Source organism: Leucopleurus acutus, assembly GCF_964270905.1.
Source record: "Leucopleurus acutus genome assembly, chromosome: 4".
In the NCBI taxonomy this organism is placed as follows: Eukaryota; Metazoa; Chordata; class Mammalia; order Artiodactyla; family Delphinidae; genus Leucopleurus; species Leucopleurus acutus.
In genome coordinates, this window is record NC_139146.1 from 85927800 (window position 1) to 86054184 (window position 126385).

The following is a 126385-nucleotide window of genomic DNA, read 5'->3' on the forward strand; positions in this document are numbered from 1 at the left end:
GCTAAGGCTGCTGCAGCCACCAAGAAGCCTGTGTGCAAGCACAGGTCACTATCCACACCTCCCCTCCCGGGAGCCTGTGCAGCCCACCAATGCCAGGGTCCCGTGATCCAGGGACAAGGTACCTGGGAGAACACGGCGCGCATCAGGCTGGTGCAAAGTCATGCTGGTCTCTGCTGCCACAGGCTCGCCCAGCATCCGTACCCCTCCCTACCCCTGGCCTGAGGGAGCCAGAGTCCCTGAATCAGCTGCTCCTTTAACCCCGTCCTGTCTGAGCAAAGAACAGACACCCTCAGGCGACCTACACGTAGAGGCGGGGCCAAATCCAAAACTGAACCCCGGGAGCTGTGCAAACAAAGAAGAGAAAGGGAAATCTCTCCCAGCAGCCTCAGAAGCAGCGGATTAAAGCTCCACAATCAAGTTGATGTACCCTGCATCTGTGGAATACCTGAATAGACAACGAATCATCCCAAATTGAGGAGGTGGACTTTAGGAGCAAAGATATATTATTTTTTCCCCTTTTTCTCTTTTTGTGAGTGTGTATGTGTATGCTTCTGTGTGTGATTTTGTCTGTGTAGCTTTGCTTTCACCATTTGTCCTAGGGTTCTGTCCGTCCGTTTTTTGTTTACTTTTTAAAATTTTCTCTTAATTATTTTTTATATTTTATTTTAATAACTATTTTATTTTATTTTACTTTATTTTATTTTATTCTCTTTCTTTCTTTCTATTCTTTCTCCCTTTTATCCTGAGCTGTGTGGATGACAATCTCTTGGTGCTCTGGCCAGGTATCAGGCCTGTGCCTCTGAGTTGGGAGAGCTGAGTTTAGGACACTGGTCCACAAGAGACCTCCCAGCTCCACATAATATCAAATGGTGAAAATCTCCCAGAGATCTCCATTTCAACACCAAGACCCAGCTTCACTCAACGACCAGCAAGCTACAGTGCTGGGCACCCTATGCCAAAAACTAGCAAGACAGGAACACAGCCCCATCCATTAGTAGAGAGGCTGCCTAAAATCATAATAAGGCCACAGACACCCGAAAACACACCACCAGACATGGACCTGCGCAACAGAAAGACAAGATCCAGCCTCATCCACCAGAATACAGGCACTAGTCCCCTCCAACAGGAAGCCTACACAACCCACTGAACAAACCTTAGCCACTGGGGAAAGACACCAAAAACAACGGGAAATACGAACTTGCAGCCTGCGAAAAGGAGACCCCAAACACAGTAAGATAAGCAAAATGAGAAGACAGAAAAACACACAGCAGATGAAGGAGCAAAGTAAAAGCCCCCCAGACCTAACAAATGAAGAGGAAATAGGCAGTCTACGTGAAAAAGAATTCAGAATAATGACAGTAAAGATGATCCAAAATCTTGGAAATTGAATAGAGAAAATGCAAGATACACTTAACAAGGACTTAGAAGAACTAAAGAGGAAACAAGCAATGAGGAACAACACAATAAATGAAATTAAAACTACTCTAGAAGGGATCAATAGCAGAATAACTGAGGCAGAAGGACGGATAAGTCACCTGGAAGATAAAATAGTGGAAATAACTACTGCAGAGCAGAATAAAGAAAAAAGAATGAAAAGAACTGAGGACAGTCTCAAAGACCTGTGGGACAACATTAAACCACCAACATTCGAATTATAGGGGTCCCAGAAGAAGAAGAGAAAAAGAAAGGGACTGAGAAAATATTTGAAGAGATTATAGTTGAAAACTTCCCTAATATGGGAAAGAAAATACTTAATCAAGCACAGGAAGCACAGAGAGTCCCATACAGGATAAATCCAAGGAGAAACATGCCAAGACACATATTAATCAAACTACCAAAAATTCAGTACAAAGAACACATATTAAAAGCAGGAAGGGAAAAACAACCAGTAACACATATGGGAATCCCCATAAGGTTAACAGCTGATCTTTCAGAAGAAACTCTGCAAGCCAGAAGGGAGTGGCAGGACATATTTAAAGTGATGAAGGAGAAAACCTACAACCAAGATTACTCTACCGAGCAAGGATCTCATTCAGATTTAATGGAGAAATTAAAACCTTTACAGACAAGCAAAAGCTGAGAGAGTTCAGCACCACCAAACCAGCTTTACAACAAATGTTAAAGGAACTTCTCTAGGCAGGAAACACAAGAGACAGAAAATACCTACAATAATAAACCCAAAACAATTAAGAAAATGGGAATAGGAACATACATATCGATAATTACCTTAAATGTAAATGGATTAAATGCTCCCACCAAAAGACACAGACTGGCTGAATGGATACAAAAACAAGACCTGTATATCTGCTGTCTACAAGAGACCCACTTTAGACCTAGGGACACATACAAACTGAAAGTGAGGGGATGGAAAAATATATTCCATGCAAATGGAAATCAAAAGAAATCAAAAGCTGGAGTAGCAATTCTCATATGAGACAAAATAGACTTTAAAATAAAGACTATTACAAGAGACAAAGAAGGACACTACAGAATGATCAAGGGATCGATCCAAGAAGAAGACATAACAATTGTAATATTTATGCACCAACATAGGAGCACCTCAATACATAAGGGAAATACTAACAGCCATAAAAGGGGAAATCGACAGTAACACAATCATAGTAGGGGACTTTAACACCCCACTTTCACCAGTGGACAGATCATCCAAAATGAAACTAAATTAAGGAAACACAAGCTTTAAATGATACATTAAACAAGATGGACTTAATTGATATTTATAGGACATTCCATCCAAAAACAACAGAATACACTTTTTCTCAAGTGCTCATGGAAAATTCTCCAGGATAGATCCTATCTTGGGTCACAAATCAAGCCTTGGTAAATTTAAGAGGATTGAAATCGTATCAAGTATCTTTTCCGACCACAACGCTATGAGACTAGATATCAATTACAGGAAAAGAGCTGTAAAAAATACAAACACATGGAGGCTAAACAATACACTACTTAATAACCAAGAGATCACTGAAGACATCAAAGAGGAAATCAAAAAATACCTAGAAACAAATGACAATGAAAACACAATGACCGAAAACCTATGGGATGCAGCAAAAGCAGTTCTAAGAGGGAAGTTAATAGCAATACCTTAAGAAACAGGGAACATCTCAAATAAACAACTTAACCTTGCAAAGAAATTAGAGAAAGAAGAACAAAAAAACCCCAAAGTTAGCAGAAGGAAAGAAATCATAAAGATCAGATCAGAAGTAAATGAAAAAGGAAGGAAACGATAGCAAAGATCAATAAAATTAAATGCTGGTTCTTTGAGAAGATAAACAAAAGTGATAAACCATTAGCCAGACTCATCAACAAAAAATTGGAGAAGACTCAAATCAACAGAATTAGAAATGAAAAAGGAGAAGTAACAACTGACACTGCAGAAATACAAAGGATCATGAGAGATTACTACAAGCAACTCTATGCCAATAAAATGGACAACCTGGAAGAACTGGACAAATTCTTAGAAATGCACAACCTGCCGAGACTGAACCAGGAAGAAATAGAAAATATGAACAGACCAATCACAAGCACTGAAATTGAAACTGTGATTAAAACCTTCCAAAAAACAGAAGCCCAGGACCAGATGGCTTCACAGGCGACTTCTATCAAACATTTAGAGAAGAGATAGCACCTATCCTTCTCACACTCTTCCAAAATATATCAGAGGGAGGAACACTCCCAAACTCATTCTACGAGGCCACCATCACCCTGATACCAAAACCAGACAAAGATGTCACAAAGAAAGAAAACTACAGGCCAATATCACTGATGAACATAGATGCAAAAATCCTCAGCAAAATACTAGCAAAGAGAATCCAACAGCACATTAAAAGGATCATACACCATGATCAAGTGGTGTTTATTCCAGGAATGCAAGGATTCTTCAATATACGCAAATAAATCAATGTGATACACCATATTAACAAACTGAAGGAGAAAAACCATATGATCATCTTAATAGATGCAGAGAAAGCTTTCAACAAAATTCAACACCCATTTATGATAAGAACCCTGCAGAAAGGAGGCATAGGGGGAACCTTACTCAACATAATAAAGGCCATAAATGACAAACCCACAGCCAACATCATCCTCAATGGTGAAAAACTGAAAACATTTCCAATAAGATCAGGAACAAGTCAAGGTTGCCCACTGTCACCACTATTATTCAACATAGTTTTGTAAGTTTTAACCACAGCCATCAGAGAAGAAAAAGAAATAAAAGGAATCCAAATCGGAAAAGAAGAAGTAAAGCTGTCACTGTCTGCAGATGACATGATACTATACATAGAGAATCCTAAGGATGCTACCAGAAAACTACTAGAGCTAATCAATGAATTTGGTAAAGTAGGAGGATACAAAATTAATGCACAGAAATCTGTGGCATTCCTACACACTAATGATGAAAAAATGAAAGTGATATTACGAAAACACTCCCATTTACCATTGCAACAAAAATAATAAAATATCTAGGAATAAACCTCCCTAAGGAGACAAAATACCTGTATGCAGAAAATTATAAGACACTGATGAAAGAAATTAAAGATGATACAAATAGATGGAGAGATATACCATGTTCTTGGATTGAAAGAATCAACATTGTGAAAATGACTCTACTACCCAAAGCAATCTACAGATTCAATGCAATCCTGATCAAACTACCACTGGCATTTTTCACAGAACTAGAACAAAAAATTTCACAATTTGTATGGAAGCATAAAAGACCCCGAATAACCAAAGCAACCTTGAGAACGAAAGATGGAGCTGGCGGAATCAGGCTCCCTGACTTCAGACTATACTACAAAGCTACAGTTATCAAGACAGTATGGTACTGGCACAAAAACAGAAATATAGATCAATGGAACAGGATAGAAAGCCCAGAGATAAACCCACGCACTTATGGTCACCTTATCTTTGATAAAGGAGGCAAGAATATACAATGGAGAAAAGACAGCCTCTTCAAAAAGTGGTGCTGGGAAAACTGGATGGCTACATGTAAAAGAATGATATTAGAACACTCCTTAACACCATACACAAAAATAAACTCAAAATGGATTAAAGAACTAAATGTAAGGCCAGAAAGTATAAAACTCTTAGAGAAAAATATAGGCAGAACACACTATGACATAAATCACAGCAAGATCCTTTTTGATCCACCTCCTAGAGAAATGGAAATAAAAACAAAAATAAACAAATGGGGTCTAATGAAACTTAAAAGCTTTTGTACAGCAAAGAAAACCATAAACAAGATGAAAAGACAACCCTCAGAATGCGAGAAAATATTTGCAAACATAGCAAGTGACAAATGATTAATCTTCAAAATATACAAGCAGCTTTTGCAGCTCAATTTAAAAAAAACCAAACAATCCAATCCAAAAATGGGCAGAAGGCTTAAATAGACATTTCTCCAAAGAAGACATACAGATTGCCAAGAAACACATGAAAGGATGCTCAACATCACCAATCATTAGAAAAATGTAAATCAAAACTACAATGAGAAAAACAAAGAAAACTACAATGAGGTATCACCTCACACCGGTCAGAATGGTCATCATCATAAAATCTACAAACAATAAATCCTGGACAGTGTGTGGTGAAAAGGGAACCCTTTTGGTCTGTTGCTGGGAATGTAAATTGATACAGCCACTATGGAGAAAAGTATGGAGATTCTTTAAAAAGCTTAAAATAGAACTACCACATGACCCCGCAATCCCACTACTGGGCATATACCCTGAGAAAACCATAATTCGAAAAGTGTCATGTATCACAATGTTCATTGCAGCACTGTTTACAATAGCCAGGACATAGAAGCAACCTAAACGTCCATTGACAGATGAATGGATAAAGAAGATGTGGCACATATGTACAATGGAATATTACTCAGCCATAAAAAGAAACAAAATTGGGTTATTTGTAGTGAGGTGGATGGACCCAGTCTGTCATACAGAGTGAAGTTAGAAAGAGAAAAACAAATACCATATGCTAACACATATATATGGAATCTAAAAAAAAAAAAATTGGTTTTGAAGAATCTAGGGTTAGGACAGGAATAAAGATGCAGACGTAGAGAATGGACTTGAGGATTGGGGAAAGCTAAGTGTTAGCTGAGACGAAGCGAGAGAGTGGCATGGACATATATACATTACCAAATGTAAAATAGATAGCTAGTGGGACGCAGCAGCATAGCACAGGGAAATGAGCTCTGTGCTTTGTGCCCACCTAGAGGGGTGGGGATAAGAAGATTGGGAGGGAGATGCAAGAGGGAGGGCATATGGGGATATATGTATATGTACAGCTAATTCACTTTGTTATACAGCAGCAACTAACACAACAATGTAAAGCAATTAGACCTCAATAAGGATTAAAAAAAGATAGTAAGAAGAATAGGACAGAGAAGTTGGCACATAGAGCTGTTTTTAAGGAAAATCAATATGAGAACCCCAGAATTTTTCTTGTATGGAAAATATATATAAAAGTTTTTACTGACCTTTTAAATTTTATTCCTCAATAATAGGGAATACTCTACTTTTTAATAAGAATTTTATCAGAAGAAAACTTTGTATAGAGAAAAAATTATAGGCTTTGGAAGAAGAAAGCTTAGAATCCCATATTATAGACTTTTAATGTTTGTTAATTCATTGATTATCTCTTCAGATAGTTGTAAGTTTAGCTAAGGTAGGGAGAATGACTACTTGCTTCACTCATATTTTCCAAGAACCTAAATCTTTATCAGAAATTTTAAAAAGAGTACACTAAATCTTTGGGTTTAGAGTGCCCTAAACCAAAGTTTGCTAAAGAACAATCTCGTTAAATGTTATTAACCATAAGAAATTTTCTCTGCCTAATAATATTGTCTGACTGCTTCTCTTCCCTCATTCTCAAAATTCCTAATTTTCCCAATAATGGAACCAATATTTCTGTGTGATTAGAAAGACATATTGAGTACTCAGCATAAGTGACAAAATAAACAATGAGTCTGAAGACTACTATGGTGATGACCATCATTAAGATACACAGGGTAATCTTTCCACAGCTTGTGATTTTCATTTTTGTGTTTGAATCTGTTCTTTTGAGCAGAAAGGACAGGGACGCAAGTGTTAATATGAGCAAAATATAGGATACTTTAAGAAATACATATGGACTTGATGTTAAGTGTAGAAGTATATTTTGTTTTACATTAATTATGGACTCAGTGGACTGCTTAGCTTGTAGAACAACAAGCAGAAGTAGTGAATTAATATTTGACCTGCTTATTTTTCAGCATGTATGAATAATATACTAAAATCAAACTTTATTCATTCAGCAAATTTTTATAGATGACCTACTAGGCATAGTTGTAGGAATAAAAATCTCTTTTGTTATGGAGATTACATTTTACTGAGCGGAGATAGACAACAAATGAAGTATAATTAATGAATAAAATACATAACTGGTAAAAAGGTAATAAATGCTGTAGGAAAAGTAGAGCTAGGTAAAGAAGATCAGGAATGTGGGGTGTGTGTGAGAGATGGTGGTGGTGGTGGCAGGATGCGATATTAAACAGAGTGGTCAGATTAGATCTATTGAGAAGGTAAAATCTGAGCAGACTTGAAACAGGCAATGGTGTTAGCCATACAGGTATCTGGGATGTTCCTGGCAGAGGGAATGACCCTACGAAGGCCCTGAAGGAGGGGCATATTAGGAGGGCACTGTGAATGAGGAGTAATGTAGTAAGAGTACTTCTTGGTGTTACGAGGGCCCAGATCATATAGAGACGTGTGGGTCATTGTAATAACTTTGGTTTTTTCCCTCTGAGTTAAATGTGAGCTTTGGAAGTCTTTGAGTGGAAGACTATGATGATTTGGCCTAATTTCTTAATGCGATCCCTCTGACTGCTTTTTGGAAAGTAAATTATACAGTACAAGGGTGGAAGCAGAGTGACAAGATAAGAATTGATTCTAATCATTGAAGCACAAGATGATGTTGGCTTGGACCAGAGTGGTGGAGGTGGAGGAAATGAAAAGTGTTTGAAGTTTGGATATATTTTGAATACAGAGTTGATAGGAGTTCCTGATGAATTGGTGGAATGTGAATGGAAAAGAGGTGTCAAAGATGGTTTCCAGTTCTTTAGCTTGAGGACTTGAGGGAGGGAGTTGTCTTCATCTGAGATGGGAAGGTTGCTGATATAGCAGGTTTTGAGGGGATGATTATTATTTCAGTTTTATGTTTTAGATGTTCACTAGTCATTCATCCAAGTGAAGATGCAGGTTGGATATACAAGTCTGGAATTTTGGATAGAGGTCTGGGCTGGTGATGTACATTTGGCATTCTTCAACATAGAGATTATGCTCTGGGACTAGATGAGATTACCAAGGGAGCAAGTGTAGCTAGAGAAGAAGACCAAGAGAAGATCACTGGGACACTCCCATATTAAGAGATCAGGGAGAAGAGGAAGACCAAGCAAAGGACACTGAGAGGAAGCAACCAGTGAGGGTAGGAGGAAAACCAAGAAAAAGTGGTGTCCTGGGAGCCCATAGAAGTGTACCAAGATTTGTGAAGGGGATCAACTGTGTCAGATGTTGCTGATGGCTCATAAACAAGATGAGCAAATGAGCACTGAAAATTGATCGTTGGATTAGCATTATGGAGGTAATTGGTGACCTTGATGCAAGAAATTTTAGGAGTGGAAGGGGCATGAGAATGGTTAGAGATGGTTTGAAAGAGAATGGAAGTAGAGGAGCTAGAGACAGTGACCACTGACCACTCTTTCAAAGATTTTGCTGAAAAAGGGGTGTAAAGAAATGGGAATATATACATGGTGAAGGAAATGGGATCAAGAGAAATTTTATTTTATTACGGAAAATTTTAAATATACATAAAAGTAGAGAAAATAGCTTAATAAACTTTTGTTTATCAATCACATAGATTTAAAAGTTGAACATTTTGCAAGATTTCATCTATTTTTCTGAAGCATTTAAAAATAGTTCCAGGAAAATAATTGCCTTATGATATTCACAATGGAAAAATCATTTTAGATTTTTTCCATCTAAAAAATAAGGGCATTTAAAAAATGATCATCTCTAATGAAATTAGCAATAATTCTTTAATATACTCTAATACCAAGTTCATATTCAAACATCCCTTTTTGTACTTAAAATGTCCTCAAAATGTCTTTTACAAATTTTGTTGTTGTTGTTGAACACAAATCAGATCAAAACCCTCACATTGCATTTGGTTATTATTTCTCTTATGTCTCTTTAAATCTAGAATACCTTTCATAGTCTGCTTTCCTTTTTAATTTTTTTGTGACATTGACTTATTGAAAGTACTGGGTCAGTTGTGTCAGAATGTTCTACTAAGAGAAGTTTGTATATTTTTCAAATATTTTAAATTAAAATGTTGTGGACTTCCCTGGTGGCGCAGTGGTTAAGAATCCGCCTGCCAATGCAGGGGACACCAGTTGGATCCCTGGTTTGGGAAGATCCCACATGCTGCAGAGCAACTAATCCTGTGTGCCACAGCTACTGAGCCTGCACTCTAGAGCCTGCAAGCCACAGCTACTGAGCCTGCATGCCACAACTACTGAAGCCCGCGTGCCTAGAGCCCATGCTCTGCAACAGGAGAGGCCACCACAACAAGCCCTCGCACTGCAACGAAAAGTAGCCCCTGCTCGCTGCCCCTAGAGAAAGCCTGTGTGCAGCAGCGAAGATCCAACACAGCCAAAAATAAATAAATTAAAAAAAAAATTAACATTTTGTGACAATTAGACTCTCATGCAGTAATAAGAAATAATACAGAGAGATCCCTCATATATTTTACCCAGTTTCCCCCAATGGTAACAAATTGCAAAACTATATATGATATCATAACCAGGATATTTACATTGATACAGCCAAGAAAACTAACCAAGAAACTAAGATACCAAGATTTCCATCACAAGCGTTCTTCATGTTGCCCTTTTTTATAGTCACATTCACTTGCCTCCAGTACCATTGCCCTCCTTAACCCTGGTAACCACTAATTTGTTCTCCTTTTCTATAATTTCAAGAATGTTATATAAATATGAAACCTTTTTGGATTTTGCTTTTTCACTCAGCAAAATTCTTTGTCAATTCATTCAGGTTGTTGCATGTATCAATAGTTCTTTTTTAAAACAGTTATGTTAAGAAGTAAGTCATAGTATAGATGTACTATAGTTTGTTTAATCATTTACTCACTGAAGTACATCTGGACTATCTCCACTTCTTGGCTGTTAGGAATAAAGGTGCTATATACATAGATGTTTTTGCACAAACATGTCCTCATTTGTTTGGAATAAATGTCTGGAGGTGTAATTGCTGAGACATATGGTAGTTGTATGTTTAAATTTTAAGAAACTGCCAAACTGTTTTCCAGAGTGGATGCAACATTTTATATTTCCACCAGCAATGCATAAGTGATCCAGTTCCTCTGCATCCATGTCAACATTTATCATGATTTTTAATTTTAACAATTTTGATAGGTATAGAGAGGTACCCCGTAGTTTTAATTTGCATTGACTAATGGTGTTGAACATCTTTACATGTGTGCTAATTTGTTATATGCCTATCCTCTGAAATGTCTGTTTATATCTTTTGTCTGTTTAATAATTGGATTGTTCTTTTTAACTGTTGAGTTTTGAGAATTCTTTGTATATTCTAGATACTAGTCCTTTGTAGAATCTGTGTTTTGCAAATAATTTCCCCCCAGTTTGTAGCTTGTCTTTTCACCTTCCTAACAGTCTTTTCACAAAGCAAAAGTTTTTAATTTTGATGAAGGCGAATTTCTCAAATTTTTCTCTCATGGACGACACTTTTGGTGTCAAATCTAAGAAGTCTGCCTTGACCTAGATTGTCTTATATTTTTTCATAAAAATTTTGTACATTTTATGCTATGATCCATTTAGAATTAATTTTTACATGAGATAAGAAACTTAGGTTGAGGTTAATTTGTTCCTTCGGATTGCTAGTTGCTCCAGCCCCATTTGCTGAAAAGTCTATCTTTCCTCCATTGTATTGCTTTTGTATTCTGGTCAAAAAATCAGTTGGGCATATTTATATGGGTCTATTTCTGAGTTCTCTTCTGTTCCATTGATCTATGTGTCTTTTTTTCCTCCAATACCACACAATCTCCATTACTGTAGTTATATAGTAAGTCTTAAAATCAGGTAGAACTATTCCTCCCACACTATCTTCTTTGTGAAAATTTTTTTAGCTTTCTAGTTTCTTTGCTTTTCCACATAAACTTTAGATAATCTTGTGTATATCTAAATAAAAATCTTGCTTTGATTTTGATAGGCTTTGCTGTAAAACACTATATCAATGTGGAGATAATTAACATCTTTACTATGCTGAGTCTTCTAATCCACATAGCATGTCTTTCCATTTAATTAGCTCGTCTTTGATTTCTTTCATCAGTGTTGTGCAGTTTTAAGCATACAAATCCTATAAATATTTTGTTAGATTTACACTTAAGTTCTTTCTCTCGCTCTTTTTTTTAAGCAATTGTAAATAGTATTATGTTTTGATTTAGAAATCCATTGTTCATTGCTATTATATAGAAATACGATTAATTTTTGCAGTTTATCTTGCATCCTGTGACTTGTTGGGCTCACTTTTTAGTTCTAGGAAGTAGCCTTTTATTTTTTTTCAGATTCCTTGGGATTTTCTATGTAGACAATCACGTCCTATTGGTCCTATTGGCAAATAGGCTCAGTTTTATTTCTTACTATCCAATCTGTAAGCTTTTAATTTTCTTTACTTATCTGATTGCTCTGACCAGAACTTCATCACTATGTTAAATAAGAGTCATGGGCTTCCCTGGTGGCGCAGTGGTTGAGAGTCCGCCTGCCGATGCAGGGGACACGGGTTCATGCTCCCGGTCCAGGAAGATCCCACATGCCACGGAGTGGCTGGGCCCGTAAGCCATGGCTGCTGAGGCTGTGCGTCCGGAGCCTGTGCTCCGCAACGGGAGAGGCCACAGCAGTGAGAGGCCCGTGTACTGCAAAAATAAAAAAAAAAAGAGTCATGAGAGTGGACATTTTTGTCTTGTGCCTGATATTAGTGGGACAGCATTTAGTCTTTCACCATTATTTTAAGTTTTTTGTAGATTTTTTTTCAAGTTGAGAGTTTCTCTCTATTCCTATTTTCCCTAGAGTTTTTGTCATGAAACAGTGTTGAATCTTGTCAAATACCTTTTTACATCCAATGATATGTAACGTTTCTACTTTAGTTTGTTAATATGGTGGATTATATTGCTTTTAAAAAAAATATTGAACCAGCCTTGCACCTCTGGCATAAACCTCACTGGATTTTGTGTGTGTGTGTGTTTTTAAATTGCAATTTCAATTTCCTTAATAACTATGAGTCTATTCCAATGATTTATTTCATATTGTTTGAGTTGGGATAGTTTGTGTTTTTCAAAGAATTGGTCCATTTTGTCTAAATTGTCAAATTTATGTGTGTAGAGTTGTTGGTAGTATTCCCTTATCCTTTTGATGTCTACATGTACCTATATCCCGTTTCATTCCTGATATTGGTAATTTGTGTTTTTTCTTCTTTTCCTTTGTCAGTTTTCCAGAGATTTGCTAATTTTATTGATTTTTTTCTAAGAACCATTGTTTTCTTTTTTCATCTCATTAATTTCTGTGCTTATCTTTGTTATTTCCATCTTTCTGCTTGCTTTGGGTTTCCTTTACTCTTCTTTTTCTAAGTTCTTGCAGTGGGAACTTAAATTATTATTATAAAAAATTTATTTATTTTGTTTATTTTTGGCTGCGTTGGGTCTTCATTGCTGCACACGGGCTTTCTCTAGTTGCGGGGAGTGGGGGCTACTCTTAGTTGCGGTGTGTGGGCTTCTCATTGCAGTGGCTTCTCTTGTGAAGCACGGGCTCTAGGTGTGCAGGCTTCAGTAGCTGCAGCATGTGGGCTCAGTAGTTGTGGCTCGTAGGCTCTAGAGCGCAGGCTCAGTAGTTGTGGTGCACGGGCTTAGTTGCTCCGTGGCATGTGGGATCTTCCTGGACAAGGGCTCAGACCCACGTCCCCTGCATTGGCAGGTGGATTGTTAAACAATACATCACCAGGGAAGCTCCCTGGGAGCCTAAATTATTGATTTGAGACTTTTTCTCTTTTCTAATGCATGCTTTTAATGCTATAAATTTCCATCTCACCACTGTTTTAGCTGTGTCGTACAAATTTCATGTGTTTTATTTTCATTTTCAATCCATGTATTTTTAAAACACCCTTTTAGAATTTCTCTTTGAGTTCTGGATTACTTAGAAATGTGTTGTTGAGTTTCCAAGTGTTTTGAGATACTCCTTTTCCTTATTGACTTCTAGTTGAACTCCACTGTGGTTGAAAGACACGCTATATATGATTTTTAAATTCTTTTAAATTTGTTGAGGTTTGTTTTATGGCACTGAATATATCTTGGCATATGTTCTATGGGTCCTTAAAAAGAATGTGTCCTGCTGTTGTTGGAGTTTTCTATGAATGTCGACTAGCTCCTGTTGATGTTGGCATTGTTTATTCTATATCTTGTTTTTCTGCATAGATATTCAACAATTGAGAGAGAGGTGTTGAAGTCTACAACTGTAATTTTGACTTTTGAATTTCTCCTTTCAGTTTCTTTTCTTCACATATTTTGCTTCTCTGTTTGGTACATACACTTTTAGGGTTGGTATGTCGTCTTGGTTGATTGACTCTTTTATCATTATACAATGTCCCATTCTGGTAATTTTCTTTGCTCTGAAGTCTACTTCTTTATCTGATATTAATTTAGCCACTCCTGCTTTCCTTTGAGTAATGTTTTAAATAATATTACATGATAGGCCTTTTTGCCATTCTTTTACAGTTAATCTGCCTATATTGTTATATTTGAAGTGAGTTTCTTGTAGACAACATATGACTGGATTATGTTTTTCAATCCATTCTGTTAATATATGTCTTTTACTGGTATATTTAGGCTATTTAGCTTTAGAGTAACTATGAGTATTTTAGGACTCAAGTCTGCCTTTTTAATGCTTTAATCAAAACAGCCTTCAGAAGTCATCTGGAGGCTAGAAGTCTGAGATCAAGGTTTCAGCAGATTTGGTTTCTTCTGAGGCCTCTCTCTTTGGCTTATAGATGAATTTTTCTCCTTATGTCTATACATAGTCTTCTCTTTATACATGTCTCTGTCCTAGTTTCCTCTTCTTATAAAGACACAAGTTACATTGGATTAGGGCCCACCTAATGACCTCCTCATAACCTAAGGTGTCTTTGGAGACCCTATCTCCAAATACAATCACATTTTGAGGTATTAGGTCAGGACTTCAATATATGAATTTTGAGGGGACACAGTTCAGTCCATAACATATTTTTGTATTTTATGTTTGGTTTATATATATTAATATAAATATTTCATATTTATATTACTGACATAATATACATATTTTATTTATATTATATATTTTATATAGTATATACCCATACATACAATATTCCAGGTATGCTTGTATGTTTGTGTGTGTGAAAAATGTATCTGATATATATATCAACATTTCACTGAAATGACTATGCTAAATGTTGATTGGTTTAAAAACACTTAATGTTAGTTTGATTTTTATTTGCAAACAGAGTCAAATATCTATCAGAAAATTTAGTTTTTAGTTAACAGTCATTCCCTGAAAGGTAATATTCCCTGAAGAAATATTTACTAGATCCCCAGAGCAGATACATTTCCAAATCTTAAGCTTTTTAGAAATTTCCTTTTACTTAAAAAGAAAACTGACTTTGACTATTTAAATATTGTTTGTCAAAGTTATGTTTGCATCCTGCACATAAAAATTAATATCTCAATATTTCCATGGAAGTATGATGTTCATGAACTCTTTTGATCTATAATAAAATAAAAAACCCTAAAGGACACCTCACTATGTAAAAGTTTAGAGGAAAACACTTTTCAATTGGACCAATTCACTTACTGAATCTAGAACAGTGTATAATATAAAGTTTTTGGAAAAAGAAAAGACTAAATGATATGGTAAAACCCTCATAACTTAAATTCTTGTAGATTAGTATATTATACTAAAGCAACCTCTTCCATACCCAAAGGTATATATCTCTATGTTTTCTTCAATACAGCTTGCCATGGAATAAACTTCAATGAAAATGTGATAAGTGGAGTGTGAAATTTGATGTGGCAAATACTTGGAGTATATTTTCTATTTATCTCAACTGTGTTTTTCTAACAGATTGAGCTATATAAAGATGTTGCTTTTGTAGATCAAAAAAAATTTATATTGTCAATTTTACAACAGTTTAACCTATAGATTCAGATACATTTAATTTATTGTTTCTCCTTATTTGTCTATAAGGTGACAAAAAAGTGATTCTTGTAAACAACAACTTGTTTACTAGGGAGATTGTTTGACTTCAAACTTCTCTTCAGTGTAAATTTCCTAAAATGAGAGATGCATGGCCCTTTGGAGATGGCAGGGATTTTGCAAATCACCCATTCCTGTTTCCTTATTTAAAAAAAGTGGAAATTGTAGGACAATATTTTCTCTTTAGAACCTTTCAAATCTAGGGAAGACAAACATTCTAGGTAGAGATTTCTCCTTTGGTTATCAGCAGCATATTTAGGGTTAGGGTTTGAATTTGGATTAGGATTCTTTCCTGGTCTCCTGAAGGAAAAGTAAATCATATAGGGCACTCTAACTTGCAACTCTTACTTAGCTTACAGCCAAAATCTAAGATCACTACAGTGACTTAACTATCTTGATTCACAAATGCAAAATTATGGTTAGTGAATAAAACTTAATTCTAAAGGCAAATGAACTAAGTGTGTATTTCTGTCATTCTCACCTGAGTTTTCAAAGATGCAGATGTTCTTCCTACTTACAAAGGATTTTATTGATTTGGAAAGTAGTTATCCTCTGTGTGAGTGCTGTGTGTGTGTGTGTGTGTGTGTGTGTGTGTGTGTGTGTATCCCTAAATTGAAAAGAAAAATTAAACTTTGTAAATATCCAGATTCTTTATTCTCTAAGAACAATGTGAGACATTTAAATTCCACTTTCTCAAAGTGTTATTATGTGATTGTCAGTTGAAAAATAGACTACTTATTCAACAGAAATTGGGTCTTAGGTGGGAGTTGACATGAGGAATAGAAAAACCTGTTTTTATTTCTGCAACATGCCTTAATTTTCCAAAGTTTTATTTATTCACCAAGTGTATCTTGAAGCCATTCAGGTGTGATAAAGGTAAGATGTAATAATAGTAAGGTGTAATAACGATATTGAGATTGATTTAGCAGTTTTAGAAAGTGTGGCTTGCTGATGAGTTTTACATAAAAATTATTTCCTTGAATGTATGAAATCAGGGTCTGTCTATATATTATTTCTCATATATCATTTATGAAGCCTAACGAACTGAGCAAGTTGACGTGGAAATAAAACACATTAATTAGAGACAAGGCCAAACATTTTTTACTAGAATTTTTGTTAATTAAATCATAGGGATTAACAGTCACCATTTAATGGAAAAGATTTCAGGGGTACTCTTATAGTTAAATATTTATGTGAATGTATAAAGTGACTGATTATTGAATAAGTTATATTCTGCCCAATATTAAACTGTTCACCTAGAATCTAGATGTTGGCAAGATCAAAACCAGAAAAGTTGTTTAAAAATTGTTAAAAACATGTGTTTAAAAATTGTTAAAAACATGTGTCTATCAAGGTGTGCATTTTGGAGTGACAGGAAGGACCATAATTTGTACGTGAACATTTATCTTTGTGTGCTAATTTGATTAGCTTAAGAGTCAAAAATTATTTGTCCATCTGTGTGCCATGGAACCAGTCAGCACATTTCTTTAACTTTCGGGCCAGTTGCTATCTAAGCATGTGGCACTGCTAATGGAAAGAAATAAATTTTTTTTGTTCTTGTTTCCAACTGAAATATTAAATCACACCAGTAAAAATGTATAGCAGTGAAGCACTGTGATGTTTCAATGATTAACATTAACACCTAAACTTTTATGTACCACTTCCTATAGGTAAAATAGCATATTATAAACATAAATATTAATGTCTCTGTATCAACACACATCAAGAATAGATACATATAACTATCTTGTGTTCTTTCAATTTTCAAAGTGAAATTATCTTTTAAAAAGTAGAATGCCCCAATTTTACTTCAGAAATTTCAGCAATTTATACATATACTTCTCATGAATGTTTTAATTGTGATGGAAATATTTCTCACAAAAACTAACAAGCAAAACAGACTCTAATGATTAAATTTTATCAATCATTCTTATTTTTCTTTTATTTAGAATATACATTGTTCCTTCTTCCATATAAAGTTCATTTTTTGAGACTATAAAATACAAATGAAGCTACTTCAATGAATTTGGTCCCTTCAGAAAATTTCCCTGAGGAGCAAGGGCAAGCCCTCCTGCTGCCCAGCCCATTAAGCCCAACTGTTCTGTGGTGGTGTCCATGCCTGCTCTCTCCACAGAGGTTGTCCCTTTGCCATCATCTCCCCGAGTGCTGTGCAGCACAGTCATTCTCCACCCATTTAGCTTACAAGATACTGTGACCTTTATGTGTTTTATGATAACGGTGTAATGATAATACTTAGCACTCATACAACTTTTCATCTTCAAAGTACTTTCTGAGAATTTCCTATTTGTACATTAGTAAAACATGAGCTGTATATATGCTGTTCCATAAATAATAATCATATGACCCAGGTTAAAACTCTCAGTTGTTGTGACTGAGGAAACAATGTTTACGTGGTTTGAGAAGGACAGTCAGCCTTTATTTAGTTTTGCATTTTGTGAATCTAAAGAGAGCAGCTGCCCTTCTTATTCCCTAGAGTGTGGCAGTTTCTTTATTGCTTTTTGGTGGAAGACCAATGGCTCTCCAAGTTCTCACCCTCCACCAGAATCTGAATGCTCTCCAACACATAACACTTGTCTCCTTTGACTCATATCATCCTTTCTGAATTCCTCCCTGAAATTTTTACTGCTACCCTAATACTAGCACTCATTAAAGAATTTTTCATTCCCTGAAACCCAAAGGGTGTTGATTTTTTATTAAGAGTATACATGGGTTTAACCAGTAATTTTTCAAATTTTTAGATAGCATTCTTGTTCTTAGCAGCAAGTTTAGATAGTGCTGTGGAGACTAGATTTGACACATTCTAATGTTTAGCCACTTGGAAGAAAATGAATTTGCCAGAGGCCAGGGACCCGTAGTAAGGGAAAATCCAGTTATGCTGGGAGAGAAGGCTTCCTTGGGTAACAGTCTTTGTTAAAGAGATTCAAACTTATACGGTCAAGTAGAATCATTGTTCTAAACTGTGCTTCCCCTCTTTTTGTCCTCCCAAACATGTAAAGGTAAAGGTCATCAGAGTAATGATATTTGTATCAGAATGAAAAACCATAACGGTGGTTCTCGTATCAATTATTAATAGGACCTGGATCAGAAACATTTGCATTCTTTAACAATTTCTACTTTAATTGTATTTATTTGAGCATTCTAGGCTAGGCTTTTGTACTTTTCTTCAAAATATCTAGTACGCTCTTCTTACTCACTTGTCTATGTAAATCTATTCATCCTTTAAGATTAGGTCAGTCCCTACTTTTTCCATGTGAGCTTCTCAAAATATACTGCTTAATCATTTGAAGTTCATAAAGTCATGGGATCTTGCACCTTCCTGAGTTCTTTGTGCCATCATGGTGCTTAAGCCCTTGAATAGAGAGACTTCACAGTGTATTGAGGCAGTGAGATCCTGAGGTAGGCTTGATGAGTGTGATGGTGACTGAGAAGAGTGGGAGATAATAGTCTATTTATTCTATGCTTCTAAGCACTGTGTAGAAATGAACGTGTGAGAAAGCTGACTGACCTGTAGATTGCGCCAGTGAGGTGACAGTCTGGACAGATTATGACTGTAGATCAGCCCCCTCAACCCAGTGCTTTGATACTATGTAAGCTGGGTCACCTGGAACTTAGAGAACAGGGAGGAGTATGGTAACTCACTTGAGAAAACCCCAGACTGCCTAAGAAAAGCCTGAATTGGCTAAATCTACCAAAAATAGAGTGTACAGCTGCAGTCATTAGGCAGAATGGGAGTTTGAAAGAGAAATAATTAAGAAAATTACTTTTCTGGGGGGTATACTTGAGTTTACGGCAAGAAAATATCATACCAGCTAAAGAAGCACGTTTGAGTATGAGCTTTAAAAGGCAGATTTTAAGTTATACTAAAAGGGGTTTTCACACTAATTTGAAAAGATTCATGCACCCCAATGTTCATAGTAGCATTATTTACAACTGTCAAGATACGGAAGCAACCTAAGTATCCATCAACAGATGCATGGATAAAGAAGATGTGGTATGTATATACAATGGAACACTACTCAGCCGTAAAAAAGAATGAAATTTTGCCATTTGCAACAACATGGATGGATTTGGAGGGTATTATGCTAAGTGAAATAAGTCAGACAGGGAAAGATAAATACTGTATGATATCACCTACATGTGGAATATAAAAAATACAACAGGGCTTCCCTGGTGGCACAGTGGTTGAGAGTCCGCCTGCCGATGCAGGGGACACGGGTTCGTGTCCTGGTCCGGGAAGATCCCACGTGCCGCGGAGTGGCTAGGTCCGTGAGCCAGAGCCACTGAGCCTGCGCGTCCGGAGCCTGTGCTCCGCAACAGGAGAGGCCACAACAGTGAGAGGCCCGCGTACCGCCAAAAAAAAAAAAAAAAACAAAAACAAACCAAAAAAAACTAGTGGATATAACAAAAAAGAATTAGACTCACAGATTAGAGAACAAACTAGTGGTTACCAACGAGGAGAGGAAAGGGGGGAGGGGCAATTCAGGGGTAGGGGATTAAGAGGTAAAAACTATTATGTGTAAAATAAGCTGCAAGGATATATTGTACAACACAGAAAATATAGCCAATATTTTATAGTAACTATAAATGGAGTATAACCTTTTTAAAAATTGTGAATATGTAAAGCAACCATACTCCAATAAAAATTAATTAAAAAATTGTGAATCACTATATTGTACACCTGTAACTTATATAATATTGTACAGCAGCTATACTTCACTAAAAATTTTTTAAAAAGCAAAAAATGGGGGTTTTCATAAAAGCATTAGTTTTTAAGCAATGAGTATCAAGGAAAAACATAGGGTCATAGCTTTAAAAAATTATATATAAGAAAGATTCCATAGAAAGGGGCTATATGGAAGTTACAACTCTAAGTTTCTTTTTAAATGCCATAATTTTATGTGTTTGAAAGTGTCTTCTCTATACATCTAACATTTGTGATGATGTACACTAGAACACTTTCAAAAAGTATCTCTTTTTTTATTATTATAAATCTAAGTGTCCACTTTAAAAGCTATCATTAAAAATCAACTAATCAATCATTGGATTTAGATGAGAATTATTTAAAAACTAATTTTTAAGTAAATATTAATGGACACATTGACATATAAAGTAAGTGAAAACCTAAAACCTTTTGATAATTATCATGAAACAGCATAAACTAATGTTAACGATAAAATATAAAGTGAATAAGGCAGAATACAAAATTGTTCTGTATTGTTGGAGGAGGTCATGGAAAGGACATGACTGCCAGCTGACTCACAAGCTGGACCTGGGCAACTGGAGGCTCCTCGCCCCTCTCCTGTCCTTGGGATGTATGCTCTTCCCACTATTCCCATAGTGGGAGCCATTTTCAAGGACGCAGCCTTGAGAGAGCAATGTGTTGCTGAGATCATCTGGACTGTATATGTGACTGAGCTCAGTTAAGGCCTCTAAATACTGTAAACTTTAAAGATTTTGGTGGACAGGAGTGGAGATTTGCTCTTCTTGTGGCCACCCAAGACAAGCCTGGAGTGTGAGTTCTCTTGTTTACTAAAATTGCCACCTACCAGTCTGAGGTGGTCTGCCTCTTGCTTCAGTCTGTCCTTTCCTTCTGTGTACAGGGGCCAGTTTGGGAACCAAAATGTAAAATTATACATATATTTGGATGAGAACTGGAAGAGAATATGAGAAAGTGAAAATTGATATTATTACCAGTCACTGATTTTTTTTAAAGCTTTTCATTCTTTTCCATTATTATAACGTTTACACAATACATTCCTGTAAAGTGTATATTAAAAAAAATTATGACTTATTCATGTATAGCCATTTTTTGTTTTTTTTGGAGTATGCGGGCCTCTCACTGTTGTGGCCTCTCCCGTTGCAGAGCACAGGCTCCAGACGCGCAGGCTCAGCGGCCATGGCTCACGGGCCCAGCCCCTCCACGGCATGTGGGATCTTCCCGGACCGGGGCACGAACCCGTGTCCCCTGCATTGGCAGGCGGACTCTCAACCACTGCGCCACCAGGGAAGCCCCCATGTATAGCCATTTTTAACATTTCAGGTGAAATTTTAAAATGGATCTCTCTCTTTTTTTTAAAAAAAACATCTTTATTGGAGTATAATTGCTTTACAATGGTGTGTTAGTTTCTGCTTTAAACTGGATCTCTTTTAAAAATAAGTATAAAATACATGTTATGCACTTTTCTGTCTAGTTTTCAAACAGACATTTAATGAAGGGAAAGTTTGAAAAATCACAAAGGATAAAACATAAAGATATTTCAATCTTTAAAAAGTACTTGGGGCTTCCCTGGTGGCTCAGTGGTTGAGAGTCTATTGAAAAGAATTTTGTGGAAAGTCTGTGTACATCTGCTGTGTGATTGTGTAAATCTCATGAGAAACCTGTGACATAAACTGGTCATAAGGTTAATTGCTATATATTTTTGTTTCCTCAGTCCCAATGATTATATCATTCACTATTATTGAGTTCTATAAGAAACCTAACCTGTAAATATACATACACACATCTTGCTTTCTTAAATGTTAAAAACTTATTTGAACAATTAAAATCCAATATGTCAAAATGTAGGATCCTATTAAACTTTTCCATATGTATGTAATTTGAAATATATACTCACATATTAGTAAATATTTTAAGTGTTGGATATCAAGTCTGCTTGAGGCAAACATTATCCTGGAGAATATTGTCATAGACTATAGGCCCTCTATCTCTTATTTCTCCTTTTTCTTTGTCTCATTTATGAGCCTGTTTATTTGGTCCAATTTTAAATTATTATTTAAAAATTTTCAATTTTAGTTTTAAAATTTAAGAACGTATTTTAGAAGAGTATAATAAAAAAAATCTTATTTTTGAGTCAGGGTAGAAGAATCCCTCTAATTAGAGGGGTCCTTCTCTGCAAGAGTTATTCTAATTTCCTTAAAATTTGCCTTGAGTTGAGCCCTACAATTATATCTCTAAGCTGGCATTTATCTAACAGATTATATGAACCTACAGAGAAATGAAAGTCACACTTACATCTGGGTATCTAGAAAGGAAGTCTTCGTTTCAATCTCACGCCATTGCTACTGACCCTTTGGAGTCAGGCCCCAACAAGGGTCCTCCTGACCGATGTCTTACCAACATAATGAGACGGAGTTTGGTTCAGAAGCAAAGGAAAGCGCTATTCTAGGATCCAAGAACAGAGAGTTTCGAGCTCCAGCTCTAGAGTAAACGGTTCTCCCTGACAGGCCGGCATCAGGGCTGCTTTATAGGATTCTCATAAGCTGGCAGAGCTCTCTCAGGTGGGCGCAGTTCTCGCGAGGTGGGCGGAGCTGTGCTGCTCACGCCCAGATCACAGTGCCGGGCGGGCGCAGCCGCTATAAACACAGACCTCTGCCGCCATCTTGGACTGGCGTGTTGTGTGTGGTGCTTCTGTATACAGCCGCCGAAGTGTCCGGCACGGCGTTTCTATGCTGGGAGTGCTAACCCAGCGTGTTAGGTGCAAGACTTCTGCACGCAGCTTCTATAGACAAGTGAAACTAGACTAAGCACAAAAGAAAGTAGACCTTATCACCTAGGTTCCATCGAATTTTTCCCAGGGACCCCAGTGGGCTTTGCCGGCGACACCATGGGTAAGTGTTGCCCTAAAGTTAAGGGCATTTCATTTTGCAATTGATGTTTCCTGAGCCAGGTTTGGAAAAATAATGAAGTTACAGTAGATTTATATAAGACATGCTTGACAAGTCTTCTATAGAGAAAAGTTCTAGAGAAGGGATTGTAAAAATCTTCAGAGTTTTAGAAGAAGAAAGTTTTCTTGTTCTGATAAGTGCTACAAACCAAATGGAGATTTCTTTTTTTTAACCAGAATAATATAATTATATAGACCTTAACATCTGTAGGATAATTTTAAAGTGTTTTATTTTTTTAATTCGTCCAAGTGTGTGGTATAAACATCTTTGGAGCTAGTGTTGATGAGTTCTTTATAATCCTATTTTTATTGCTTATGATTTTGACAGTTCATTCAAATTTATATCTTTCTCATAAAATTGCTCTGTGAAAAGTAGAGAGAAGGTGATATATTTAAGGTTGAAAAGAAACAAGGTTGCATCCTAAGCCTGTTCAGGACGACAAAATGTCAGTGAAATTACCCTGTGAGGATGCATAAAATCATCACAAAAGGAGCAAAAAGCAGGGTTTTTTTCAAGTGGCCCATATGAGTATGAGAGGTGTTGAGTTAGGACAGCATTAGAACTAGAAAGGAAGTTTAAAAATTCAGAAAAAGCTACAGTAGTTTAAAAACTGTAATAGAACACTACTTCTGGCTGACTCACTTGAAACCCAGAAGATTTTACCAGTACCTTTTGTACCTTTCCTCTCAGCATCTGCTTTCATTGCATTGATATGTATGGAAGCTTTAGTTTTCTTTCCTTCCATCAAGGGAGTTTTATTGGAGGCAGTGGTTAGGGGGAGTTCAGAGGATGTATCAAGTCGCTGGGATTGTCCACTCTTTTAAGAGTTAAGGCCCACAACAGAAGAACATTTTTATTATAATAAGGAGTTCGGTGAGATTTTAAGGAAGGGGTGTATTAGTACAAGCTGTTTGAAATGTTCAAGAAATCTTCTGTTTACAAACAAACAAAACGCACAACCTTTTATTAAACCATTTTTATTATTTCAAGTACAATTATTTAACCTGAATCATTTAACATGAATAATTTAACTCTGAATCATTTGATCTGGCCTCTTGTTGAAAAATGGGATTTTATGTATCTTTTTATTTTACCCTCAAAAACTTATAGTTTAGGAAAATTAACTAATTGTGGAAGAAATAGAATCGAATATTTGAATAGTACCATGCACATTAGAAATGTTTAAGTATAGTAACAATGTTAACACTAATAGGCGATCCTGCTAGATCTTTAAAATTCAAATAAAAACAAGTTTTAAAAGATTAGTGTGGATCATGAACAGAAAGAAAATGCTTTTTTTCTGCTGTCATGATATATACCTTAAAAAAAGAGTTTCATATATTTCCTTCAAAGATTCTTTCCTGAATGACCTGAGAATTATAGATTGCTTCCCCTCACCATGTTTGGAATGCCCACAGATGTTCTGCATCAGAGATGTGAGAAACAATACACATACGGAAAAGCATGTAAAACATAAATGTACAACTTAATGGCTTGCTATAAAGCATATATCCATTGAAGTTTACTAACAAACCAGCCTTTCCCTTTGTGATTACAATTCCACCTTTCTCCTCTAAAGGTAAATATTGTCTTGTATTTTTTGGTAATAAATTACTTGCTTTTTTAAAAAAATAGCTTTTAATGAGTAAGAATGAATTCCTAAACAATGTAGACCTTTAAACAAATAGTATAGTATGCATTCTTTAGTGACTGGCTTCTTTTGTTTAACTTTGTGTTTTTTAAAGTTCAGCCTTGTTGTTAGGTGTGACTCTAGTCCATTCATTTTTGTTGCTGTATTGTATTCCATTGTATGAATATAACAAGATTTATTTATTCATTTTATTGTTGATGGACATTTGGTTGTTCCACTGTTTGGCTATGAAGAATAATGCTGCTTTGAATATTCCTGCACATGTGCACCCATGTCTAGAGTATTCACTTTGGAGTAGAATTGCTAGATCATAGGATATGCATATGATATCCTTTATTTGATAATGCCAATTTTTTTTCCCAAGTTAAAGCAATTTACACTCTTCCATCCTTACCAGTGCTTGATATCCTCAGACTTTCCATTTTTATCCATTGGTAAGTGTATAGTTGTGATATATTACAGTGGCTTTATTTTACATTTCCTTATTTCTAATAAGCTTGAGCCCCTTGTCTTACATTTATTGGCCATTTAAATTTCTCTTTTGTTCTGATATGCCTGTTCCAATCATTTGTCCATTTTTCTATTGAGTTATCTTTTTCCTTTTGATCTGTACACATTCCCTACACATTCTAGATACAAGGTATTTGTCATGTGTATTGCAAATATCTTCTCACTCTCATTTTACCTTTTTATTCTTTAATAGTGTCTTTTGAATAGAAAGTTCTTAATTTTAATAAAATCAAATTTAACTTTCCTTTAAATCCCGTTTTGTTCTGATACTAAAATCACTCATCTTCTTTAGATATCAAAATATATCTTGATCATTAAGATATTTCCTTATATTTTCTAAAAGCTACATTTCCCACTCCCTCTTCTAGTCATCCAATATGGCTTTTGTCTCCTACTTCCCTGAAATTGTAAATGCCATCAGATAGATATTTCAGGTCTCAATCCCTCCCCTGAGCTACAGATGTGCGTTCATAGTTGTTTACCTCACCTTATTGCTTGCAAATTTCAAACGTAACAGATTCAGAAAGAAACTGTTATAGTTTCTCCACACCCCAAACTTGCTCCTCCCAAATTTCCTATCTCAGTGGTTCAGGCCCAAAATTTGAGTCAACCTAGATCTCTTCCTTTCCCTCAGTCCCTAAATCTAGTCTATTAGAAATTCCTATTGTTTCTCCCTACAAATATTTTCTGAATTCCACTATTTGTCACCATCTTCACCATCTTGTTAGCTCCTTAATCCAAGTCAGTCCCATCTTTTCCCTGGATTACTGCATTAGTCTTCTGACTCATCTCCCTTCTTTTGTCCTCTTGTAGCTCTTTCTCTTTAGGGTAGCCAGTGTTAACCAAACCAAGTTCATTTGCCTGATGCATAGCAAGTCAAACGTTGAGACTGCAGAGGGTTGCAGCAGAGAAAGGGTGTATTTGTTGTTGAACTCAAGTTTGTGTGCCTGATGCACAGTGAGACCAAACAAGCTGACACATTGGAATTTGAGGCAGAGAAAGGTTTATTGCAAGGGCCAAGCAAGGAGTATGGGAGGCTCATGCCCCAAACACCCAAATTCCCCAATAGTCTTCTGGGAAGAATTTTTTTTTTAAATTTATTTATTTTTGCTGTGCTGCATCTTTGTTTCTGTGCGAGGGCTTTCTCTAGTTGTGGCAAGCGGGGGCCACTCTTCATCGCGGTGCGTGGGCCTCTCACTATCACGGCCTCTCTTGTTGTGGAGCACAGACTCTAGACATGCAGGCTCAGTAGTTGTGGCTCATGGGCCTAGTTGCTCCACGGCATGTGGGATCCTCCCAGACCAGGGCTCGAACCCACGTCCCCTGCATTAGCAGGCAGATTCTCAACCACTGCACCACCAGGGAGGCTCTGGGAAGAATTTTTAAAGACAAACTTAGGGGGAGGGCTGCAGGATGCATGATTGGTTGGTGGTAAGGTAGCAGGGTGGTGGTCCATGAATCTCAGTCATCAGCCTTCTGGTTCTAAGTGGTCTGGGGTCAATGTGCTTATGCTCAGCCTGAAGTTACCAACCTCCATCTGGGTGAGGGCTTTAGTTCCTGTCAAGGAACTCAAAGAAAAGTATCAGATTGTTGTGTATATACTTTGAGGAGGAACTAGTATTCTACTTTATCACTGCACAGTTTTCTCTTCGCTGCTTTTGTTTCTGTATTCCCTAACCTCCCTAATTAGTAACTGTTTGAATCTGCTCTTTGGAAATCAGGGAAGGCCTATGAGCAAGAAACAGAGGGGACATGGTAAGACTTTTGTGCTAGGAGGACCCCATAGGGTCCTTCTCAGTGTCAATCCCCCGTTTTCTTTGATACTTCTCAATCTTGAGGGGGAATAGGTATGGGGCAAAAAAGGGAACAAGTTTTGGATAGAGAGGTTAATCATAAACTCAGCAGAGGAACTCAGCTTTAGGGGGACTGTTTCATATTCATGAGACAGCCAAGTGAGGAGATGGGAGAACAAAATCTCAAATCGGCCTCCCCAAAGGGAGGAGGGAGAGGCTTGGGATATTTATGGGATAAAGAAGCAGGGTGGTCTGAGGTGTGGGGAGCATGGGGAAAGATGATTGGAAATAAGAAAAAGGTGAGGTAATCATGGTGCTGCACAAGTGTAACTAAGCTACAGGCTTCTTCACAGAACTCATGGTCAGAAAATGGTGGGGTTGGCATGTTCTGAGGGTGCGAGAACACCTAGCCCTCTGACATTAAAAAGTCACCAAGTGGTCATTCAGGCATGCACAGTTGGAGGGTCAGTGGTCCCAACCAGTCTTAATTGGCTGGAGCTTGAACTGGACACAACTTGGGCAAACATCTTATTGTTTAAGGTTACATGCCACTTGGAGGGCATGCACGTTTTTGTAGTAACAATTAAAGGGAGCTTGATTAGTGAAGGCAGGTTACAGGTTTAATGGATCTAACTGATGATTAACCTTGGTTTCACCAGTTTAATCTTTAGAAAATAGAAAATTGATCATATAATTTCCCTTCAGAATTTTGCCTCCACATTTAGAATAAAATCAAAACTTCTTTAGATGGCCCCCACGCTTATTTCTTCAACCTCTTCAAACACTAGTCTCTCTTATATTAGTTTTGCTCTAGCCGCATTGACTTCTTACTGTTCCTCAAACCCACAAACTTGTAGTCACCTTAGGACTTTTACACTTGCTTCTTCCTCTGCCTTTCTTGTTCTTTCCTTGAAGTTGACTTGGCTAGCCTACAATAGTGCCTGGCAAATTGTCAGTGCTCAAAAGCTATTGATAAACAAATGAATGGGTAAAAAAATGAATGGTTAGATGGATGAATTTTGCAGGGAGAAAACCTTTATTAATACTATATCAACAGATTTTTATTGCATAAGTAATTTCAGTCTAAGTTGTATGATTGGAGGTAGGAAAATGCCTGAGCTCTGTCTGCTTTTTGAATTAATTTCTCATTTCATTCAGTTCTCTTTTTCTCCAGAATGGTTTTCTGCTTAATTTGAATTTTGATCAGTTTGATTTCTTTGCTCTTGATGATTTGTTTCATGGTTGTGAACCAGATTAAACAAACAGATATCCTAATATGCTGAAATTCTTCTTTTTCTCAGATGTTATGCTCCCTCAAAACTATTTGCTTATCATGGGTAGAATCTTAGTCTGGAAATCACCATGGAAATAATCTGCTTTTAAGCCTGACCCTTTGCAGAAATCTTCTAAAACATTTCTTCAGGTTATTATCTAGCTTCTGCTTAATTATCTCTCATGATAAGAAAACTGTTCCTTCAAAAGACAGCTGATTCTTACAGAAATGAATCACTAGAAATGTAGGGAAGTGGGGATGATCTGTTTTCCCCAAAGGAGATTAATTAAACTGATCAGAAGCAGAATGGACTGGATTTTGAGATTTGGATTATGTGGACATAAAAAATTGTATTTTGGCTCTGTTTGAAAATTAATGTTTAGCAAATAGGAATTGAATTGTATAAATTAGAGCTTGTGACATATTTAAATAAATAACCTTAGGAGTTCTTAGCTCCCTTCTCTCTAACCACACAGTAATTAGTATTGTTCATGGCAAATTGATGGTCTGGAAGACTCACTTTTGATATTATTATAAGATATTTTCCCTGAGTCTTCTAGAACTACCCCCTTTTTTTGTTATCCTATAATAAATATCCTAATCTTTATCATTGCCTCCGTTATATTATATTTCTGTCATACAATATATTGAGTGTCTTAAAGGCAGGGACTACGTCTTGTTTATCTTAGTTTTATTAGTGTATAGTAGAGAGTAGTATAGTAGAGAGCCTGAAATATATAGGGCTCAATAAATTTGCCAAATGAATGATCTACACTCTGTAATTAAGACTTCCCAGGAGTGAAACAGTCAATTGCTTGCTCTAAACTTTCTTGAATAATTCCCTTTTTATTAGCTCTGTTGACTATTTTAAACTCAGGAGTATTTAGTTTCAACATCAAATATTCACTTTGTTTGCCATTTAAAAAAATTGGTTCATCTGTGTGTTTTCTCTATGATGAAAAGGATTCTCCCTCGTATTAATAACTCTTCCTGGCACTGAATTAAGGTTCTACAATGTTTCTTCCAGAGTTTCCAGAATGATTTTTTTAAGAACTGAAAAGATTTATGAATCACCACGCCTTCCATAAATATTCAAAATTGCTTTCATGGAGTTACTTAGCTATCAAGAAGATAGATCTCATCAGAACATTAAAAAAAATCTCTTAAAACAGGTATTCTTCTGGTGTTCAAATATCTTTTCATAAAACTATGAATATTTACTATTTTATTTTCAATAAATAATTGAATTTGCTCTATTTTCTGCTAAATAAGTACGTTCCTTTATATAGCTTTCAATGTGTAGAAATAAACTAGTATGTTTATGATTATGTGAAGGCACATGCACACACATACAAACACACCAACACACCCATACACAAACACACTCCCCTGAGACTTACTGTGAATGGCCAGTTTAATATTGTCCTCACAGGGTGCAACCAGGGAGTTTCAAGCTGGACGCTTGCTTTAGTTACAGAACTTGATTATAAGGCAGCAGAAAGTGCCAAGCCTTCAGAATCTAGTTGGCCGTTCTATTGTTTGAGAACCAGTTAAATAAATTGTTTCGGATTGTCCTTCGTAAGTCATAACTTCCGTAAATATTTAGGCAGAGAAATGATTTTAAAATAGTTTATTTGAAGTAAGATATACCAATGATTTATTTGTACATTTCACAGAGTTGGTTAAATTTTCAACTTCTGTAAAGTAAGTGATTTCAGTGTAGGTCTCTTCACAATTTTACATGAGGAAATACAAGACGTTTTCATCACAATGCATGTAGTTGTTCTGATACCCAGGTGTCATAAGTTAGCTTTTAGAATGAGGAAGTTCTGACACATAGATGATCATGCATAAGCAAACTTTAACTCTGCTAGAATCCCGTAAAAATTCAGTAACAATCATAATTCAGACTGTATAAATTGCTGTGCCATTAAATGTTAAATTTTATTTGTGTTCTTTTGGTGTATGTGTGCATGTGTGTGTGTGTGTGTGTGTGTGTGTTTAAGGGAGGGAGGGCAGGAGAGAGGGAGAAAGAGAAAGAGAAAGAAGGAGAGAGAGAAAAGTTTCTTCATTAAGATAATTTTATTGAAATTAAGCTATTTAACTTTTTGGGTTTTTTTTGCAAACCAACTCTTCCCAGTTTCCTTTAGTTTCCACTCTCAGGGTATCTGTTTCTCTCACTACTAGCATTTATGTTATCACAAGTATAGTATAATTGTTACCTCTATAACTAGTTTACAGTGTTCCCCCGGCACATTACTATGCAACATTCATATAATTTTCTTGAGAAAATATAAAACCCATAGTAACAGCTAAAAGTTAAATAGTATTTAATCTTTAGTATTTATGTAACAGAATGTTAAAATAGAGCACTTTGTTTCTTTTTGCAGCTGAAAAGTTTTAGAATTTTAGACAGGCACAACTGCATTCAGACTCTGCAACAGAGATGTTATTTATTGCACTAGATCCCAGCTTGTTCGTGTATCCATTCACGGTAGGCTGTCACTAGAGTATACACCCCTGGCTTATCTGGCAGAGCACACTGATACCCCCAGCTTACTATCCCCACGAGGAACCAGAGCTGCCGTGCGTCTTCTTGTACTAGTGGGCCACCAGAGTCCCCCTGAAGGAAGCAGAAAGATTGATTATTTAAGTGTGAAAACAATGCCAAAGTATTGAGTTTACTTCTATGGCAGTAGAAGTCACATCCAGTATAACAGTAAAGTTAGTCTGACATTTCCTGTTGAAATACTAAATACCAAGTCACGCAAAAATTAACAAAATCTTCCAAGTACACGTGTTGCTCCTTCAGCAACTGTGAGAAGATGAGAAGCATATTTTCCAGACTCCACCAGTGTGCTACTCATTCCAGGCTCACCTCCTTCAGGGTGCCATCCCTCACCTGCACCTTTCCTCTCCACTGTCACCACTTCCACCTTTGGGCTAGATTAGTTTTTCACTGCCTGCATTCCCACATCCTGTGGGTACTTTCACTGCTGCTTCATTATTTTGTACGTGCACATTTGTGTGCCTGTTTGAACTTACTCCCACTGGATTAGCTCCCCTAGTTGTAGCAGCTGCACATCTCTGCAACTCTCATTGCATTTATGATACTTGTTCAGTGTCTGTTTTTCAGGCTTTACTGTAAGGTCCATAAGGGAAGGGGGCATACATATTCTGGACACTGCTATATGCTAAGCCTCTAGCCCAAAGGAAATGCTAAGAAAATGTCTGTTGAATGAATAAGTTTTTAGAAATCTCACTTATCTTCCTATTCATAGCACAATGCATGGTGTTTGATATACAGTGTATCAAAAAGTATTCTTTTGGTGAATAATAGAAATTTATATGGCAATGAGTAAAACACTCCGTATGAAATATTTACCAGCAAATTATAATAATAAGCCAACCAACTAAATATCTGTGCATGTAATAATCTATTTGGGGAGAAAAATTAGGATATCTTACATGCTGTATAATGGGTTAAGTCTGTGGGTTCTGGAGTTAGCATAGGTTTGAATCCTCTACTTACTAGCTATATGATTTTCAGTAAGCTACTTAATAGCCCTTTGTACCTCAGCTTCCTCATCTGTAAATAATATTTTAATGTGTTTAAATGAGTTTAACATGCGTAGCAATCTGAGTATAGCCTGGTAAATAGTACTAATAAAACTCAGCTGTTATTACCAAGTATGCTTCTAGAATAGTTTGCTGTTCATTTGACTGCTCTTAATAGTAGCTAGTTCTTCCATGCCTACTTAATTACTGGTTTAGATGGGGAGAGGGTTAGTGTCTGAATTACCAGCTTGATAGCAAGCACTGCATGGAGGTGATTGGCATCTGCCTCCTTTAGATGTTGCACATGTGCTCCAGTTTACCAGTTCTCAGCACTCTCCCATCATTGTGTTTTTCTTCTACTTCTTCTATAGTAAGAGATTTCGTTGCATAATGTCTTACCAAGAGTGGGCAAGCAAATATTAAACTAAGTGGGACATGTAATTTTTCCTATATCTGGGCAGCTTCACTGCCTGATTGGGCAGATATCTGAGCCTGTGGTCTCTCTTCTAGACCATAGACTTGCTGAGTTCAGGTGATACTGTGTAAGCACAGAGTCTGGCACATAAAAAGTAAATAATGCAATTAAAAAAAATAAATGAACAAAAACAAACAGGATCTCATAAGCTCTTATGTAAAGTGCTATGTTTTTGAGGCATAAACTCTATGTATTATATATAGTATTTCAGCTGAAAATCAGTGAGACCCAGAGTGGAACACACAGGAAAGTTTCTTGGTGAGTTATGGCCTGAACTGAGCTTGGAGGAAGAGCAGAATCTGTATATGCAGAAGGTAAAGTGTATCATGAGTAAAGCATGAATAAACACCCTTTTATATCTCATGTATATCCTTAAGTCAGTTCTAATTAATGCTCTTAGTAGATCTGAAATTATCGTGTAAAGGTTTGTTGCTTACTTGATTGGTGAATTCTTTGTAAAACTACTATGAAAGTTGAGAATTTGTTGTTACAGGGCTAGCAGTAGAAAAGAAGAAAATGGGAAGGGGAACAAGAAGCATTCCCTACCATCAAGACATCTCCACTTAAAGTGAATAAAAACCAGTGGGTAATTAACAGTGTCTTGAAAATTGATAAACAATTCCCCTCCACCCCCACACAGCTTGTAGTCAAGAAAAATGTTTCATTTTGGGGAAATGGATTGGGGTCTTTGCCAAAACTATGTAAGAACTACTACTTATCCTCTTTTTCAAGAATGTAAGCACTAAATATAAAAGTCAGCAATGTTTAAGGAAAGAATAAACCTCATTTTTCTGCTTATGATTCAGTCAGGAAAGCAGTAGCAGATTCATCAAGAAAACAGATTGGGGCTTCCCTGGTGGCACAGTGGTTGAGAGTCTGCCTGCCAATGCAGGGGACACGGGTTCGTGCCCTGGTCTGGGAAGATCCCACATGCCACGGAGCGGCTGGGCCCGTGAGCCATGGCTGCTGAGCCTGCGCATCCGGAGCCTGTGCTCCGCAACAGGAGAGGCCACAACAGTGAGAGGCCCGCGTACCAAAAAAAAAAAAAAAAAAAGATTGATTTTTCTTAATTCCAAAAATGTAATTTTGGATACTAAGTAGTTGTTGCTGTTACTGTATGGGGTTGGGTTTTAGACATAGGAATAAAATCTATTAAAAAATATAACCACATCAGTTGTTTAGATAGTTTAATTAAAAATTTAGTATTAAAATCTTATTCTAAGAGAAAAACAAATACTGTATGCTAATGCATATATATGGAATCTAAAAAAAAAAAAAGGACTGGTGAACCTAGTTGCAGGGCAGGAATAAAGAGGCAAAGAGAATGGACTTGATGACATGGGGTGGGAGGGCGAAGCTGGGCCGAAGTGAGAGTAACATCGACATATGTACACTACCAGATGTAAAATAGTTGGCTGGTAGGAAGCAGCAGCATAGCACAGGGAGACCGGCTCTGTGCTTTGCGATGACCTAGAAGGATGGGATAGGGAAGATGGGAGGGAGGCTGAAGAGGGAAGGGATATGGGGACACGTGTATGCATATGGCTGATTCTCTCTCTTTGTTGTGCAACAGAAACTAACACAGTATTGTGAAGCAATTATGCTACAGTAAAGATCTATTAAAAATAAATAAATAAATAGCAACATACCTTCCAAAAAAAAATCTTATTACATTGGAGTAAGAATTCATATTTATTGTTAGTGTTTTTATATTTGGTTGAAAATTACAAAGTAGATCTAAATAGTTTTTTTTTTTCCTTCATTAGTGCTATTTAACAATTATGGGAGCTATGGTGACTCAGGTAACTAAGCTCTTTGTATAAATTTTTTATCTTCAAGGTGCTGATATTCAGGTGTTATTTATATTTTTAAAATCAATTATCTACAACTCTTAGATGAGTGATTTATTTAAGTCTTCATAGTAGAAGGTTGAGGTGAAAGTTATTGATGTCAGTGATCATGGTCTAGGTTGACAACAGTAGAAATAGTTGAGATAGCTGAGCTTTCTTGCTTAGTGCGTGCCTGACATATTTAATCTCCATCTAATCTTTAGTGGTACCTAAAAAGTTAGATACTATTCTTATCCCGATTTTATAGATGAAAGGATTGGTAATAGAGGTTAAGGAATTCAAACCCGGGTCTGTCTCGTTCTTGAGCTTGATAGTTAACCACTTTGCAACTTGGCTTCTCAGAATCAGTGTTTCATGATAGATCAACTTCATATAAGAATCTGTAAAATCTAGACCATACATTTTTAGAGGATCATGGCTGTATATTATAATGATACCTCTCTGTCTATCACAATAAGACATGCTAGTAAGTGCTTATAAACTTGGCTGATGACGTGGATAACATTGTCTTGAACTTACCTGGCATGCATCTACTCCACCTCGAGATAGTCCAGCACATAGCATTCCAGGCAGGATGGCTCCATTATAACGAGATGGTGCATTACATACATTATTACTTATTATATTGACCCGTGCTTGTTGTAGATCTGGAACTTGGCTGCCTGTTAAGTATAAAAGCAGAATGAAAATGGACTTGAGGGTAGATAACTTAATGATTCTATGGTGAATATAGGAAGGAATAATTGTACTCCAAACATTATCTCTTATTCAGCAAAGAAGGCTATTGAAAATGTACTAGTAGTTTTTTCTCAGCAAAGATTTCCATAGTAGAGATGGATTACCCCTTTACATAGATTGTTTTTTTTTCTTTTTTTGCTTTAGGTTTGTGATACAGTGCCCCTTAGACCTTAAGAGGGGGAAAAAAATCTGCTTACTTAAAATTGACTAGTAGATTTTGAAATATCCACTGACTAACTTTGAATTAGAAAATTAAATATTAACTAACCTTTAATATAGTAACAAAAGTGAAACAAATCTTGTTTCACGACTAAAGAATGAATTTATTTTATATTGATATTCCTTCAATATGGCACTGACGTTTTTGTGATTGGCACAGATTTTATTTACTACACCAGATTACTTTGGGCCATGAAATATTTTCTAGGACAATTCAGCCTTTGTTTTGTTTCTTGGAGACATGATCTACAAAATAGTTAGAAACCCATGGATATTGTTAATGCTATCCTTCCACTCCCTAGCTGGTACTCATTTTCCCCTTGGCTATATTTGCTCTTTCATGTCACCCTTATTTCTTTTTCTCATTTTATTTGCTTCATAAATAAGTGTGAACAATACTTATGTACACACAGAGTTTCTTGTTCTGAAGGCAGGATTTCTTTCACTTCAGAATACCTTAAAACCCGTAGAGAATACCTATCTAAATCCTCTTATAAATTTTTAAAATTTTCTTTATAGGGGAGCCATTCAAGTCTGTAGAGTCTCTGGGTCATGGAAGAACTCATGTTTCTGTATCACTTGCTTTTACATTTTCGTATTACTGTGTGTGAGAAGTCTGTATAGTTTCTAGGGACATTGCTTTGATTTGCTGAAGGAACTCTAGTTAGATCTTAGGATGACCAGACTGTAGCATGGTTCTGTCCATAGAACCTACCCTTCAGGTGTTCCTTAATTTAAAAAAAATGCGTACAAGCAAGTACCAGGAGATATTGCTGTTGTTTTTGTTTTATTTTTTCCTGAGATACTCACCGCTGTATCTTTGAGAGCCCCATCCTGTTACATAAGCATGGGAACCAGGTAGAATATTCTGGCTAGCATCTGGGAGGCACACTGTACGGATATTTCTGGTAAAGGTGACTTCTCTATCAAGTTGTAGAAGTGCAATATCATTTTCATGAGTTTCAGGGTTATAATTGTTATGGATTAAAATAGTCCTTATTCTTCTTTTCTCTTTAGGAGATATTGTGGAAATACCAAAGGTGACAGTCCATTGAAGAGTATCAGAGCGGCTAAAAATATGAAAACATGTTATTTGAATAGAGAACTTGTGAGAATTTCAAATATTTGGTTTTTGTGTTTGTCCCCTCCACCCCCAATCTAGGAAGTATTCGACCAACATTTCTTTGTGATCTATTTCTTTAATTCTTTACTGGTACAATGAGTGATCATTTGTCTAAAGAAACAGAAATATTTTAGAAAACATATCTTGGGGTGATGAACGTCCTGGTGTTCCATTATTCCAATAAGGATATACTGACACTTTGATGAACACTAGTATAACACAAAACTTTTCTTTGATTTCTCCCTTTTCTACATCCTTCCATTCAAGCAACTAAGAAGTCTGAAATAATGTTCACTTTAGTTTTAACTCTTTCCTTCCAACTGTTATTTTTTTCCTTTCCTTTAGCCAGAAGTTCCATTTAAATAGTAGTGATGATAAGGGGCTCCTTGTCTTACTAATTGACGAATGATTTTTCTGTACTAAGTGTGATGCTTCTTGAAGATTTTGGGGTGTGTGTGTGTGTATGTATTCAGAGAGAGAGAGAGAGAGAGAGAGAGAGAGAGAGAGAGAGAGAGAGCACTAATATAAAAAAAAATATAAGGCATTATCTTGCTGACCTAGGAATAGGGACTTTTTAGCCAAACTCCCAAAATACAAACCATACAGTTAAGAATGGATGAATTTCATGAGATGAAAATTAAGTGTATCATGTATAGAGAACAAACTAATGGTTACTAGAGGGAGAGAGAGGGGGTAGGGGCAAGATAGGTCTAGGGGATTAAGAGGTACAAACTATTATATATAAAATAAATAAGCTACAAGGATATGGTACAATGCAGGGAATATAGCCAACATTTTATAATAAATGGAGTATAACCTTTAAAAATTGTGAATTACTATACTGTACACCTATAGTATATAATATTGTGTATCAACTATACTTCAATAAAAAGTATGTAGAATAAAAAATAAAGTTAAAAGACATAAAAAAACTGAAAACAAAATTAACTGTACCATAGACATATTTATCAGATGAATGAGAAAAGACTTGCAATGTTTAATATCTAAAATTTTTGTAGAATATACAGAAGTCTGTAAACCAGCAATAAATGGGGGGAGAAACCATTATACAATGAGCAAAAAATATTAATAGGCATTTCATGGGAGAAGCCCAAACAGCCAGTAGACATATGAAAAGATACTCAAACTCACTAATAAGCAGAGAAATGGAAATTATAACAATAATGAGCATCTAATGTATATTCATAAGAATGACAAAAAATTGAAAAAGAATAGTATTGTGTTGGTGAGAAAGAAGTTTGAACTCTTTTGCATTACACGTGAAGATGTAAAATTCTGGAAAGCATTGTAGTGTATTTAGCACACTGTATATATACTTCTGGGTATGTATGTCAGAGAAATTCTTGAAGGTTTATAGAGAGGCACATATGAAGGCATGAGAGAAAGTGTATATGTGCTGCTCTTTGTGGCAGTGGGAAGTTGGAGCAACCTAGCTGGATGAAGGGATATGGTGGATGCAGTGGTGGACCAGATTAAAATTCCCAGGATTGAGCAAAAACAGTAAGGAAATATGAGACTTATACACAATGCCACTTATATAAATTAGAGACACACACACACACACCCCAAAGGTTTTGCAGGTAACTGCATATTTAAAGACATGTCAAATATTTGTGTGAGGCCTATGGGGGCAGGGAAGGTAGTAGTAGTGGAATACAGGTATGACAGGAGAAAAAGAAAAGGAGAGAAAGGTCTTGTACAAACTGATGAAAATAAGGATCTATGAATTGGAAGGTTGATTAATGCAACATGCTTTTAAGGTTGAATAAAAGCAAAATGTAACCAAATAATTTGAGGGTTTTGTGGAGTTTAGATAGTGGAGTTATACGGAAAATAGAAATTATATATCCAGGAGATACTTTCATGAGGTACAGTAGCTTGCAAAGGAGTAAATGCTAGTTAAAAATTCTAAAGAAAAAATATTTGACAACAAGAAAATACATGAATTTTTATATTAAACTTCTTTTGCCTCAGGGTCTTTATAGTGAAGATTTTAAAAGATACTCTTCTTTCTTTCTTCCCTGTCAGCCTCCCTCCCTCCATCCCTTCCTTTCCTTTCTTTCAGCAAATGAATAAGAGCATGGTTTTGGAACCAGTTGAATTTAGATTTGAATCTTGGCTGTGTCGCATATTGGCAGTGTTATTCAGGGCAAGTTATTTAATATCACTAATGATCAGTTTTTTTATGCATAAAATGTGATTGATTGATACCCTCTAACACAGATGTAACTATTAATTAAGACAACTAAGGTATGCCAAGATGGGTAGTTAACTGTGGTCTTACCTTTTGAAGCAGTGAGCTGCTGTCAGGATCCACTCTTTACTGATGAAGACACCTCCACAGTGGTGAAGATTATCCCACTGTAAACTGACTTGCCATGGCCAGTCTCCTTCCTTAGCTTTAGTGCCTCCTATGATTCTCTCAGCAGACAATGATATTAGGTCTGGACGGACCCCACATTCTAATGGGAAAAGGGAATTAATGTGCTGAGAAGATCATGATTCTTACACTTGGCAGATGCTTTAAGAATTTCACCATCATTTATAACTTTTATGTCTCTTATGTATTCTTTCCCACGACATGCTAGGCTTTCCAAAAGCATGATCAATATGTTATATTTTTAGAGTACTTATGTGACTGTTGCCTATAGACTGCATTTTAGAGAACATTGCTGAACTTAATTGGCATGGAGATTTCAAATTCTGGAGCAGCTTCAGAGTTCTCTGGAATTCCTCATGAGTGGGGGTTAAGATAGGTCAGTGCTGGAGGCACCAGTTCAGGCCACAGGTTCCCTGGGAAATTTCCATCTTCTCAGTAGCCTTGCTACTCAAAGTGTGGTCTGTGGATCTGCAGCACGGGCCTCCCCTAGGAACTTGTTAGAAATGTTGGCTCTGTGTAGAAACAACCTAAGTGTCTGTCAGTAGATGAGTGGATCAAGAAATAGTGGTATATATGTGCACATAAGCATGCACACAAGCATGCACACACACACAGGAATGTTATTCAGCCTTAAAAAAGAAGGAAATCCTGTCACTTGCAGCAACATGGATGTAACTGTAGGGTATTGTGCTAAGGGAATTTTCCAGACAAAGACAAATACTGCATGGTATGACCTATATGTGCAAATTAAAGTTGAACTCCTAGAAACAGTAGAAAGTGGTGGCCAGCGGGTCGGAGGAATAGGGAGAGTTTGGTAAAAGGGTATAAACTTTCAGCTGTAAGATGAATAAGGTCTGAGAATCTAATGTATAACATAGTGACTATAGTTGACAACAGTGTATAGTATAATTGAAATTTGCTGAGAGTAGCAAATTTGCTGAGTTCTCGCTAAAAAAATAAAAAAGGAGGGAGGTGATAAATACGTGAGGTGATGAATGTGTTAATTAGCTGGATGAGGGGAATCTTTTCATAATGTATACATGTATCAAATCATGACATTGTACACTTTAAATATCTTGTAATTTTATTTGTCAGTTGTCCCACAGTAAAGATAAACAGCGATGACAGAAAAAAAAATGTTGACTCTCAGACTCACATCAGGGAACAAATCAAAAGCTGCATTTTTTTTCCTCCAACTTTATTAAGGAATAATTGACAAATATTGATACAATGTATATATATTTAAAGTATACAGTGTGATGATTTGATATACATATACATATACATTGTAGAATGATTGCCAAGTTCAAGATATTTAACACATCTAACACCTCACATAGTTCTCTTTTTTCTGTGTGTGTGTAAGTGTGACGGGAATACTTATGATCTACTCTCAGCAACTTTCAAGTGTACAATACCATTTACTAACTGTAGTCACCAAGCTGGGCATTATGTTCTCAGAACTTACTAGAAGCTGTATTTTAACAAGTGATTCATGTGCACAATGAAGTTGGAGGGAAACTGCTCTCATCATGAAGACTCTATAGTGGTAATTCAGTTCATTGTGGACAGTTCAGTCCACATCTGCAACTGACTCTATCTTACCAAATGTGCCCTGGGAAAGGAGTTACTTTAGGTCCACAGAATATTCTTGAGGGTAACTGAAGGTTTCTAAGTATCTAGATGAGGTTTATTTAAATATTTTAAGAGAGCCCATGACTCTCTAATGGTCAAAGCTGAAACGGGCTGGAGTGGGCTGAATCACTCAACTCCTCTTAACTCCCACTCCCATGGTTTATTTTCTCTTGTTTAGTCTATTACTGAGAAATTAGAGGTAAATCACCACCAACAGTTTCTATTGCTGGACCAGCTCTGAAGTAGTGACATTGCTTCAATAGGACACCATCCAAAGGTATTTTTTCTAACAGATCTCCCAGATAGAGGAGGACTAGACTTCCAGTAAGAATATACATGGAATATAGGTTCCTTTGCTACATTCTCCAACCAAATTCTCTAGTAAATTATATAAGCACATTTTAATGAAAAAGAAGCATGAATTAAATATATAGTGAAGTTGAAAAACACCCACAGAGGAAGAAGCATTAACTTATAACATCACTTAAGTATGTGAGATAGGCCAGCTATCAAGATATATTGAACTAATTTCTAACTACCTTTTATTAGCCAGAGAAGTAAACTGCTGTTTTCTAAGGGCTATATTTCTGCTATCCTAGCCTGAGAGTATACCTAAGGACATTGGAAAGCAGTGACTTTTCTAATATGTTATAGACATAAAACTCATATTGCTTTTTGTAATTTTTTTATTATAGTTTATGATTAACTTAAATCCACAACAAAGCAAGCTATTCTGGTGGTTAGGAGAAGGCATATAAATGATGCAACTAAACATAATTTGCAAGTCTACTGAAATGCTGCCATGGAACCAGGGCAGGAAAAACTTCCCAAAGCTGCCAAGAAAACCTTAATGAGACCAAACTTGATACAGAGTGGTGGAATGGCATTGCTACTTCTTCCTTCTAAAAGGAGGGGAAAACTTAAACATTACTTCATAGGCCAACAGAATCAGCAATATCTTATCTCAACAACAACCCACATGAGTGAACTAAGAATAAAGATACCATCTCAATAGACACTGCCTTGGCAAAGACTACAAATCACTTGAACATTTACTCTTTTTATTTTGGTAAACCACATTTACAAAGTAATTTAAAAGCTTACCTTTAGTTAAAATATCTTCTGTATCCTTGTGAGTTATTTCTGGTGTTAAAAAAGAGACAGAGAGTAAGATCAATACAAAAAGGACTATATACCATTTGACCTTAATTTCTTAACGTGTAGTCCTCAGACAACCATAATCAGAATCATTTAGAGGACTGCTAAAATAGACTCCTTGACTCCATCAGAACCGGTGAAAGAATCTGAGTCATGGGCTTCAGAAAACTGTTTATAATATTCCCTCAATTTATTGTTTGCACATTAAAGTTTGTGCTTTAATTTCTCATCAAATGCTTAAAAGATAGTTAAAAGTTATTTAAAAGATATTTCTGCTCTCAAGTCACTCAGCTTACTTGGGAAGACAGCAACATAGTCATGGAGATACAATGTAGTAAATGCTATAAGGGAAGTTAATTTTTCATTTTTTTCTAATATATATTTATGTACATATAACTATATCTGTATTACTTTACTGATACTATTTGTAGTACTGCAGGTATAACAAAATATAGGGGGTCTGCCATCACATAATTTATAGGTAGAAATTGATCAAGAAATCATTCAAATAAATTTAAGTGTGAAGTAGAGAGGATAAAGGAGAGAGTTACTAGTGATTCTGGTTCACAGATGTTATCATGATGAAAATAACATTCGAGTTGTATTTTGAATACCTAAAAGGAGTTTTTCAGGCAGGCAAGAGGTGAAAAGGCATTCCAGATGAGAGATATAGTGGGCACAAATGCATGGAGGTGTAGGATGTTTGTGGAGCAATAAAGTCAGTAGAGCTAATACAGGTGTTGCATGTAGGGAAGTGGTGGGAGAGCACAGAAAGGAAAATATGTTGGTGCCAGATGGTGACAGTTTGTATATTCCAGTTTAATGTCTACTTACAGAACAGTTTTCTCTGCATGTCCTACAGCCATCTCAAACTCAATGTCACCAAATTTTACTCCAAATTTGCTACGTATATTTCCTCCTTTAGTAAATGACACCACTTCCACCAATAGCTAGAAATCTGAAATGGTCTCTAACTCCTCCTTTCTCATCATTTCCTACATCTTATTGCTTTCCAGATTTTGTACCTTCTACCCTCTAACGATCCTTTGCATTAGCACCATCTTCCCCCTCCCTTTGGCTACTACTTTAGTTCATACTTTCATCATTTGACACCTATTCCCTGCCTCCACTTTTTCCCTTTTTAATGCATCTACCTCTACTTTACCAGACTGACATTTCTAAAAATGTAGATCATATCAGAGTATATTCTTCTCTGCTTGAAATCTTTTAATGAGAAATCAGCTTCTTATTTCCTATAAGATAAATCTAAACCTCTCAGACAGGTGTTCATGTTCTCTAAAGTCAACTTAAACAAACTTTTTTGCTGCCAGAAGTTTCACAGGGCTTGGGTATCACACCTGCTTTGTAAGTGTTAGAGGAGGCAAAACATCCTTCTGGAGAAAGGAAATAAAAAGAGCTGACCATTCCTTTTCATTCTTTGAGCAAGAAAGACTTTATTTCAATACTGGCTCCCCTACATGCTGCCTGTATGCCCTGGGCAATTATCTATCTTTTCTGAGTGGGGACAATAGAAGGATCTATAACACGTGATTGTTGTGAGGATTAACAAACTGTAATGCATGAGCATCAGCTAGTCAGGAAGGACACAGCCACCCATGGAGCTGGATCAGTGTCTTGGAAGTCCTTGCTGTGCTAAGCATTAATGCCGTAGTTGGCAAGGGGAGGAGAGGGATGGGAGAATTTGGAGGGGTTGGGGAGGCACCTTTGTAGGCCTGGTGCAGTGGTTATTTACCAACAGATAGGAAAGAATTTCAATATTTTAACAACTAGTAAAACTATAACAGGTATTTGCTGATTAACTACCAGTCCAATGTGGGAGCCACCAAAATCCCTTAATTGTGAGCTTATTATGAGGGGAATCATGGTTTCTTAAGCTAGCAGTACATGACAGAGTTGAAGGAGTGTCCTTAAATTCTATGCATATATTAAGTAATTCCTTTTTTTTTTTAAAGTCATGCAGAAATATTAATGGAGTACTTATTATGTGCTAGACACTGGGTAGTAGAAGGACAGTAGGATGAACAAGGCAGACTGGTCCTTTTTAGAAAACTTACAGAGTAGGATGAAGACACAGAAATAATATTGTCGTTTCAATTGTGATAAACGCTGTGAAGGAAAATGAAGGTGTGTATGACAGAGGTAAATAATTTAGTACTGGAAGTTAGAAAAGACTTACATTAGAAAGAAATGATTCAGATGATACTTGACAGATGCAAGGGGGTGATCTAACCTGTGTTATAAGAAACTGGAATAATGTATGCAAAGGCCCTGAGGCAAGAAGGAGAGAATTTTTGCAAACAGAGAAAGTGAAGGTGTGGCCAGATTGTGGTGCAGGAGGAAGAGAATGGTATAATAAATGGCTAGAGGGGTAAGTATGAACCAGATCATACAGTGCTTTAGATGAGATCACCATATCATTTATTGTCCAAACCAGAAAACGTAAAGGCTAATATTAATAATGGTTCTTGGACAATTGGCATGAACCCAGGACTGTCCTGGGTAAGCCAGGAAATATGGTATTCTTCTTACATGTGGTGTTTATGTTTTGTTTTTATTTTTGTTTTGTTTTGTGGGAAGCCATGGGAGCTTTTAAGTAAGATTGTATTTATATTTTAAAATATTTCCTTGATCAGTATGTGTACAATACATTGGAAAGGGCCAAGAAAGTATAGAAGCAGAGTAGCTTGGAGGCTAGTGCTGTAGTTCAAGTAAGAAATGATGTTGGCTTAGACCAGAGTGATAGCAATAGGGATGAAAAACAATGGAAGTAGATTCCATTCTAGGCAGAAGTAGAGAGGATTTTCAGAGAGGAGGTAGGGATATTGTTAAATCTTCTAATTTCCTTCTTTATTCTACGAGTATTTACCAGACACCTTCCAATTGCATGCTCTGTTCTCAGGGAGATAGATCCTTAATTAAATTGTTCTCTGACCTCGAACAGCTATTTACCATTCTTATAACATACCTACAAATTGAACATCTGACAGCAACATCCCTTACAAGGAGGGTGGAGAGGGAAAAATAATAAAGAATTTTTAGCAAATAAAACTTACTAAATGAATGCTAAATGATTCTTTAAAACTTTAGAATATTTTATATTGGAGAGCTATATATTATAGTTAGCGTCATAATACATTGTTTTCATAAAGTTTAATTCCAAGGGAAAAAGTCAGTCTCTCATTAAATCAAAACATGAATTAGAACTGGTAGAGAAATATATTGAAATGAAATGGCTAAAAAAATGATACTTGCGTTTTAAGTCAATTGCCTTCATTGTCAAGTTTCCAGGGTTATTCAGCATTTGCTGTAAAACAGACTCAATTTTCCTTTTCACTGATGGTTCATTGCTATTCCTGGCGAATTTAAATTTCATGACAGTATCTCCTATCACATCACTACCACTTTGCCTGAAAAACCATAAAGATATTTTTTAAAATGTATAATTATGATAATTTTCTGTCGTTCTTTTTATATACTCTTCTTGATTAAGCATTAAAAACATTACTTAAGAAATTTAACATTAGAACAGATTCACATAACAGTGTTTCTGTATGTAATGATATATCACATTGCTACCCCACAAACACTAGATTTCAGTGCATAGTACACTGTACCCACCATTCAGGATAGCTTGTTTTAAAGTCAGAATGGCAGAGTTTGAACACCAGTTCTGCTATTTACTGTTGGACTTTAGGTAAGTTTTTTGTTTCTTAATCTTTCTGTACCTGTATCCTCACATTAAAATGGGTTATTATGAAGATTATATGAATTAACATATGTAAGACTTTTGGGAAGAGTACATAGCATACAGTAAGTATGCTGTAAGTATTAGCTATGGTTAGACTTCACAAATCTTCAAAAAACCCCACTCATCTCATTAAACAAACTTATAAAGAGATGAACTTCCAAGTTTATGTGACTTATAGGCTCAAGTTAATTTTCTGGTACCTACACCCCCTTATCTGGCTACAAAAGCACATTTTAACTTCTGTAGTCATACGTTAAGATTTTTATCTCTGTTTCGATTAACTGTTGATATTTCTCACAAGAACCTTGATAATTTGGCTAAAGGTTATAATTCTCTAAAATCGATATAATATCCATTTCCTTCCATGTAAATTACCATGTAAATCACTTCCTCCACCTAATATTGGCGCTCTCCTTTTCTGAAAATGAATGTGCATTAGGCACATTTGGTTTTGATGCTCTCATATTCTAGGCTGCCTCCTCTCATCTCAATTGCTAATTTTGCCATAATATTCACCCCAGATATTAATTTAATATTTACTAGATAAATACTAAATAAGCACCTTTTTTGTGCTGGGCGTTATTCTTAGTTTCAGAAATTAGCTATGACCAAGATTCACAGTTGCCATTCTCATGAATAGGGCAGTTTAGATGAAGAAGCAGACACTGAATAAATAATTACATCTTACATTTCTAGCAACGTGAAAACCTAAATAATTTAAAGAAGCTTTTCATATAAAACAACCAGAAATGCTAGCGAAAATATAATAAATTCTATTTGAAATGCAAAGTTGGGCTCCTGTGAAAATAAGGGAAATCTTAGAAGACTAAAAATAAAAGAATATGAATATTACATGGTAAGCATTAGAATTGCAATTGTTTTGTGTTTCAGCATTAATAGATACTGGAGATGAGGTCATGGGCTAGTAAAAAATAGGGAGACGGACATGAGGTTCCAGAATAAGGCTAGGTTTCTCAAAGAACTAAGCATTCAGTGAAAGCATAGTTTAGAAAGAAGAAGAACTCACATCATAAAAGAAAAAAAAGTTTAGTTGTCTCAGAGGTCCAGGTCTGGATGGAAAAAAGGTTCTCCTGAGAATTCATAATCATGAACCTGACTTCATGAAAGTTTTGGATTTACATTAATACCACCTGCATGGTCCCAGACACTTTAATCTAAGAAATTAACCAAAAAATGGTCCATGTGATGCCAATCCTCCTAGAGTATCTGATAGAAGCAAATGCTTTGGAGGTATGTATGTTAAATCCAGACTGCATAGCATCCCAATTACAAAGTGAGATTAAAGATAAGCATACAACCTCAATGGTAAACAATACATCACGAGCTAGAATCAGAATAAGAAGAGCATCCTCAAAAAGTCCACATAGTAAAATTAACAGATATTCAGGTAAGTAAATTTGAAATGACAAATGACATTAAAGGGGAATTATAAATATGAGAAAAGTATAGTACTTTTTCAAAACAGACAGGTAAACATAGTCAAACATACTTTTTAATTGAAATGAAAACTTGATGGATGAGTTACACAGAATAGTAGACAAAGTTGAAGAGAAACTGGTTAACTGAAAGAGATGAAATCACACAGAATGTAACATAAAGGTATGAAAAAGATCAAATAGAGGCTAAGAGACAGGAGACATCTCAAAGTTTACTTAGTGAAATGTTAAAGAAGAGCACAGAAAAATAAAGGAGCAGCAGTATTACAAGAGATAATGAGAATTATCCGGAATTAATAAAGACATTAAGCCTCAGATCGAGATGAGTCTGAAGCATACTCAATAAAACAACACAAACACACAGATACATCATAATAAAACTCTGAACTCCAAAGGCAAATGGAAGATTTTCAAACAGTAGAGAAAAAACTAGCTACCAAAGAAAGTTTTGAGTGAAGGACAATTTCTTAATAGCAGTGATAAAAGGCAGTATATAATTGTATTTTCAAAATGCTGAGAGAAAATTGCTATCAACTTGGAATTTTATATCCACACTAAAGTATTATTCAAGAATGAGGCTAAAATAAGGACCTTTCATGCAACACAACAAAAACAAAACTAAACAAAAGTGTAGTTTATTGTTCATGTACTCTTGTTAAAGAATTTATGAAGGAAGTACTTCAGTAAGAAGGAAATTGAACCCAGAAGAAGGTTGGTTGTTAGGTACAGGAAGACATAGGAAACAAAGAAAATGGTAAACTGGTAATCTAAAAAGACATTGACGGGGGTGGAGTCAAGATGGCATACTAGGAGGACGTGGAATTTGCGTCTCGTACAACTGGGGCACCTACCAGGCACTGGTGGGGTACTGTGGACACCTAAGGGGACGGTAGGAACCCCCAGGCACTGGGTAGGACGTGGGGCCTGGGGGGAGTGAAGGGGGAGGAGAAGTGGAGGCAGGACGGGACTGGTGCCCCTGAGGGGCGGCTGGGGGAGGGGAAAAGGGGGAAATTGGGGAACGATTGGGAGGGCAGAGGATCAAAAGGGAGCATGGCCAGGTTTCCCATGCCCACTTGGGCCCCCAGGAACCTGCTGAGATCCCAAGCCTGATCCTCTGCCCACGGAGGCCCCCTTTAGCCATGTGGTCCTGAGGGAGTGGGAGGGAGGGAAGGGGGAGCAAAAGTAAAGGCCAGACCTATGGGACTGGAACCCCTAAGGGGTGGCTGGGGGAGGGGAGGAGTTCCTACATCCAGCAGGACCCACCCATGGTTAGGGGTCCAGTGGCAATGGGGGAGGCCCTGAGGGAGATGGTTGGGAAGTGGTGTGAAGGAACAGAAGGGAACACAGCCAGTGCTTCCCCTGTCAGCTGAGCAGCTGGGGAGCCTGTTCGGCTCCCCGGCCTAATCCTCTGCCCTCGGAGCCTCCCTCCTGCTGCGCAGAGCCCAAGCCCTGCTCCTACACCCCCATCCAGGGCCTCACCTCTACACTGGGAGACCCCCTCTGAGACCCCCTCCAACGCACTGGGCCTAAACCCTACCCACACACCCTCACCCAGGGGCCTACCTCTAAACTCTGGAACCCCACACTCTGGAGACCCTCCTTTCCACATGCTGCTTCTCCCCTTCCACAGAGGTCCTAAGCAGAGACCCCCTGTGCCCCCCATGCTTGAATTCTGCCCTGCCTAGGCCCAGCCCCCAGGACTTTTTCCAGGTACGTGGGTCCTGAGCCTAGGTCCCGCCCCACGCAAAAACGTCACCCCCCACCCGCCTAGGTCCTGCCCCACACTGAACGCCGCCCCTGCCTAAGTTCCACCCCACCTGAACTCCACCCCCATAGCCAAGGCTTTTTTTTTTTTTCTTTTTTCCTCTTTTAGATTGGGGTTCTGATTTACCTTGTTGATTCATTGTTGTTGATTCCTTTATATTTTTATTGTTCCTAACAAATATTTTATTTTTCAAACTTTATCTTATTCTTTAAGCTTTGTTATTGTTCTCTCCGTCTGGCTTACTTCCCCCGCCCACTTTTTGTTTCCTTTTTTCTGTTGTGGTCTTATTTTACCTTGTTGCAGTTGTTCCCATTATAGTTTTATTTTTCCTAATATATTTTTTATCTTTCTGATTTTATTTTGTTTTTTATTCTTTGATATTGTACTGCTCCTTTTTTTCTTTTTTCTCGCTTTTTTTTTTTTTCTACTGTGCCACAAAGCTTGTGGGAACTTGGTTCCCAGGCCAGAGGTCAGGCCCAGACTCCTGTGGTGGTAGCTCTGAGTCCAAACCGCTGGACTAACAGAGAACCTCAGACCACAGGGAATATTAATCGGAGTGAGATCTCCCAGAGTTCCTCATCTTAGCACCAACCCCGGCTATATCCAACTGTCTGCAAACTCCAGTGCTGGAGGTCTGAGGCCAAACAACTAGAAAAACAGGAAAACAGCACCACCCATCAAAAAAACAACAACAACAACAAAAAGAAATGACAAAAAAATATGTTACAGATGAAGGAACAAGGTAAAAACCTATAGAACAAATAAATGATTATGAAATAGGCAGTCTACCTGAAAAAGAATTCAGAGTAATGATAGTAAAGATGATTCAAAATCTTGGAAACAGAATGGAGAAAATACAAGAAACATTTAATAAGGATCTAGAAGAACTAAGGGGCAAACAAGCAGTGATTAACAACACAATTACTGAAATTAAAAATACTCTAGAAGGAATCAATAGCACAATAACTGAAGCAGAAGAATGGGTAAGTGACCTGGAAGATAAAAGAGTGGAAATAACTGCTGCAGAACAAAAAAAAAAAAAAAAAAAAAGAATAAAAAGAATTAAGGCCAGTCTCAGAGACCTCTGGGACAATATTAAACACACTAACATTCAAATTATAGGGGTCTCAGAAGAAGAAGAGAAAAAGAAAGGGTCTGAGAAAATATTTGAAGGGATTATAGACAAAAACTTTCCTACATGGGAAAGGAAATAGTCAGTCAAGTCCAGGAACTGCAGAGAGTCCCATACAGGATAAATCCAAGGAGAAACACTCTGAAACATATTAATCAAACTTTCAAAAATTAAATACAAAGAAAAAATATTAAGGGCAGCAAGGGAAAAGCAACAAATAACATACAAGGGAATCCCCCTAAGGTTAACAGCTGATCTTTCAGCAGAAACTCTGCAAGCCCAAAGGGAGTAGCAGGACATATTTAAAGTGATGAAGGGGAAAAACCTACAACCAAGATTACTCTACCCAGCAAGGATCTCATTCAGATTTGACGGAGAGATTAAAACATTTACAGACAAGCAAAAGGTAAGAGAATTCAGCACCACCAAACCAGCTTTACAACAAATGCTGAAGGAACTTCTCTGGGCAGGAAACACAAGAGAAGGAAAAGACCTATAAAAACACACCCAAAACAATTAAGAAAATGGTAATAGGAACATACATATCAATAATTACCTTAAATGCAAATGGATTAAATGCTCCAACCAAAAGAAATAGACTGGCTGAATGGATACAAAAACAAGACCTGTATATATGCTGTCTACAAGAGACCCACTTAACCTACGGACACATACAGACTGAGTGTGAGGGGATGGAAAAAGATATTACATGCAAATGGAAATGAAAAGAAAACTGGAGTAGCAATTCTTATATCAGACAAAATAGACTTTAAAATAAAGACTATTACAAGAGACAAAAAAGAACACTACATAATGATCAAGGGATCGATCCAAGAAGAAGATATAACAATTGTAAATATTTATGCACCCAACATAGAAGCACCTCAATACATAAGGTAAATGCTAACAGCCATAAAAGGGGAAATCAATAGTAACACAATTATAATGGGGACTTTAACACCCCACTTTCACCAATGTAAAGATCATCCAAAATGAAAATAAATAAAACACAAGCTTTAAATGATCCATTAAACAAGATGGACTTAATTCACATTTAGAGGACATTCCATCCCAAAACAACAGAATACATATTTTTCTCAAGTGCTCTTGGAACATTCTCCAGGATAGATCATATCTTGGGTCACAAATCAAGCCTTGGTAAATTTAAGAAAAGTGAAATCGTATCAAGTATCTTTTCCGACCACAACGCTATGAGACTAGATATCAATTACAGGAAAAAAACTTAAAAAAATGCAAACACATGGAGGCTAAACAATACACTACTAAATAACCTAGAGATCACTAAGAAATCAAAGAGGAAATCAAAAAATACCTAGAAACAAATGACAATGAAAACACGACTGCCCCAAACCTATGGGATGCAGCAAAGTAGTTCAAAGGTAGAAGTTTATAGCAATACAATTGTACCTCAAGAAACAAACATCTCAAATAAACAACCTAAAGTTATACCTAAAGCAATTAGAGAAAGAAGAACAAAAAACCCCCAAAGTTAGCAGAAGGAAAGAAATCATAAATATCAAATCAGAAAAAAATGAAAAAGAAATGAAGGAAACGGTAGCAAAGATCAGTAAAACAAAAAGCTGGTTCTTTGAGAAGAAAAAGAATATTGTTAAGCCATTAGCTAGACTCATCAAGAAAAAAGGGAGAAGACTCAAATCAACAGAATTAGAAATGAAAAAGGAGAAGTAACAACTGACACTGCAGAAATACAAAGGATCATGAGAGATTACTACAAGCAACTCTATGCCAATAAAATGGACAACCAGGAAGAAATGGGCAAATTCTTAGAAAAGCACAACGTTCCAAGACTGAACCAGGTGGAAATAGAAAATATAAACAGACCAGTCACAAGCACTGAAATTGAAACTGTGATTAACAATCTTCCAAGAAACAAAAGCCCAGTACCAGATGGCTTCACAGGCAAATTCTATCAAACATTTAGAGAAGAGCTAACACCTATCCTTCTCAAACTCTTCAAACTATAGCAGAGGGAGAACACTCCCAAACTCATTCTACGAGGCACCATCACCCTGATACCAAAACCAGACAAAGATGTCACAAAAAAAGAAAATGCCAGGTCAGTATCTCTGATGAACATTGTATGCAAAAATCTTCAACAAAATACTAGCAAACAGAATCCAACAGCACATTAAATGGATCATACACCATGATGAAGTGGGGTTTATCCCAGGAATGCAAGGATTCTTCAATATATGCAAATCAATGTGATACACCATATTAACAAATTGAAGTATATAAACCATATGATAATCTCAATATATGCAGATAAAGCTTTTGGCAAAATTCAACACCTATTTATGATAAAAACTCTCCAGAAAGTGGGCATAGAGGGAACTTACCTCAACATAATAAAGGCCATATAGGACAAACCCACATCAACACCATTCTCAATGGTGAAAAACTGAAACCATTTTCTCTAATATCAGGAGCAAGACAAGGTTGCCCACTGTCACCACTATTATTCAACATAGTTTTGTAAGTTTTAGCCACAGCAATCATAGAAGAAAAAGAAAAGGAATCCAACCCGGAAAAGAAGTAAAATTGTCACTGTTTGCAGATGACATGATATTATACATAGAGAATCCTAAAGATGCTACCAGAAAACTACTAGAGCTAATCAATGAATTTGGTAGAGTAGCAGGATACAAAAGTAATGCACAGAAATCTCTTGCATTCCTATACACTAATGGTGAAATATCTGAAAGAGAAATTAAGGAAACACTCCCATTTACCATTGCAACAAAAAGAATAAAATACCTAGGAATAAACCTACCCAAGGAGACAAAAGATCTGTATGCAGAAAACTGTAAGACACTGATGAAAGAAGGATGATCCAAACAGATGGAGAGATATACCATGTTCTTGGATTGGAAGAATCAACATTGTGAAAATGACTATACTACCAAAAACAATCTACAGATTCAATACAATCCCTATCAAACTACCAATGGCATTCTTCACAGAACTACAACAAAAAATTTCACAATTTGTATGGAAAAACAAAAGACCCCGAATAGCCAAAGCAATCTTGAGAGAGAAAAACAGAGCTGGAAGAATGAGGCTCCTGGACTTCATACTATACTACAAAGCTACAGTAATCAGTCATACAATACTACAGTATGGTACTGGAACAAAAACAGAAATACAGATCAGTGGAGCAGGATAGAAAGCCCAGAGATAAACCCCGCACATATGGTCACCTTATTTTTGATAAAGGAGGCAAAAATATGCAATGGAGAAAAGACAGCCTCTTCAATAAGTGGTGCTGGGAAAACTGGACAGCTACACGTAAAGAAATGAAATTAGAACACTTCCTAACACCGTATACAAAAATAAACTCAAAATGGATTAAAGACCTAAATGTAAGGCCAGACTCTATTAAACTCTTAGAGGAAAACATAGGCAGAGCACTCTTTGTCATAAATCATAGCAAGATCCTTTTTGACCCCACTGCTAGAGAAATGGAAATAAAAACAAAAATAAACAAATGGGACCTAATGAAACTTCAAAGCTTTTGCACAGCAAAGGAAACCATAAAGGAGATGAAAAGACAACCTTCAGAATGGGAGAAGGTATTTGAAAATGAAGCAACTGACAAAGGATTAATCTCCAAAATATGCAAGCAGCTCATGCAGCTCAATGTCAAAAAATGACAACCCAATCCAAAAATGGGCAGAAGACCTAAATAGAAATTTCTCCAAAGAAGATATATAGATTACCAACAAAGACATGAAAAGATGTTCAACATCACTAATCATTAGAGAAATGCAAATCAAAACTACAATGAGGTATCACCTCACACTGGTCAGAATGGCATCATAAAAAAGTTTATAAACAATAAATGGTGGAGAGGGTGTGGAGAAAAGGGAACACTCTTTCTCTGTTGGTGGTAATGTAAGTTGATACAGCCTCTGTGGAGAACAGTATGGAAGTTCCTTAAAAAAGTAAAAATAGAACTACCATGTGACCCAGTAATCCCACTACTGGGCATATACCCTGAGAAAACCATAATTCAAAAAGTGTCATGTACCACAGTGTTCATTGCAGCACTACTTACAATAGCCAGGACATGGAAGCAACCTAAGTGTCTATCGACAGATGAATGGATAAAGAAGATGTGGCACATATGTACAATGGAATATTACTCAGCCATAAAAAGAAACAAAATTGGGTTATTTATAGTGAGGTGGATGGACCCAGTCTGTCATGCAGAGTGAAGTAAGTGAGAAAGAGGAAAACAAATACCGTATGCTAACACATATATATGGAATCTAAAAAAAAAAACAAAAAACAACAAAGGTTCTGAAGAACCTAGGGGCAGGACAGGAATAAAGACAGACATAGAGAATGGACTTGAGGACATGGGGAGGGGGAAGAGTAAGCTGGGACGAAGTGAGAGAGTAACATTGACCTATATACACTACCAAATGTAAAATAGATAGCTAGTGGGAAGCAGCTGCATGACTCAGGGAGATCAACTTTGTGCTTTGTGGCCAGCTACAGGGGTGGGATAGGGAGGGTGGGAGGGAGACTCAAGAGGGAGGAGATATGGGGATATATATATACCTATAGCTGATTCGCTTTGTTATGCAGCAGAAACTAACACACCATTGTAAAGCAATTATACTGCAATAAAGATGTTAAAGAAAAAAACAACCCTAAATGTAATGTGGTATATTGGGTTGGATCCTGAAATGGAAAAAAAGGACATTAGTGGAAGAACTGGTGAAAACGAAGTAAATCAGAGTCTAATAATGTACCAATGTTAATCTCTTAGTTTTGACAGATGTACCATAGTTATGTAAGATGTTAACATTAGGGGAAGCTAGGTGAAGTGTATGTAGAAACGTTCTGTACTGTCTTTCTGTAAAGTTAAAATTATTCCAAAATAAGATGTTTACTTAAAAAAATTAATAAAATGATATTGACAGTATAATTACAGTTATTTATTTGCAGGTGTTACAAATAAGGTTGAACTAAAACATCAGTAATACGTGAATAACAGTTCCAAGTTTCCTGTATTATTTGGAAGAAGGGTAGTGGATTAAACCAACTCTCCTTGTTTGTAAGAATTTTTTAAGAATAATCACTAAAATAAGATAAATGGAATGTAGAACTTGTAAATTAGTAAATGAAAAAAAAACTGAAGAAAATACAGTCATACAAGAGAAGGCAAGATAGTAGAAAAAAGCATTAGAAAAACCAGGATGAAGAACATAAGATAATATGGAGGAAATAAATCCAAATGTAACTATCATCACAATAAATTGAAACTGACTAAACTCTCTAGTTAAAGGCAAAGATGGTCAGAATGCATTTGAAAATGTAATCTAGCTGTCTTCTTGTTTTAGGAGAAAAATCTAACCTGTAAGGACATATGAATGTTGAAAATGAAGATAAGGTATGTTGTAAAAAGAACCATAAGAAAGTCAGTGTAGCATAATAGTATCAGATATAAGAGATTTTAAGATTGAAAGATATTAATTAGTGATAAAAAGGATTAATACCTTGCTAAAAGAAATAGTTCATGAGGCAGATATAATAATTCTAAACATATAGGTGCTTGATAATATGTGCTCAAAATATATTGAACAAGGAGAAATAGGCAAATCCATAGTGCTAGGTTTTATTTGAATGACATAATTACTAAGCTTAATTGGAAGGAACAGAATTCCTATAATTAAGTCTAATAGGAATCCAGAAACAGACTCATAGACGTATGTAAACAATATACTGTAGAAGTGGTATCACAAATCTGAAGGAAAATAACTTATGTAAAAAATTAAAAATCTTCCTCATGTCACACACAAACAAAGCACTTGAATAGGAACAGCAAAAATTTTAAATTTATAGTCAATATGGGAGATTTTCTTTATATACAAGATGATAAAGGATTTCTTAAGTAAGACCTTTTGCAACTGATTTTCTACAACAAAAGATGCATATACAAAGTGTTAAGATAATGCTATAGATAGGGAGAATATATTTGCAACTCAAAGTAACAATTGTTTGGTACCTCCTATAGACACAGAACTCCTACAAATCAATAAGAAAAAGACAAATCATAGAAAAAAACCAGAAAAGATGAATATGCAATTCAAAGAAGAGGTATCTTTAGTGAATGATAAACATGTAAATAGGTACTCAAACAGGACTGTGTTTTATACTTCATTTATTTGATCTTCATAACAACTCTGTAAGAGTCATGTACCTACCTTCCTTGTGGGAACTGTGAGTAACAAACTCTCTTTTCAAAAGTTATCATCTCCTGATTTGTTGGCCTTACTGTACCTCAAATCTTCTATTGATGCAGTATATTTTAAAACAGAAGGGGAAGGGGAAAAAGTGGTGTGTGTGTGTGGATGTGTATTTCAGACAGAGGGAATAGCTTATATAAGAAGATCTTGAGGTTAGAGAGAGTGAAGAACTGAAAACAGCCTAGTGGGACTTGTGAGTAAATAACAAAGTAGAGAGTAGTAAAAGACTACCCCAGAAATAGAGATGGTAGGAGAAAACCCTATATAGGAAGGTTTAGTAAACTTTGTTATATATATATATATATATATATATATATATGTATATAAAAGGAGACATATATATCAATACATATATCTGATGCACATATACATGTTTATATATGATATTTGACATATCATAAGGGTAAGGAATAGCAGTTAGAAGAACTTTAAGCAAATACTATGTTTAGCATTTCATTTCAAGAAATCTTTCTGGTTGCTATGTAGAATGTGGAGTGGAGCAAGACTGCAGGAAAGGAGACTCATTAGAAGGCTGTTCATAGACAAGGAGAGAGATGATTGAGGGCAGTGTGTTTGAAGTTATGGATCTTAAACATAATTAAGAAATAGAATTGTGAAGGTTAGATGGATGGATGTGTGGGTTGAGGGAGAGATAGGAATTTAGCGATAACTCATATTTCTTTCTTGAGCATCTGGGTTGAAGGTGACACCATTGATAGAGGTAGGCAATACTAGAAGAGTAACATATTTGGTGGGGGAGAAATGATAGGTTCTGGTCTGGACTTATTAAAGTTGAGCTGTCCAAGATAGCCATATGATGTCAAGTAGACGGCTGTGTATATTCACATCTCGAGATGAGAAGAGAGGACTAGCCCAGAGATACAACTTTAATAATAATTAGCACATAGGGGCAATGAAGCCCCTAAAAGGAGCTTCAGTGTGAACTGAGAAGATGAGAGGCTTACAGCACAGTCTGACAACACTTGAGGAAGAGAAGGAATAAGAACTAACAAAGAAAATTGAGAAGGAATAACTTAAGAGATAAAAGGAAAATCAGGGGTGTATAGGGTCATAGAAACCAAGGGATGGTACTATTTCAAAAAGGATTGACAACTCAACAGTGTTAAATACTGTTGAGAGGTCCAAGAAGAGGACTGATATAATTTCTTTGGAGTTTGTGATTCAGATGTCATTGCTGAACTTGGCAAGAGCAATTACTATTTTGTGGTGAGGTCAGAAGCCAGACTGCAGTGAAATGAGAAGTAAGTGGGAAGTGAACAAAAGGAGAAAAACATGCAGATTCAGTCCTACAAGTATTGCAAGCTCGTGGCTGGTACAGAGAATTTCTCAAGAAAGTACTAAGGTAAATGTGCACTGAACTGACTGAAATGCATTTTGGAAAATGCTCTTCCTATGGATTCTTCTTCTTGAACTCCTCAGCAAAACTTAACTGACCAGAGCTCTATGCTCCTGGGTACTTAACTAGGTGACTCTTCCGAGAATAAGAAAAAATAATTTTCTTGTGGTATTAGTATTTGAGAAAGAACTAGTATAATTTCTCTCCCTCTGAAGAGCTTTTGTATATTAGTTGAAGGATTGAGCAATATGGACATTTGAGATATTTATGTTAGGGTCAGTAAGGGTGGCTCTTTTAGTTGGTAGGAATATCACATCACATCACAAGGATAAGTCCATATTCAACTAAGGTAAGAATGGCAAATAACTAGCTTGTGTGCTTCTACTTCGCCTATTATTTATTTACTTATTTATTTTTTTGCGGTGTGTGGGCCTCTCACTGTCGTGGTCTCTCCCATTGCGGAGTACAGGCTGCGGACGCGCGGGCTCAGCGGCCATGGCTCACGGGCCTAGCCGCTCCGCGGCATGTGGGATCTTCCCAGACCGGCGCATGAACCCGTGTCCCCTGCATCGGCAGGCGGACTCTCAACCACTGCGCCACCAGGGAAGCCCTACTTCGCCTATTATTAATTCATAGCAGACACATCTGTGTTTGGCCACAGCATCCTTTATATTATAGCATTCCAGGCAGACAAAACCCAAAAAGCCATTTTTGGTGTTGGTTTAGTGTTCCAGTCGTGCCCAGGACCACAACACTGCACATCTCCACAAGGCATTGTTTGCTACATAGACTGCATTGTGAATAGTATCCCCTGGAGTTATATAATAGAATAACCCTGTTGCTGTACCTTCACCCAACTCTCTCTCTACCCTTTCCTCCTTTTCCCACCAAGAACTGAAGTAATATGGTTATTTACATTAGTAAGTAGATCGTATGACATGTTTTGTTTTTTGGCATTGGTTTTTAAACTTTCCATGATACTATTTTCATAATATTGCAACACATTGTGTGAATGTCTCATTCATTATCTATGCTGTGAACAAAATCAAATGCACCAAGTTGTATCTATGCTTATAGATATTTTTTGTTGTATTTCCACTCACCTCAGTCCGACAACATGAGCTCTGATGAACTGGCTTCTTAAATTTGACTCTTCGAATGTTTTAGTAATCTGTAGAAAGAAAGGAAAAAACAACCTCTCTGTAATTACCGTTCTTTCTCTGTTTCCTCTTTCTGCCCAACCTTGCAACATGGTTGTTAATGGGGAGTTGACTATGTTAATGAGGAATAGAGAGTTCAGTTTAGTTCAGTTCCATCTCAGAACACATGGGAGCGATTTAGGCAGGTTAATAACCTTCTGATGCAGTGCCTGTTTCTTCATCTGTTACACAAAGATGATAATGGACAGGATGCATCTTCGCTAGAAGCCATTCTAAACATAGCAGATGTTTTGCTCAATGAGAGCCCACGTTACGTGATTTGGTGGCTGTTCCCAAAAAGGTGGGCGCATGAGCCAACCCAACGCTAGGTGAGTCCACTGATACAATTTACAGTGTGTGATCCTGCAACAACTGTTCTTAAATGGGTAAAACCAGATTAAAATGAGCAGCAATGGAGAGCTTGATGAGAAAGAGGAAACGAAGTAAAGGCCAGTCTTTTCCTTATTGTTTCTGATTAATGCCTAAGCAACATAAGTTATTTTTAGCATCAGTTGGTATTTCCTGACCTAACTTTAACTTTCCCCCTGAATCATTGCTCAATGCCAGCAAGGATGGTCCTCTTGAGGTATAAGGTTTAGCTTCACAGTAAACTAGTAGTGAGTGATTCTGTGACTGGAACAGTTCTGCCAAGATGCAGGGTGAGATGTACTGAGCTTTCATAATGGCGAGTGGATTCTGTTGGCTTGTACTGTGAGGTTGGACCAAGGTGGGGGTGAACATGAAAAGGTGAAGTTGGGGAAATTAAGTAGCATGTTGAATATTACATTAAGCCAGGATTTGAAGTCAATTCTTCTTGAGACTGTAAAGTTTATGCAATCTCTATTACACTGCATTTATTTTTTCAGTATCCATTCTTTAGGCTGATATCAGACCAACCAGTTGTGACGCAAAATAACTTTTTTTCTTTCTAGAGGTCTCAAATATTTTTAAGAGTTATGAGGCTGTTAGTTTTTCAAAATAATTTCCTTTTTAAAAAATTCAAGAAGTACTAGTAAGTGTTAAGAAGAGAGCAAAAAGTCACTCAAAATTCTATGATCTAGAATTATAGAATGCAATCATTTGGTGAGTATTTTAGTTAACTATGTAGAAGGATAGGTTTTAATGTGTTTATTAATATGGTATATTGTAGGAGGGAGTTTAATAAACTGATTTATCTTTAATATTACTTGACTTTAGCAGAAGTAAAAGGAACTGACCTAAAACTGAAGGAATTGCTAAAATTTAGATGTTTCTTGTAATTATATTTTAATTCATGATTTGGTATTGCATCAGCATGGGCTACACTGGACCAAAATGTTAAAAATATAATTTAATTATGACATTTTTGTTATGTGGAAAATATTGATGTAATTTAGTGAGGACTAAGGTAATAAGCAACATAAAGAAAGCAAGTTGATTAATTGGTTGATATCCATATACAAGGATAAAAGAAGAGACCTATGGATAAGAATCCGTATTTCATAGAGTGGGTGAAAATTTTGTAGTCTCTTTAATTAGAACTTATCAAATACTTGGTAGAAAATCAGTGAGCAGATGCCTGAAGAGGAAGCCAATAGGAGAGTGGAAAGTGTAGTAGATAGGGGACAGGGAAAAGTTAGCTTGCTATGAGAACTTGAACGAATCTTTTAAACTTTCTTCCTCTCAATTTCTTCATCTGTAAAAGGAAAACAGTCCAAAGTGTGTTTAAAAAATTGTTCTGTACACAGTTGACTACTGCAACTCCCAGAGGCTATGCATCTGCTTTCAGTGAGCTTTACATGTAAACTTTGGGCTTTTTCACTCCCTTCAAACTTATTATTGATTCTTCTTTAATGGGTTGGATGAGTTTGCTTTCATACTTCTTTGATTTTGTAACCTGTATTATTGACCCTTTTATTACAATGGACAAAAAATCAAGTAAACAAAGAAAAAAGAACTATTTTATATTTCCCTCCTGAATGAGGGTGACAATACTATCTTTGTGGGGTTTTTTTTAATGTCTTTATCGGAGTATAATTGCTTTACAGTGTTGTGTTAGTTTCTTCTGTGAATCAGCTATACATATACGTATATCCCCATATCTCCTCCCTCTTGCATCTCCATCCCACCCTCCTTATCTCACCCCTCTAGGTGTCACAAACACGGAGCTGATCTCCCTGTGTTATGCAGCTGCTTCCCACTAGCTACCTGTTTTACATTTGGTAGTGTATATATGTCCATGCCACTCTCTCACTTCGTCCCAGCTTACCCTTCCCCCTCCCCGTGTCCTCAAGTCCAGTCTCTACATCTGCGTCTTTATTCCTGTCCTGCCCCTAGGTTCTTCTGAACCATTTTTTTTTTTTTTTTTTTAGATTCCATGTATATGTGTTAGCATACGGTAATTGTTTTTCTCTTTCTTACTTACTTCACTCTGTGTAACAGACTCTGGGTCCATCCACCTCACTACAGATAACTCAATTCCATTTCTTTTTATGGCTGAGTAATATTCTACTATACATATGTGCCACATCTTCTTTATCCATTCATCTGTTGATGGACACTTAGGTTGCTTCCGTGTCCTGGCTATTGTAAGTAGTGCTGCAATGAACATTGTGGTACATGACTCTTTTTGAATTATGGTTTTCTCAGAGTATATGCCCATAGTTGGATTGCTGGGTCATAAGGTAGCTCTATTTTTAGCTTTTTAAGGAACCTCCATACTGTTCTCCATAGTGACTGTATCAATTTACATTCCCACCAACAGTGCAAGAGGGTTCCCTTTTCTCCACATCTTCTCCAGTGTTTATTGTGTGTAGAGTTTTCGATGATGGCCATTCTGACTGGTGTGAGGTGATACCTCAATGTAGTTTTTTTTGGTTTTTTTTTTTAAGAAGATGTTGGGGGTAGGAATTTACTAATTTAGTTATTTATTTTTGCTGTGTTGGGTCTTTGTTTCTGTGCAAGGGCTTTCTCTAGTTGTGGCAAGCGTGGGCCACTCTTCAACACGGTGTGCGGGCCTCTCACTATCGCGGCCTCTCTTGTTGCGGAGCACAGGCTCCAGACGCGCAGGCTCAGTAGTCGTGGCTCACCGGCCTAGTTGCTCCGCGGCATGTGGGATCTTCCTGGACCGGGGCACAAACCCGTGTCCCTTGCATCGGCAGGTGGACTCTCAACCACTGCGCCATCACGGAAACCCCCTCATTGTAGTTTTGATTTGCATTTCTCTAATGATTAATGATGTTGAGCATCTTTTCATGTGTTTGTTGGCAATCTATATATCTTCTTTGGAGAAATATCTATTTAGGTCTTTGGCCCGTTTTTGGATTGGCTTGTTTTTTTCATATTGAGATGCATGAGCTGCTTGTATATTTTGGATATTAATCCTTTCTTATCTGCTTCATTTGCAAATATTTTTTCCCATTCTGAGGGTTGTCTTTTCATCTTCTTTATGGGTTCCTTTGCTGTGCAAAAGCTTTTAAGTTTCACTAGGTCTTATTTGTTTATTTTTGTTTTTATTTCCATTTCTCTAAGAGGTGGGTCAAAAAGGACCTTGCTGTGATTTATGTCAAAGAGTGTTCTGCCTATGTTTTCCTCAAAGAGTTTAGTAGAGTCTGGCCTTACATTTAGGTCTTTAATCCGTTTTGAGTTTATTTTTGGGTATGCTGTTAGGAAGTGTTCTAATTTTATTATTTTACATGTAGCTGTCCAGTTTTCCAAGCACCACTCATTGAAGAGACTGTCTTTTCTCCATTATATATTCTTGCCTCTTTTCTTAAAGATAAGGTGACCATATGTGCATGTGCATAGAGGTTCCCTCTATGCCTACATTCTGGGGAGCTTTTATCATAAATAGGTGTTGAATTTTGTCAAAAGATTTTTCTGTATCCATTGAGATTATATGGTTTATATCCTTTAATTTGTTCATGTGGCATATCACATTGATTGATTTGTGTATATTGAAGAATCCTTGCATTCCTGGGATACACCCCACTTGATCATGTTGTATGACTCTTTTAATGTGCTGTTGGATTCTGTATGCTAGTATTTTGTAGAGGATTTTTGCATCTATGTTCATCAGAGATATTAGCCTGGAGTTTTATTTTTCTGTGAAATCCTTGTCTGGTTTTGGTATCTGGGTGATGGTGGCCTCGTAGAATGAGTTTGGTAGTGTTCCTCCTTCTGCTATATTTTGGAAGAGTTTGAGAAGGTTAGGTGTTAGCTCTTCTTTAAATGTTTGATAGAATTCACCTGTGAAGCCATCCATTCCTGGGCTTTTGTTTGCTGGAAGATTTTTAATACAGTTTCAAATTCAGTGCTTGTGATTTGTTTATATTTTCTATTTCTTCCTAGTTCAGTCTTGGATGGTTGTGCTTTTCTAAGAATTTGTCGATTTCTTCCAGGTTGTCCATTTTATTGACATATAGTTGCTTGTATTAATCTCTCATGATCCTTTGTATTTCTGCAGTGTCAGTTGTTACTTCTCCTTTTTCATTTCTAATTCTGTTGATTTGAGTCTTCTCTCTTTTTTTCTTGATGAGTCTGGCTAATGGTTTACCAATTTGGTTTATCTTCTCAAAGAACCAGCTTTTTGTTTTATTGATCTTTGCTATTGTTTTCATTTCTTTTTCATTTATTTCTGATCTGATGTTTATGATTTCTTCCCTTCTGCTAACTTTGGGGTTATTTTGTTCTTCTTTCTCTACTTGCTTTATGTGTAAGTTTAGGTTGTTTTTTTTGAGATTTTTCTTGTTTCTCGAGGTAGGATTGTATTGCTATAAACTTCCCTCTTAGAACTGCTTTTGCTGCATCCCATAGGTTTTGGGCCATTGTGTTTTCATTGTCATTTGTTTCTAGGTATTTTTTGATTTCCTGTTTGATTTCTTTAGTGATCTCTTGGTTATTTAGTAGTGTATTGTTTAGCCTCCATGTGTTTGTATATTTTACAGTTTTTTTCCTGTAATTGATATCTAGTCTCATAGCGTTGTGGTCGGAAAAGATACTTGATACGATTTCAATTTTCTTAAATTTACCAAGGCTTGGTTTGTGACCCAAGATATGATCTATCCTGGAGAATGTTCCATGAGCACTTGAGAAAAAGTGTATTCTGTTGCTTTTGGATGGAATGTCCTCTAAATGTCAATTAAGTCCATCTTGTTTAATGTATCATTTAAAGCTTGTGTTTCCTTATTTATTTTCATTTTGGATGATATGTCTATTGGTGAATGTGGGGTGTTAAAGTCCCCTACTATGATTGTGTTACTGTCATTTTCCCCTTTTATGACTGTTAGCATTTGCCTTATGTATTTAGGTGCTTCTATGTTGGGTGCATAAATATTTACAATTGTTATATCTTCTTCTTGGATCGATCCCTTGATCATTATGTAGTGTCCTTCTTTGTCTCTTGTAATAGTCTTTATTTTAAAGTCTATTTTGTCTAATGTGAGAATTGCTGCTCCAGCTTTTTTTTGATTTCCATTTGCATGGAATATCTTTTTCCATCCCCTCACTTTCAGTTTGTATGTATCCCTAGGTCTGAAGTGCGTGTCTTGTAGACAGCATATATATGGGTCTTATTTTTGTATCCATTCAGCCAGTCTGTGTCTTTTGGTTGGAACATTTAATCCATTTACATTTAAGGTAATCATCGATATGTATGTTCCTATTACCATTTTCTTAATTGTTTTGGGTTTGTTATTGTAGGTCTTTTCCTTCTCTTGTGTTTCCTGCCCAGAGAAGTTCCTTCAACATTTGTTGTAAAGCTGGTTTGGTTGTGCTGAATTCTCTTACCTTTTGCTTGTCTGTAAATGTTTTAATTTGTCCGTCAAAACTGAATGAGATCCTTGCTGGGGAGAGTAATCTTGGTTGTAAGTTCTTCCCTTTCATCGCTTTAAATATGTCCTGCCACTCCTTTCTGTCTTGCAGAGTTTCTGCTGAAAGATCAGCTGTTAACCTTTGGGGATTCCCTTGTATGGTATTTGTTGCTTTTCCCTTGCTGCTTTTAATATTTTGTCTTTGTATTTAATGTTTGAAAGGTTGATTAATATGTGTCTCGGTGTGTTTCTCCTTGGATTTAGCCTGTATGGGACTCTCTGCACTTCTTGGACTTGACTATTTCCTTTCCTGTATTAGAGAAGTTTTCAACTCTAATTTCTTAAGATATTTTCTCAGTCCCTTTCTTTTTCTCTTCTTCTTTTTGGGACCCTTATAATTTGAATGTTGGTGCATTTGATGTTGTCCCAGAGGTCTCTGAGTCTATCCTCGATTCTTTTCACTCTTTTTACTTTATTCTTCTCTGCCGTAATTATTTCCACTATTTTATCTTCTGGGTCACTTATCCATTATTCTGCCTCAGTTATTCTACTATTGATTCCTTCCAGAGAATTTTTAATTTCATTTTTTGTGTTGTTCATCATTGTTTGTTTGCTCTTTAGTTCTTCTAGGTCCTTGTTAAACATTTCTTTTATTTTCTCCATTCTATTTCCAAGATTTTGGATCATCTTTACTATCATTATTCTGAATTCTTTTTCATTTCCTCTTCATTCATTTGTTTAGGTTGGTTTTTACTTTGCTCCTTCATCTGCTGCATATTTCTCTGTCTTCCCATCTTACTTAACTTACTGTGTTTGTGGTCTCCTTTTCGCACCCTGCATGTTCGTAGTCCCTGTTGTTTTTGGTGTCTGCCCCCAGTGGGTAATGTTGGTTTAGTTGGTTTTGTTGGCTTCCTGGTGGAGGGGACTGGTGCCTGTGTTCTGGTGGATGAGGCTGGATCTTGTTTTCTGGTGGTCAGGACCTCGTCCGGTGGTGTGTTTTTGGTTATCTGTGAACTTATTATGATTTTAGGCAGCCTGTCTCCTAATGGGTGGAGTTGTGTTCCTGTCTTGCTAGTTGTTTGGCATGGGGTGTCCAGCACTGGAGCTTGGTGGTCGTTGAGTGAAGCTGGGTCTTAGCTTTGAGGCAGAGATATCTGGGAGAACTCTCACCGGTTGATATTATATGGGGCTGGGAGATCTCTGGTGGTTCAGTGTACTGAGCTTGGCTCTCCCACCTCAGAGGCTCATGCCTGACACCCAGCTGAAGCACCAAGACTGTGTCAGCCATGGGGCTCAGAAGATAAGGGAGAAAAAAAAGAAAGAAAGAAAAAATAAATAAAATAAAATAATAAAGTTATTAAAATAAAAAAATTATTAAAGTAATTTAAAAATAAAGAAGAGAGCAACCAAACCAATAAACAAATCCACCAATGATAACAAGTGCTAGAAACTATACTAAGATAAAGATAAAAATCAAAGTAGTCAGTCTCACGCAGCAAACTCCAAGTCCACAGGTGCTCCCAAAATCCACCGCCTCAATTTTGGGATGATTTGTTTTCTATTCCAGTGTTCCACAGATGCAGGGTACATTGAGTTGATTTTGGAGGTTTAATCCACTGCTTCTGAGGCTGCACAGAGAAATTTCCCTTCCTCTTTGTTCACACAGCTTCTGGGGTTCAGGTTTGGATTTGGCCCTGCCTCTGCATGTAGGTTACCCTCTGGCATCTCTTCTTCACCCAGATAGGAGTGGGTTAAAGAGCGGCTGATTAGAGGGCTCTGCCTCACTCAGGCTGGGGGGAGGGAGGGGTATGGAATGCAGGGCGGGCCTGTGGCTGCAGGGGCCCACATGGTGTTGTAACAGCCTGAGGCCCGCTGTGTGTTCTCCCAGGGAAGTTGTCCCTGGATTACGGGACCCTGGCAGTGGCTGGCTGCACAGGCTCCCCAGAAGGGGGGTGTGGATAGTGGCTTGCACACAGGCTTCTTGGTAGCTGCAGCAGCAGCCTGAGCATCTCATGCCCGTCTCTGGGGTCCGCGCTGATAGCCGCAGCTCGTGCCTGTCTCTGAAGATCGTTTAGGCAGTGTTGTGAATCTCCTCTCCTCGTGCGCCCCAAAGCAATGGTCTGTTGAGTCTTAGGCAGTTCCAGACTTTTTCCTGGACTCCCTCCCAGTTAGTTGTGTCACACTTGCCCCCTTCAGGCTATGTTCACGCATCCAACTCCTCTCCTCTCCCTGGGATCTGAACTCCGAAGCTTGAGCCTCAGCTCTCAGCTCTCACCCACCCCGGTGGGTGAGCAGACAAGCCTCTCAGACTGGTGAGTGCTGGTTGACACCAATCCTCTGTGCGGGAATCTGTCCGCTTTGCCCTCTGCATCCCTGTTGCTGCACTCTTCTCTGTAGCTCCGAAGCTTCCCCCCTTTTCCACCAGTGAAGGGGCTTCCTAGTGTGTGGAAACATTTCCTCCTTCACAGTTCCCTACCAGAGGTGCAGGTTCCATCCCTATTCTTTTCTCTCTGTTTTTTCTTTCTCCTTTTGCCCTACCCAGGTACATGGGGAGTTTCTTGCATTTTGGGAGGTCTGAGGTCTTCTGCCAGCGTTCAGTAGGTGTGCTGTAGGAGTTGTTCCACATGAACACGTATTTTTGATGTATTTGTGAGGAGGAAGGTGATCTCCATGTCTTACTCCTCTGCCATCTTGAAGGTCTCTTGACAACACTATCTTTGAATTCTAGAATAGCCTAGAATCCTCAAACCTCAATAATATTCATAATCGATAAGAATTGAAGTGAGATATAGATTATTTAGGTAAATTCTAACAAAGTAACCATCATTAAACCGGTTAATAGGTGAGGTCATACGAAGGGTAAGACATTACACATAGAATGTCTATAATTGTCACATATTTTTCATCTTGAGGGAGAAGAGATCTTATTAGCTACCCCATGAAGGTAAATCATCTTCTTATTTTCAGTACCTTCTTACTTGGTAGGTATATTTTTTGTTTTGTCTTGTATTTTAGTATTTAATGTTGAAATTACATGAACAACTGATGAGGTGGAAGCATCTCTCACATACCTACCTCATAACGTTTCTCAATAGGTACAGTTTTGTGCATAATATTCATGAGCTGAGTAATAGTAATAATGTTGTTTTTGTGATTTCAGTCACCCTTCAGTTACAAACTTTCTTTTCTGTTTAATCAGAAGATCTGGAAACTCAGTTTTCAGGAATAAAGTAAAATACATGACAATATAATCTATCTATTACTACAGTACTCTTCAAATATGTATATATATATTTTTTGCGGTATGTGGGCCTCTCACTGTTGTGGCCTCTCCCGTTGTGGAGCACAGGCTCCGGACACGCAGGCTCAGTGGCCATAGCTCACGGGCCCAGCCGCTGCGCAGCATGTGGGATCCTCCCGGACTGGGCACGAACCCATGTCCCCTGCATCGGCAGGCGGACTCTCAACCACTGCGCCACCAGGGAAGCCCAGAATTTATAATTTTTGAAACACTGTGATAAAATGACCCAAAGGTATGATTCTAAGTTTAATCTAAATACTTGGTCTGAAGCACTGAAGAAGTTTCCACACAATTATGTGGCTCCAGATGCATGAAGTTCATTGGCAGAACTTAACAAATCATGACACTAAGTTGTCATTCCCACCAATCATGCAAGGGTTTTGTTGAAGTTCAGCAAGTGACTTTCCATCTTTCCTGATTTCAACTGGCTACCCTTTCAAATCAAATCAAAGGAGTTTAATTATATTTATATACAAATTTTAAGAAATGTGTTCAAAATCAACAAACATGGTAGGTAATTTTTGTCTCCCAAATTTTTATGTGTGCATGTCTAAGCCCTTAATTTTCAGTAAAACAAAACAACTGAACTCAATCACGTAATGCTGGACACATTGTTAAACATGTATTTCCCAAGTTTTCTCTTATTTATTTAAAAAGTAGTTAAGGGCTTCCCTGGTGGTGCAGTGGTTGAGAGTCTGCCTGCCAATGCAGGGGATATGGGTTCGTGCCCCGGTCTGGGAAGATCCCACATGCCGTGGAGTGGCTGGGCCCGTGAGCCATGGCTGCTGAGCCTGCGTGTCTGGAGCCTGCGCTCCGCAACGGGAGAGGCCACAACAGTGAGAGGCCCACGTACCGCAAAAAAAATAAAATAAAATAAAAAAATAAATAAAAAGCAGTTAATTTCTCACACTTATACCTTGAAGGGACAGGGTGTGCGTGTGTGTGTTTAAACATCTTCTAAAAAACATTGCTTAACCTGGCAGTATGGCTGTAGCCAGTTCTTATGTTACCTAACTGTTCATTTACTTATTCATTATTGTATATTGCATATTCATTACTTCATATGAGGGTTGTCTTCAAATTGCAGGTTTTTAAATTTATTTATGTTTTGCAGGATTCTTCTCAGTCCTCATATTAATTTTTGGGGAGGTTTAGTTTACTTTTAGAGCTAGATAATATAATTTTAAAATCTAGTGGAAACTGTGTATCATTTAAATCTACTGAGAGCCTGTAAAAGTGTGCTGATGCCCAGTCAGTTCTGTTGTGTTACTGCCCACCCCATCCCTCAAGATATTTTCACACACATTGTGTGGAACTACTTGACATAAAACCAAACAAAGGTGCCAGTGTCAATCCATTTGTTAAATAGTAACAAAGCTAAGTTTGTTTATTTGTTCCTTCACTCCTTCTCTCCCTATTTTCTTTTTCTTCTTGTTTAAAAATTCTTTCGTAAAAGAGAAAAACACATGTAGAGTGACATTTGAGTATTTTCTTCCATGACTCCAATAAAATTATTGTGAATCCCTCTCTGGTATGACAACTCCATCTTGGAGACCATTGTGGGCTTCATACCCTCTCTGGTATGACAACTCCATCTTGGAGACCATTGTGGGCTTCATCCTGACTGCAATGACATCTTTATTTTGTGTCCCTAGCACTTAGCACAGGAACCAACAGATAGAATGTATCATTTATTCATTCATTCAACAAATATTTGAATGCTAGCTATGTACCAAATTCTCTTTTAGGCATTAGGCAGCAACCAGTGCTTATTAAATGGCTGTACTAAAAGCCCTGATGGTATAAGGGATGTGATAAGATTAATTGTAAATTGATACTGCTGTCTTTCTCTTCCTGTGCCCTAGTTTTTTTTCATGGTACAGTCATTAGGTATATTTTGGAAAAAATGGCAATTGTTGTTTGCAGAATCTGTTGCAATACCACCCCTGATGCCAAAGGGGAGTTTCAATGGTTCAGTTGATCCCAGGTATGAATCCTGATTGAAGTCCCTTGTTTTATTTGGAGAGGCCCATTCAATCAGAATGCACTCATAGTTTTGATACACATATTTTGCAAACAGATGCTCTCATTATTTCGAAATCACCTTATTCATTTTTTCATTCATTCAACAGTTTTTGAGCACCTCTTATGCTTCACGCTCCCTCTTTCAAGCACTGGGTTACACTGGTGGAGAAAATAGACAGTCCTTGCCATCATGGAGCTTACATCTAATGGGGGAGATACGCACTAATCATATTATCATCCACATTTAAGCAGAATTATAACTGTGATAAGTGCAGCAATATAGTAGAGGGATTTGATCCAGTCAGTGAGATTAGGGAGGCTTCTCAGAGGAATGTTTATGAAACTGAGATCTTCAGGAAGAATCAGAGTTAGCTGGTTGAAGAGAAAGGAAAAGCCTCACAGGTGGAGTGAATGGCACATACAAAGTCCTGAGGTAGGAACAAACAGATTGTGTTTAAGGAATCAAAGGCCAGGACAGTTGTAGCCTAGAAAGCAAGGAGGCTAGAGTTATATAGAAAGGCCAGACCATGAAAGTCTTGTTAGTGTGTGAAGAATTTGGTCTTTATCATCATAATGGGAAGTCACTGAAGTGTTTTAAATGAGAGGATAATAAAATCAGATTTGCAATTTGAGAACAATCTCTCTGGTTGCATGTGGATAAACAATTTTAGGTACAAAATAACGTAAATTAGTTATGGTGCTATTTTGGCACTTCGGTGTAGAGGTCATGGCTTGGATGGTTATGGTGGTAGCAGATATGGAGAGAAATGAATGGATCTGAGGGAAATACAGGGGATAAAACCTACAGGGGTTGGTAATAGATTGGATATTTGGAATGACATAGAGCAGTATGTCAAGGATGAATTCTAGGTTTCTGGTTTGGAAAACTGAATAAATGGTATTATCATCAATGGGGTTAGGATTATGGGAAGAAGACTAGTATGGCGTGGAGGGATCATGAGTTTGATTTAGGGACATAATATATTTGAGATGTTTTTACAACAGCCAAGTAGAGATATTAAGCTGGCAGTTGGGGGAAAAGGTCTGAAGTACAGAAGAAAAGTCTGGGCTGACGACAGCATGAGTCATTAGTATATAAGTGTTGGTAGAAGTAATGGTCATGGGTGAGATCATCTAGAGATAGAAAATAATGTGAGAGGAGAGGAGCGCATAGGTCAAAGAGTTGGGGAATTTCAACATTTAATGTTAGTGTAGAGGAGGGTGAATCTATAAAAGATACAGAGGAGAAGGAGTGGCCAGAGAGGCACGATGAGAAAAACAGGTGATTCGGTGGCATGGATATCTTGTGTGAAAACCACATAATCATAGACTTTTTGAGGTAGAATGTACTATAAAAATCATCTAGTTCAATGATTTTATTTTACTAATGAATAAACTGTGAACCAGAAAAGTGAATTGCTTAATATAATAGAAATTCTGGGATTATTCCACAGCTCATTAAGTATTAATTAACACTGCTGACTATGGAACAAGGATAATGATGGTACTCATGTTACCACTGGTAAGTGGTATGATTCTTGAACTTGAAATCAGGAGACCTTGGTTTGAATTTTTGTTCTGTCACTTTCCAGTTGAATGGCCTTTGTCACGTTTCTTAATCTCTCACAGTATTCACTTACCCATCTATAAAAATTACATGCCCATTGTGAGTTGAAGGTTAGATGATATATGTAAAAGTGCTTTATGAACTATAAAATACTACATTAGAGTATTATCCAAAGTGTTTCTACAGAAGTATGAATAAATGAGATTAACTGTAGAAATCATACATCAGACGAATTTCAAGGGGAATCTTTCTCTGCCAGATGTTTAATTATAAAGCCACAGTAAATAGCTGGGTACTGGTACAGACAAAGACTAGTCAGTGAAAGAGAGAGGAGTACAGAAAAAAGAAAAGGAGGAATTTAGTGTATGATAAAGATGGCACAACAAATAAATCCATTGCACTATTTAATATACTGTTTTGGTACCACCACCTAGCTCTTTTAGGGGAAAAAGCTGGATCTCTATCTTATTACAAAATAAATTACAGGTGAATCAAAGATAAAATTGATAATTTTGGCTACCTAAAAAATTAAATCTATATGGCAGTAAAAAAAAACCCTAGATTATAAACAAGGTTGAAAGTCAAATCTCGTTAGAGAAATATATGCAAATGAATAACAGGCAAATTTTAATATTTTAACAAGGAAGAATTTTTTTCCCTAGATTTATATAAAAACACAAAGTCTCCAGTAAGAAAATGGGCAAGGTCATGACCAGGCAATTCACAAATGAAATTATAAAAATGACCTATTACTATAGGGAGACAGATTAAATCTTACTAGTAATCAAAGAAATGCAAACCAAAATAATAGTGAGATATCACTTCTTACCTATTGAATTAGCAACAATTAATAAGGTTTACAATGCATAGTGTTAATGCTGTAGGGGAAATAAGCATACCTATGCATACTTATATACTGGTGGTAAGAATGTAAACTTGGGCACTTCTGGAGTGCAATCTAGAAATTAAAATAAATGTTAAAAATGCATAGATCACTATATTGATATAAACAAATGGTTGAATTAGTACATGGAGAAACTAGACAAACAGAAGAATTTCAAATATTCTTTAAATATTCAAAGCATAACTCGTTACTCCTCCACTTCTTATGTGTGGCCTGTACATAGTGTCTTTCTTCCAAAGAGTATAATATGGAAAACGGAGGGAGTAACTTTACAGTGTAGAAATCTGGCCAACACTACTTCAGCCAGGTGATCAAGGTCAACAGTGGTAAGTCATGTTGATATTATGTACCCCACTTCATATGATGTAATGAAAATGACCCTTTTCCTCTATAGTCTTCCTCCTTAAAACCCCAAACCCCAGTCTAACCATAAGAAAAAACATCAGAAGGCCTCCAATTGTGGGACATTTCTACAAAATACCTGACTAGTATTCCTCAAAACTGTCAAGGTTATCGAAAACAAGGAAAATCTGGGGAACTGTCATAGTCTACAAGAGCCTAAGGAGACATGACAACTCTGTAATTTGCTATCCTGGATGGGATCAGGAAATGGAAAAGAACATTAAGTAAAAACAAAGGAAATCTGAATAAAATACAGAATTTGGTTAATAACAATGTATTAATATTGGATGATTAATTGCAATAAATATACTATTGTAATATAAAACGTTAATCATAGAGGAAACTGGGCGTGATGTATATGAGAACTCTATATTATCTTTGCAACTTTTCTATAAATCTAAAATGCTTCTAAAATAAAATCTTTATTAAAATTGAAGAAGAAATTTAAAAATCTCTAGAGAGAAATAAAAGCATAAACCCTATATTCTGATAATTCTACTTCTGGGAATATGTCCCAAGAATATAATCACTCAGGTGTGCAAGGATGTATCAACAAGACTGGTCATCAGAATATTGGATATAATAGTGAAAAACTGGAAACAATTTGAACATCTGTCAACAGAGGACTGGTTAAATAAAATATTGTACCTTTACGCACTATAATACTATTTATTTATTTAAAATGGCATATTTCTTCATTGATATTTAAATACCTCTATGACATATTTTTTGAGAAAAAAGTGGTAGTAAACAAGCATGTATAGTCTTATTCCACTGACAGAAAATTATATGTGTTTGTGCATGGATGATTATGCAGTTTTCATGAAAAGTACTTGGAACATCAAAATATTAAAAATGGATATATTAGTATTGAGATTTTGTGCATATTTCTTTCTCTTTATATTTCTTGAATGCCTTGACTTTTCTACTTTTTTATTATCTTTACAACAAAAGACAATACTAAAATTATTTTCATTTTGATAACACTTTATACATTACAATTTACTTTATAGACCACTTTTGAGAGTAATTCAAGAATAACAAATTAGATTGTATAATTTTTTTGTCATTGGGATTGGATTTTAAAGACTTACTGAATATCTTCCAAATGTGCTGGTAGTACTTTTGAAAAGAAACTTAGTTTATGTTTTTCACATTGCTGAATATGTACGTTGTGCTTTATGCCTTATGCTGTTTCTCTCCATATCAGTCTTTTGCAATTTTACATATGCTCTATGAAGGATGCGCTGACCTGACATATCTGATCTGTCTGGCAGGAACTGAGTGACCTCTTTAGGGCTGAGGATGTCTCTGGCATCTTGCTTTAATGACAAATAGTTGGGTTCTAATTCCCTATAATGAAGCTGGGATTCTCAATATACATACTTACAGTTTGCTCCCTTTTATTAGACTGGGTAAATAGCTGAAACATTACATGATGTCTTTGTGTGGATGTGAGGACTTCATTATGAATAACTGTCCTCAGACTGACCTCCTGAGATGTTTGTCTCTAGTGTCTTCGTCAAGAAATTTAAGAATGTCTCTTGCAGTGTTAATCACAAGAAAATCTGTTCAGATTTGCATGTTGCCCTCTGCCTGAGACAGAGGTACTCACAGGCTCTTTGTATTTGTCTGTGTAGTTTGTATTTGTGTGTGTATTTTGTGGGGTCCAGCCTCAGAGTAGTATTACTAACCCAAGCACCGATTATTGCATAAATCAGCACCTTTCAACGTCTAAACTGTGTGGGCAGTCAGTCGTGAAGTAATTCATTACTAATGACAAAGTACCAAAGTTTTTAAAAACTGGCATTTTTAAATAAATGTGAATAAATTTAAGGATATTCTTTAAATACTAAAAAAAAAAAGAATATCTCTTGGTTTGAAGTCTAAACAATGGGCTCTCATGATGCAAATGATATAACTAAATATTCCTATTGATTTTTTAAGAGGAGGTTAGGAAGAGAAAGTAGGAAGTTGGGGAGGTGGATTGCTTTGGTAAGCCTAAAATGGAAGTTTTATGTGCATTTCCACATTTTCTGGAATATGCCCTAATTAAAGTTTTAACCCCTTGGCTTTCTTCTGGACCACGGTAATGAGCTTCTAACTAGCGTTACTGTGTGCAGGCTCTTCTCTTTATAGTATAATTTTTATATTCGGAACATGAATCTGTCAGATCCTGTTTGCATCATTCTGCCTCTAGCTCAAGACTTTCTCTCTACAAGATAAAACCCAAACATTTTAGCTAAGCACATTCTCCTCTCTATGCCTTGGCTCATATTTTAGCTGTGGTGTGCCCTACTCATTCTAAAGCTAACCTGAAAAGAGTCATCTTTTATAAGACGCTGTCTCTGATCTCCATAATTGGATATCATTTATCCTCTTACCACAAACTTACATCTGCGTTGCTCTCATGTCACATACTCACTGCATACCTTATATTATAAATATTTGTAAGCTTGTTTAATCTCCCATGTTAGACTAACCTCCATGAGGACAGATCCAATATCTACTCCACTTTTTGTATGTCCACAGCATTAGACAGGATTGATGTTTCAAAAAAGTTTATTGAAGGAACAGGAGGCTCCCACTTCTGGCATAATAAACTGATGTTCCCCAATATTAACCCTACCACTGCCTCCTGGCCTAGATTCTGTTCCCAGATTATTCTGACTCAGCTGCTTATTCTGATTAAACATTTAAATTGTATACTAACTTCCCTTGCTCTAATTTAATGCTCACCAAGCACTTTTCTCAGTACTTGGCTCCCAGTGTAGTTTGCCCCTAGGGGAAAAGGGTGTTAGACAAGTAGATGATTCAGTCCCCCAGCCATGATAATTCTCATTATAGATTAACTCAGTGGTTCCCAAAGTGTGGTCCCTGGACCATAGCATCAGCATCACCTGGGAACTTGTTAGAAATGCAAATTCTAACTACTGAATCAGAAACTCTGACACTGGGGCCTAGAACTCTATTTTTAATAAGCCTTCCAGGTGATTTTGCTAAAGTTTTAGAACCATTGGATTAATTTATAACCTTAGGAATCTTAGAAAACGTTAAGGGTAAGTGAGCAACCCTGAGATTGTTCAGCTCTGACTCTGCAGGGCTGAAGGCCAAACCCTGGTCTGTGATGATAAACCAGTGCTAAGGGTCTGCTTGTGAGGTTTCCTGGTAAGCAGCCTGGGGGTCTTTTCAAGTGAGAGCCCAGGCTTTCTTTGTATATTTTCTATGTCAATCATTGAACCAAAGTATGACATTCTCCAAACTATGTTAATATGTATTTTAACACCTACTACCCATATGTTTAGTTGGATAAGAAAAAAGGAAAGAAGGCAAAATGAAAAGGATTTAAAAAGACAATCTCGAGGGTAGGAAAAATGCTCAAATTGCATAAACAATAGACTTCCAATCTTTGAAGTCATAATCATAAAAAATGTTTACTCATGACCTAAAACTTTTCACTCATGATGTAAGAAAATATGAATAAGAACAAGTGTACAAATTGTACAAAGTGTACAAATTGACTTGGAAAAAGCACAATGAAACATATCTTTAACCATTTGGGGAGGAGAATATGCAGAGCATCTAGGAGTTGCAAATATATTACAAAATATTAGGTTTATTATCATAATTGTTTTATGATATAATAAAGAGGAAATGCAAATATTAACTTACCGCAGACTCAATTTTTTCACTCAAAGATCTATATTTCTGTGTAATTGGTGAACTTAGCTCATCAGTATATTGAACATTTAGTATTTGTAAGCTGCTACTGTAAAAGTAATCTTTTTGCCCTGTAAAACAAAGAAAAGGCAGGATCAATCTCACATTACTAAGTACTTTAATCTGTATTTTATACAGGATTATGGGAGGCTATGTTATACAATTAAAAAATATTTGATTCCCTTGAAAGAAAACTCTAAACTTAATATAATGTAACTATAATAAAATTATTTTTCTTTCAGTTTTTAAAAAGATTGGCAATGCTGGAAGTGTTAAAAATGCATGAAAATCAGAGCAGCATTATTTGAGAAATTAAATTGTTCAGTAGTGTCATAATTTTCATTCTTACTATATTTTAGGGAGATTTGTGATTACAGATTTATTCATTCAGGAAATATTAATGTCTATAATACACTATTATTCATTTATAATTAAGGAATAAAGTAATTCTGAATAGTTTTAAAAATTATTTCAAATACTATTCTTTTTAGAGGAATTAGTGACTTATTGGTTCTCTGGATTAAGCTAGAAAATAACTTCTGACAAGAAAGCTAATCTGGTTGTTCAATGTGAACTATTTCCATCACAAAGGGTCTTCCAATGGATATATTAAGCTATGTGAAGGAAATAAAAATTCTTAAAACATACTTGTCCTTACCTTAGAAACATTATGAACATGGACATAACCTAACCTGTCTCAGGAAAAAATTCCATGCTTCCATTTGATCATTCACATACATAATTTATGCAGAGAAATACTTCAATCAGGGAAAGCATTTGAGATCATGGGGATAGGGTTGTGCGGTCCTTTGTGGCAGAAGGACAAGTCTTTCTAGGGCCATAAGTGGTCGCTGGTATACACTTTGAAGAGGACTTATTTAAGGCTTCACCCTTTGTGTTTAAGTATGACAATACAGTGCTGTTAAGAGTGAAAATTCATTAGTTTAATCTGAAACTTGATGTTTGTTTTTCACTCTTCCGTAATTCACCTTGGACATATTTGTCTCTAGGTAATTTGATAGCAAAATGTAGTCAAAAGCAAAATTTAGCCACAACTTTATAACTAGATTGACTGAAAAGATTATTCCTAGTTACTAGAATAAATAAGTTTATTCTTACTCAGTCTCCACACTCATACATACCCATATGCCTTCACACTCTGCCCCACCCTGCCCCAATGATTTAAATAATTTAACAGGATTATAGCAAAATTAAAAAAAAAAACTCGAAGTGTTTTTTCAGGTGAAGGAAACAGATTATAATATATATTATCTAGTGAAATTTGACATATTTTATCTACATTAAAACATCTGAAAGAATATTCACTGAGATATTAAGTTGTTTGTGAATGAGCAGGGTATATTCATTCTTTATATTATTTCTTTGTTTCCTACTTTTATGATGTAATGAAAAATTAAAGAAACTAAGAGGAAAAAAAGGAACAGAATCCTTTTTAAAGTTTGTTTTTAAACCTCTTTCTACTTCTTAACTTCAAATTCATCTCCTATCATAATTGTTCTGCTCCTAAGATTATTTTCGGGAGACAGGTCGTGAATTAACAAATATTTAGATACATCCAACTTTTAGATGTTGAAACTTAAGGTCCTTTGCAAATTTTAAATGAAGAAGGAAATCATGGTATTAATGAAAGAACAAAACAAGTGAACTCTAGCATCAGAAAAATATTGAGTTTTTTCCCTTGGCTAGAATAATTCTTGTCTGGGTTTAATGTTGTTTAGTATACTAAAAAAGGCCAAAAGAAAAAGAAGAGAAAAAATACTGAATTAGAGAAAATATAGACATGAACATATATTCAGGGGTATATGAATAAATATATAATTATGTTGTATTAAGAAATAGAAGTGGCAATAAAAGTGAGAATGCCAAACTTTTAATCTGAAAGTATATTTAGTTAATTCATCTGAAGAGTGGTATATCCAATCTTCTGGTACTTACCAAAAGCTAAAAAGTAGACAAGTAAACCTGTGGTCACTGCCAGGATCGCCACAACTGCGATGACAACAAAACATACTATGGATGGATTCACAGATCTTGAGGCCGATGGCACCCCTGATGGCCTTAGAACAAGAGAAAAGATCAAAGACCACTCATTTCACTCAGAGAAGCAATCATTTCAGCTCTCATGATCATTTTCTGCCTTCTGAAGTCTCTTAGCTTGCACATGGCTCTATTATAGAAAACCAATTGTTTATTGATAGGAATATAGTTCTGGAAATGAAATCTAACTGAACAACACTCTCCTTCAACACTCTCCTTAATGGTTTTTCTTTCAATTTTTTTTTCAGCACTAAAATGTTGACATTTAGATAGTTTGATAGACAAATAAGGAAATCTGACCTCAGGTTTGCAATTGCTTTTCCTTCTTCTGCCAGTTGATGAGGTTCTCAAGAATAACAACTATTTCTGTTTTACTACAACTCCTTCTAAGACCCTATGTTGGACACTACTGTAGTAAGCTCCCTTACCTGGGCACCATCCTCAGGGATGTGCTGAAGAGAGATCATTTTGGGTGGGGAGAGGGGTGGAGGGAGTCAGACAGTAGCATTTCTCACTGTAATATTCTCCGGGTTATTAAAATGGGGATATGTCTAGAGGCTGAGAGCTGAGATCCAGGAGAGTAATAAGCACCTGTAATTAATTAGAACTATACCAGCAGCAGAGGATTTGCATAATTTTTTTCACCCATGAAATCATCAACAGCAGTGTAAGTCAGTAGATTTGTACTAACAGTATCTGGTATTATATCACGCATATAATCCAAGTACTTCCTCATGGCCTCTCTCCCTACCACACACACACTCACACTGGGGAGGTCACCAGAAGAGCTTAATGTGAATTCCTGTTTTATCCCTTGTTTGCTTGGAGATCATATTGTCATTTATCTAAGATTTTCTTCATCTGAAAAAATGGAAATAATACTTGCCTCGCAAGGCTAATTTGAAAATCAGTGAGGTTATATTAAGTGTATAAAGTATATATTTCTATTAAGTAGGTTATCCACTAGACTGTGAGAACCTTGAGGATAAAGATGGTATTCATGCATATGTTTCTGATAGTTTGTAGGGTGCCTGGCATATATAGGTGGTCCATAGATTTATGATATTTATAAATATTTGTTGTATGTGTTAACTCCTGGGTGTGTTTTAGATTTAAAAGCCTTAACAGAACTGAAAAGCACTTACATTTATCTAGAATATAGTCAGATTTCCATTTTTTCTATTTGTTTTGCTAACATTCTGGTATAAGTGGGAATGGAATGCTCTGAGAGTCAGTGATTCCCAGACTTTAGTTTTCACAGCAGGGTTGCCTGATATTGTTTGGGCTCTACCCAACTCACATACTGATGAAAGAGCATCTCCTGGTATTTTACATTGTACCACCTGCACATTGTATGCTATGGCTATGGGACCAGTATCATTTCAGAAGATTATTGGAGGTGGACATAAACTTGCCAACTTTCAATTTTGTTGAATAAACACATTTAACATTACAAAAATTGACCACGCTCAAATATTATTTTTTAATAAAAGGGCATTTAAATTGATAAAAGTAGGAAGGACATAATCTCATAATAAATTAGATGAATAATTTAGCTTTAGCTTAATGATGTCTTTTTACTACATTGCTCTTATTTGTTCATTTTGCTATGCTAATCAAAACTGACTTTCAGCGACACTGGTCCAGAGTCCAACAGTTGGGAATGACTAACTGTAGTAATTTTCTAGTAGGATAAAATTGGCCCATTGACATTTGCTGACTTTTTGAGCCTCAGTTTACTCTTCTGTTTCCTACTGGGTTTGTTGTGCCAATGACATGTGACAGTTGCACAGTGTTTGGCATTTGTAAGTTCAGTAAATATCAGTGGGTACTCAGCAGGGGAGAGTCAAAAGAAGAGCTGGAAGCAAGCCAACCCAAATAAGTTTTATACTGATTGACCCCCTACCTCAACAACAAGGGACTGTATCAATTTACATTCCCACCAACAGTGCAAGAGGGTTCCCTTTTCTCCACACTCTCTCCAGCATTTACTGTTTGTAGATTTGTTGCCATTCTGACTGGTGTGAGGTGATACCTCATTGTAGTTTTGATTTTCATTTCTCTAATGATTAGTCATACTGAGCATTCTTTCATGTGTTTGTTGACTATCTGTATATCTTCTTTGGAGAAATGTCTATTTAGATTTTCTGCCCATTTCTAGATTGGGTTGTTTGTTTTTTTGATATTGAGCTGCATGAGCTGCTTGTAAATTTTGGACATTAATCCTTTGTCAGTTGCTTCATTTGCAAATATTTTCTCCCATTCTGAGGGTTGTCTTTTCGTCTTGTTTATGTTTTCCTTTGCTGTGCAAAAGCTTTTAAGTTTCATTAGGTCCCATTTGTTTATTTTTGTTTTTATTTCCATTTCTCTAGGAGGTGGTTCAAAAAGGATCTTGCTGTGATTTATGTCATAGAGTGTTCATCTATGTTTTCCTCTAAGAGTTTTATAGTGTCTGGTCTTACATTTAGGTCTTTAATCCATTTTGAGTTTACTTTTGTGTATGGTGTTAGGGAGTGTTCTAATTTCATTCTTTTACATGTAGCTGTCCAGTTTTCCCAGCACCACTTATCGAAGAGGCTTTCTTTTCTTCATTGTATATTTTTGCCTCCTTTATCAAAAATAAGGTGACAGAGTGAAGTAAGTCAGAAAGAGAAAAACAAATACCGTATGCTAACACATATATATGGAATCTGAAAAAAAAATAAAGTGGTCTGAAGAACCTAGGGGCAGTACAGGAATAAAGACGCAGATGTAGAGAATGGACTTGAGGACATGGGGTGGGGGGAAGGGTAGGTTGGGATGAAGTGAAAGAGTGGCATGGACTAATATATACTACCAAATGTAAAATAGATAGCTAGTGGCAAGCAGCTGCATAGCACAGGGAGATCAGCTCGGTGCTTTGTGACCACCTAGAGGGATGGGAGAGGGAGGGTGAGAGGGAGACCCAAGAGGAAGGAGATATGGGGATATATGTATATGTATAGCTGATTCACTTTGTTATAAAGCAGAAACTAACACACCATTTTAAAGCAATTATACTCCAATAAAGATGTTTAAAAAAAAAACCCCAAACAAGGGACTGACTGTATTTCCAGAGGTGAATAGAAGTATCAAGATTTACCAGTGTAGAATGAGAAGTTACTAAAAAACAAGGCTTAAATTGGAAGCCAAAATACCAAAAAGCAAAAACCATAGGCTAGAGTCAGCATATGCTTTAGCTTGGATGAGCCTCCCATGGGAATGGCTTTAGAACCAACCTTGCTTCAGTTCATGGAAAACATATTAAACCCAATGGCTAAAAAGCACCATGAGACATGTGACTCAATAAACAAAGGGTGTGGAGCTCAAATTACCTTAATCTCACAAGCCATAATTAATTACATAAGAATAGGTTGTTCCACCTTGTAGAAACTGCTGAAGAAATATCTGCTCTCTTGTTAGCAATGCAGCTTGTCATTGAACCTCTGTATGTGGCTGATTATAAAGCTTATGCCAACACACACTGAATTGTGTACAATATTTGCTCTTCAAACTATTAGAGAAAATATATTTGCTAACACTGTCTGAATTTTGACTCATATTCAGTGGAAATCTTCAAGCAAATACTTTGCTTTTAAAGCATGATCCTGATTAGTAAAATTTTTAGTGGTTGTGTTTAAACAGCAAAACAAATATGCAGTTGTGAAATATTTAACCAGCTTCCACCTCCTTCTTTCTCTCTCTCATTGACTTGGAAAATTACATGAATTTAGAAAACTTATTCTGTGCTCTTATTATGAGAACCTAAGTGTCAGACTTTATACATGCTTATTGCCTATCTTCATATTAGTCTTGTAAGATGGGTATTATGATCCCTATTTGGAATATAGGAAAACTGAGGTTCAGAAAGTAAATAACTCAGGAATGACAGAGCTGGAAATGGAAACCAGGGTGGTTAGAATAAAAGAACATGGGCTTCCTCTGATGTAGACTTCCTCCCTCACACTATAGAGATGGAAAAAATTTGGGGACTCCTATCTCTTGTGACATCACTTGGAGGAAGCAAAGGGAATCAACATCTATTGAGTGCTTATTAAATTGAGTGCTAGGATTTTGTTCTTACACATAGTAAATGTGTAATAAAATAATTGTTGATTTAATTTTAATTTGAAATTACACCTTACATTAATATATCAGATTTATGTAGGAATACTAGTTAACTTCTGCCATTGACACATAGTTAGAAGCAATATATGGTTGTGGATTAATAGAGTCACTTGGCAATAACTTTTCATTATTTGTAAGAATAGAGGAAAACAGCGACAGGGTAATTGCAAATTCAGATATACATAGTATGTCCGTAGAGGACTTTTAGACAATTTTGTGTCCATTTAAATAAGATTTCAGGTATGATAGTAACAGAGATTTGGTCCACGGTTGTTTTCTCCTGATGTGTATTCTTCCTCAATGATCCCATCCTATGCCCTGGTTTCAGCAAACATATAATAAGGTAATATTTTCTAAGATAGATCTTCAGCCCAGACTTCTGTCTTTGAGCTCTACATCATTATTTTCAATTATGCATTGGACATCTTATGGATGTTTTAGAACCTCCTTAAATATAACAGTTCAGTTCAAAACTGAACTTGCTTTTTCTCTAGCCTGCACTCATGTCCCACTATTTCTAATATTGGTGAATGTCACTACCATCTATCTGGTACCGTTAAAGATCCAGGAATTAGCTGTACCTGCTCCCTCTTGGTAAGTTCCCACATTCGAGAGGTCATTGGTGCTTATACCTACTGCCTAAATCTTTCTGTCCATCACCTCTATCTCTTTCTTAATTCTGGCTGCTATTATTTTGTATTATGTGAAATACCTCTTAAATGTTCTCCCTTCTTCCATTATCAAGAGACATTTGGTGAGTGCCTGCAATGTTCTAGGAAAAATTTAATTTCTGGGAATACAATGAAAAGAATCATAGCACTCCTAATAATGGGGGGAGAGAAATGAGTAAGATAAATAAAGAAAAGAAAAGAAAAAATAGGAAGAAGTATAAGTACGGGGTGCTGAAAATTTAGATAAAGTGGCCAGGAAAGCCTTTGCTGAGGAGTTGACATTTGAGTAAAGATCAGAAGGAGGTGAGTGAGCAAGCCATGAATATACCAGGGGGAGAATTATCTAGGCAGATAAACAGCAGTTTGAAGGCCCTGAGCAAGGAGCTCACATGGTAAATTTGAGGACCAGCAAGAGAGACAGCTGAACTGGAGTGGAGTGAGAAAGTTAGGGGTGGTGGATACTGGAGGAAAATAAGGTCAGAAAGATAATGATCAGGGAGTCAGTGGTTTGGGGAAGATCACTTAAGGCTTTGAAAGTAAGGACTTTGGTCTTTATTCTCAGTGAGACAAAGTCTTTGAGGGTTTTGAGCAAAGACTGACCTCAGATCTATTTCTTCAATAGGATCACTCTGGATACTTTGCGGGGAATAGTGGGCCTGGATGGTGTGGGAGACCACTTAGGAGGTCATTAAATAATCGAAGTGAGAGACGATGGTAGTTTAGACAAGGGTGGTAGCAGTGGAGGTGGTAAGAAGTAGTCAGAGTGTGGATATATTTCGAATTTAGACCCTAGAGCATTTGCTGATGATTCACTTATGAGATGTGGGAAAAAGAGAAATCCAGATTGAATTCAAAATTTTTGCCTCTTTCCAATGAATTCAAGATTTTTGCCTCTTTCCAGTCAACACTTTAAAATCCTTCAAAGGATTTAAAAAATGTAGATCTTAGGGTCTGACACCCTCCCCTTCCAATAATACCTCATTTGAAATTTTTCTATAGCTCATGAAAATCCTCAGATGGCATTCAAATCTTCCATGGCATTTAAGGCCAATCATATCACCCCTGCAGCTTCATCGTCTGCCACATCCTCACCTGCCCACTTGACCCCAGCCAGATCAAATGTCACAGCCCCTTCTGTATGTGATGTCTTTTGCATGGAAAATGTCATACCTGGTTAATTCTCATTTTATCCTTAAAATAATTTAAATGTCTTTCATTTCCCTCCAGGTAGATACCTTTTTCTCCTCATCTGATCTCATAATGCCCAATGAATTTCTCTGTTGCAGTCCCTTATCCCCTCATGTGCATCCATAGTCTAGGCTGTAACTCATGAAAGGTAGCGATGCATCTTGTCTGCCAGGATATGCCCCATTCCTACATAATACCCATTACAGAGTCCACATCAGGCATTGCTATGGAAAAATTTATGAATGACTCTGCAAAGGGGGTTTTAAAAAATAATTTTACTATAGTTTGGAGGGACTTTATGTAAGATTGTATGCTGTGCATTCTTATTTTAAATAGTGACAAAAATATAGATCAGAGAATAATCTCTGCCATCTATTGAGTGCATACCATGTACTGGCTGAACTTTTCTACCTCATTTAATTTAATCCCTATTAAAAACCCTTATTTACAGGTAAGAAACAGAAGCTTACTCAGCTAGTAAGAGAGCTGGAATGCAAATACAGGTCTGTCAAGCTCAAACTACAAATGGCGACTTCAGATGGGAGGAAGTTTTCTGTTAATCATCACGTTGTTGTTATTAATTTCTGTCACACTTACTACCTTATTGTTGATACTAAGAAATGGAAAGTTCAAAAATATTTCTATAGCCCTTGTATTACAGGATATGCAAACACATATATTTGAGTGTGTGTATTTACATTTTATGTTGGAGTTAAGAAGAATATGAGAAATGGTTCCAAAGTAGAGGAACTTACTCTATTTTAGTCCCTTTCATTAACTTTGGATGGGGTCATGAGGCAGGCAATAGAGACTATCTGATTGAATGATTTAATTTTTTAAGTTGAGAAATACTTTGTTCAGACAAGGTCTTGAAAGGCTTGGAAGCTTAATGATTAAAACAGATGAAAATGGAGTAGCTTCTCTGTTTGATTTTGAGTTGTGGGAAAAGGACACCTTCCTATTTCCAGCAAATCACTGATCTAGTCCAACACTTTTATTTATTTATTTATTAACTTTTTTTTTTGGTTGTTCTTGATAACCTTAGGTGTGCTCCGAAAGAAAAGAGAGACAGGATTATTCAGGATTGCACAACTGGATGATTGTATTATTCAGGATTGCACAACTGGATGATGGTAGAGTAAGTGCCATAGTTTTAAGACTTCTTGAATATGTTTGTTTTATTAAAACATGATGCATTCTGAAAACTCTGGGTTCATATGGAAGATAAGGTTCCTATCCTTGAATCACAAATCCACAACATTTTATGTGCATGTACCTTTGGAATGCACTACATTACTTTCTTTTAATTCAATGGTTTACCTTCCAACTTAACTTTGTCTTGGGTAACATTTAAATAAGTTTATATTCCTTGAGGATATACAGCACTTTATACCAGTTGAGGATACAGAGACTGGGCAAGTGGTAAGGGACCTGAGCAAGCCTATACAATGATTTTTTGAGAGTTAGGAAAAGACAACTTCTCTGGGAAACAGAGACAGTGGTGTTTCTTGGTCTGCATGCAGCTCTACTCTGGGGTAGACAGCTTGTCAGGGAGCATAGGCACCATCTAGGCTTCCAGTCTCTCCCTGAACCAGCATTTCTGTGCATTGCACAAACTGCACACGTGTGTACAACAGACCTGAAATGATGTGTCAAAGCTTTGAAATCTGCTGCTAGTGGGAAAAGCCAATCTAGGATTCATTTTTTTCTCATAAAGTTTGCAAATTGATATGGACAAATGACTAATAGGTATTATGTAAGCATGTGCCTATGTTTGCATGTATGTAGTAGTTGAGTTGGGGAGTTGATGATGGTTCAGGAGAACCTGCTGCCAATGAAGCCAAGAGTGTGGGCTCAGTAGCTTCACAGGCTAGTTAAGTTCTTTCTTTCTTAGGACTCAGGCTGTATCCTGGAACTCAGGCTCTTTTTAACAGATCCAGGCCACAGATTCAACTCCATGAGAGAGTGTGGCCATAATAAGACAAATCCATCCTTATTGCTGGGGGAAAAATTAATTCCTTCCCTATGGTACTCTATTCATACTTTGTCTAATTGGTTCTAAACTTGAAGGAGTCAATTTTTCATATACTGGAAGTTCATGGACATTCTTTTTTTTTGGAGCAGAAAAAGGTTTATTTCAGGGCCAAGCAAGGAAAATGGCCAGCTCGTGTTCAAAAGCCCAGAACTCCCATGGACATTCTTTCTCCAGTTTATTATTATTATATCATTGAAATGTATTTTAAGATGTTTTACAGCAATTGTTACTTGATTAAAAAGATTCACTGAGTTCTGTTTGAGGATAGATCTTGGGCTGCATTAAACAATTATTGGAGAAGGGAAAAATTATAGATTATACTTCAGCATAGTATATCAAGTTTTAATTTACTTGGACCCAGCTACATTGAAAAGTAGTTCCAGTTTTGTAATACATTCTTTGTTAATAATGTTCACTTTACATTTCTGCAATAAGTAAGGAAATTAAAAATTATTTCTTTTTGAGATTTCCTTCATTCTAATATCAGTCATGTTTTTGAAATGAAAGACTTGAGATATAAAAGATTCCTTTCATTGACTTTAAACTTCTGAGCATAGTGTTTAATTCCTGCATTGTAAAAGACTTATAGGGAGATGTAGAAAGAGAACTGGAGTTAGGAGGTGTGGATTCAGGTTCTCTCTCTGTCAAATCTAAGCTATAAGGTCTCATGTAAATCATAATTTTTTCAAACTCCAGGTGTCTTATTTTAAAAATTGATAAAACAATACCTTCCCTAACCAAAGAGAACAAAATAAAATGTATGTGACAATTATTTGTAAAATTCTGAAAAAGTTTTTCAGAATATAAGGCATTATTATAGGGACAACTGAAGTATACTAGAAAGATCTCAAGAACAGAAGATTGTTATTCCAGTAACTGTTGAGTGATCTTGAATGAGTCCTTCTAACATGGTGGAGTTTCAGTTGCCCCAGCTGTACCATGGTGATAACAATACCCACCGCACAGTATTTTGTGAGAATTAAAGCAGATAATATGCATGCTATATAAACTATAAAGTGCTAAAGAAGCACAAGGCACCTTTGGAGTAAGAAGAAATTGTTTTCATTAATCAATTTAATCTTATTTATTACCCTCTGTTCATATTTAATTTATACTATCAAGAGAAGAAAATATATTTCATTTAAAATATTCAGTTTTACCTATTTACCTATTCTACTCTATCTCCACTTTTTTCAAGCTTACTTTATACACATTCTTTTTCAGAGATGACTTCTAATTTATATCTTCAGTTGTAATGTTTTTCATGAGCTCCAATTTCCTCCAACTGACACCTGGGTGTTATCATATATATACCTTAGACCAAAGGAAAGGAACATGTCCACAGCTGCCTCTACTGAAGTCCTTTTTGTAGTAGAAGAAAGTTAATATTAGTTTTCTACTCTTCTTGTATATTTCTACTCTTCTTATTCCTTTATTCAGAAAGATTTACTGGTTTTACATGCCTGTAATTTTGCCAGACATGTAAAAATAAATAAAATTCCTTAAATAACTTTAGAGTGATAGGTAAAAAGTGGCACATAGCACTCCAAATGCTATAGAAATTGAGAGGTCAGAGAAGTAACTTTTGGTTAAAGGAAATATAAATTGATTCCAGCCTTCATGGAAGATGTGGCATGTGAGCTATACTTTGCAAGATGGGCAGGACTTCTGAGTAGATGAAGAAACAAGAACAAAAGAGAAAGTGCAAAGTGTGCTTGGGAAATAGTAATTGGCCCTGTATTGTGCTTATAGATTAGTAAATGGAAAAATAATCTGGAAAACTAAGTCAGTCAAGATTATAGAAGACACTAAGTGTGATGGATTTGGAGTCTTTGCTTGCTTTAGGACATCACTGAGGTTTTTGAAATGAGTAGTTACAGAAAAACAGTAGTGTTGTAGAAAGGCTAATCTGGTGGCCTGATTGGGCCACAATGGGAGGGAGTTGGGAGGCAGGAGGTCTTACTGGGGAGACTAACTCATTAGTCCGTGAACGGGATAGGATGGGCCTAGGGCCTTGCAGAGACTGTAGGATGGAAAGGGAGGGATGGAGGGAAGATGGAAAACTAGGATCAGTCCCTGATAGAGAATTCAGTGCCAGAGGCAAGAGGAGCAAGATTAGGCTGAAGGCTCAGCCTGAGTAACTTAGGAATTAGTTATACTAGTTATATGAATAGATAATTTGAGTTTTTTCAGGTATTTTAATAATATTTAATTTTAGTAACTAGCAGTACTTGTATGATATTTCCCAGCAGTTAGCTGGAAAGGTACGTCTAACCTAAGCAAAGATCTTGGGACTGGAGGTATCCTTTCTGAAGCCATTATCTGAGAGAGAGTAATTTAAAGCTCTGAAAAAGAGAGTGTGAAACCAACTCATTTCACTAAATTTGGATTAAAAAAATACAATGTAAATGTCTAGGCAGATATGCAGAAACACATGAATTTGATTTCATAAAGAACTTCCCATTACTACAGCCTTAGGTATCCATTAATAAGTGAAAGCACTTGGCATTATGAAAATCAGTATGTGTATATAATTTAGGCGGCCATCAATTAATATCTACTAAACACATATAATTACACCATTGTCCGAAGTGAAATAATTTTTACATATGAGACTAAAAATGCAATGAACCATGACCCAGTGAAAATGAAATTTTATTGTGGCTTACAAATAGAAAAGAAAGAAATACAAAATTTTGTCTGTACTTCTTTAACTAGCCTACACTTTATTTATTTAGATTTTTTTTTTTGGCTGTGCCGCATGGCATATGGGATCTTAGTTCCCCAACCAGGTATCGAACCCACACCCCCTGCAATGGAATCATGGAGTCTTAACCACTGGACTGCCAGGGAAGTCCTAGCTAGTCTACACTTTAAAGAGGCACGAATAGTCAAATGAATGAAACAACATAAATGACTACTCATGCTGGGTGCTTGGGTGTATGGTTATTTAAACAGTTGATTGATGGTTTAATGGAGTCGGAATTGTCCTTCAGTAGCTGATTATTCTGTGTACTTATGGCATGATATAATGAGACCAAGGTCAAAGGTTTCATTGCAGATAGATTTTCCCAACCAGTTCAGAGCTATAGGTTGAGCTTTTGTTCTTATTTGCTATTTTGCTGGTGTGTTCCTTTTGTAGTACAGAGCTGGCCCCCTCACCCCATAAAGAGTAAGGAATTGGAGCATCTAATTAAACAAAATGGTCTTGGCACAAGCTATACCACCAAGGTGGCACATTGATCACCCCAATTAGGGCTTCATGCTGAATGCTATGTGCTTTTCTTTTGTTGGCAATATTGTTTTTGTATATTTTAATACTTTCTTATATCTTCAAGATTAAGAATGCTGATGCTGAAATGTTTATCGGATATCCAAGATAACCTTGGATATTTATCTTGTAATATTTTGTCTCAATTTCTTGGTGCTGCATGGTGATGCTACTTCCATGTATTTCTAATGTGATTCCATGTTTCTTTATATTTTTGACCTTATCTGTTACTTCTTTCTACCTCCGTGTTGTGCTCCAAACATCCTGGCACTCTCTGTCTCAAGGATTTTGTGCTTGCTGTTCCCTCTCCTTGGAACACTTTTCTTAGGTTTCCCCAGGGCTCCCTCCCTCCCTTCCCTCCTTCAAGTCTTTGCTAAATTGACACCTTCTCTGTGAGGCTTCCCTACTTAAAATTGCTCCTCCTCCCCTAGTACTCTCTACCCTCTTTTCCTGCCTTATTATTTTGCAGAGCACTTAGAGCCTTCTGATATACCATATTACTTATTTAGTTTGTTATCTGTCTCCCCTCATTGATTTAGAAGCTCCAGGAGGGTGGGGATTTTCCCTTCCTTCCCTCCTTCCCTCCTTCCTCCTCATGAGTAATGTATTTATTTTAAGAAGACTGGTCCCATTACTGTGGTTTCTCTGTATTCAACATATTCAAGAACTGTTCCAAGAAAGGCATTTACTAGAAGCAGGAATTAATTCTGATATTGAAAAGACTGTAAAGGAATGTGACATCCAAAAACAAGAGTCTTTGTTCATGAGTCAGGCTGATTTCATAGGCCTTTTCAGGGGAAGAGATTCTTGACTGTGGAAGACTTATCTAAAGAAAATCAAAGTCCTTCCTTTTCAAATCACAGCCCTAATACAGCCTTGCACCCATTGTTTTAAAGTAAGCATTTCCAGATACTTGTTTCTGATCTTTCTTTGATATTTATCTTATTTTAGACTAAGGCAGGAGATGGTATATCTGAATTGTCCCACTCATGCTCATTTTCCTCAAGCAGATGGTCTGGTTTAGAGAATGGAATGTACTGCTGAGGAGGGTTTGAGGAATGCTGCTGGACATAGATCAGTAAAGCTTGCCAGGTTTCATTTACTCAGTATATACCTCCAAATTCAATAAAAGGGTTAGCCTTGCATAATTATTAGTAGAGGATATTTGAAGACTCCTAACTGACATAGAGTCAGTTAAAGACTTAAAGGCATATTCTGGTTACTGCTCTGCTAAACTTAATATACACTTGCTTTTATAAGGAAGGTCAACTTTGCTGGAACTATATAGCTGCCTAAAGGTGGGTTCTGATTCTGTAACTGAGATTATGGAGGCTTTTCCATGTGCAAATAGGCACAGTGGCACTATGGTACACGGTGTCACTGTCTGCAAAGGTGAACCTGCGTAGGTGATCTGAAAACTACAGAACAGTTGAAATACTTCTGGAACTTGACAATGCTGATATTTTAAGAATATTTCTCTAGGAATCACCAAGTCCACAAAGTCATGGGAGCAACGCTTTCTTGACTCTACCACTGTCAAAAAACGTGTACCTGGTGTTTCAATACCAACAACTGTAATAGAGAAAATCCTGACAGAGGTTACCTATCTCCTTGCTGATTAATGTTAGGGAGAGCTTAGCATGTACTCTAGAACAGGGATCCCCAACCTCTCGGTTGCGGACCATTACTGGTCTGAGGCCTGTTGGGAACTGGGCCACACAGCAGGAGGTGCGCAGTGGGCAAGCGAAGCTTCATCTGCCGCTCCCCATTGCTCGCATTACCACCTGAACCTTCCCCTCCCCTCCACACTGTTCAAGGAAAAATTGTCTTCCACAAAACCAGTCCCTGGTGCAAAAAAGGTTGGGGACCGCTGTTCTAGAGGGCACTGCTCTTCTATGTTAGTTTTCCACCTGAATTCTAGAAAGTGTAGCTATCTATTGACAGAACCATTGAGCCCAGACTAGTTTCAGAGCAAGAAATAACTATTTAGTTGAAGATTTGCTTCCTTGTCTGTTTTCCTCCAAATAGTATATTTTTCCTATATAGATTTAGTTTTCAAAAACTAAATTTTTTTGTTTAGTTTTTTCAAAAACTAAAGAGATTTTCTTCCTCTTTTCTTTAAAAAAATTTTTTTAAACTAAAGATGGTATTTAACCTTTATCAGCACCAACATTATTTTGCGGTCTTTTTGCAAATTACAAAGACATATTCTTGACACTATAAGCATGTGATAGTTTATTGTCAAAATCCTCTTTTAAAAATGTGTATTTGAAATTAATTTTTAAAATTAAATGTATCTATTGGGATGATGTAAATGTTCTGAAATTAGGTTTTGGTGATGTACAAATCTGTAAATATACTAGAAACCACTGAACTGTACACTTAAACAGGTGAACTTTATGATACATAGTTACATTTCAATAAAGCTGTTAAAATTGTTTATCTTTTAATGATTCTTAACTTACTGCAATAACAAAATTACCAAACTTTCAAAGAGTAATTGACAGTGAGGGTGGACTTGAACTCACAGAGACAGAAAAGGACTCAATAACCCATTCAGTTCAAGTTTCAGTGCCATTTCCTTGAAAGAAATTCTCATCTAGGTATTGGAATACAGTGGTGTGTTATTGTTAATAACAAAAACAATAGCAAACAACTTGTTACAAATAATAGTTAAAGCATTAGAGTTTTGAAATGATTTACTTCTTACACAATTTAGAGCAGATAATTCTAGCATAACATTCCTCTCACTCATTTGTATTTTCTTTCTTCCTTTTTTTTTTTTTGAGTGGAGTTACAAGGAGTGCGTTAGGAATTGCTTATAAGCCTGGTTAGATCCAGGGGGGTATGTCACACATATTACTGTTACTTGTCAGGGTGGAAAAAAAGAACTAAGAAGTCCTAGAGAAAAACATATTTAAATTTCAGCTGCTAAATGACAAAAAAGCCATTCATTTTCTGTGCATTCCGCAATTCTCCTGGGGAATTCCCAATTCCCCAATTTCTTCCTTTCTTAAGCGGCCTGACCTGTCTAGATAGCAGTGTCTCCCAAACTTATTTGAGCTCAGAAACATTTATTTCCAAAATACCTAACATTTTGAGGAGCACAGTGTTCCTGGAACTCAGTTAGGAAAATGCTCCTCTGTGAGTTGTGACTTGCCCAAGGCACTAAAGTGTTTCTGCAGGAGAGGAATGGGAAATCTATCGCACACCCAGGTTAGAGGGCATGCTCATTCATATTTAAACACACAAAGATACTTCTTGCTGTACCTCTCTCTCCATTTTGAATACTTGGGAGACTACCTTGTAGCTGTTTAGTTTAGTTGAAGTTGTTTTGTTTAGTACTTCTTATATTTTAATGTATGTATCAATTGCCTATTATGTAAACTTAAACTTAGTGAATCTGGGGTTGGGCCCAAGATTCTGCATTTCCAACAAGCTCCCAGGTGATGCTGATGCTATTGGTCCCAGTACCACACTTTGTGTAACAAGGGTTTTGGATACATTTAGATCAGAGTAGCTCCAAGACAGAACAGAGCGATTTCTACTGAAGACATCCTAGTTTCTTCTCTGTTTCCTAAAGTCCAAGTACAGAGACAATCCTTTTCTGCTATAAGATCATTATGAAATGTCCAAAACCTTAACTTACTGCTTTGTCAAAATAAAACTAGATACATATTTGCTTTCTATAGAAAATAAATGGGTGAAGTATTTGGGGGCCCTTACTCCTAGCTCATTGTGACCTGATTTGTAATACTAAATTTAAAGTATCAGGATATTCCCTGTTTTATTTTTTCTACAAAGTGTGTCCCAGTGAGGTGAGAAATTTGGTACATCACACTCTGGAGAAGCACAAGGCAGCATTTTTTTGCCCCACATGTGTTCATCTTCTAATATTTGATTTGATTGTTATATATAGACCCAAATATTAAAAAATTCTAACAATTACCAAGGAGACAATCCTGTTTAATTTGTATAGAAAGATATATACCAGATTTTAAACATTGTTTACTTGGGGCAGGTGGGGCAGGGAGGCAAGAAAGGAGGTACAATGAAAAATGGGGTTGAAGAAAGAGAAAAGAAATGCACAAGTTAAGTAAAAATGTATTAGTTAAGGGTCTAAAGCAAGAAAGACATTTCAGCACAAACTAGATGAAATAAGTTAGTAGGAATGATAGAATAGAGAATATAGAAATTTACTGAACTATTCTCTCAGAGCTACTAGTTAAGGGTTATTACCAGTAAGTTGGAAGAAGTGGAGACTGAACCCAGAACCCCATATGTATTTATCATGGTTAGTTCTATTTAACTATATCCAGTAAATGATGATTGTTCTCATAGAAAAAAAGTAGCTTCTAATGAATCATGGACCAAACCCAAGATTAGTTGTTTCCAATGCTCTTGAGTAACATTTAGTTGTATCAATATATTTTTAAAAACATCTTGTACTCAAACCCATCTGAACTTAATCCTAGTGGCTTCTTGCCCAGATTTTCTAAAGAAGCAGGGGAAAGAATTGAGATTCTCAGTATCATTTTCCCAGGATGATTAATGAAATTAGCAGAGTTCCAAGGTCTATGACACTAGTATTTTTGAAACCTACATAATAAAATATATTCCTCAGAACTTAGTAAAAATGCTGCCAGATACAAAATGCTGGCATTTTGTAAGAGTAATAACATTCTTCAGAATCACAGAATGTTAGCAGTGGAAGGGAACTTCAGGAATATCCACTCCAGATGAATAGACTGATCTAAAGAGAGATTAAGTGGTTGTACAGAGATGCCTCTTCATTTTCTTAATCTGTGGTTTTTTTCTGAAGTCTTATTTATTTATTTTTCAACCCAGGACATGGTGGGCACTGTATTAACACAGTGTTTATTGAATGAGTGGTGGAAAAATCAATAGATATTGAATACTTATTATGCCATTCTGCTAGACACTGGGGACTTTAAAACAATGGCCAATTGTCCTTGCTTAAGGCACTCATGACTTTCTGAGGGAAGATAAGATATAGCCTATTAGCAGGATTTCACACCCTTGACCATTCCTTTTTATTGAAACACTCTCTTTCTATTAATTTCCATGATTCCACACTCTTTTTATCCTTTTGACTCTTCTTTTAAATGTCTTTTGCTGGTTGCTTCTCCTCTATTCAACCTTAAGAGTCTAGTGTTGCTCCATGCTCTGTCTTTGGGTGTTCACTTTTCTCTCTAGTTGATCTCATTCAGTCAACTTCAATTACCATCTAAGCTAACAGTTCTCAAGTTTTTGTGTGTGTAAAAATCAGTTGAGAAGTTTGTAAAAACCATGGAACTGGATGGAATCACACAGAAAGTAAGCAGAGCTACAGAAGAAAAGAAGTTATACCTCAAATTACTTAGAATTTGGACAACAGTAAAATGAGAAGGATCCAGTAACATAAACTCAGAAAGTTTCACCAGTGGGATAGTAGAAAAATCAAGAGAGAATGATGTTTTGGAAGCTTTGTGAAGACTGTGTTTCAAGGAGGGAATGATCTGTTGTGAAGCTGTTAAGTAAAATGAACTCTGAGATCTGACCACTGGATTTTGCATGATCACTGGAGAGCTAGACAAGAGCAATTTGAGAGCTGTGGAGATGAGAAACTGTTTGTAATGGGAAAAGAGAGAATGGGTTAAAGATAAACATGCATACACTCTATGGTCCAGAAAATTCATTTGCAGGAACATACCCAAGAGAAACTCTTGCACATTTGTACCATTGGACCCATTCAAGAATGTTCAGAGCTGTGTTATTTGTAATGGTAAAATCCCCAAACAGTGGATATGTAGGTTATATTATACTCCTACAATGGGATATCATATAGCTGTGAACACGAATAAGTTATTACTATACATCTTATAAAACCTAATTTTGATCCCATGTAATGAATTTAAAATATAGGTAGAACTAAGCAGTATGTTCTTTAGGGAGATATACACACACACACACACACACACACACACACACACACACACACACACGTATATATATATATATATATATATATATATATATATATACACACACATATATACGTATGTATATGTGTATATATATATATATATATCATAAAGATAATCAAGGAAATTTAGATACCACGACAGATAACAGTTACAAGGGCAGTGTTGGGGGAGGGCAGTTAGTGAACAAGATGTAACTGGGGAGGGGCCCAGAGGGTCTTCTAAATTACAGTGATACTATTTTTCTTAATGAATGCTGAGTACTCAGAGGTTCATTTTTAAATAAGCCTTTGTGTGTGATATATTTCATAATAAAAAATTTTTAAGTAAGAAAAGTGAATGGGAGAAGAAAATAGAAATCGAGGCAGTGGGTCTAAACAAACAAGAGTTTTGCTGTTAAGGGGAGAAAATGAGAAATGAGGCAATAGCTAGAGAAGAGTTGTGGATCAGGGAGGAATTTTTTTTTTAAACTGAAGATAGCATGGTATGTCTTTATACTGATAGGAATATTCCAGCAGAGAAGGAAACTATATGTTTTAATTTGTTTAATTCAGAATAAAAAAATGTCTAGGTTAGAAAAATGTTCGATGGATTTATTTATCCACTGACTTGAAATTTGAGATCACATATCCTTTTATTAATCATTGATACATTTGTTTATACTTCTGGCACATGGATATTGAAAATATTGTATTGAATCTGCCATTTCTTTTTGTTGAGTTATTCATCAGTGTAAACTTTTCCAAAGTCAGTTTTATTTTCAATGATCTTAGTTACCCAGTGAATGATTTTAGACTTGGGATGGTACTTTAATTTTATATATCATGAGCACATGCTAAATTTAGACTTAAAGAATACTATGAAAAACTGAAATTATGGCAAGTTTTCTTTGCTCAGGAGAATGAGATCCTTCAAGTTGGAGCAATACCTTTTAAGGAATTGGATTGGGTATCTTTAGGTTCCCTTACAGCAACAGATACTGATTGTTGTCCTCATGACTTATTTTAGGGGTGTCAACTGTAACCACCCCTGTGGTGGCATGGAGTGGCATGAGTCAGATAAGGAACAAATTTCTGAGGAAGTAATTTGAGTTCCTTCTGGAGGACAAATTGTCAGTGGATATAAGAGAATTTGCTAGAAAATACATGATTCTAGGGGACTGATTGCAGTCACCATGTATTATAATGCCATCACCACTCCCCAGCCTGTACCAACATTAGAAAAATAGTCTGGCCAAAAGGGCAACTGGTTTAGCATGTGGCTTGAGGCATTTATGGGCAATACCTTGTGCTTTAAATGTACCATTTTGGGCTCCATGACTGTAAAGGTAAGTTGGTATCCACTTGTCTAATTTCTACTAAGAAATATGTCCTTTGCCTACTGATTTACAATTTTAAGCATGGTTTTTGAAAATTAAAATAGCAATTCATAAACCAGAATTGAAACAACAGGAAGAATTTGGAATACATTTTTGACAGTTACAGCCTTTTTTTTCCCCATGGCATTTGATTGGCTTTGGCATGTCTCTCTGGTCAGTTAATCATATCAAGAGCACAAACAAAAAGGAAGAAAATGGAAATAAGATTTGTTATGGTGGGAGGAGTCCTGCTAAGACCTGTCTGTACCTGAGCTGAGATATGCTCATTTGCCTTAAATCTTTCCTTAAACTACATTCTGAATTCCAGCTTTTAATCTTCATCCTGTTTTCCAAACTTCATCTCATACTTTTTATGTAATCCAGTGAAAAAGACACTCTCTCAGAGGACCTAAGAACATCTGAAATGAATAATAATTGTATCACGATAACAGAGCTGCCCAGGTCCTCTAATAGGATTTCCCTCTTCAGTGAGGGGTGAACAGATAGGTAAAGAAAGAAACACACCATCTTTGCAACCTTCAGGAGAAGACAACCTAAAAAAGGTCTGGAAGTTTAATTTATACATAAAAGTAATCAAACCATTCAAGAGACCCCATTTTCAACAAAAGGTATCACAGAATTACCTGGAGATTTACCTAAAATTACCTAGAAATGACATAGAATTACCTAAAAACATATTACTTTCATTTCTCTTCCCCTACCCAATTTGGATACCCTGCTTCCTCAGAGCATATGGAGGAACTGGAAAATAGTGAAATTTGAGTTTTTTTCTTTTAAATTGAAGATAGTGAGGTGTGTCTTTATGCTGATGGGAATATTCAAGAAGAGTAGGAAACTATGTTTTAATTCATTTCTTGCACTATTAAACTCAGGCATGTATCCTGTCAAAATAAAAATTTGGGACTTCCCTGGCGGTCCAGTGGTTAAGACTCCGCACTTCCAGTGCAGGGTGCGCGGGTTCGATCCCTGGACAGGGAACTAAGATCCCACGTGCCTCGAGGCGCGGCCAAAAAATAAAAAATAAATAAATAAAATAAAATAAAAATTTGTCTATTTTAAAATTATGCAAGCCATTTGAGTATACTCTCCTCTTCCCACTAAAAATTCTACTCTTTACTCATGTTGACAGAAGGCATTGTTTTCTAGTCATGGGTCCTCAAATTGATGAACAAGGTCCATAAGTTATTTTCAAAATTTTACCAATTTGGCACAGTGACTCTGATTATCTTGTTCCAATAAAATCAACCAACCAACCAACCAATGAACAAACCTAATTGTGAGTTATATATTTTTAGGTTAATAAAAGAGGAAAATCTGATTATATGTAGATGCAGCTTATTTTTAAGAGATAAAATATTTCAAAGTATGATCCATAGAAACCAAGTTGCAAAGAAGAGTTCTCTGTAATTATAAAGTTTGGTTCTCATTGAGTGTAAGGATGGATCAATTTAGAAATTAGATTGATTCAAGGCATTCTGAAATTGTACATCACTTTCATTATTTCCATTATTTCCATGTTTCCCTTTATTTTCCTTTGAATAACATTTAGCTGTTTATGAGATTCAATTTCTTTAAAAAATCAGAGAAATTTCTTTGCAAAATTAAAAACGTTTCAGCAAAATACATTTCAAACTCTATTGTGTTTACTGAAACAATACCAGATTGTTATAGGAGGTTTAGGAAAAAATATAATTCATAAGCTCACCACTCTAATACAACAAACACAATTAGTGTTTTATATTTCTCATAGACGTTTTCACATGTATAGTTTTACAAAGTGTTAATCAATGAGTGAATACAATTTTGTGATTTATTTTCACATAAAATGAGAATACATTTATGAGAATAACATAAATTATTTCATAGATTTTAACCTATTTTAATGTGTTATTAAACCTATCCCTTCTATGAATATGAAATAATTTATTTTTATTATTTTCTTATATTATTACTTGTTAATTATCATTTATTTTTGGAAAATTAGATTGCTATCCATTTTTTATTCTTTTATATATATTCAAATGCACATAATTGTACATATTTTATTGAAATTATTTGAATTTTGATTGAGTTTTCTAAAGTTCAGGAGATTTAAAATAAACACAACTACACTTAACATGGCCAATAGATTGTCCATATTTTATTTATTCCTCTGTTAAAATGACTTACCAATATCATACTTTTCTTTGTTCATGGGAAAACAAAATGAACAATATACTCATAGATGCAGACACAAACACATCAAATTATGTAATTTTGAGATTGTACCATCTAACTCTAGATTGTGCTACAATTTTGTTGCTTTTTTTATGTGAAAGTGTATGATCATAAATAGCTATTAATTGAAAAGAAAACTAGGCAAATACTATTTTTTCTTAAGTATCAACAAGAACTTGAAATTAATGATATCATAGTATATAATAGGTAGACAAATATAGTCTTTGCTTTCTTAAAGAGGACTTCAGGATTCACTGCATATTTAATAGCTAGTAATAATATTGCGACAGGAGTAAAAATAGAGAATCCTTAAAAAACTTTAAACAACAGAGGTATTTTTTACTGATTACATTTTAAAAGCCACACATCAGTTTTTTGAAAAGTTAAATATGAGAAAACAAAAACACTTCCTTATTCAAACATGTTTTCATAACGCTAAGCCATCTTTTTAGGTTTATTCATTTTGTTAAAAATTCAGTCAAGCAGTCAAGCACCTTATTTAAACAATATCAAGCATGTTATCTAAACAATATCTAAGAGTTTCAATGAACTTTTGAGAAAAATAACTAGAAGATTGCTAGGCACAGCCAAAATTTCTTAAGCTTCTGTACATTTTTCAAATGCTTTATGATATAGTCAAAATTTCAGAACTACAGCAGCAAAAATAGGACTTACCTATACATTTTAATCCTGAGTAATAAAGAGGTCCTTTTTTCTGCCTGTCCAACTGCTCTGAGATTTCCACTCAGATGAATGACGCTTGTGTGTTATATGTGATCTATGAAAGAACTGAAGACAAAGGAGGAAATCCCACACAATTAAAACCTAACTTGTTAAACAAGTCTGAAGGAATCAACTTGAACCAATTATGTGACTTGTGGAATGGAATCAGAAATAGACAGGAAATTTTACAAATCGGTAAAAATTTTATTTATACTGGTAAATTGTGATTACATATGATAAAAGGTGATAGGTATTTTGTGAAAGCTTGAAACTAGTCCACAGGCTGTAGTGTCATAGTTTTTCATTTAAAAAGGATGTGACACTCGCCCATATTATCATGTTGTCATACAACTTATTCTTTGCCACACAAGCCAAAGACGATCAGAAAATACTTTCCAGATATTAATTGGTAGTACTACCTTTGAATTCTCCCTTCTTTGTGATAAAATTCTGTTTTTCTCATAGCACTTGAAACAGAGATTCAGAGAAGTAATTGATTACATATACAAAGTTGTGGGATAAGCAAGCAGAACAGTTGGAACTAAAATTCACTTTATCTTTTTCTCTATGCCTTTTTAAAAAAATATTCTAACTCAATACTGCTAGTGGATGAGTGGACAGCAGAGTGTAGTACGAATATTCCATGTAGAATAGCATGGAAGTGAGAAAGGACATTCCTGTTTATTGTGTTGGGAAGGACAGGAGATAAATTTGGAAGGTTATGCTGAGTTTACTTTGGGAGAAATAATGAATGCTAAATAATTGGAATGTGTAACAGAATTAGGAAATTTGAATTTTGGTCTCAACTTTTTCAACAACTAGTTGCAAAGCCTAAGCAAAAGAATCACTTATCACTATATGAGTCTCATTTATTTACTGAGAAAAATGAGAAGCTGAATTACGTGGTTTTAGAGGACATTTTTATCTCTAAAATTCTATGACTTTATCTTGTAAATCACTGATAGCTAATGTCTAATGGATTCACTCCAAGACTTCAATTCCAGAAGTGTTCAATTACTTATGCATTTTTTATATAATGTGCATACCATACAACAGGAACAGGAATGCATGGGCTCCTCCCTGCCCATCTCCCCTATATATTTTCATCAGATCCTATGTCTCATGACTGATATTCTGACCTTTTTTTTATTAGTAAAAAGAATAAAACAATATATTAAAAACATTTGAACAAAGTTACCTAAACAAACCATTTTTATTTTATATGTTAACCTTTAAGTACTTTTCACATGTACAGCTCTTTTTCACAAGTTATATCATAGTATATAGCTTTGTATTGTGCTTTTTATTATGCTCAATGTTATTTCATAAGCATATCCTTGTGTTACTAATTTTTATTTCTAGTAGCTGTATATATTATTTCTGGTAGCTGTGTATCTGTCTAATGGCTGCATAAAAAGTATAACTTTATTTTGATATAATTTCAAACTTGCAAATATAGTACCTAGATTCATCAATTATTAAGAATTTTAACAGCTGCATTTTAAAAGGTGAATCATATCACACTGAACAGATTCATCATAAAATACTGAAACCATCTCCTAATGTGAAGTATTTTGACCACCTTCACGAATGTAGTCTTTTTTTTTAACCCTGCTGCTGAATTTTTCCTTGAAATAAATGAAAAAGAAAAAGTAGCATACTGGGGCAAATCATTTAAATATTTTAATGACCTTTAAAAATTTGCTTTTATTTTAATAATTTTTTTAAGATGTGGAGTATATTGTCTTCTGGGTTTTGTTGACAGTACTTTCCCCCAACTATGTGTGCTCTTTTTTCTCCGTCTTTGTATTTCCTGGAGCAATCAGCAAAGCCCTTTTTAATGAGAAGGTACTTAGCACACATTAATTGAATGCCCAGTAACTGAATGAATTAATGCAGATCCTGGTTTTGCAACACTGTTCACAACAGAACTTGGGAATGAGTCAGGGGAGAGGCATGGGGTAAACTGCATTCAGTCTGAAAGCAACTTCCTGCTTTCCTATGATGAGCTCAGCACAAGAAGAGAGGTGGGGCATGAAATTATGGTTTGTGAAAGCAGAAATAGAGTCACAGATGTAGAGAACAAACTTATGGTTACCAAAGGGGAAAGGGAGGCGGGTAGGATGAATTGGGAGATTGGGATTGACATATATACACTACTATGTATAAAATAGGTAACTAATGAGAACCTGCTGTATAGCACAGGGAATCTACTCAATGCTCTGTGGTGACCTAGATGGGGAGGAAATCCAAAAAAGAGGGGATATATGTATATATGTATAGCTGATTCACTTTTCTGCACAGCAGAAACTAACACAACATTGTAAAGCAACTATATTCCAATAAAAATTAATAAAAAACAAAAAAATTATGGTTTGTGAGGCAAAGGAATTGCTCTTAACAAGGACTTATTCAAAAGATGTTGACTCTTAATTTTCAGATCCTCAGGGAGTGGCAGGATAGGCCTTGACCTTTTCTATTCTATAGGGAAGCCATTGCAAGAATAAGGAATGTAGAATGACATTGTACAAAAAAAAATCAGAATCCTCTTCTTCCCTGCCATAGGCTTGATTTTATTCCTCCAGCTGTATATTCACAAAACCAAGACAATGTGACCTAAGACTGACAGGAACAAGCTTCAGGGAAATATCAATAGAAGAGATCATTTGTTTTGATGGAGGATAAATCATGTAGTGTAAACACTATCAAGATTGGTTCTTTTGCCTGCCTAGGCTGAGTGGGGAGATCATGGTAAAGACAGTATCTCCAAATACACAAATGTCTGAAAATAGACCTAGCTTTAAAAGAAGTATGAGTCATTCAGTGGAACCCGTCACAACAATATGAACAGAAGAAAACAACCAAAAGGCAGATGATGTAAGAAGGCGTGGGCCAGAGTGTTTTCTTTGAATTTGGAGATTGTTTAGTCATCATGTCCAGGGCAGCACTTTCGTATGGCTATGGCTGGTAATGAATTTGTCATGACCTCCTTCACAGAGTTATTATATAGATAGAAAAAGAAAGTTAATGATGTGCCCACCATTTGAAAGTTGTAAATGTTGTTTAAATAGAAATATTTACATTTAGTATAAGTGTAAATTTAAAAGTGGGGTAGTAATTGGATTTTCTAAGTCTGGCCAAGAGTCTATTTTATTTTGTTTCTTACTATGTGCAGGTTCTTTTTTTTTAAATTAATTTTTATTGGTGTATAGTTGCTTTACAATGTTGTGTTAGTTCTGCAGTGCAGAAAAGTGAATCAGCTATACATATATCCCCTCTTTTTGGATTTCCTCCCCATTTAGGTCACCACAGAGCATTGAGTAGAGTTCCCTGTGCTATACAGTAGGTTCTCATTAGTTATCTATTTTATACATAGAACCGTATATATGTCAATCCCAGTCTCCCAATTCATCCCATCCTTCTTTCCCCGCCTGGTATCCATACCTTTGTTCTCTATATCTGTGTCTCTATTTCTGTTTCGCAAATAAGTTTATCATTTTTCTAGATTCCACATGTAAGCAATATTATATGATATTTGTTTTTCTTTTTCTGACTTAGTACACTCTGTATGACAGTCTCTAGTTCCATCCATGTCTCTGCAAATGGCACAGGTTCATTCCTTTTTATGGCTGAATCGTATTCTATTGCATATATGTACCACATCTTCTTTATCCATTCTTCTGTTGATGGACATTTAGGTTGCTTCCACGTCCTGGCTATTGTAAATAGTGCTGCAATGAACATTGCAAGTGTCCTTTTGCATTATGGTTTTCCCAGGGCATATGCCCAGGAGTAGGATTGCTGGGTCATATGGTAGTTCTATTTTTAGTTTTATAAGGAAGCTCCATACTGTTCTCCATAGTGGTTGTATCAATTTACATTCCCACCAACAGTGCAAGAGGGTTCCCTTTTCTCCACACCCTCTCCAGGATTTATTGTTTGTACATTTTTTGATGATGGCCATTCTCACCGGTGTGAGGTGATACCTCATTGTAGTTGTGATTTGCATTTCTCTAATGGTTAGTGATGTTGAGCATTCTTTCATGTGTTTGTTGGCAATCTGTACGTCTTCTTTGGAGAAATGTCTATTTATGTCTTCTGCCTATTTCGGGATTGGGTTGTTTGGTTTTTTGATATTGAGCTGCATGAGCTGTTTGTATATTTTAGAGATTAATCACTTGTCAGTTGCATGATTTGCAAATATTTTCTCCCATTCTGAGTTTTGTCTTTTGGTCTTGTTTATGGTTTCCTGTGCTGTCCAAAAGCTTTTAAGTTTCATTAGGTTCCACTTGTTTATTTTTGTTTTCATTACTGTAGGAGGTGGGTCAAAAAAGATCTTGCTGTGATATATGTCAAAGAATGTTCTGCCTATGTTTTCCTTTAAGAGCTTAATCGTGTCCGGCCTTACATTTAGGTCTTTAATCCATTTTGAGTTTATTTTTGTGTATGGTGTTAAGGAGTGTCCTAATTTCATTCTTTTACATGTAGCTGTCCAGTTTTCCCAGCACCACTTATTGAAGAGACTGTCTTTTCTCCATTGTATATTCTTGCCTCCTTTGTCATAGATTAGGTAACCAGAGGTGCGTGGGCTTATTTCTGGGCTTTCTATCCTGTTCCATTGATCTATATTTCTGTTTTTGTGCCAGTACCATATTGTCTTGATTACTGTAGCTTTGTAGTATAGTCTGAGGTCAGGGAGCCTGATCCTTCCAGCTCCATTTTTCTTTCTCAAGATTAGTTTGGCTATTCAGGGTCTTTTGTGTTTCCATACAAATTGTAAAATTTTTAGTTCTAGTTCTGTGAAAAAGGCCTTTGGTAGTTTGATAGGGATTGCATTGAATCTGTAGATTGCTTTGGGTAGTATAGTCATTTTCACAATATTGATTCTTCCAATCCAAGAACATGTTATATTTCTCCATCTGTGGGTATCGTCTTTGATTTCTTTTGTCAGTATCTTACAGTTTTCTGCATACAGGTCTTTTGCTTCCTTAGGTAGGTTAATCCCTGGTATTTTATTCTTTTTGTTGCAATGGCAAGTGGGATTGTTTCTTTAATTTCTCTTTCTGATCTTTCATTGTTAGTGTATAGGAATGTAAGAGATTTCTGTGTATTAATTTTGTATCCTGGAACTTTACCGAATTCATTGATTAGCACTAGTAGTTTTCTGGTGGCATCTTTAGGGTTTTCTATATATAGTATCATGTCATCTGCAAACACTGATAGTTTTACTTCTTGTTTTCCAACTTGGATTCCTTTTATTTATTTTTCTTCTCTGATTGCTGTGGCTAGGACTTCCAAAACTGTTGAACAATAGTGTTGAGAGTGGACATCCTTGTCTTGTTCCTGATCTTAGTGGAAATGCTTTCAGTTTTTCAACATTGAGAATGATGTTTGCTGTGGGTTTGTCGTATATGACCTTATCCTGTTGAGGTAGGTTCCCTCTATGCCCACTTTCTGGAGAGTGTTTATCATAAATGGGTGTTGAATTTTGTCAAAAGCTTTTTCTGCATCTATTAAGATGATCATACAGTTTTTATTCTTCAGTTTGTTTATGTGGTGTATCACATTGTTTGATTTGTGTATGTTGAAGAATCCTTGCATCCCTAGGATAAATCCCACTTGATCATGGGGTATGATCCTTTTAATGTGCTGTTGGATTCTGTTTGCTAGCATTTTCTTGAGGATTTTTGCCTCTATGTTCATCAGTGATATTGGCCTGTAATTTTCTTCTTTTTTTGCTATCTTTGTCTGTTTTGGTAGAATCTTTGAGCATCTTTTTATGTGTTTGTTGGCCATCTGTATGTCTTCTTTGGAGAGATGTCTATTTAGGTCTTCTGCCAACTTTTTTGATTGGGGTGTTTGGTTTTTTTGATTTTGAGGTGCATGAGCTGTTTGTATATTTTGTGGATTGTGACTTGTAGGCAGTGGGAGGTAAGGGAATAAGTATGTCCTACTATGTTTCAAAGGCTTTTATCTATTCAGAAGGCATGTAGTAGAAACAGTACATTCTTTGGAGTTAGAATACACCTGGAATCAAATCTTGGTTCTTCTATTCGGTGCGCCAAAACGTTTGTTTTTTTCCATAAGATGGCTCTAGTAGCACTTAGTTGTGTTTAATGTCATTCGAAACAATTTTGTTAAGTAGTATGTGACAGTTGTCATATCAGTGTGCATTTAAAAAAAGACATCAAAATTGCTGAATTTTTGTGTAGCCATTTTAATATTGAAGATGGGAAAAAAGCAACATTCTTGGCATATTATGCTATATTATTTCAAGAAAGGTAAAAATGCAGCTGAAATGCAAAAAAATATTTGTACAGTGTATGGAGAAGGTGCTGTGACTGATCAAATGTGTCAAAAGTGGTTTGCAAAGTTTCGTGCTGGAGATTTCTTGCTGGACAGTGCTCCACGGTCAGGTAGACCAGTTGAAGTTGATAGCAATCAAATCAAAATATTAATTCAGAACAATCAATGTTATAGCATGAGGGAGATAGCCTACATACTCAAAATATCCAGATCAAGCATTGAAAATCATTTGCACCAGCTTGGTTATGTGAATTGCTTTGATGTTTGTGTTCCACATAAGTTAAGTGAAAAAAACCTTCTTGACCTTATTTCCATGTGCAGTTCTCTACTGAAACGTAATGAAAACATTCTGTTTTTAAAACAAATTGTGATGGGTGATGAAAAGTGGATAATGTACAACAACGTGGAATGGAAGAGATTGTGGGGCAAGCGAAATGAACCACCACCAACCATACCAAATGCTGGTCTTCATCCAAAGAAGGTGATGTTGTATATATGGTGGGATTGGAAGGGAGTCCTGTATTATGAGCTCCTTGCAGGAAACCAAACGATTAATTCCAACAAGTACTGCTCCCACTGAGACCAACTGAAAGCAGCACCCAACAAAAAGCATCTAGAATTAGTCAACAGAATATGTATAATCTTCCATCAGGATAATGCAAGACTGCATGTTTCTTTGATGACCAGGCAAAAACTGTTACAGCTTGAGTGGGAAGTTCTGATTCATCTTCTGTATTCACCAGACATTGCACCTTCGGATTTCCATTTATTTTGGCCTTTACAAAATTCTCTTAATGGAAAATATTTCAATTCCCTGGAAGACTGTAAAAGGCACCTGGAACCGTTATTTACTCAGAAAGATAAAAAGTTTTGGGAAGATGGAATTATGAAGTTGCCTGAAAAATGGCAGAAGGTAGTGGAACTAAAGGGTGAATATGTTGTTCAATAAAGTTCTTGGTGAAAATGAAAAATGTGTCTTTTATTTTTACTTAAAAAACCAAAAGCACTTTTTGGCCCACCCAATATTCACTACCCAGTGGGGTCCAACAAAATTGTTTATCTGTGTATGCCTCAGTTTTCTTATATATACAAATGAAGTTAAAATACCATTCTCATGGAAAAATGAAAATTCAGTCAAATCCAATCAAATGAACTAACAAATGTAAAGCACCTGGCAATGCAACAATTTGTAATGTGGTCACTCCTTCAACACTGATTCTCAAGGCAGTGTGTGTATACATGTGTAGAAGTCACAATTGCTGAGAGGTGGAAAGCACATACAGTTTGAAAATGGCCCTGGGTGTTTCTAAAATACCCCCTCCCTAGATTCACATATGTGACCATGCTTCTCCAAAGTAATCTTATTCCTACAGCATTCCTTCAAACATGGTTTAAGAAATCCAAAGAAGCTTATTACAATCTGTGATGGCTTTTATGTTGAGAGCCAACTATTTTCTTGTGCTTTCCACATGTAAATTTTTTTAAGCCAGTTTCTAATACTAAGAGGTCAAAGAAGCATCTTGGTTATAGATACCTTTTTATCTTGTTAGAGGAGGAAGCATGTATCCTTTACCCCTCTCCTAAGTTCTCCACTTCAGTCTCCCTTGAGCTGCATAGAGTCATTTTCTCCTTTATAAAGGGTAATTTCTGTCTTCCTATATACATATGAAAGTTTGACTCTTGCTCTTTTCCCTCCACATTCAGAGAGGCAATCAGGGCAAATAAATAAAGTACATATTAATATACAACATAAGTCATCTGATCAATTGAAAGTTCCGGCTGGTAAACTCAAATTAAAATTACCCAATATATCCACAAAAGGCTTTAAGTGATCTTTTATTTGGTCGATAATAAGAAGAGTATGAATATACATAACCATTGTAAGTATCTAGTTTAAGATTGATCCCATTATCAATTTATAACTGCTGGTCTTATCTGGCTCTTCACTACTGCCCAGCAATATAGCTAGGTTTCCATGGTCGGTGTTTAGTATTTACAAAAACCATTTCATATCTTATCTATTCTTCCCCAAATGTTTATTTTCTATCCCTTACTCTCTGCATTTGCTTTCAACAGATGACTTACAGTTCTACTGTTGGAGAAAAAGATAGAACTTTTTCTATCAACAGGTGAAGATAGAACCACCTTCAGATGGACACTCCCTCAACTACTTGTTATTGTATCTGTAAATTTTATGCATCTGCCTATATCCTTCTTATTATAGTGGAAGATGTTTTTGTCCTCCCTTGGGAGGCTAATCTTTTTACTTGTTCTTTACATGCACATCTTTATGCTTCCTCTTCCTAATATGCTTCTCCAGTATTTCCTATCTCTATAAGTCACCTTCCATCCACCCAGTTTCTCACACCAGAAATCTGGGTGTCATCCTTGACTCCATCTCTTTTCTTAATGTCTTATGTGCATAAATATTTATTGAACCCATTTTCCCTTTGTCCTTATACCCACTGCCACTATATGACTCCAGGCCACTCTGATCTTTTAGCTGGATTACTGCCACAGTCTTCTGATTAGCTTTTCTGCCCATATTTTTTTTTTCCACTCTAGTCTTTTTTTCATACAAGAGTGATCTTTACACATTGAGTTATGTCACTACCCTCTTAAAAATTCTTCAGTAGCTTCCCTTGCATTTAAGAGAGTTCACTCTCCTTAACATGGGTGGCAGAGCCCTGCAGCATCTAGACTTTGCCTACCTTTTCACCCTCCTTTCCCACCCTGCTTCTAGAACTCTACACTATACACTGAATTTCCTTTAGTTACTTGAATATACTGCCCTCTCTGTCTCCTCCAGCTCTGTTCCCTCAGCTTTCCCTATTGTTTCATACCTCTTTCAACAAATTTCTTTTTAGTGTCCAAATCTGAATAGTCTTTCAGGAATGCTTATATGCTTTTCCATCCATGAGGGCTTCTTCACACTTAGGAGAGGTTGGTTCCTCTTCATTGTGATCCCACATCTGTTTGCTTCTCCTCTCATACTCATTACAGTGTTCAGCACACCTTTTGAAATTATTCTCCAGTAGACCATAGGGCCCATGGGGGAAAGGACTGCTATGTTTTCAGAGCCAGTCATCCCTAACTGGTATGTGGTTAATTAAAAAAGTAGTGAATGAAATAGTGAATAAAAATTCACTGCTTTCTGAAGTATTACAGCTATGATTGATCCACTTTAAAAAAAGTCACTCCTGTAGGACACATGGAGGTAGCCTTCAGATCATTCTTCAAGACAAACTGCTCAACTGCAAAGAGTATGAGTACCTATATTTTAAAACATAGATTTCATTTTTATTTAGATAAGGTGAGGCTAGCAGATCAGGAGATGATTGCCATTGATTGAAAAGATAGTTTGTTATTTACTGTTCCCAAGAAGGGGACATGTCACACCATGCAGGGTCACATGGGGAAGCAGAGTCAGGAGGCAGAGGGAAAAAGAAAGAACTATGTGCAAGAGCCTTTATTGTGATTTCCATCAGAAGGACAGATGATTCAGGGTAAGCAGGCTGATGCTTGGCTAGTTGAAATAATTTCAGTGGGCTCTGTGGCATAGGGGCTGTCCCCTGTTGTCCGGTACCTGGCCCTGGTGTGGGTACCCTGTAATACTGCGTACACTATTCCCTGGCAGAGGAATGATGGCCCAGAGTATAAGAGCTCAAAAAAAGGAGATGGTTGGGTTATAAGCTCTGGGTTGGTTGGTTTGCATATGGAGGACATGCTCACAGTGGAGTCATTTGCCGTCTCTGGGAATTAGCTGGCCCTGGAAGAGGCATTCCCTCCAGGGTCAGCAAGGCCTCAGATATCAAAGTATCAGAGTAAAAATATATGCTTAATACAACCTGACAGACTCTAGCTGTTAGCTTTGTCAAGGTTTGCCTCAGTTTTCAAGCTCAGGGCATTTTCTTCCCTGGGTAGCCCTCAGCCAATGACTGAGCAAGGTAGTGGTATAAAGGTTTAGTCATTTCCACCCAGTGTGGATTTCTCTAACACATTATTTACTCCATAGTTCCCAGTTGGTCTGGAAGAGACTTTTGTCAGATTGGCGTCTGATAGCTTTCCCCGCCAGATCCTGCTTCCTCTCTTTTCCTTTAACAGGTGTTACTTCTCAATAAACCTTTGCACATTTACTTTATTTAAGTGTCTGGTACCCAGAAAGCCTAATCTGTAGTAGGTAGTACTGAAAGAGCTCCAAGAAAACTAATGTTAAGATGAGATTTGGGGACTGGATCAATCACCACTCAGCTGGTGCTGGTAATGAGAACTTGGTGGTAGGTGGCATGCTGACAGCTTCTAGCTCAGGCAGTGGTGTGATTGTTAAAACTTTCACCACTGGCACTGGTAGTAGAGGTGAGTGCACAAGTCAGTGCCAGTTCAAACATTTTAGGGTTAGAGGTGATAAACATAAGGACAGTGGAATTGCATGGTTGCTGCTAGTTTGCAATTATGTGCAAGAGGTGGATAATGAAAAGTGGAGGGCAGTTAACATAATTGAAAGCTGAGTTTGAGATCCAGAGATTCTCTTTGGTAGATTATTTAAAAGCTCTCATCTCATGCAGTGGGTGAGCAGGAAAAGCTGAATACCAAACACAGGACTGGATAGAGTGGTTGAACTGCAGTGATGGTTGGATGCTCAACATAGATCTGGTGATCCAAAGTCAGAGCCCTAGTTGGTAAAACTTGGGACCTGACACATGGGATGTGGCTATTGGGCTAGATAACCTGAAGCTTTTGACTCTGCAAGCTTTTTTTGTTTGAGCCTTCTGAGTTTGCAGAAGTGGGTTCTCTCTCTCTGTTGAGCTAGCATTATGCAGGGATATTGCAGAAGCCTCTTCCTCACAAGACAATAGCTGTCCTCTCCAGGAGCTGCATGCATTTTCTCTCCTGGCTGCCAAGCCTATTACCAAAGTTAAGTCACAATAGGGGGGATTTCACTAGAGAGCTGGGACAAGTAGGGGTGTTTTGGGAGGTAAAATTACATAAAGTATTAGTATAAAAACATTTTTTTTCATTTTTGTTTTTAGATGCTTTAAAGGAACAAAGCATATTTGTCTAAAACAGAATGATTAGACTATTATGAATAAGATGTAGAAAATCTCCCACCAAGGGAGGGAAGTATCTAGAAGTATTTACTGAGGTCTTTATTGCTCTGGGGATGGGTGTGTGTTTGGGGAATAAAATAAAGATAATGAAGAAATTAGCCATAAGAAACATAATAAATGGTAGAAAGAAAGGTGACAGAGTTATACCAAACATAAAACTTATGCTAATATACATGAGTAGTTTCAACAGATGGAGTAAAAGGCAAAGACTCTTTGATGGTTTTAAAAAGAAAATCCAGTTTTCAAAAGCCTGTACATTGTCAGATATACAACTAAAACAAAAAGTTAAAGAGAAGGAACAAAGATAGCAAGCAAGTATACGGAGATAGTAAGGATAGAGGTCCAAAGCAATAACAGTAACCAGGATAAAGAGGGTTATTTATATTGATAAAAACACACAAATATATAATGCAGCAATTTAAAAACTGAGAATAATAAGGTAACAGCTGATGAAGAATAGATAAGAATATGTGAAACTATACCAAAAATATTTAGTCTCAAGAAAATAAATTTCTGAAAAAATTAAAATTATTGAAATTGAATCAAGAACTAGGAAACTTGAACAGAAAAATAACTAAGTGTGGAAGAAATAGAAAAGATTATATACACTTTTTTTTCCTAAAAGCGTCAGGACTCAATGTTTTCAAGAAACTGTTATTTCCTATGCTCTCTTAACTGTTCCCAAGTATAGAACATGCTGAAAACTTTTCCGTGAATTTTACACTGCTGACATTATCTTGGTTAATAAAAATCTTGATAAGACACTAAGAAATGTACCAGTCTACCCCTGAGGAATTATTAACATATTTGAATTAATAAACCCCTGGGTCTATCTTTTCTAGATAAGCTACATAGGGTTGCCTATGTAGCTTATCTAGACTACAGACCAAGCACGTGTAATTTGGAGTGTTTGCCCTTTTGATCTTCGATTTGGGGTTGGTATTTGAAAATTGCATATACATTTTTGGTTTTACTTGCAATATACATGACATGTCCTACTAGATCTTTAGTTACATAGACTTTTTTTTTTAACATGCATCCATAATAGATGTATTTATTCTATTTTATTTTTTAACATCTTTATTGGAGTATAATTGCTTTATAATGGTGTGTTAGTTTCTGCTTTATAACAAAGTGAATGAGTTATACATATACATATATACCCATATCTCTTCCCTCTTGCATCTCCCTCCCTCCCACCCACCGTATCCAACCCCTCTAGGTGGTCACAAAGCACCGAGCTGATCTCCCTGTGCTATGCGGCTGCTTCCCATTAGCTATTTTACATTTGGTGCTGTATATATGTCCATGCCACCCTCTCATTTTGTCCCAGCTTACCCTTCCCCCTCCCCATATCCTCAAGTCCATTCTCTAGTAGGTCTGCATCTTTATTCCCGTCTTGTCCCTAGGATCTTCATGACCATTTTTTGTTTGTTTGTTTTTTAAATTCTATATATATGTGTTAGCATATGGTATTTGTTTTTCTCTTTCTGACTTACTTCAATCTGTATGACAGACTCTAGGTCCTTCCACCTCACTACAGATAACTCAATTTCATTTCTTTTTATGGCTGAGTAATATTCCATTGTATATATGTGCCACTTCTTGTTTATCCATTCATCTGTTGATGGACACTTAGGTTGCTTCCACGTCCTGGCTATTGTAAATAGAGCTGCAATGAACATTGTGGTACATAACTCTTTTTGAATTATGGTTTTCTCAGGGTATATGCCCAGTAGTGGGATTGCTGGGTTGTATGGTAGTGTGATTTTTAGTTTTTTAAGGAACCTCCATACTGTTCTCCATAGTGGCTGTATCAATTTACATTCCCACCAACAGCGCAAGAGGGTTCCCTTTTCTCCACACCCTCTCCAGCATTTATCGTTTGTACATTTTTTGATGATGGCCATTCTGACTGGTGTGAGATGATATCACATTGTAGTTTTGATATGCACTTCTCTCATGATTAATGATGTTGAGCATTCTTTCATGTGTTTGTTGGCAATATGTATATCTTCTTTCTAGAAATGTCTATTTAGATCTGCCCATTTTTGGATTGGGTTGTTTGTTTTTTTGATATTGAGCTGCATGAGCTGCTGGTAAATTTTGGAGATTAACCTTTGTCAGTTGCTTCATTTGCAAATATTTTCTCCCATTCTGAGGGTTGTCTTTTGGTCTTTTTTATGGTTTCCTTTGCTGTGCAAAAGCTTTTAAGTTTCATTAGGTCCCATTTGTTTATTTTTGTGTTTCTTTCCATTTCTCTAGGAGGTGGGTCAAAAAGGATCTTGCTGTGATTTATGTCAGAGTGTTCTGCCTATGTTTTCCTCTAAGAGTTTGATAGTGTCTGGCCTTACATTTAGGTCTTTAATTCATTTTGAGTTTATTTTTGTGTATGGTGTTAGGGAGTGTTCTAATTTCATTCTTTTACATGTAGCTGTCCAGTTTTCGCAGCACCACTTATTGAAGAGGTTGTCTTTTCTCCACTGTATATTCTTGCCTCCTTTATCAAAGATAAGGTGACCATAAGTTCGTGGGTTTATCTCTGGGCTTTCTATACTGTTCCATTGATCTGTATGTCTATTTTTGTGCCAGTACCATACTGTCTTGATTACTGTAGCTTTGTAGTATAGTCTGAAGTCAGGGAGCCTAATTCCTTCAGCTCCGTTTTTCTTTCTCAAATTGCTTTGGCTATTCAGGATCTTTTGTGTTTCCATACAAATTGTGAAATTTTTTGTTCTAGTTCTGTGAAATATGCCATTGGTAATTAGATAGGGGTTGCATTGAATCTGTAGATTGCTTTGGGTAGTATAGTCATTTTCACAATGTTGATTCTTCCAATCCAAGAACATGGTATATCGCTCCTTCTATTTGTATCATCTTTAATTCCTTTCATGAGTGTCATAATTTTCTGCTACAGGTCTTTTGTCTCCTTAGGTAGGTTTATTCCTAGATATTTTATTCTTTTTGTTGCAGTGGTAAATGGGAGTGTTTTCTTAATTTCACTTTCAGATTTTTCATCATTAGTGTATAGGAATGCAAGAGATTTCTGTGCATTAATTTTGTATCCTGCTACTTTACCAAATTCATTGCTTAGCTCTAGTAGTTTTCTGGTAGCATCTTTAGGATTCTCTATGTATAGTATCATGTCATCTGCAAACAGTTTTACTTCTTCTTTTCCTATTTGGATTCCTTTTATTTCTTTTTCTTTTTTGATTGCTGTGGCTAGGACTTCCAAAAGTGTTGAATAATAGTGTTGAGAGTGGACATCCTTGTCTTGTTCCTCATCTTAGTGGAAATGCTTTCAGTTTTTCAACATTGAGAATGATGTTTGCTGTGGGTTTGTCGTACATGGCCTTTATCATGTTGAGGTAGGTTCCCTCTATGCCCACTTTCTGGAGAGTGTTTATCATAAATGGGTGTTGAATTTTGTCAAAAGCTTTTTCTGCATTTATTAAGATGATCATACAGTTTTTATTCTTCAGTTTGTTAATGTAGAGTATCACATTGATTGATTTGTTTATATTGAAGAATCCTTACATTCCTGGGATAAACCCCACTTGATCATGATGTATGATCCTTTTAATGTGCTGTTAGAATCTGTTTGCTAGTATTTTGCTGAGGATTTTTGTATCTGTGTTCATCAGTGACATTGGCCTGTAGCTTTCTTTTTTGTGACATATTTGTCTTGTTTTGGTATCAGGGTATGGTGGCCTCGTAGAATGAGTTTGGGAGTGTTCTCCCTCTGCTATAGTTTGAAGAGTTTGAGAAGGATAGGTGTTACCTCTTCTCTAAATGTTTGGTAGAATTCGCCTGTGAGGGCATCTGGTCCTGGGCTTTTGTTTGTTGGAAGATTTTTAATCACAGTTTCAATTTCATTACTTGTGATTGGTCTTTTCATATTTTCTATTTCTTCCTGGTTCAGTCTCAGCAGGTTATGCATTTCTATGAATTTGTCCATTTCTTCCAGGTTGTCCATTTTATTGGCATATAGTTGCCTGTATTAATCTCTCATGATCCTTTGTATTTCTGCAGTGTCAGTTGTTACTAATCCTTTTTCATTTCTAATTCTATTGATTTGAGTCTTCTCCCATTTTTTCTTGATGAGTCTGGCTAATGGTTTATCAATTTTGCTTATTTTCTCAACGAACCAGCTTTTAGTTTTAATCTTTGCTATTGTTTCCTTCATTTCTTTTTCATTTATATCTGATCTGATCTTTATGATTTTTTTCCTTCTGCTAATTTTGGGGGTTTTTTGTTCCTCTTTCTCTAATTGCTTTAGGTATATGGTTAGGTTGTTTATTTGAGATGTTTCTTGTTTCTTAAGGTAGGATTGTTTTGCCAGAAACTTCCCTCTTAGAACTGCTTTTGCTGCATTCCATAGGTTTTGAGTCGTCGTGTTTTCATTGTCATTTGTTTCTAGGTATTTTTAAATTTCTTCTTTGATTTTTTCAATGATCTCTTGGTTATTAAGTAGTGTATTGTTTAGCCTCCAGGTGTTCGTATTTTTCACAGATTTTTTCCTGTAGTTGATATCTAGTCTCATAGCGTTATGGTCGGAAAAGATACTTGATATGATTTCAATTTTCTTAAATTTACCAAGCCTTGATTTGTGACCCAAGGTGTGCTCTATTCTGGAGAATGTTCCATGCACACTTGAGAAGAAAGTGCATTCTGTTGTTTTTGGATGGAATGTCCTCTAAATGTCAGTTAACTAAGTCCATCTTGTTTAATGTATCATTTAAAGCTTGTGTTTCCTTATTTATTTTCAATTTGGATGATCTGTCCATTGGTGAAAGTGGTGTGTTAAAGTTCCCTACTATGATTCTGATACTGTCTATTTCTTCTTTTAAGGCTGTTAGTATTTGCCTTATGTATTGAAGTGCTCCTGTGTTGGGTGCAGAAACATTTACAATTGTTATATCTTCATATTAGATTGATTCCTTGATCATTATGTAGTGTCCTTCTCTGTCTCTTGTAATAGTTTTTGTTTTAAAGTCTATTTTGTCTGATATGAGAATTGCTACTCCAGGTTTCTTTTGATTTCCATTTCCATGGAATATCTTTTTCCATCCCTCACTTTCAGTCTGTATGTGTCCATAGCTCTGAAGTGGGTCTCTTGTAGACAGCGTATATATGGGTCTTGTTTTTGTATCCATTCAGCCAGTCTGTGTCTTTTGGCAGGAACATTTAAGCCTTTTGCTTTTAAGGTAATTATCGATATGTATGTTCCTATTACCATTTTCTTAATTGTTTTGCGTTTGTTATTGTAAGTCTTTTCCTTCTCTTGTGTTTCCTGCCTAGAAAAGTTCCTTTAGCATTTGTTGTAAAGCTGGTTTGGTGGTGCTGAATTCTCTTCGCTTTTGCTTGTCTGTAAAGGTTTTAATTTCTCCATCAAATCTGAATGAGATCCTTGCTGGGTAGCGTAATCTTGGTTGTAGGTTTTTCCCCTTCATCACTTTAAATATGTCCTGCCACTCCCTTCTGGCCTGCAGAGTTTCTTCTGAAAGATCAGCTGTTAATCTTATGGGGATTCTCTTATGTGCTATTTGTTGTTTTTCCCTCATTGCTTGTAATATGTTTTCTTTGTATTTAATTTTTGATAGTTTGATTAATATGTGTCTTGGCGTGTTTCTCCTTGGATTTATCCTGTATAGGACTCTCTGTGGTTCCTGGACTTGATTAACTATATCCTTTCCCATATTAGGGAAGTTTTCAATATAATCTCTTCAAATATTTTCTCAGTCCCTTTCTTTTTCTCTTCTTCTTCTGGGACCCCTATAATTCAAATGTTGGTGTGTTTAATGTTGCCCCACAGGTCTTTGAGACTGTCCTCAATTCTTTTCATTCTTTTTTCTTCATTCTGCTCCACGGTAGTTATTTCCACTATTTTATCTTCCAGGTCACTTATCCGTTCTTCTGCCTCAGTTATTCTGCTCTTGATCCCTTCTAGAGAATTTTTAATTACATTTATTGTGTTATTCATCACTGTTTGTTTGCTCTTCAGTTCTTCTAGGTCCTTGTTAAACACTTCTTTTGTATTCTCCATTCTATTTCCAAGATTTTGGATCATCTTTACTGTCATTATTCTGAATTCTTTTTCAGGTAGACTGCCTATTTCCTCTTCATTTGTTAGGTCTGGTGGGTTTTTATCTTGCTCCTTCATCTGCTGTGTGTTTCTCTGTGTTCTCAGTTTGCTTAACTTACTGTGTTTGGGGTCTCCTTTTCGCAGGCTGCAAGTTTGTAGTTCCCGTTTTTTTTGGTGTCTACCCCCAGCGGCTAAGGTTGGTTCAGTGGGTTGTGTAGGCTTCCACATGGAGGGGACTAGTGCCTGTGTTCTGGTGGATGAGGCTGGATCTTGTCTTTCTAGTGGGCAGGTCCACGTCTGGTGGTGTGTTTTGGGGTGTCTGTTGACTTATTATGATTTTAGGTAGCCTCTCTGCTAATGGGTGAGTTTGTGTTCCTCTCTTGCTAGTTTTTTGGCATAGGGTGTCCAGCACTGGAGCTTGCTGGTCATTGAGTGGAGCTGGGTCTTGGCGTTGAGATGGAGATCTCTGGGAGATTTTCGCTGTTTGATATTATGTGGAGCTCGGAGGTCTCTTGTGGACCAGTGTCCTGAACTTGGCTCTCCCACCTCAGAGGCACAGCCCTGATGCCTGGCTGGAGCACCAAGAGTCTGTCAAGCACACAGCTTAGAATAAAAGGGAGAAAAATAAAAAAGAAAGAAACAAAGAAGAAAATTAAATAAAATAACATTAAATAGAATTTAAAAATTATTAAAATTAAAAATAATTATGAAAAAAATTTTTTAAAAGTAATTAAAAAAAAAGAAAGAAAGAAGAGAGCCAGCAAACCAGAAAACAAATCCACCAATGATAACAAGTGCTAAAAACCATACTAAAAAAACCCAAAAAACAAAAACGGACAGACAGAACCCTAGGACAAATGGTAAAAGCAAAGCTATACAGACAAAATCACACACAGAAGCATACACATACACACTCACAGAAAGAGAAAATTGGAAAAAAAAAATACGTATATCATTGCTCCCAAAGTCCATCTCCTCAGTTTAGGATGATTTGTTGTCTATTCAGGTATTCCACAGATGCAGGGTACATCAAGTTGATTGTGGAGTTTTAATCTGCTGTTCCTGAGGCTGCTGGGAGAAATTTCCCTTTCTTTTCTTTGTTCCCACAGCTCCTGGGGTTCAGCTTTGGATTTGGACCCGCCTCTGCCTGTAGGTCTCCTGAGGGCGTCTGTTTTCTGCTCAGACAGGATGGGGTTAAAGGAGCAGCAGATTCGGGGGCTCTGGCTCACTCAGGCTGGGGGGAGGAGGGGTACGGAACGCAGGGCGAGCCTGCGGCGTCAGAGGCCGGCGTGACGTTGCACCAGCCTGAGGCGCGCCGTGCATTCTCCCGGGGAAGTTGTCCCTGGATCACAGGACCCTGGCAGTGGCAGGCTGCACAGGCTCCCGGGAGGGGAGGTGTGGAAAGTGACGTGTGGTTGCACACAGGCTTCTTGGTGGCGGCAGCAGCAGCCTTAGCATCTCATGGCCGTCTCTGGGGTCCGCGCTAATAGCCGCGGCTCACACCCGTCACTGGATCTCTTTTAAGCAGCGATCTTAATCCCCTCTCCTTGTGCACCAGGAAACAAAGGGGGAAGAAAAAGTCTCTTGCATCTTCGGCAGCTCCAGACTTTTTCCCGGCCTCCCTCCCGGCTAGCTGTGGCGCACTAGCCCCCTTCAGGCTATGTTCATGCAGCCAACCCCAGTCCTCTCCCTGGGATCCAACCTCCGCAGCCTGAGCCTCAGCTCCCAGCCCCCACCTGTCCCGGCGGGTGAGCAGACAAGCGTCTTGGGCTGGTGAGTGCTGGTTGGCACCGATCCTCTGTGCGGGAATCTCTCCACTTTGCCCTCCACACGCCTGTGGCTGCGCTCTCCTCCATGGCTGCGAAGCTTCCCCGCTCCGCCACCCGCAGTCTCCGCCCGCGAGGGGGCTTCCTAGTGTGTGGAAACCTTTCCTCCTTCACAGCTCCCTCCCTCTGGTGCAGGTCCCGTCCCTATTCTTTTGTCTCTGTTTTTTCTTTTTTTCTTTTGCCCTAGCCAGGTATGTGGGGAGTTTCTTGACGTTTGGGAGGTCTGAGGTCTTTTGCCAGCATTCAGTAGGTGTTCTGTAGGAGTTGTTCCACATGTAGATGTATTTCTGATGTATTTGTGGGGAGGAAGGGGATCTCATCTTACTCTTCCGCCATTTTGAATCTCCCCCTACACAGACCTTTCTTAGAACTTGGGTTTTTCCTGCTTTGTCCCTGGGAATGGTCAAAGCAGATTTCTTGAGTTTGTTTTGTTGGATTTGTTTTTGTTGTCATTTTGAATAGGTTAATTTTCCATTTCTTTTTCTGTTTGTTTAGTGCTAACTTCAAGACAATCTATTGATTTTCCCCTCAGCTTTATTGAGATATAATTGATATATAACACTGTGTAAGTTTAATGTATATAATGTGATGATTTCATACATATATACATTGCAAAATATTTACCACAGTCAGGTTAGTTAATACATCCTTCACCTTCCATAATTACCATTTCATTGTTGTTGTTGTTTTGGGTACCTTAAAGCTCTACTCTCAGAGCAACTTTCAGGTATATAATACAGTATTGACTATAATCACTATGCTGTGTATTAGATCCTGGAGGTTATTCATCTCATAGCTAAAAGTTTGTACCCTTTCACCCAACATCTCCCCATTTCCCCTGCCCCCAACTCCTGGCAACCTAATGTTTAGCATAGTGACTATAGTTAATTATACTGTATTGTATACTTGAAATTTTTTGAGAGAGTAAATCTTAAGCATTTTCACTCAAAAAACAAAAAACATGTTAGATGATGGATGTGTTAATTAACTTAATGTGGTAATAATTTCACAATGTATATATACAATCAAGTTATCATGTTGTATACTTTAAATACATACAGTTTTTTCAATTATATTTCAATAAAGCTGGAAAAGTGTTAATATCACCCAAAACACCCTCACAGAAACATCCAAAATAATGTTTAACTATTGATACATATCTGGGCACTGTGGCCCAGTCAAGATGACATGTAAAACTAACCATCATAGAGTTCAAATAACACACCTATAGTCACTCAGCTGGTAGGCTATGGAGCTGGGATTCAAATAAATTCTTTTTCTTTTTCTTTAAATAAATTCTTTTTAACTTCATATTGTTTACTTCTGTGTTTTACTACTCACTATCCAGCAATTGTATGATTTGGTAGTGTAATCTTTTACGAACATTTTGAAAGATTTTTTAAACCTATATTTAATAATCCAGTTGATTCAAATGAGCATCAATGGCCAGGTTTTCTATTAGTGTTGAACTCTTTCACCAATCTGAAATATGTGATTGTAAGGAGGTACATGAACAGGGTTTGAGGTCATTTGGAACCATGAAAGTGCATGATGACATCATTTTGACACAAAGATAACAATTCTCACTTACTGTTCGAAGAGAAAGTACTTGAGTTGTTTTTTTTTAGTAATACTCGTGAATTTCCACTGACTTACCCTTATTTGTTTTCCCAGGCTTTTGAACAAGAACATTTAATACTATGATAGTTTTGATGATTAGGAATAGTCTGTAGTCATGGAACAGGGAGAAGCTACCAGCTCACCTTGGAATTCAGTCTGTGTCTTTTTTTTTAATGTTTGCTTTATTTGTCTTGTGCTGGAGTCTGTTGATCTGATTATTTTTTCAGAGGCGTCTAACTGAGAAGGAAATGAGGAATGTAGATCAAATAGGAGATGGTGTAATTATCTCCTATTTGATGGTTAGGTTCTTAAAATGGCCCAATGAAAGGCAATGTGAGGGCTAGGCTGTATTTAGAGTGGTTTTCATGGAAATCCAGAAGTAAAGTTTGTGCTTTTGCACCAAGAATACTGTCCTTTGCCTCAGACACCATGAGAGAGAGGAAACAGAGCTGTGGTCAGCTGTGGCATGACTTCTGACCTAGAATGGTCTCCATCCTACTTCCCAGTTGTCCATCCAGGGAAAGCAGGAAGAGTGTTGGAGGCCTAGCTAAAGGTTTGTGCTGGACCACCATTGTGTAGTGTATCATGGAGCCAGATTATGTTACCACTTTTAGTACAGTTTCAAGAAGAGCACTGACAGGAACCCTGAATGTTCTCTCTATCCAGACATGATCCCAGCCAGATAACTGATGACAGTTTTATAAATGGGAATCTTCAAGGTTGGGCAAAAATATTTAAGGTCCCCCCAGTGATTCATTTCATACTTTTCTGCCATGGTCACTTAAACAAAACAAAACAATAACAAAACTTTACATGGGAAGGAGGTTTGTCTGGAACCCCAGAGACAACTGTGTACTTTCTATAGGCAATGACAGAAATTACTCCAATCTCCTCCTCTAAACTACCCCTACCTTCCGTCATTGAAATTGGACTTATCTTTGCTCAGGGACCAATATTATATATGATTCTCCAGGAGAGCATTCCCACAAAGGTAAAATACCGTATTTATTCAATATCAAGCACACTTTCAAGATTTAGAACTATCCCTTTGAGGGGGGGCCAGCATCATGTCTCTAGACTTTCATGGTTTGTTCTACCATGGTTACTGCCACTGTCTTTTTTGGTGAGTTGCTTTTGCTGAAGTAGATAAAGCAAACCTGCCAGATGGCTCCTCTAATCCTGGAAGCCAGGTTAACAGATTGGTAAGGGAAGTTTTTCCTTGGGAAATCTTGAGAATTTTGAAGACATCTAGTTCCCAGGTTCCAACTAAAGCACATGATCCCTTAAAGGATAGCAGGAGAATCATGTGGATAATAGTGCCTCACTGAATGGCAGAACCTCCTGAGATGGCCCTGGGAGGCACAGGGTACATAGGTGGTCCGCTGTATGAGGGCAGTGACCACGTAACTCAGTCAGAGACGTGCTCAGCTTAGTGTTTTTTCTGTACCATGTTGTTACCACAGTTGATCATTGTAGCCCATACAAAGTATTCAACAGGTTATGTAGGAATTTTCAGGGGCCCTGTATGTGACATAATATCATCTATATGCCTAAACCCATAACACCTATTTCAAGGCTAAACACAGTTTAGGTTAATCTGAGGAACTGCTGTTCATTTGTTTCTTTCCTTTTTTTTTCTGACTCCTGAAAGCCTGCATTTTAATCTTTGATTTTCCCTCACTAACATTGAAGGTCTTCACTACACTTATGAAGTTGTTAATCCCTATACTGGATCTCTATCCTCACCATCACTATCAGTTTCCACAGAATTTTTTAATATAATTTTCAGCTATTCATTTAAGAAAAATACGTTTAGTTCCTCTTTTTTTTGCCTATACCGATTGATAAAAAGACTTTCAGCTTGGTAATTAGAAAACTCTCCTGTTGTATGTTTCCTGCAAACAACACAATTAAGCTACAGAAGAATTCCCTTATACTAACTCCTTGTGAGTCAGAACTCAATATTCCTTTATATTTTACCACATCCTCAAGGGCCTCTGAGGCTCTAGCAGCTTTTGTTAAAAAATAGAGAAACAGTTTATATTTAGAGAAATTTTAGGTTCACGGCAAAATTGAACAGAAAGTACAAAGAGCCCCCATGATGTGCACAGCTTCCCCACTATCAACATCCTGAACCAGAGTGGTACATTTTTTACAATCAATGGACCTACAGTGACACATCATTATTACCTAAAGTCCAAAGTTTATATTAACATTAACTCTTGGTTTTGATAATCTATGAGTTTTGACAACCATTAGAGTATTATACTGAATAGTTTTACTACCCTAAAAGTCCTCCATGCTCTACTTATTTATCCCTCCCTCCCCTCAATCCCTGGAAACCACTGATATTTTTACTGTTTCCATAGTTTTTCCTTTTTCAGAATGTCATCTAGGTGGAATCATACAGTGTGTAACCTTTTCGGATTGGCTTCTTTCACTTAGTAACACGCATTTAAACTTCCTCCACGTCTTTTCATGGCTTTATAGTTCATTTCTTTTTATCATTGAGTAATATTACACTGTCTGCTTGTAACACAGTTTATCGGTTTACCTATTGAAGGTTGTCTTGGTTACTTCCAAATTTTTGTAACTATGAATAAAACTGCTATAAATATTCTTGTGCATGTTTTTGTATGGACATAGATTTTCAACTCATTTTGGTTAAGTACCAAGGAGCACAATTGCTGGATTGTATGTAAGAGTATGTTCAGTTTTGTAAGAAACTGCCAAACTTTCTTCCAAGTTTGCATTCCCCTGGTAGCTTTTTAGCACTTGAGAAATGTACAGGCCATAAGGAAGTGACACCATCATAGTCTCCATGGTATCAAGATCAGGTGCAAATGTTTTGGCATTTGTGTAGCATCTTTAGGGATGCTGACTTTTTAAACTTAGGGAAGACTACTATGTAGAATATACTCTTTGATGTCCTTCTAGCCTGTGTTATGATTTAAAGTTCTGTGGGACTGCTTTGAGGTGTTAGTAACTAATAATATTAATCTCATAACTTTCAGCTTCAGTTGCCTCATTTGTTGACATGCCTCCTTTCTTCCTCAGCTCTCCCCTATGCCAATTAACTAAGACCCCACTATAGCTTATGCCTACATATCCCAACAACATTAACCTGAGGCAGAAAACCCAAGTATGTTAAGAGGTTCCCAGCTGACTCCTATTTTTGTCTACTGAAAAGTGTACAGGCTGGAGGAAGGTGCTGTTGTAGCACCAACCTTAGAAATGTAGCAAGCACCTTTGGGTTTTTCAATGGATAAACCTGAGATAGTCTCTTTAACTCATCCATCATTATTTTTGCAAATAATATTGTTACTCTAGTAAAATCAGCTTCATTTTTCCATTAGTTGGTCTAATAATTAGGTTTTGAATTTCCAGACTTTCCTTTGAACTTATTCTCTTTCAGACTTTCCTTGTTTCTAAGTGGATTTGTATTTAGATTTCTCTCCCCACTGGCTTTAATCTTCAGATTAAAAATCTATAAGATGTCTTTCGATTTGGCTTCTCTCTAAATCAGTACCTCAGAAATTCCAGCTTTAGCTCAAAATACCACAGTTCATGGATAAGTTACTGAGCCTAAAATGTAGCATCTTTATTCAAGCTTAGATGTCCCAGGCATGTACTTATACAAACAGTCTTGACACTCTTACTGTCTCTCCTCTTTTAGCCCATGAGCCCCTGATCATTTTCATTAGTATGTATTTAGATTTCAGTGCAACATTTGGGATTTTTTTCCCTTTATTTAATTTAGTGACTTCAGGTGTGGGAGGAGTCTCCTGAACTTGGAAAACAACAAAATCAGTTTTAAAAAGTTAATCAGTTAAATCTTGATTACTAATGGATATGAAAGGACAGGCTTATGGATAATTAAAATTGTTGAACCAAATGTCATGTTTTTCATGAAATTCTAATCCTTTTATTTCTGTGAGCTTTCAAAAATAGATATTGTATATGATTTTTAGTTTTATCTCTATTGTTTCCCATTAGGCAAATTCAACAAAGAAGGGCTTTGATCAGAAAAAAATAACCATGGATATCTAACAAGGCTTTTTGGAAGTACCCAGACCTCTTTTGTGAGGTCCATGAAAGAAAAAGGAGGAAAGGGACAGTCCTTGTAGATCAAATAAAAACAAAAAAAAGGAAATGGGAGATTTGCTTTTTGGCCTTATTTCCAAATATCCCTATGGGTTTGGAATGTGCTCATTTAAGGGATATAGGGAAAAGTTTTTGATTTAGAGGGGGTCCTGAAATGTCAGGGACTTGCCTTACTGTAATTTGATTGCTTCTGGTGTAGGCAGAGAGCAGGAGATCTTTAGAAACGTTCAAGAATGTGCAAAGCAGGACCAGCACAGATTGTAAAGCAGTGTAAAAGAAGGTGACCTGGGGGAAGCAGTTAACAACTGAGAACTGAGGTGTCTTTCCTTCATAGAAATCATAATTAACCTCTATTAATTTATTCCTTCACTAAACACAATATATACAGCATATTGTCCTAAATACTGTAGGGAATACAAAAATGAGCAAAGCAGTCTTTAATGGAACTTAAAATGTTTGCAGAGATAATAAATTTACATATAAGCTGTAATACAGAGTAAAGTATGAGAAATGCTCTAGGGGAAGAACAAAAACATTCAAAAAGAGTAATTTTATCTGGGATAAAAAAGGTATTCTCAGTAGAAGTGATATTTGAGCTAGATCTTATAGAGTGAAGAGAACATTGCATGCCCCACTATATATGTGTTCAGGAAATAAAGAGTAACATTCAGTGTTATAAGAGCACTGAGTACAAGTGAAACAAAAATTTTATTCGTTGTTGGCAGATTGTAAAGGACCTTACAAGCTATGGTGATGTGAATTTAGACTCTATTTGTCAGGCAAAGGGGAAATCAGTGAAGATTTGAGTGCGTGAGAATAGCATTATTGAATAGCATTATAATCTAGCTACAATTTGCTAAATGCAGTAGAGAGAGGTTGAAGGTGGGGAACGCAGTGGGAAGAGGTGAGGTAATAACAATATGGCGTTAATAATAGTGAATGATCATTCCAGAATATGTTATAGGAACTGCAGATTCACAATCTAACTGACTTGTTAGATTGTGAAATCAATTTAGTTGGTGGGGCAAGCATTTAAAAATATGAAATAGAATAGAATAGAAATATTAGATTTTATTGTATTTAATAAGGTAGGTATTGTTTTATGAAACTTCTGTTTCATTTTTTCATACATAGTATTTTGTAACATATTTATGGAGCTGTGATGTAAAATATATTTCTTGCTGTGGATTGTGGTCAAGATAGAGAAACTCTACTAGAGGGTATATTCATAGAAAAGCTATCTTCATAGTAGTGGTTGATGGTTCTCTATGAATATACTGTAGGCAGGAGTATGAGAGAAACGCTAGGCACATTGTGTGTGGGAAGATCACTCTGTATTTGAAATAGCCACTGACTAAAGCATCAGTCACTTATTCTGCTGTTTCTTTTAGGAACATGATAGTGAACATATAGTTTGACCAGGAGACTATAGTTTTTGAATGCTCAGTGTCATAATTTTGAGATATCGCTGGCATTTCTGAAAATAATCAAATGTCTTTGGAACAGTAGTTCTCAAAAGGGAACAAGTTCACCCCT

The 126385-nt window shown here is 36.6% G+C and overlaps 1 protein-coding gene across 1 annotated transcript; it reads right to left on the reverse strand.

Annotated features, from left to right (window-relative positions):
* Positions 1–30747: 30747 nt before the first annotated feature.
* On the reverse strand, positions 30748–78626 carry LOC309961122 (transmembrane protease serine 11D-like; the record flags this gene model as incomplete). Its single annotated transcript, XM_082838151.1, has 10 exons — positions 30748–30909; positions 34689–34827; positions 35933–36196; positions 38555–38732; positions 41390–41428; positions 44717–44871; positions 58326–58393; positions 76082–76200; positions 78086–78207; positions 78616–78626. The coding sequence occupies 10 exons, from the start codon at positions 78624–78626 to the stop codon at positions 30748–30750; spliced, it is 1257 nt and encodes a 418-aa protein (XP_082694277.1).
* Positions 78627–126385: the final 47759 nt, after the last annotated feature.